The 123,756-nt window shown below is 47.6% G+C and overlaps 14 protein-coding genes across 30 annotated transcripts; 7 read left to right on the top strand and 7 right to left on the bottom strand.

The window, feature by feature from the left end:
• Nucleotides 1-2,489: 2,489 nt before the first annotated feature.
• Nucleotides 2,490-3,115, bottom strand: LOC111067515. The gene has a single exon (XM_022356611.2). The coding sequence runs from the start codon at nucleotides 3,081-3,083 to the stop codon at nucleotides 2,490-2,492; it is 594 nt and encodes a 197-aa protein (XP_022212303.2). The 5' UTR covers nucleotides 3,084-3,115.
• A 143-nt stretch (nucleotides 3,116-3,258) lies between these two features.
• Nucleotides 3,259-7,373, bottom strand: LOC111067484 (fibroin heavy chain). The gene is made up of 4 exons (XM_022356561.2): nucleotides 7,063-7,373; nucleotides 6,074-6,211; nucleotides 4,909-5,090; nucleotides 3,259-4,844 (listed from the first exon to the last, which is right to left on the bottom strand). The coding sequence occupies exons 1-4, from the start codon at nucleotides 7,188-7,190 to the stop codon at nucleotides 3,424-3,426; spliced, it is 1,869 nt and encodes a 622-aa protein (XP_022212253.2). The 5' UTR covers nucleotides 7,191-7,373; the 3' UTR covers nucleotides 3,259-3,423.
• A 1,972-nt stretch (nucleotides 7,374-9,345) lies between these two features.
• Nucleotides 9,346-10,689, top strand: LOC111067509 (general odorant-binding protein 70). The gene is made up of 3 exons (XM_022356604.2): nucleotides 9,346-9,544; nucleotides 9,617-9,900; nucleotides 10,402-10,689. The coding sequence occupies exons 1-3, from the start codon at nucleotides 9,346-9,348 to the stop codon at nucleotides 10,687-10,689; spliced, it is 771 nt and encodes a 256-aa protein (XP_022212296.2).
• A 1,235-nt stretch (nucleotides 10,690-11,924) lies between these two features.
• On the top strand, nucleotides 11,925-26,304 carry LOC111067455 (2-oxoglutarate dehydrogenase, mitochondrial). Of its 6 annotated transcripts, XM_041591661.1 has the most exons (13): nucleotides 13,550-13,654; nucleotides 15,751-15,868; nucleotides 15,930-16,067; nucleotides 16,136-16,318; nucleotides 18,341-18,443; nucleotides 18,779-18,784; nucleotides 19,450-19,528; nucleotides 19,597-20,008; nucleotides 20,068-20,936; nucleotides 21,006-21,900; nucleotides 21,968-22,122; nucleotides 23,384-23,671; nucleotides 24,871-26,304. In XM_041591661.1, exons 2-13 carry the CDS (start codon nucleotides 15,773-15,775, stop codon nucleotides 24,968-24,970), a joined length of 3,324 nt encoding a protein of 1,107 aa, XP_041447595.1. In that variant the 5' UTR covers nucleotides 13,550-13,654; nucleotides 15,751-15,772; the 3' UTR covers nucleotides 24,971-26,304. The 6 variants fall into 6 exon arrangements, with proteins under 6 accessions (XP_041447576.1, XP_041447595.1, XP_041447600.1 ...); XM_041591642.1 differs by lacking the exons at nucleotides 13,550-13,654; nucleotides 18,341-18,443; nucleotides 18,779-18,784 and adding exons at nucleotides 11,925-12,013; nucleotides 17,128-17,257; XM_041591666.1 differs by lacking the exon at nucleotides 18,779-18,784.
• Nucleotides 26,305-27,433: 1,129 nt separating this feature from the next.
• Nucleotides 27,434-50,783, top strand: LOC111067531 (ephexin-1). 8 transcript variants are annotated; one of them, XM_022356631.2, is made up of 9 exons: nucleotides 27,449-27,974; nucleotides 37,897-41,353; nucleotides 42,685-42,788; nucleotides 47,234-47,454; nucleotides 47,515-48,552; nucleotides 48,615-48,837; nucleotides 48,895-49,913; nucleotides 49,979-50,183; nucleotides 50,242-50,783. In XM_022356631.2, the coding sequence occupies exons 2-9, from the start codon at nucleotides 38,001-38,003 to the stop codon at nucleotides 50,403-50,405; spliced, it is 6,327 nt and encodes a 2,108-aa protein (XP_022212323.2). In that variant the 5' UTR covers nucleotides 27,449-27,974; nucleotides 37,897-38,000; the 3' UTR covers nucleotides 50,406-50,783. The 8 variants fall into 8 exon arrangements, with proteins under 8 accessions (XP_022212326.2, XP_022212327.2, XP_022212323.2 ...); XM_022356632.2 differs by lacking the exon at nucleotides 27,449-27,974 and adding an exon at nucleotides 33,083-33,229; XM_022356633.2 differs by lacking the exon at nucleotides 27,449-27,974 and adding an exon at nucleotides 34,389-34,616.
• An 870-nt stretch (nucleotides 50,784-51,653) lies between these two features.
• On the bottom strand, nucleotides 51,654-67,638 carry LOC111067533 (folliculin-interacting protein 1). 2 transcript variants are annotated; one of them, XM_022356643.2, is made up of 7 exons: nucleotides 66,370-67,638; nucleotides 56,545-56,797; nucleotides 55,386-56,462; nucleotides 55,128-55,315; nucleotides 52,842-55,062; nucleotides 52,495-52,764; nucleotides 51,654-52,423 (listed from the first exon to the last, which is right to left on the bottom strand). In XM_022356643.2, the coding sequence occupies exons 1-7, from the start codon at nucleotides 66,648-66,650 to the stop codon at nucleotides 52,217-52,219; spliced, it is 4,497 nt and encodes a 1,498-aa protein (XP_022212335.2). In that variant the 5' UTR covers nucleotides 66,651-67,638; the 3' UTR covers nucleotides 51,654-52,216. The 2 variants fall into 2 exon arrangements, with proteins under 2 accessions (XP_022212335.2, XP_022212336.2); XM_022356644.2 differs by lacking the exon at nucleotides 66,370-67,638 and adding an exon at nucleotides 58,000-58,040.
• An 830-nt stretch (nucleotides 67,639-68,468) lies between these two features.
• On the bottom strand, nucleotides 68,469-71,311 carry LOC111067511 (coiled-coil domain-containing protein 6). Of its 2 annotated transcripts, none has more exons than XM_022356607.2 (5): nucleotides 71,025-71,311; nucleotides 70,263-70,457; nucleotides 70,103-70,193; nucleotides 69,152-70,027; nucleotides 68,469-69,085 (listed from the first exon to the last, which is right to left on the bottom strand). In XM_022356607.2, the coding sequence occupies exons 2-5, from the start codon at nucleotides 70,376-70,378 to the stop codon at nucleotides 68,603-68,605; spliced, it is 1,566 nt and encodes a 521-aa protein (XP_022212299.2). In that variant the 5' UTR covers nucleotides 70,379-70,457; nucleotides 71,025-71,311; the 3' UTR covers nucleotides 68,469-68,602. The 2 variants fall into 2 exon arrangements, with proteins under 2 accessions (XP_022212299.2, XP_022212300.2); XM_022356608.2 differs by having other exon boundaries at nucleotides 70,263-70,397.
• A 1,870-nt stretch (nucleotides 71,312-73,181) lies between these two features.
• On the top strand, nucleotides 73,182-76,051 carry LOC111067526 (pre-rRNA-processing protein TSR1 homolog). Its single transcript, XM_022356624.2, has 4 exons — nucleotides 73,182-73,385; nucleotides 73,450-75,017; nucleotides 75,085-75,351; nucleotides 75,411-76,051. The coding sequence occupies exons 1-4, from the start codon at nucleotides 73,280-73,282 to the stop codon at nucleotides 75,924-75,926; spliced, it is 2,457 nt and encodes an 818-aa protein (XP_022212316.2). The 5' UTR covers nucleotides 73,182-73,279; the 3' UTR covers nucleotides 75,927-76,051.
• LOC111067524 (TBC1 domain family member 9) lies at nucleotides 75,943-81,489 on the bottom strand. The gene is made up of 10 exons (XM_022356622.2): nucleotides 81,347-81,489; nucleotides 80,604-80,770; nucleotides 80,101-80,359; nucleotides 79,471-80,032; nucleotides 79,255-79,403; nucleotides 77,770-79,183; nucleotides 77,481-77,698; nucleotides 76,716-77,425; nucleotides 76,557-76,651; nucleotides 75,943-76,492 (listed from the first exon to the last, which is right to left on the bottom strand). Exons 1-10 carry the CDS (start codon nucleotides 81,388-81,390, stop codon nucleotides 76,190-76,192), a joined length of 3,921 nt encoding a protein of 1,306 aa, XP_022212314.2. The 5' UTR covers nucleotides 81,391-81,489; the 3' UTR covers nucleotides 75,943-76,189.
• A 303-nt stretch (nucleotides 81,490-81,792) lies between these two features.
• Nucleotides 81,793-92,314, top strand: LOC111067523. The gene is made up of 5 exons (XM_022356621.2): nucleotides 81,793-82,468; nucleotides 87,416-87,662; nucleotides 87,727-87,850; nucleotides 87,905-90,372; nucleotides 90,445-92,314. The coding sequence occupies exons 1-5, from the start codon at nucleotides 81,914-81,916 to the stop codon at nucleotides 92,241-92,243; spliced, it is 5,193 nt and encodes a 1,730-aa protein (XP_022212313.2). The 5' UTR covers nucleotides 81,793-81,913; the 3' UTR covers nucleotides 92,244-92,314.
• LOC111067528 lies at nucleotides 82,476-86,568 on the bottom strand. 3 transcript variants are annotated; one of them, XM_022356627.2, is made up of 3 exons: nucleotides 86,185-86,568; nucleotides 83,809-84,063; nucleotides 82,476-83,590 (listed from the first exon to the last, which is right to left on the bottom strand). In XM_022356627.2, exons 2-3 carry the CDS (start codon nucleotides 83,848-83,850, stop codon nucleotides 82,571-82,573), a joined length of 1,062 nt encoding a protein of 353 aa, XP_022212319.1. In that variant the 5' UTR covers nucleotides 83,851-84,063; nucleotides 86,185-86,568; the 3' UTR covers nucleotides 82,476-82,570. The 3 variants fall into 3 exon arrangements, with proteins under 3 accessions (XP_022212319.1, XP_022212321.1, XP_022212318.1); XM_022356629.2 differs by lacking the exon at nucleotides 86,185-86,568 and adding an exon at nucleotides 84,362-84,378; XM_022356626.2 differs by lacking the exon at nucleotides 86,185-86,568 and adding an exon at nucleotides 84,128-84,315.
• A 68-nt stretch (nucleotides 92,315-92,382) lies between the features above and the next one.
• Nucleotides 92,383-93,320, bottom strand: LOC111067530 (RNA polymerase II degradation factor 1). Its single transcript, XM_022356630.2, has 2 exons — nucleotides 93,245-93,320; nucleotides 92,383-93,184 (listed from the first exon to the last, which is right to left on the bottom strand). Exons 1-2 carry the CDS (start codon nucleotides 93,245-93,247, stop codon nucleotides 92,501-92,503), a joined length of 687 nt encoding a protein of 228 aa, XP_022212322.2. The 5' UTR covers nucleotides 93,248-93,320; the 3' UTR covers nucleotides 92,383-92,500.
• A 637-nt stretch (nucleotides 93,321-93,957) lies between these two features.
• Nucleotides 93,958-96,286, top strand: LOC111067527. The gene is made up of 2 exons (XM_022356625.2): nucleotides 93,958-94,358; nucleotides 94,436-96,286. Exons 1-2 carry the CDS (start codon nucleotides 94,113-94,115, stop codon nucleotides 96,074-96,076), a joined length of 1,887 nt encoding a protein of 628 aa, XP_022212317.2. The 5' UTR covers nucleotides 93,958-94,112; the 3' UTR covers nucleotides 96,077-96,286.
• Nucleotides 96,287-99,174: 2,888 nt separating this feature from the next.
• Nucleotides 99,175-99,653, top strand: LOC111067510. The gene is made up of 2 exons (XM_022356605.2): nucleotides 99,175-99,471; nucleotides 99,540-99,653. The coding sequence occupies exons 1-2, from the start codon at nucleotides 99,314-99,316 to the stop codon at nucleotides 99,628-99,630; spliced, it is 249 nt and encodes an 82-aa protein (XP_022212297.2). The 5' UTR covers nucleotides 99,175-99,313; the 3' UTR covers nucleotides 99,631-99,653.
• The last annotated feature ends 24,103 nt before the right edge of the window (nucleotides 99,654-123,756 follow it).

Below are 123,756 nucleotides of genomic sequence, written 5' to 3'. Positions count from 1 at the left end.
AAAACTTTGTTCTGCCAACATAAATTGTGGAACTTCGATTCCATTGATAATTGAAATTCTTTTGCTTGGTAGTTCTGTGTTCTGAGTTTGCCTTTGGCTGCCATAAGTCTTTATTAGCCGGACAGAACCATCAATTTTCTCATTATCTGCCCAGAGAGACACAGCCACGCCCCCCGACTGACACATATCCCCCGACTGACAACAGAATCGCCCAACAGAATGCAATTTATAATTTTATGGGATTCCTGTTCTTCGGCTGTCCACAGAATGGCCCCGCGGCGCAGCTAAAGTGCTGGCTTCCGATTCCCAATTGCTGGCAAATCAATGCAATCATACATATTTCTTGATTAACCAGGATCAGGTTGGAGTGGAGTGGAGTGCCGCCTATGCCTGGTGTGCTGTGGCACACGCAAACATCAATAAAATTGCCACAAGATTTATGGTTTCGAACCGAGCCAGCGCCAGTGGGGAGCATACAAAATTAGCAGCAATCGCTGTGTAAACTCAAATGCCCCACACGCACACTCCACACTCCGCACTACGCCCTCCCCCCCCTTCCCGACACTTCCACCGCTATTCGATTCAATCCCCCATTTGGAATGCAGCAATCAAAAGGCGATAAATCGATGCAGCAACAGCAACGGAACGGAGAAGCTCCACACCGGGGCTGCAGAGTCGCATCGCTGGGGAAGAGACCTTGAGACCTATTTATAAATGCATGCAAAACGGGACTGAGAGTGGGATGGATGTCGTTGCCTAGGCAAGGCATGGCATGGCATGGCGTGGCATGGCCCTGTGCCCAGAGGCCAATTAAGTCTGACCTTCGGTGAGAGGGAGCAGCCAGCAGCCAGCAGGCAGGCGGCAGCAGGAGGAGGAGGCTCAAACCGTTGTTTATAACCGCTAACTGAGAAACAGCGCCTGGGAGATCTCCGATCCATGGCCAGAATAAATTGCCAGCTGCTGCTGCTGCTGCTGCTGCAGTCCCCGCACTGGTTTTGTTCTGTTCTTTTCTGTTTTCGGTTCTGTTTGGTTCTGTTCCTCTGTAATGCTAACCCAATTATGCAGCAGCAGGGGTAGGGGCCGGCCCTCTAGGCTGGTTCTCAGGTCACAGGCAGACATTGATAGCAGCTCTGAGAACGTGTGGTAGAGAGACAGCCCTAAATCCAGATCTATGTCACTGGCAAGTACTTCTGCGGTCGGCTCTTCTTTTTTGTGCATTCTGCGAAGAAAGTTGTGGCGTGGCGTGGCGTGGAGTGCGTAGGAACTTGTTTGAGGGAAATTAAAGCGGACAGATCTCTGACATCAAATTTAATTGTGGCAGGCAGTGAAACCCAAAAAGGCAAAGCCATAATAATTTCGAGTACGCGCATCTTTTTACATGATTTGTTTTTGTTTTTGTTTATGGTTTTTGCAAATATGCATATTATTAATGAAACTTTGTCGCGTATATTGTTTTGGGCTTTTCTTTTGTCTGTGGCTCTGTGGCATATTTTATTTAGGCCACGATGTGCATGTGCTCTGGCCGCCAAGGCTTTCCGTTCGATTCAAATTATTTGGCAAGTGCGCGCGCGCACGCGTCAAACATTTTAAGTTCGTTTAGCTGCAGTACCCAGAAATAGCCCACAAAAACAAGCGAATCCATACCAAAGTTGACTTCATTTGCCTTCATTTTGCGGGTGGGGGCTGGGATGCACTACCCATTTGTAAAATGACTTTATGAGCGGCAAATCAATTAGGCATTATAAAATGCATAAATCGTACAAGTTGGTGGGCCCGCAAGCACGCGCCAGAAACAGTTAAGACACTCGACTCGAATGGTGGCTGGCTGGTTGGGTGGGGTACGGTACTGCGGAATTGAATTTGTTTTGGAATGTTTAGAGGGTAATCAGTACACGAAAAGGTGACACCGATCGGATGTACCTTGGCGCCTTAATTGATTGGCTAAAGCAATGTCGAATGGCACTAATAACTGAATTGATTCTAATTGATTCGTTTTGTTTTAGTTTTCTCCGGAAATGAGATTTGGGTAGCTTAAAAATAGCTAAACTAAGCAGTAGATCAGCGAAGGCTTCCGTTTTCTATGGCGGGGTTTCTGTCAATGAAATTTCGAAACATTTCTTGAGAATAATTTAAAAGAGAAACTCTTCTCTTATTCATTATCTTCTGTTTAATGAACCTACGATTAGCTGATGGCAGTTACTGGTCCTCCACCTTACCTTACCTTACCTACCTTAGCATGGATTAAATTTAACCAATTCTTTGGCCATTCTCTGATCTGTATATTTGTCCTCTTAGTGCTTTAAATTTCTACAATCAATTCCACGCAGCAATCTACCCATGAAGCAGCGTTTACCTACGCACACTTCTTAGTTGCGCTCCTCCACCGCGTTCGATTTGTTGTCACCCGTTCGGTCTCCAATGGATGCAATGCACCCAAACAGAAGAACCCAGTAGAAGAAGGAACAGCCGCGCGTGTTAGTGTGATTTATTTATGCGTAAGTGCTATATTTATGCAACGGTTGAAAGTTTGCGGACGGATTCAAGGCATTCGCTGGTATCCCAATTTCCGATTGTGGTTCGGCGGTGGCCTTGGCCAAATTGCCACCCATGACAACGAAGCCAATGCCGGCGCCAGCCTTGTAGCTCAACTCGTGGTAGCCGGCCTCGTCGTAGTAGGAGTACTTCCCCAGCACATTGCCGGCCTCATCGGTGCGCTGGGCATGGGACATCTGGTGGGTGCTGAAGTCGAAGCTGGCAGCAGGCTGCGGGAAGCTCCTCGAATCGGGACTGGCAGCGGCAAATGTTTGATAGCCTCTGCTGAGGGATGATGTTGGGTGGCTGCCAGTGGGTGAGCCTTGTCTGGCGCTGAGCGACTGCTGCACAAACTGCAGCGGACCAAAGACCTCTGGGGCATTGGCTGGACCCGCCGCCTGTCCATAGCTGGGGGCCAGCGCACTCCTGCCCGTCCTGTCGCCATCCGTGCTGTACGCGTAGCCATGGCCATTGAACTGCATGTAGACCTGAGCTCCATGTACGCCGGCTAATACCAATAGTCCCAACAGCTGCAGCAAGTGGCACTTCATCTTGCAGCGAACTTCGAGGCAAAACTAAGCACAGAGCAGCCAGAGACTGGGGCTATATGTGGGCCCAGGGCAACCGCAGACTTTCGGCTCAACCTGCTTATGCCACGGAACATCCACGGGTATCGTATAACCCACCCCCCTCCCTCCCAGCTGCAGTTACAGATTACAGATTGCCGACTACAGACTGCAGATATATTATGTATTCCGCTTTAAATACTGTTACAGCTTCTGCCATTTTTGTCGCTTACTTAACGCTGATCGATCACTTATGGCTAACGCTACGCACTACAATGTATCCAGGGAGCAGGAGCAGGAGCAGGAGCAGGAGTAGGAGGTGCAGCTAGTGCTCCCTGGAGGCGGCCAGATCGGCGATCTCGTCCTGCCGCAGCGCCTCCGAGGGCGACAGCCCGACCCGTCCGCCCAGCGGCACAATGTCAATGTTCTGCACATGGGCCCGCACACTCTGGCCCGGCGGCAGACCCACATACCACTTGCCCACGTTCTTGATCACCGTGGAGTCGCGGTGCCGCTGCACCCACTCCCGCTCGCGATCGATCTCCAGTATGCGATGATTGGCCGTGACCAGGGGGGGCAGCGAGCTGCCCACATCGTCGTCGTTGAGGTTGTAGTTGTCGCCCGGGCCGCTGATGGCGCTGCCAGTGCCGCCGCCGCCGCCGCCTCCGGATCCGCCAGTGGGTGGTGGTAGATAGCCCAGGCTGGAGTCGCCTTCGCCGGACGCTGATCCTCCCCTGCGTGTGCTTCCCCCTCCCCCTGCCCCGCCCCTTTCTGAGCTCCCTCCCCTGTTGCTGAATCTGTTCTGATTTCTCGTTCCGCTGGCGTTGATTCGCGTGGAGCCACCGCCTCTCTGTCGTGTGGCAGCACCTCCTCCCCCCGCTGAGCTGCCACCGCCTGTTCGTGTGCCACCCCTGCCTCCTATGGCTCCGCCTCTCTCTCTCTCCGCTGCATCGTATGTGGTGCTGCCTCTCTGGGAGCTGCCGCCGCCTGCTGCATACCCCCGGCGATCTTCCTTGCCCCGGAAGGAGCTGGAACCACCGGAACTGCTGCTCAGGCCGATATCCTCCTCATCCAGATTGCCACCGCCATTATCAACGGGTCCCAGATCGTTCTCCGCTGCCCCATTTCCATTTCCATCTACACCCTCCCCATCATCTCTGCTCCCACCACTGGGTTGCAGATAATCTGTGGCACCTGTGCGGCTGCCAGTTTGTCCCCTGCCACCGCCCACGCCTGCCCCACTCGGTCCAGAGCCACTCCCACGCGCTGCACTGCCACTAGCCACACCCAGGGCCCCACCCGCCCCGCGGCCAAAGTCATTGGCCAGCCGGAAGTCCGTGTCCGCCAGCCGAAAGTCGGCCACCGAGGGATTGATGTGCGTGCCGGGACCAATGCGGTTGTGCACCACGCGATAGCCAATGCCCGCGCCCGCGATGTACTCCACCGTCCGCTGCACGCCCTTGTCGTCGAGGAAGGAGTAGGTGCCCCGCACCAGGCCATCGGGGGCACGACTCTCCGCGCGACGGTGATCCGGTCCGGCGGCAATCAGCTTGTAGCTGCCCGCGGGACCACGCTGCACGGACATCTTGCCGCGCGTCCTGGGCGGCGCCTTGTACAGGGGACTGGAGTAGGCCACGCTGGAGGGGTTGTCGGGCACGGCATTGGAGATCTCGAAGCCCGTGCCGGCGCCAGCGGCATAGCGCACACTGTGACGCTCCCCCACATCATCCAGGTACGAATAGAGACCTAAACGAAGACAGAGAGTGGGGTGTAAGGAGGTTTCCTTTTGCTCGAATGTGTGAGCACTCACCCCTGATCCTGTTGCCGGAATCATTCTCCTCGCTCCTCGACTGGTCGGGCGTGCGGAAGCTGAAGCTATACGAGGGATCATCAAAGGGATCGGCGAGGGGATCGTCTGGGCTACCACGCGGTCGCACCGGATACTGTGCCAAGTCCATTTTGCGATGAATCTTCGGTCCATTCACGCGAAAACTGTGTGAGAATTGGGAAGATTAATTGGCCAGCCGAGACTACAAAAAGGGTGATCCTCCCATCCTCCCTCCCACCCTGCCACTGGTGGGAGATTGGGTAAGCCCGGAGAGCGGATGCCAATTGAAATCCGCTGCTCCCATAAGCACTGAAATTTCAATCAGATCTAATCTGGACATGGCGTGGCACGTCATCACTTTGATTACCACATCTGGGAGGGAGGGGGCCTGAGTCTGTCCAGGGAATCGCTCCATTCAGAATCATCATTGCTATCGCTGAGCATCTGTGATGCTGTTACCCTGCATAATTGGGGAGTATTGGCTGAGGTGTATAACAGGCTAAACGTTCTTCCAATTGTCTTTTTGGTGCGTGGACTTCTAAGCTAACAGAATCACGGATATATTTGCTATACTCTCTCCCATTGCTGTTTGAATAATTCCACTGAAATTAAAACAGACTTTTCCCCACATCATTAACAAACCTGAGTAGCAGTTGGTCGAAACCCTCGACTCGGTTAGTTCCTATTGGCTTTTGGTTTTGTTGTTTTTTGTGCTGGCTGAAACATTCAGCCAGTCAATTTGTTAACAGCTTTTTGTTTCCCCCGTTTACCGGAGATTGCAAAAAACAATCACATCTCACAGCAACAGCAACAGAAACAGCAACAAAAACCCCAAACACAGCGGCAGCCTAATGTAAAAACGTTTAGGCAACAAAAAAAAAAAACAAAACCAAAGAAAAAACAGTAGTCCAATGTGTTAGAACCGTTTCAGCTACGTCTTCGACTCCCGCCGCTCGCTCTGACTGGAAGGGAGTTTGGTTTTGGTTTCGGTTTCGCTTCAGTGGTCGCCCGCCTGCCGCCAGACCGCAGGGGCTCGGGTGGTGCTCTGGCCAGACCAGACCAGACCAGACACACAGATAACTCACTTTGTGCTGCCACTGGCTCGCTGTACCTCTGCGATCTGTGGCACATGTCTTCGTTTACTCACCCACGTGGTCCGGCCGTATAGACGGTCTCCTCGATCTGCCCGCTCGCTGGACTACGCGAACCGTAACGACCTCGCACCGTGTTGTCTGGAGTGCCCGAGGCGCTGTGATAGTAGCCCCCAATGTCATCATTTGCATGTCTGCGCTCCGATCCAATCCAAGATCCGATCCGATCGATGGTGTATCCACAGTAGCAGCAGCAGTATCCAAAAGTGGCAAGTAATTGCGTTGCGTTGCGTTGCCCCCATGCGTGGCAGGAGTGGCGGCGTGGCAGATGTGCGAAATGGCAGGGTAGGGGAACGACGGAAATGTGTTATTGTGGCGATTGCAAAACGTTTGAGGCGTTCAAAAAGGTGTTAACAAATATCTTAAAATTTTCTCGGGTAAAGGGGTAAAAGTTAAGACAACATTCAACGATTAGATTGGATTAAATTAGATGATTTGTTAGATTTATGATCCATGACCAAGCGTAGAAGTTAAATGAGATGCAGCTTTCTTTGGGCTTATTATATAGAGCATAAATTATTGCAAATTTGTGTCAACAAGTAACAGGGGAAGGACATCCTAGGGTTAGCTTAATTGTGGAATAAATTTTAGATAAATTATGCAAGCAAAACTAAAGATTCTACTGTTGAAAATGCAGGCGTTTGCTTTAGCAAATATTTCCAACATTACAGGCACAGATTTTTAGATGGAAAACTTTAATAGTTGCAAGCGGAAAGTGAGCTCAGACTATCATTCAATACGGATCAGTGGCATTCATTTTTGTGGAATTAATATGGAATATTTTGTAAGCAGGTATATTTCAGACACACATCAATTAAAAACTGCAATAGTTTAAATATAATATTGAGTCCCTTTTGGGTTTGGTTACGATTTAGATTCATTTTTAAACCACTTTTGTCTTGAATTTGTGAGCAGCAAACAACTTTGTCCTTTGCTCAGTTTAATATAAAATTCATGCTATCATTTGTCACAATATCCTGTATACCGAAACTGAAATGATCCATCCTCGTTGATGGTGTTGTACTCGATTTCGGCACTCGCCGGAACTGCAATGTGTGCCAGGAGAGCGCACAGAAACCAGAGCAGATGCAGTTGGAGTTGGAGTTGCAGCATCTTCACTGCCGTCAATCAAGATTCGATTGTGGGAGATTCAAGCGAGCATCCTGTGTCGCAGGCAACAGGAAGAGTCACAAGCACGAATCAGCAGGCTGCGAGTATTCCCCCGATACGAATCCGATGCCGAGAGGAGACTGTGGAGACGATGATACAATGAGCAGAGGCGGCAAGAACGACGCGACGACGACGACTGATGCGCCCCAGCGTTAGACCTTCGTATTTAAATACGATTCTCAGGCGAGGCAGCCAACCGGTGGCAGCAGCGGCAGCAGCAGCGGCAGCAGCAGCAGCAGCAGCGTCACAGCGCGGTTCGTGTTGCCTCCGCTGCTGCCACTTGTCTCACCTGACCACCCACCCACCAAAACGAAACCCCGAAACATCAGCAAACACCAAAACACCAGAGTGGAAGCCACGAAGATGAAACAGCAGCATTTGTGTGCAAATTGCGTTGCAAGAAATGTGGCTTGCCCCCCCCACCACACACACACACACACACACACACACAGTGGCAGAATGGCAATGGCAGTGTGGCAGGGGCAGGTGAGAGAATTTGTTCTAATGACGGACACGCAAGTGTTGTTGTGGCAGCTGTACGAACGAGCGGCCTGTTGTTTATTTTGCTTGTGGCAGGCAGGCAGGCAGGCAGGCAGGAAGGCAGGCTCCTTGTTCAGTAAATTGCAACAAGAACGGGAGAATGTGGGCTGCAATGGGAATAGAATGGGCAATGGGCGATGGAGAATGGGAAAATGGGAGAATGGGAGAATGGCAAATGGAAAATGGAAAATCGTGCGCGCAACTGCCTGTCAATTAGCTCACGTTGTACCCTGAGACAGAGAGCTCTCTTCCTGCCCGTTGACATCGACATGTCCACACCACCCCACCCCACCCAGAGATGGATCTATGGCCCAAGTCATTCTGGCAGCTGCCATTGCATTGAACTTCAGTCGGAGTCAAGAGGATCACAGATAGAGAGAGAGAGAGCGGCGAAATATTCAATTTTCAGCAGCACAGCACCGTTACGTGGCCGGGACTCGGACGACGGACGACGGACGATTACGAATTCGATCCGCTCCGAGTCTAGGTCAGTGTCTTAGCTGCAATTTTCAGCGGGCAGCAGTCAGCAGGCAGCAGTCAGCAGGCAGCAGTCAGCGGTCAGCGGCATTGCATCATGCAATTAAAGGCAATTACCCACCAGGCCAAAGACTACATACAGCCCCACCACAGCAGTGAGCGATGAGCTATGTACACCCGCCACGAAAGCGACACAATTTCCGCCTAGGATGTGGATGTGGATGTGGATGTGCCGTGCCAAAGCCTCCAAAAGTTCTGCGATGCTTTTTAATGGACCATAATTAGTATGTAGCCGCTTCCAAGTACAGGTATTGGCCATTGTTCTGGATGCATGCTGCTCTCCCTCGCCCTCTCCTCCGCCGAGCCCTCCGCCTCCATCTCCGATTAAAACGAAAGACTCAAGGCACAAACTTCGGACCGCTTCGCTGATTATGATGACAAAGACTCGGCCGAGACTACTGCCATAATCTTTATGATCTTTATGTTACGGTTTCCAGGCATATGCAAATTTTTTGACCAAATGCGGAAGACTTTTCGCGGTTGGGTTTCGAGTTCTGGGCCCCATTTATTGGTTAATTGTTCAGTCAATTGGAGCGAGAACGCGCGCTTGATATTTGAATTGAATAGTCACTCGTAGGCGAGTAATGAAATGGATACCCCATGCCGGTCGAAGGGGAGCCGCAATCAGCGAGATGCTGCCAATGACCATGTGTTCATGTGTGTTCGTACATCATAGGCATGTGGTCGTGGTGGGGGTCGCTTTAAGGACAAGTTTCCAACGCTTTGGAGGCAACTGCACGCATGGGAAATGTGCAACCAGTTGTGGCATGCCAGCCTGCCTGCCTGCCAGTCGGACAACTTGCCATTGAACCACATATCCATAGAGCAAAACTGGAATCTCATATACGTTTCACTCACCCAGACATAACATAGAGGTGACCAGCCAACAGCCAGCAGCCAGCAGCCATCCTGTGAAAAGTGAAAATGCTTTCGTTTTCATTTGGGCTCTGGTGGTGGCGCCATTCATTGGACAGCTGCCCAGAGGCTCAGGTCTATTCAGCTCCTCCATTAATCTTGTGCGATGAATATTGCACAACTTTTATATATCTCGTGTGTGGTTATCACATCGATCGGTGTGATCGATGTGATCGATGCCGTGGACTATATAATACGCTTCGAGACGAAGAAGTCGCGCTGCCTGAATCCCCCCAGGACCGCCCGCAAGGTGGAGTCCGTCATCAGAGACTGCCAGGACGAGGTCAAGACCAAGCTAGTGAATGGTGCGTTCAGCAATCAAGGAATCCACCCACAACTCACTCACTCACCCACTCACTCTAATGGTTCCTCCACAGAGGCCTATGAAATACTGAAGGAGCAGGTGTCGCACGATCGGCCACCCATCGATGCCAACGATGATGCCATCGACTTTATCGGGTCCTCACACATAGAACTGGAGCATCCACCAGACCATGAGCCCGCCCTAAATGCCAGCCACTACGAATATATATTATTCGATGAGCCCGAACCACAGCGCCGCATGTCGCGGCTCATGAAGAACATTCGACGTCTGGATGTGGCCCGTTCGGGCATTTATCATCCCACTCTGGTGCCGCTGGAGGATAAGCGCATAGCGGGGGTAAGTGATCCATCCCCAAGGGCAGCCGGTGGGGAGCCATCTTCAGGTGTTAATGAAATGCAAAGCCAACGCTCAATTAAGTTCAATGGCAGCCCAAAGAAAAACAATATGGCCAGAGAATAATCACAGCTCCCCATCCCCACCCCCACCCCCCCCCACACACACACACTGTTTGCCACTCCCCCATTTGCCCAATCAGCTCGCCCATGTTAAAGTCAGGGTTAATAGACAATTGAAAGAAAAGCGCTAGGCCACTGTGCAGTTGCCACTGCACATTTTCATTGCATTTTCAGTTCCATTCATAATCACACGCCTCCCTGGGTCCAAGGGGGGTTGGTGTCTCAGGGGGGGTCTGAGGGGGGTCTCAGATCTCGGGTTTTTCACACTGCAAAAAGCGCACTTAATACACATTAGCTGGATTTTATGCATCAGCAAATTGAATGGCTGCCATTCGCTTTTTTGATCGTTCCCCCCGCACTCCCATCATTTCGCCCCCTTTAGTGTCTGCTGCACTGCGTCTATGCCAAGAACCATGCCATCGATCATATGGGCTGGCCCACACTGGACGGACTGGTGCAATTCTACTCGGAGGGCGTCCATGAGCACGGATTCTTTATGGCCACACTGCGGTCGGTGAATCTCTGCCTGCGGGCCATGACCACCAAGTACCGTGTCAATCGCAAGACGCTGCCGCAGAAAGGTGAAAGCTGCGATTTGGCTTTCGACGTCTTCGACTGCATATCGGACCAAATTACAGGCTATTGCCTGGATCAGTATAGCCGGTATTAGCCTGTATGTATTGGCTTTTGTGTGTGCTGTGTGTGTGTGTGTTTCTCTATATGTACCTGTATCTGTATCTGTCTGTGTTTGTCAATAAAATGTTTAGTGCAAGTCCAATTGAAAGTTACGACCAATACCATGGTTGAAAAGGATGGTAAGAAAACCTAATTAGGACTGGTATACCCTAAACATAGAGTATGTAACGCTTCCAAAAGGAATAATACGGAATACGGATTGAGAAATCTGGTTCAAAGGAGTTCTATGATAGAAGCTCCACAAACACTCGTTAAATTGGGGTATAATCTCGATATTTACAGAGATTAAAATGTGGGGAACCTATAAGTTTAAATAAAACAACAACAGGTGGAAATTTGCTACACCTCCATGTACATGTAATGTACACGCCAGTTTGGCTCCATCTGGTGACCGTTTATGGTCACCAACTAGCTAGTAATATTAAACGGAATATCAAAATCGAGGAATAATCATGTCACTACATATCATGGTATGGCAGCCCGCAGCAACTACGAATTGCACGAGTCTGGCAGCGCCACAAAAACGTATCAAAATATCGATACTATCGATAGTGGCTCACAATTAAACACAGAAATGAGTCCGGAGAGCGTTTTGAGTGCTCTCTTTCGACTGGGTCGTGGCAAGGTATGGCCCCAGTATTAAGACGGCCAAACTTTTTTAAGGGCCTCGTAAGGACCTCACCCTAGCCCCGACGGAATAAATATACCATGTTTGCGCGAAAGCACAAAATCCCGCACGGTGAGTTATGTGGTGAGGTGGGTTTTTTCCTTGAAAGCTCTGGATTCTGTGACGTCATACTTCACAGCTCATACCCTTATCCTTGCGGCGCAATCAAAAGTTCCACTTCAAGAAACGATAACGATAAATGATAACAACCAATGTTTTGGTCGGCGAATATTAAATTATATCAAAATCGAGGAATATCAACGTTGAAAAAAACAATCGATGCTATCGTAATATTATCGGCCTCAAATATTTATTGGAAACCATTGAAACCTTTTAGGAACTTGTCCATTGTAATAATTAGATCCCACCTGTCGATTTGTTTGCAAATTTGTCTTCGTATTTTATAGCAGCCAATCCAAACATATCAAAAGCGCAACGACTGTAGCTCGATACTATCATGATAGCCTCAAAACCATCGATAGTAGAGGCTAGCAGCAAAATATCAATACTATCGATAGTGCCCTCTTTGGTTTGACACCTCTAGTAAATATGTTTTAAATTTTAAATTTAACTTAATTAAATTACTTAAGTGCAAGGCTAACAACAAGTGCAGCGTGCAAAATTCTATAGTGTATGTGTCTGTTGCAGTTGTTTAAATAATAGTGTATGTGAAGGGGCTTTCACTTTTTGCCCCGTTCCCCCGCTTTTCGTGTGAGATTCCTGGAATTTAAGACCATTTAGTGTCAACCGCATGGTCAGCACTCCTCGGGAGTCGGTGAAGATCCCCGGATTCGTTAATATAAATGAATTCCATGAAACAAAGCCTTTTTCTTGGGCCTGGCAAAGGACTGTTCTTATATAACATAACTCGAGTGCAGGTGGGCGGTGAACCCTCAGTATGCGCTTGCGCCTGCTAATCGCATGAAAAGTGAAATTTCCCTATGATTTTCCCGCTGTCTGCAGTTGCTGCTGCTGCCGCCGACAAACGGCTACGTCACATGTGAATTTGTAAAAATTATTTCGTGTCTGCTGCATCGATGACGCAATAACTTTGCGTTCCGTTCCCCTTCCAATTGCCGCGTGTGCTTTTTGCGTTCGCGCTTGTGAATCATCAATCAACTCGAGAAGAAAGCGCGCGGCACAGTTAGTTTTGCTTTTGTTGTGGAAGCGGAGAGGGAGGGGAAGCATAACAAGTTGTTGCTCTTTTGTTGTTGCCAGTTACATGTGTGCATAAAAATGGACTCTATGACTCTCAAACCTGTGATAAGGAGGGTTTGATAGTCCCAGATCAGGGCATTATTGCAGTTCTCTCTCCCTCTCTCGTGTCTTGAGCTTTACTCTCGCCCTCTCTTGCTCAGTGTGCGCGTCCTTGCCCTCTTCTTATTTCTCTTTCTGCGCTCCTTGGCCTGCCTCTTCTTCTACCATGGCCAGCTGTGTGTCGGAGGGGGCTCGTCTAGCTTGGCGCCTCAATGAAATGCAGTTGCAGGGTGGTTTCTGTCCCCGCTAAGTGGAGACTCGCCTTATCGATTGAGTGTCTGCAATTCCGCACCTTTGAGGCCCATTTAAATTGATAAAACAAATGCCAAGCGCGTGTATGAACTTGAAAATGTAATTGATTAGCCGGGGGAGGGGCGTAATCGATACGCTCTTTATTATTAACCAGGAGAATGTACATATTTCTCTCCCCCCTTCAATTCCCTTTCAATGTGTGGTCGGCTCTTTTGAAAAGGCGGCCGGCTGTCGGGCGGGCGGACTTTGGTTTGTTGTAAACAAAATTCTAGCTATAAATAGGGGAAGAGAGCTGAAGAGCAAATTCCCCCTATTGGCCCTATGTACCAGAAGAAAGACGCAGATAAAGAGCGAGAACGAGAACCGACAAGATAAGTAAAGGAAGTTGTATGTGCGATACCTGGATTGTTATCAGCACTGAGTGGCCATACCCCCTTTTCCTTGAGCTACAGAGCTGTACAGTGTACACCCACCCACTCCCACACACACACACAGATGCGCTTTTGCAGTGTCATGTGCCCATTTTCTGTATTTCCATTGTGTTTTTTTTTTATCACACGACGCTCTCTGTTTTCCTTTCCTTCCGTTCGCTTTGAACGAAAGAAAACGCAAAATGAGAGGAGGTAGCCAGCCAGCCAGCCGACCAATTCGATTTCTAAAATGTATCTCCCTCTCGGTGGGCCGACTGTTGGCAGTCGACGCGCAGCACTCAACACGAACAAACGTATCTGTCAGATACGACGTGACGAGTAATATATATTCGGTTGGTTTTTGGAGCAATCCGCATACAGTATATAACGCGTATATATAATCGCATAGCGGTGTATTCCCCACTGCAGTGTATATAATTAGTCGGACGGTGTTTTTCGGGCAATCGAAAGTAATATTTGAGCGAGTCGATACGCCTGTCGAGTCACGCTCCAAAAGGGGGCGGTGGGGCAAAAGTGCAACCTCATGGCTCTCGCTGGCAATGGAGAGTGTTATTTCACACCAATTAGCATCCGATCGGGAGGAATCATCCATCGTCAGGGCACCGCATTCCGCATAATATTCATCTATATTTCTGCTCTCACGCGGGTTGCTTTGCTGCTTTTTTTGCACTTATGTAATAATGTTTTCGTAACCAAAGCGGCAGCGTTAGCGTCAGCTGCGACGGCAGCAGCAGCGAGCGGCGACGTCAACGTTCATTTCTGAGCAGAATTTAATTGCAAGAAAAAACAGTTTGTGTAAAATGCCAGCACAAAACAAGCAAATAGATAAATAACGGCACTTAGCGGCGAAAATTGAATTATCTTAAACTGTATTTGTGCACAAACACAGATGTCTATATGCACATACATATCTACATATGTACATACATATATTCGTGTTTGTTAAATCAGTTTGGTAATCGAATCGAATCGAAGTGCCTGCACTTTCAAAATATTTCACATTGACCAGACCGCCACTTCAAACCGGTTTACCCTGTCGCTTCCAATCGTTTTGTAATCTCTCCTCCAGGCGCGGCAAATTTGTCTGGCGAGGCAGGGAGACGAGACCCTCCCCTCCTACTATGTTGATAAGAGCATGTGACCCGGGCCACGCCTTCGGAAACCGAATTCTGCTTTTTGATTCCCGATTTTTTTGATTTTCCCCATTTGTGTGGATTTATTTTTGCATAGAGCAGCTGATTAGGCCCCTCAAATATTCAATTACGACATCCGCACGCGCTGCCTTATCAAAAATTCATTAATAATATGACAATATTTTTGGGGTCTGTGGCAACTTCCACCGGTCGCTGATAGTACCGTCTGCGTGGCCTGATCTTGATCCAGAACGTATCTACTATATGTTTGGTATTACGTTTCTCGTCTACTTGGGCCCATATGTTTAGTCATGATTCGCCAGTATGTATTTATGATGTCTCGCGAGTCGCGACCGACCTCGGTACATTCACATTTGACGTTATCTTTCCTCTACCCTTTGCCTTTGCCCGTTGCCTCCACCTTTGCCTTGGCTGTTCCGTAAACTCGTTTCCCAAAAAGCAGGTGAACGCTCACGATGAGCAAAGAAACGGTCGCTCGTTTTATTTAACAGGCAAATATTAAGAAAGACTGATTAAGCTGCAAGCGAAATAAAACTGCGCAAAAAGCGGCAACATTCTCTCTCCTCTCTCTCTCCTCTGAGAAGTATATAAAAGCCATTTCACCATTCCCCATTTCGCATTCCCGTTGCCCAAACAGAAAAGGGGCAAAGTGTCTTTGTTGCTTGGTATTTCTTGGCTGGTTATCAAAAAGACGAAGGCCGCCCCCCCAGAAAAAAAAACAGCCCACGCCAGAGTTTGACGTCATTATCGGAGAAGCAGCAAAGTCAGCCGCTAGCCAGTCAGCCAGCCAGCCAGCGATCGTTGTGAGCGTCACGTGTGTGCTGCCCAAGTTTCCAATACTATTCCATTGCTATAGGGAGCTTTGAGGTCTACGAGTAGTCTAGCCCCAAGAGCCAGACTCACATATGTAAATTGCCCCCGTGCTCCCGTGTGCTCCGCCACAACTTGTTTTGTGCGTAAATTTCATAAGAAACCGACAAGCCGATAAATTGCTGGGCTAGCAACAAGTATTCATTGGGGTTTTTTTTTTTGTATCGTTTGATCGAGTGTGACACACTTAGAACATGACCATGACGTACAAAAACTACTCTTCGGGGCAACCTTATCTTATCAGACTTACAGCAGCCAGACAGAGGCTGATTGCTGACGGGGGTGCTGTTTGCTGCTACGTGCCTTGTTTGTCAACAATTGAACGCAACAAACAAGGCATTCGATTATGTATCTGTATATGTATATTAACGATTTCATTCTGCTGCCCTGCCCTCCATTTGCAGTTCTATTTTGTAAAGCTACAAAATGCATAGAGCACACACAGCCTTCAGTCTGGCATTGTCGCCAATGGCGCACAGGAACTTTGCCACATGGCTGCTCAAGAGCGGCACCAGCCAAAAGGTAAGCTCCAGAGGATAACCCAGAATCCAAATTCAAAATACTAATATTCGATTGCTTGCAGCTGGCCAAGGCGACAGCAGCCGCCGCTGTGCGTACCTACAACTCGGCTGCTGCCGAGCCCTTTGCCAATGGCAGCACGGCCACCTATGTGGAGGAGATGTACAACTCATGGCTGCGTGACCCAGCCTCTGTGCATACAGTAAGTGTTTTGTTGTTGTTAGAACGCCTCGGGCAGCACCTTCTTATGGATATTTGTTTACTTGACAGTCCTGGGATGCCTACTTCCGCAGCAACACGTACACCAGCCCACCCAATCTGGCGCCCGTGCAGGCCAACACCTTGCCTTTGACGGCCTTCAATCTGGGTGGCGGTGGCGTAGCCGGAGCTGCGCCCGACTCCAAGACCATCGATGACCATCTGGCCGTGCAGGCCATCATCCGGAGTTATCAGGTACGTCGGATCGTGCTGGCCCTCGTCGATCCATCCTCGCAGTTGAGATTGCAGCAGCCACAGCGCAGGCAACGCTAGAGGCACAGTGAAACGTATTCGCTGGCGTCGCTTTTTGTTTCGTTTTAGGTTCAGTTGAATGTTTATGTTTATGGATTATTAGAGAGCTGCCTCCACTCCACCACAACCCCCCACCCACCCACTGTTATGTGTGTTCATTTTTGTTCATATATACCCCTCAGACTCCACTCCAGTATCCAATATCCAGATCATTCCGAATATTCAGTACACAAAGTAGTAGCATTTGGCATCCACCAAACCAAACCAAACCAACCCAAACCAAACCATCCATGCGATATTGATTATTGATTTAGTTGGTAGCTTTGTAAGATATGTTCTGTGTGGGGATTCGCACCATTCCATCACAGTATTCCATCTTCCATTGGGGTACCTACAACATTCACGAGTAGTTTTGGTCTTTCTGTTCCCATCATTTCCATTGATTTATTTATTGTATCTGCGGGCTGTCATTTCCCATGTCAGTAGTTTTTTATATGCATTGAACACAACTAAGATTAGTTTTAGTAAAGGATCTCTGGGCGGGAATTACGATCTTTAGCTAAGAGTAAATGCCAGTGATAAAGTTATGATCCTTTTAGTTTGATTCCTGTTGATTTGTAGCTGATTTTGTATAGTATATCGCGACACACGAAAACCTACTGCTCTCCCACCCACTGCTCCTCCGTTATACACCATCATATAATCAATCAATCAATCAATCTATATCTATGATATGTACGCACCATATATAGTCACGTGGTCATTTGGCATCTGAAGTGGATCCGCTTGGAATCTTAACGCGCGAAAAAACCGTTTGCAAGGATGGTCTAGCACGTCGTGCTAACGAAGATGTGCTACGGCAGCACTCTGGGTTTTTGTTTGGTAAATTCTCTTTTACAAAACTCTCCCCCACCCCTGTCTCTCTCTCTCTCTGTCATCTAACCACCCCCCCAATGTTGCACCATCCAAAAACCTCATCCACACTTAAACCACAGAAACACCCACACCCACCCTTCAAAAAACATAAACTACATATTTTAAAAGTGCTTTTCAATTAATATTTAACTGAAGAGAATGTTAAGTGAAATTCGGAGTTGATGAAACCAGGGCATTCCAATCAGGGAATAGATAACTATACCATACTATATTAAATGTAGATCCATTCCGCCCTATATTACGTTATAAGTTAGCAGCAACAAATGTTGCGTTTAGTTCTGGTTTAAGTCTAGTATGAGTATCATACTGTATGTAAGTGTAAGTAATATCCTTTGGTGTATGGCTTTCACTCACAGTTCAAAAGTTACTCTTTCTTTTTCGCTCTCTCACCCTTTTCACGTCTCTCACTCTCTCTCTCCCTCTCTATATATATATCTCTGTTTTTTTGTGTGCACCCTGTTGTTCGCTGCGTTCCGTTCCTGTTGATTAACAATCCTCCATCCTCCGATCCACACCCAAACCCACACCCAAACAGCCTCATTGTGCCGTCCAAACTACTGACTGGAAGATCTCTTGTGGCAGCTTTTAGTGTCTCGCTTTAATTTGTGTTTGTTTGTTTTTTGTTTAGTTTATTACCCACTCTCTGCCAGTCTACAACTTATAATTGATTTACTTATCTCTTCTTTTTTCCATTTATTTTTATATATTTATAACCTAAACGCTTCCTAACCGCTAAATGTAACAAAAATCGAAACAAACTGCAATCAAAACTCGAAAACCAAAAACAACAACAACAAACCAAACCAAACCAAAACGTTAAAACCAAAAATTCCAAATTCTCTCTCTCTTTTTGTATAATTATATGTGTGTGTATTGTGTGTGAAAATCTAAAACCAAATCGAAAACAAACAACGAACAAACATTGTTAATACTACCAAAAAAAAAAAAAAACGACCACCCACACACACACAAACCACACACACACACACCACTCCAAAAAACCCAACCAACAATACTCACACACGTTAGATACGAGGACATAATATTGCTCACCTCGATCCACTCGAAATTAATTCACCAGAATTGCCTGGCAACTCCTCGACGAAATCCATTTACGCTAATTTCAGTTTCGGTAAGTAAACGTGTCCTTCCTCCCCCTTTCCTATCGAGCTTGTGGCCAGAAACCCAAACCCAAACCCAACCCAAATCCCCGAAACCCCATTTTTAGTTACATTTTTAACTCTCGTGTTTTGTGTTGTAAATACCTGTGTCCTGTACGTTTAGTCCTTAAGTCCCATATGAAAGCACTCCTGAAAATATGCAAATGAAAATGCCGAGTACTACTGTTGTACGTTGTGGTAGTGACGTTTTTCTATCTTTCTCACGCATACACGATATACTCTACTCCTCCTTGACATCAAAATCGACCTCACCAACAAAACAAAATGTACCAAAAATGATATATAGAACCAAGTAAATATGCGCCCATATATTACATCTATTCTATATATTTACATATATATATATATTGCCAGAACAATTTGTGTTACATTTGTATTGTTATTTTTATTAAACGTAATTTGTTGTTAATTTGAGTGTCGTGACAGACATCTATCCATTACTTAAAGTACTCCTCTATACTATAACTTTTAAGAATGTCACGTACTATATGTAGATTGCATGCTAATTTTGTTGATTGAAAGTTGATTGAAGTGAAGTGAACTGAAGCGAAACGAAGGGGTAGAAAGGAATCGATTGATAATAGTCTGATTGTCGGAGGGTTTTGGGGATTATTAACCAATTAAATTGAAGTGTTCTCTAATGCATGACATCTCTCCCAGCTACAATCGAATAAATGAGAACCAGTTGAGAGAACCGTGATGAGCATGCTGAGCATCTATCTGTCTGTACCCCCCTATATACACCACCCCACCTACCGCCTACAATATACTAAATACTCTATCTAGAAGCAACAAATCATTACACTCCGAATTTCAAACCAAAACATTTGCCGCCTACAAACTACTAACCCACCCCCCTAAAACACACACCAAGACACACTTCACACTCCTGCCAACCACAAAGAGCACTTCACTAATATATGATACCCAATCCACCTCGAAAAAAAAAAAAAACAGGCGAACAGGACATGGAGCGGCAGTTCAAGCTACCCAGCACCACCTTCATTGGTGGCGATGAGGCCTCGCTGCCACTCAAGTGAGTAACAGATCTGCCCCCTAAAGGAAGGAATCCCTCACTGAAACTGCAACTCGTTTCTGCTTTAGGGAAATCCTGAACCGCCTGGAGAATGTCTACTGCAACAAGATCGGTGTGGAGTTCATGTTCATCAACTCGTTGGAGCAGTGCAACTGGATCCGCAAGCACTTTGAGACGCCCGGCGTGCTCAACTTCTCGCCCGAGGAGAAGCGTCTGATCCTGGCCCGTTTGACACGCGCCACTGGCTTCGAGGCCTTCCTGGCCAAGAAGTACTCGTCGGAGAAGCGTTTCGGCCTGGAGGGTTGCGAGATCATGATCCCGGCCCTCAAGGAGATCATCGATGTGTCCACAGAGCTCGGCGTGGAGTCCGTCATCATGGGCATGCCCCATCGCGGACGCCTCAACACCTTGGCCAACGTATGCCGCAAGCCCCTGAACCAGATCTTCACCCAGTTTGCTGGCCTGGAGGCTGCCGATGATGTGAGTAAATGGAGCGCATCTGCTGCAGAATAGAATCTAAAGAGTTCTTTCCTCGTTAGGGCTCGGGCGATGTCAAGTACCATTTGGGCACCTACATTGAGCGTCTGAATCGTGTGACGAACAAGAACATCCGCCTGGCCGTGGTGGCCAATCCCTCCCATCTGGAGGCTGTCGATCCCGTGGTGCAGGGCAAGACCCGCGCCGAGCAGTTCTACCGCGGCGATCAGGAGGGCAAGAAGGTCATGTCCATTCTGATTCACGGCGACGCCGCCTTCTGCGGCCAGGGTGTCGTCTACGAGACGATGCACTTGTCGGATCTGCCCGACTACACCACCCACGGCACCATTCACGTGGTGGCCAACAACCAGATTGGCTTCACCACCGATCCCCGCTTCTCGCGCTCCTCCCCCTACTGCACGGACGTGGCACGCGTGGTCAATGCCCCCATTTTCCACGTGAACGCCGACGATCCCGAGGCGGTGATGCATGTGTGCAAGGTCGCCGCCGAGTGGCGTGCCACCTTCCACAAGGACTGTGTCATCGATCTGGTCGGCTACCGTCGCAACGGACACAACGAGATCGACGAGCCGATGTTCACGCAGCCCCTCATGTACCAGAAGATCAGGAAGCACAAAAACTGCCTGGATCTGTACGCTGACAAGCTGATCGCCGAGGGCACCGTCACCGGTGAGGAGGTCAAATCGGTGGCCGCCAAGTACGAGAACATTTGCGAGGAGGCCTTTGCCCTGGCCAAGACCGAGACCCATGTCAAGTACAAGGATTGGTTGGACTCGCCCTGGTCTGGCTTCTTCGAGGGCAAGGATCCCCTGAAGGTGGCGCCCACTGGCGTCAAGGAGGAGACCCTGATCCACATTGGCAACCGCTTCTCCATGCCACCGCCCAATGCCGCTGAATTCGTGATCCACAAGTGAGTTTTACCGCAGCAACTTCGAAGTTGCGAATTCCAGCCCTAATTGTGTCCTTTATTGTCGTCTAGGGGTCTGATGCGTGTGTTGGCCGCCCGCAAGAACATGGTCGATGAGAAGATTGCCGATTGGGCGCTGGGTGAGGCCATGGCCTTCGGCTCGCTGCTGAAGGAGGGCATCCATGTGCGTCTGTCCGGACAGGATGTGGAGCGCGGCACCTTCTCGCACCGTCACCACGTGCTGCACCACCAGCTGGTGGACAAGGCCACCTACAACTCGCTGCAGCACATGTACCCCGACCAGGCGCCCTACTCCGTCTCGAACAGCTCGCTGTCGGAGTACGCGGTGCTGGGCTTCGAGCACGGCTACTCGATGACCAATCCCAATGCTTTGGTGCTGTGGGAGGCACAGTTCGGAGATTTCAGCAACACGGCCCAGTCGATCATCGATCAGTTCATCTCCAGCGGACAGTCGAAGTGGGTGCGCCAGTCGGGCCTGGTGATGCTGCTGCCGCACGGCATGGAGGGCATGGGACCCGAGCACTCCTCGTGCCGCGTGGAGCGTTTCCTGCAGATGAGCTCCGACGATCCCGACTACTTCCCACCCGAGTCGGATGAGTTCGCTGTCCGTCAGCTGCACGACATCAACTGGATTGTGGCCAACTGCACGACGCCCGCGAACCTCTACCACATCTTGCGTCGCCAGATCGCTCTGCCCTTCCGCAAGCCCCTGATCCTGTGCACGCCCAAGTCGCTGCTGCGCCACCCGGAGGCCAAGAGCCCCTTCAGCGAAATGAGCGAGGGCAGCGAGTTCCAGCGCATCATCCCCGACAACGGGCCGGCTGGCCAGAATCCCGCCAGCGTGAAGAAGGTCGTCTTCTGCTCGGGTCGCGTCTACTACGATCTGACCAAAACACGTGCCGAGAAGCAGCTGGAGAGCGACGTTGCCATTCTGCGTGTGGAGCAGGTGAGTCCTTGTCCCAGATATCCTTATGAGCACTGCTAAATGTCCTTCTCTTTTCCACGCCGCGCAGATCTCGCCCTTCCCCTTCGATCTGGTCAAGGAGCAGGCCAATCTGTATAAGAACGCCGAGCTGGTCTGGGCCCAGGAGGAGCACAAGAACCAGGGTAGCTGGACCTATGTCCAGCCCCGTTTCCTCACCGCACTCAACCACAGTCGCGATGTCAGGTAGGTGCCAGGGCCAAGGCCAGGACTAAACTTTAAGCAAAGAAACACACGACCCGACCACCACCTGAAACCCCCCAACCAGCCCCATCGCTCTCTTGGGTAGACTCTCTCTCTGTCTCTGTTTCTCTCTTAATTTTTTCTCTGTCCTCAGAGTGCACCTCTGGACTCTCTCTCATCGTGCACTCTTGACTCGTTACGTCTTTGATTCTCTTCTCTTACTATCCTTTTGCTATTGTTTCACTATTTTCACTATTTTTGCATTAACCGATCATTTGATTTGACTCTCTTCTCCTCATTTTCACACACCCAAACGCTCATTGGTATCACCTCTCGCACCCATCACTCCTCGCAATGCCTTTAGCTATTTATTATTCACATGGATTTACTTATCTGCCCAAGCAAAGGCTTCTCTCTCTCTCTCTATATATCTCTCATTCTCAGTAGCTAGTCTTAGCCCTAGAAGTAATACCAAAAACATTCCACACACCAGACAACACACTCCACAACACAACACAACACACACATTGAACCCATAGAAAACCGCTTCGAATCGTTCTTTTCCGTTTGTTTCTTTTCGTTTCGGATGAGCATGTCCACCCACTGCAAGCACTTCAAGAAATGAACATTTGTCACCGTCGTGATTGCTTAATTGTATTCAGAACAAAAATTGGTCACCCAGCAGCGATTCCACATCAATTGATTGATTGGCTTCACTTCACCTCATACTATATCGTATTTCGTATATCGTGACAAAGACTATACAAATATCAATAAACGAGTATTGGATTGGTATTTCTGTAGTCTGCGTTGTGTCATCCTATTTTCCATCCTTACTTTGCATGGCTTCTTATTTATGATTTCATCGTTTAATTCTGATTCTTCTGAATCTATTGTTAAGTTCTCCTTCTTTACTAATCGAAATTGTTTGCAAAAGAAGAGCAGACCGAAGAAACCAAAGAAAATTGTTGTTATTTTTTTTTTTTGTATTTTTTAAATCCCTTGTTTATCCAATATTCCTATATCCATATCCGTTGTGTAAATACTTCGTATGTATTGTATAAATCGTTTGATATCAATTGGCAAAACAAAAACAAAAAACAACCTGAAAAACCCAACGAGAAACCCAAGAAAAACCCAACGAAAAATATCCAAAGAAAAACCAAAACGAATCGAAAACCAAACCAAACCAAAAACATATCCTCTCTCTCTTTGTCTCTCTCTCTCTCTCTTCTCTCTCTCTGTGTATGTGTTATTGTTGCAGCCAAAGCGATGATCCAATGTCCTACTCCAATACAACAACCAATACTACCACTACTACTACTGATCATACTAATATTGAATCCGCATCCGAACCCGAATCGAAACCCTGGCTAAGCCGCATGTTCGCCTCGAATAAGAGTGACGGTTCGACGGACGGTGGTCCAGCCACTGGCGACTTCAATGCCGCCAAGCATTTTGACCTCAAAAATGTACGACACGATTTCAATAGGCCCGCGGGCAATGCGGCCGCCCCGGGTGCGCGCATCTCGAAAACCGGACGCAAAATTAGGTGAGAGGGCGCAACCAGCTGCGTGTGTGTGTGTGTGTGTGGCTGTGCCCACCAACTGCCCACCAGCTACCGTTTACAGTTTAAACAAAAATAAATAGCAAGCAAGCAAGCAAGCAAAGTACTCGATGCGCGTGAAACAATTAAACTAAATCTAAAACTATAAACTAAACTATCCACATCTATCAATTAACTATCTAATCAAAACTATCTACTATCTGCAAATATTAACTCTACTCCTGCTCCCCCTACCAACCAGAGCTACCCCTCGAAATACTCAAACCAAAATTAATACTCTCTCTCTCTGTCTCTCTCTCTGTTTGTCTCTCAGTTTTGTTTAACTCCTCATTTGTCTTTTGTTTCTGTTTCCACCCAGAGATTGTTTCCCCCGTTTACCCTTTTTGATTTCTGTTTCCCCCAAAGCGCTGTGCGGCATGAATGTTTTTGTGTTCCCTGGGCCAAGTACTACTTCCCCCCACACACAAGAACCAACAACACACAATAATACTTAACACCCGCTAATACTTCTAATTCGAATTCTAATTTCTGTTTGGAGCACGCGCGTTTTGTCGGAAGTTTTGCATTTGTTTTTTTGATATGTTTCTGTTTGTTGTTTTATTTGGCCCCCCCGCTAAAGAGGGATAACACCCCAATTCTAATCCTTTGCATAGTCTAACCCAGATCGTTCCATCAACTGTAATCCAGTGTATGTGTGTTGTCCAACATGATGTACATATATATACGAATACCCAGACACAGACACACACTTCCCACACACTAGAGATATAGTGAAGCTAGTGTTGATCGATCAGCTTGATCGGATACCCGAAACTAGAATGTTTCCGCAATGGTTAGGTGATCCAACGAATGGGGAGGGGGGTCTATGTTTTACTGCCCCTGGGAGTCCATTTCTATGTTTTGGGTTCCAACTGCACCCTCGAACGTGTTCTACTCGTATCATTTCTAATATACTTTATATCTAATACTTTGCGCCTGCTTTAACCCCTTCATTTCATTGAGCATACATACTAGATAACCATAACTGTGTGCTAAAATCTGCTAACTCTAAGTACTACATAGAACTACTGTTTAGTGCATGTGTTTCTAACCGAATCCAGAGCCGAATGTTTTGTGAAACTCACCCTCGAAATCGACCAGAACAATGTCCATCTCTAATCCGTATAATCCTTCAATATCCACAGCTATACCGGACGCGCTGCAAGCGCCTCGACCGCCACTGGATCCAAGGCCCAGCACATTCGCGAGCTGAATGCGCTGCTCAACGATGCGATTTCAACCTAAGAAGGTGGATAGATGGATGGATGGAGGATGAATACTAATTACGATTATATTTTGTATGGAAACGTATGCAGACTCTTTGATACGATGATTTTTTGCTGACGAATTGTTAAGTGCATTGTGTGAAAGTAATGAAATGTTAAAATTAGTTTAGTAAAATTACAAGCGAAACAAAAAAAAGCAAAGCAAAACGGCAAACAAGCAACAACCGACTCACAGTAGTAGTTCTACGTACATCTTTAATGCAAAACTAAAGAGCCGAGTAAATCTAGTGAATATATAGCACCCAGCCGCATACGCTACGCATCCCCTGATGTGATGGTGGGTGGATGGGTGGGTTATGTCTATAGACCGACCGCAAAGATCACAATATTTTTCAGAATGAATAAAACCCTTGCTAATCCTTATTTCTTACTCCTATGTTTAATATTTATTTTATTGTATTATATATAATTAAACTATCTCAGAAACCGAGCAACATCGATCGAGCGGTGCAAGAAATCATTTCACATTTTTTTTCGTTATTTTGTTTGCCTAAGTTACACACAAATTTTGTTTAAATAAATAAACCATTATTAATACCTTACCAACACATACAATGATAAGCCAACAGAGCTGTGCTTTAAGGGTAACGTAAGGCTGGTATCTATCGCTGGCGCCATCAGGGATACAATACACCGAGTCGAGATTGTCGAACTGGAAAGTTCTTAACCATTTGTAGCATCTAGAATTAAACAAACAAAACCAAGCAACCCTTCTTGAAGCGCATCTGAATGCAGCTGTTATACATTATTTTTGCCTTGATCGTGAATTTGTTTTGAATTTTAATAATAATAAAATATATAATATATACGATATGCATGTAGATCGTGTCCGATCAGGACCTGTTATACAACAACAATCTCTCTTTATATAATATTAACGACAATGCACTTTTTCTCGCACCAATATAAAATATTGAAACGTAGAGTGATAAAAAAGCTAAGGGAATAAACTTTTCCAAGAAAAACCAAAATAAGAAAAACTATTTTACAATACAAAAAGAGCGAGAAGCGGGGAGAGAGTATGTGTGTGTCGAGAACTTTATCTTACCCCAAAAAAAAAAAAAACCCTCTACGATATTTTAATGTTTCTAACAAACGATATTTAGATCACAACTTTGCACCAAGTACGAGTATGTAAGTTAGTAGCTTGTTTAAATCAAATGCAAACAAAAATAGCAACAGATCTGCTAAGGAGAGACTTTCATGGGAATGTACTATAAACGGAGGGAGATTAACAATACAAATATGTATGATTGAAATATACAATTTACTATTAAAAAAGCATGATACATCAACACATGTGTTTCTTACTCTATCGAACAAACTGTTGAGGATCACTGCCAAAGAATCATTCGGCAGCAGAGAGCAGCAAGCAGCCTTCTCTGAGTCCGAAAACCCGTTCTGCGAATTGTCTTCGTCTGTTTTGGAAACTCACTGCCTAGATTTTCAATAGGAAGTTGGCCGACCAGACTCTGTCCAGCCGCTGAGCATTTTCCATTTTCACTGCCAATTCTAGGCGCACTTTCACATGACTCTGCCGCCGGCGGCGAGCTCTTCTGGTCTTCCTGTCTGACAACTCGGACAGCCCCAATTGGGCAGGAAAAGTGCTCACTTTTGGTTAATTTCCACCCAGCTGGTTCCCCGCTGCAAAAAGCCATTTCATTGAACATCTTCGACTCGTCATTCTGCTTCACTTTTTCGCATACTTTCTAATGTGGACAGTTTTGGTTGTGTGTGTGTCGCCCCGCAGGCCATCAAAGCGTGTCTCTCTCGGGGCTTGGGCTCTGGCTGTGGCTCATGTTCCCGGTAATGGAGCATATCAGAAGCAGCCACCGACGTGCCTGGAATTCTTGATTTTTATTTTACGTCTTTTGCGCATGCTCTCGCAAGAAATAACTCCAACAAAACAGAGATCTGGCGTAGCCATAAGCTGTGAAAGATGCGTGGATTCACAATCAGAGTTCCTTATCCTATCCTAGCACATAAGGTTGGGTATTTCATACCAAATGTAGAACAAAAGCTCTACCTACCTGTTGCCTACCTTCACGCAAACACCGTATACCCTTCAAGTCCGTTATGCACCAGGTATACTCGTAAAAACAATAAACCGCAGCCAGCCAAAAAAAAAAACAACAATACAAAAAGTTTCACGCGAAAAGTAAACGAAAAGTGGAATTGGGACAGCTGTCGTTTACCGCTTTGGGGGGAAAAAAAAGAGCGGAGAGTTCTTCTCCCTACGTAGATTTGTTTTGTTGAGTGCCTGAAAGCTTGACCCTCGGCACTCGGTCGAAGCTCCCGAAGTTCGAGCGGGCGGGCGTTGCGGTCTCCACATCGATAGCAAAGTGTTATTGTTGGGGCCGCCTCCGAGCTTTGAGCTTTGCTTCGTCTCGGCCGGGTATCGGTAACAGTCTTCCAGTGCCCGGCGAACGCGACCGAACGCGATCGTCCCGTCCCGTCCATTAACGCGTATCGCATGTTACGCGCTTAATTGTGCTCAAAATCGATTGGCGTTGTGCAACGTTTGTGATTGTTTGATTGATCGGTTCGCTGCAACTGCAGCTGGCAATCATCAGGAGTGTCAGTGTGTGTGTGTGTGTGTGGTTTGTGGAAAGTAAAAGTAGAAGATGTGGCAAGTGTCGGGGCTGCTTCTGCCGCTCTGACGGCACCCCGGGAAAGTGCACAAAAGATTGGCCATTGACAGTGGCCCATCAGTGGCAACAGCATGGCTAAAATGATAATTCTGCTTGGCTGATTTGTATATGAAAGCGTTGAAAAGATAATGCTTGGTCATTAGATTATGTAAGAAGTGAACCGCGCTTGATTAGCATAGATATAAAGAGAGTGAAACATTCGTGGCGACTGATTGATTTAAAGCTGCTAAATATACACATTTCGGACTTGGCACTGGCATCCCACTGGGGATTATTCATACTTAGATAAGCGACAGGAACGGCCTCCAAAATGTAAGTACAAATGCCGGGCAAAGGAATCGCAAAATGCAGACTGATAAGAGCATTGAAAACTGCAATTCGATAGTGGAGAACAATGAGCAAGAAACAATGCTGGGGCACTGATAAATGCCAGCACTTGTACGTCCAATCTGGGGGGGCACACAACATTTACGATAAATATACTCGCTAAGTGGAAGGTCTACACAAATGTGATTTTATATCAACTAACCCTTGTTCATTTCCGCTCCAGCGAGCTTCCACTGTATCCACATACATATCTGTTGAAATTCAGCTTGGGTTTGCTCTCCTTTTTTTAAAGCACTTCTCGATTTGTTGCTGTTGTTGTTTCTGGTGTTTTTCAACGCCCTTCTTTGCCAATTTACAGCTCTTCGCCTGCTGCCCGTGCAGTTAGAAAGCGGCCAAAAGCAAATAAAGGTCGGGCTCTGGCTCTGGCTCTGGCTGTGGTCTTTCTAACAAATTGGGTATTATGGGTATGGGCATTACGAAAGTGAAAGACCCTCGTGATGGATGATTCCCCTCCGTTCTATGGCGGGGGATTTCTTAACGGCATGTTTGTACGGCTTATTGCCAAGCCTTTGCTTGCTTTCGGATTGCCGATACTGCTGCCTGTTTCAGTTTCAGTTGCAGTCCACAGGCAACAATTCCAACAATTTCTTCCGGCAAATACAAGTTTACAAAAAAGCAAACACTTACGAATAAATATGACATATGTATGTATGTACATATGTACATATGTCCCACGATTACGATTACGATTACAATTATGTCGCTGTCTGTCTGTCAGTGTGCAATTCTGTAATACGACTAAACGACGCGTGTGTATATGGCTGTATACATTTGTAGAGGCTTCCGGTTCAGCAAAGAAGATATCACCATAATAACTCTGTTAGTTATGCGGTGCGCAAATTATGGCCCGGAGAGGGCGAGCAGCTGTAAACAGTAAACACACTGCAGCGCAGAGTTGACCACTTTCCATTTTCGTTCACATGATCCCACAGAGATCTCAACGGATAGAGAGAGAGAGAGACTCAGCAGCCTCTTTGCATAACAATTGTCTGGTGCTGGTGATCCCCCCCACCCAAAAGTACTGGCCATATAATTTGTGGACCCACGCCCACAGCGCCACAAAATTGGTCTGCGTGGGTGCTGTAATTGTAAATTTGTATCTCCTAGATACACATAATTATAATTTGTGGGTGCAGCAGTCACAGTTGTTGACAGAACTGAGCGACAGCATCGACTGGAATTGGCTATCTCCATTCCACAAAGGGGGAACTTTTTCCATAAACATTCCTCTGGCTGCATGACTCATGCCACATGCCACAGAGCGGGAGAGACGCTGTGATGCTGGTCAAAACCAGTAAGGCAGTGCTGCAGAAAAAGTGGCCGTTCGCTGCTTACTCACGTGGCCAGATCCAGATTAACCCCTTGGCCAAATTGCCAGGCGAATGCATTCGTTTCGTTTGCTGCCAGCCATTGAACTTTGAGTCTCTCTTTCTCTGACTGTCTGTCTGTCTGGTCTGTCTTTCTGTCACTCTCCTCATCAGCATTTTTGCTTAACAATTTAAACAGAGAAGTAAAACACGTCATCGTCCCATGGCTCAAATAGCTGGTGACATTTTCAATGTGAAAACTGCACCGTAAATTATGTTTGATCGCTGCGCTGATTGATCCAGAGAATGCCAATGAAGTCGTTTAGCAGCAGGTTCCCTTTTGTTTTTTTTTTGGGAATTTCTTTGTGCACGTTTTAGACTTTGGCAAATTCCCCCCACTCATTGGAATGCAGTCGGCGAATGCCACACGGGTCGTGCCACAATCGTTTCACACTAAATATATTTTTGGTGTCATCTGAAGCATTCTGCGAGTTAATGGTTCAATGCTGGACAATTTGGCAGCCCACAAAACTGTGTCACCCTCGAAAAACCAAAATCAAAGTGTGTGCGTGGGCGATGTTTTTTAAAAATAAACAAATACAGCGAATACTAATAGTATTTTCTTTAACCTGCGGTATTACGCCTACGAAAGCCTTTTGCGTACACTTAAAATATATCTTCCAAGTTCCACTGTAACAAAGTTCCATAGCCTAATCTGGCCTAGAGAGTTCGTTGCTCTAATCACAATAACCGCGATGAGACATCGCCTAGTCCATGAATAATTAATTATAGCGGACTGTATGTCAAACGATGATAAAGAAATTCCCAATTTATCTGCAACAAACTGATTCATTTACCACAATGCTTTGAAAATATCCAGCCATAACCCATTTACTCACTTTCTTCTTTTTCTTCTCTTTAGTTCAGTATACATATGTATGTATGTAAAAGTCTTTTCGATATGCCGGGAGGGGGGCGGGGACTTTCCAGTTTTACTGATTAAACACGATTCTTGCAAGCGGTCGACAACAACTGCATGAACATGGAGTACGTGACCGGAGATCTATTCTAAGCGAATCACGTTTACATACGGAGATTGGGACACAGAACCTGAAGACCCCTGACAAGGCCATCTAACTTGGGTTTCCAGAGCCGAAGGTTATGCCTCGTGCACCTCATGTACTCGTGTGCCTTGCAGTTCATAGGGGACCCCTTGAAGATTACTTCTCTATTTCCCAGTCGAGCCAAACAATAATCAGTCGAAGATATGATTGATCGATCTTTTTACTATTTTTATCCATTTATTCTATTGTTTTTGGTTGCAAAGTTTTCACTATTTTTGTATGGGCTGCCTCAGCAGATGACAGTTGGAAAGTGGCAAGGCAAGGCAAGGCAAGGCCTCGTTTCAGCATCTCTGGCTCCGTGAAACGCGTTGTACAATAAATTAAATAGACCAAAAAAAAAAATCACCCAACACACAGAGAAGAAGAAGTTTCGTCAGCTGAAATGCGGGCGATAATTAGAGTTTTACATTACGGCAGCTGCCAGTGATTAATGGGCATTGTTTCGCATACGCCCCGTTGCCCCACCAAAACAAAAAGTCGCAGCAGCCCACCCGAAAACAGAAAAAAGAGCAGCACAAAAATGAAAAGAAAATCCGCCACTTAATGCAAATTACAGAGACAGATGGGAGATACGATACGGATACACAGAGAGCAACAAGTGTCTGTCTGTCTGTCTGCCTGCCTGCCTGCCACATGTGGCAAGTCGACTGCTACTAGCCCGGCTCATAAATACGAGTACGACTACGTACTACAAACAAATCCGATGATGTGCCTGCTGCCTGCCCCACTCTGGGGTTGCGCGAGCTCTGACAAGCCCATGTATGGGGCGCCAACGTGTTGTTGTTGTTGTTGCTGCTGCTGCTGGGATGTGTTTTTTTCAAGCTGTTTTATTTCGCATTGAATTGAATGAAAATGAAAATGGAAACCAGGTTTGCAGGTCGTTGAGATTTTTGAGTTTTTTTTTGTTTTTGTTGCGTTTGCGTCAAACTTTGCGAAATGAAATTCAAAAATTCCTTGGGATTTGTTCCACTTTCAATCTGTTAATCCGACTCTGTTAATCCCACACTGTTAAGCTTACAACTAAACGCCGCTGTTAAGCCACACTGTAAAGCTGCTCTGTTAGGCTGTTAACCAAAGCAATTTAACATGAGGTGCGCTCTTTCCAGAGCGCGCTCTCACTTCAATAGCATTTCTGTGTGAGAGAGAGCGACAGTGGCCTCACCCAAAATCAATGCACCTTTGATGTAACGACCGTTTTTGTGGATTCTCTTTTGAACTTGGACAAGAACTGGTATTTGTTGGAAATCTGTGCGCTTATCTGAAGCTCCAATGTTAAAAGCCAACAGTGATGGACTCCAACCGGTTTGCTCAACAGACTGTTAACCGTTTCATGTTAATGGAGCCGTGCTCCACATTGACTTCTGAAGGAAAATCAAGAAATTAGAGTATTTTCGGTTCGTTTTGGGTCGCTTTTCGTGTGGATTCAGAACCAGTTTCCGCTTCTCAGGCGCTTCTAATGTGATTTACTTGGAGTTGGTGCCTCCGCAGACATACCAATAACTCTGTCGATTGAGTCTCAAAGACAGCTTTGCTGATGGACTGCCGAATCAATTAGGGGCGCTGCGACTTAATTAAAATGTGTGTTTGGCTAATTAAAAGCCAGAAGAAGCCAATGAACGATCCCGCACAAAGAACAGCACTTGTGCCTAAGCAATCCAAGCCCGAAGCATCCGCAACTCACAATTTGTGGGTCGCATGCCTCGAGAGAAATGCATTTCGCAGCCGAGCCACAGAGAGTCAGCGAGAGAGAGAGAGAGAGAGAGACAGAGAGCGAAAGATGCAGAGGAGAAGCAGAATCCAAAGGAGAATCAGAACAAAACGTAGCTCCAAAAGCCAATGCACAAGAATGCGAGACGAGAGATCCCCGATCGATCCCCAAGTGAAGTTGCAGTCAAAGTCAGCGGCGGCGTCAGCGTCGGCGTCGGATATTCTCCCCAAACAGGAGAGAAAACACAGCAGAAGAAACAAGCTTGGTTTAGCCGAGGTGCGGTATGCCGCTCTCTGCCGTGCTAATCATTTTGGTCTGCTGCTTGTCTCAGTCGAGCACTGCCTGGCCATGTCTCACCTTGCATCAATACACCTTGTGACAGCGTCTTGGGCTCCCCACACACAGCAATCGACAGCAGTGGTGGCGACACTCTTCACTTGTTTTTCGTTCGTCGTTCGTTGGAGACCGTCGTTTCTGGAGCTTCTCGCTCATCGCCCCAATCCGGAGTTCGCGCGCGTGTTTCTGCCCAGCTTATCCGAGTGCTTGTGTTGTGGTGCCCCGATCCAAAATTGGGGAATAAATAATATTACAAATAATGTGCAATATGCAGTGTCAGAATGCAGTGCAACAGCTTCGATCGATAGAGCCAGATTTGGGGCCAGAGTGAAACGAAAGCTGGCAAAAGTGAAACGCCCACCAGAAAATTTGCGTGGTGGTATGCTCTTGAAAGAATCTAGCCAAACCACTTGGCAAATTCCACAAACACACACACTCACGAGCATACACACCCCGACAGATAGACAGATAGAGTGAGAGAGAGAGAGAGAGAGGTCTATCCATAGAAGCGAAATTTCACCAAGAACAGGCTCGTGGCTGTGACTGTGGCTGTGACTGTGGCTGTGGCTGGAGCCCTACCTAGCTGCATCCTTCGTTTACAGCGTTCCCCTGGGGGGGGCGACATTCCTAAACTAAACATCGATCTTGGAGGAGAGCTGCACACATCGAACGCCTTGTGGATTATATTGGCTATGAATTTTGATGGTAATTTAACGCTTTGCTTTTTGACTTCGGTTGGGTACTCGTACGATTACGATTCCGACTATATCTGTGGATTGGCCTCCGCACTGACCTCTTGTTCTGCGTGTTTTTTGCTTTGGATTCTCTTGCTGCTTACTGCTTACGGCTTACGGTTTACGGTTTAAGAACTGCTACGCTACCTACCGTTGTGTTGTTGTGCCCGTGCCCGTGCCCGTGCCCCCCCTCCTTACCGTGGTTTCTGTTCTGGGGCCATGTTTTTATATGCTGTTCGGGTGCCATTAGCTTCACTTTGCCAATGCTGCACGCTAATTATACGCCTCTATGCCTTACGCGGTCTATAAGTCTGTCTATGGGTCTGTCCGTAAGCCTCAGAGTCTCGTCTCGGAGTCTGGCTCTCTGGCATTGGCGCTGCCGCTGGTTGCGGTTCTTGAGCAACGGAGCTTGGAATGCAGTTACTGATCATTTTGCATACATATTGTAGATACATACGAGTATCTAGATAAACATTAAGTAGTTGCCCCTCTGACTAGGCAGCAATTGTTGTTGCCGCCTAAATTGCACTTGCAGCGCAACTGTGGGGCCAAATATTCGCCCGTCCAATGAGGTGTGTGACTCAAATGCATGCCACCCAATCTACTGGGAAATGTATCTTAGCATGAATGTCACACATTGCACAGTGTAGGGTTTCTTGGGAGGCGACACCGAGACGACACTCATCGTTTCAGGGGAGATGTTCGCTTAAGAGAGATAATCCAGGAAGTGAAAACATTTATTGGGCACTAGAAAAAGGTCTTACAAAGGGGGAGAAAGACTGAAAGACTGCTTTCGCTGTGCTGTATCTACGAGTGTCTTCTGTGAACAAATTGAATTTGGCTTGCAACTCGGGCGAGCCAGAAAGGCAACAAAGCATAGCTAATGCACACAAAGGGAACGCACTCGTAGACATCTGCCATGTACTAGAATAAATAGAAGGAACTAACCCTCGAAGATTCCACCCTGCACGCGACCAATGGAAAGGGAAACTATCGACCCATGGGGATTGTTTTGCATATAAACCATACGCAGCGTGGCCTCCCAGTGAGGGTGTGAGTGAGTGGACCTTACCATTTAGGGGTTGCACAGTGTCAGACCTTTCAGTTAGCCAACAGTCGGGCCACGAGCCACGAGCCACGAGCTGTTTTGGTGGCTGTTTGCTGTTGCCACCAGCAACACGAGCCAAAACAAAAATAAAAACAAATACTACAATACTATCCCTAAACCTAATCGAAAAGGTGGCACAACAGTATTTTTTCAGTCGAAGGTCCTAGTGTTGTGGGTGCAGTGCGGCGATGATGTAAACCCTTCCCTGAAGGAAAGGCGGCATAAACCCACGAATCGTGCTACAAACAGTGTAAGAGCAGTGCCTATCCCACATTATTTATGGAGTTTTATTGAGGGAACTCCATGCGGACATCAGAAATGCTTTCAAGACCATCTAAATCTCTAAATCTCATGGCCAAGAAAGACACTAAGACAGTTCATTAGCTGGAGAATCGTTGAGACAAACAAAATACAAAACACAAAAAAACAAAAAAGGAAAAGTAAACTTTCACATTTCTAATGGCGGCCGTTGTTGTTTTTGTTGTTGTTTGGTATGCAAAATGGCAATAAATTTTCTTTGATTTAATTTTCGAGAAATTAAAATATATTTCTACAGCTAGATTATTTCATTTCCATTCCCATTCCCCGAACCCATTGGCTGTAACTGTCTGTCATTTTACGAGTCTTCCGCATTCGCAGTCGCACTCAGAAGATTGTTCCACAGAAGCGTGTCTAATCTTTGGGATTCTCTGGCTTTTGGCTTTGTGGGTTTTGGGTTGGGCGGGCATTATCACTTTCACTCTGTGGGACACACAGCTGACGACAGCAGCGGGAAAATCTTCATCACTGTGATACAAAAAAACAAAAAAAGACTGACAGACAAAAAAGGCAGATGCAGAGTCACAAAAGCGGCTGCTGCTGCTGCTGCATCCGTTTTGAAAGCCATTTGCATTCCTATGGGTAGACGTAGACACACTCCCTTCATCATCATCGATGATCATCATCAATGGAATGAATTTGTAGCAGGTGCAGGCCCCAATATAAACACAAACTGCAGCTCATCAAAAGTTTCTTTTCTTTGCAGCGCCTTTCAAGATGAGGTTGATTTTTCGTTTACTTTTGTATTGTATCTCCCAGTTTCGACGGGCATCGAAGTTTTGTCAATTGTTTACATTTTCCTTTTCGGCCTCAGCCTCAGACTGTTTAATATGCAAAGCATTTTGTATTGACCAGGCCAAAAAGCTGTTGACCGCCTCAACGGCTCACTGCCTTGAATGGCCTTACCTTACCTGAGACATATAAGGCATTGGAATTGTTCGTTTTCGTTTTTGTGCTGTAGCTGGTGCCAATATTCGTAGAATTATGGCCTCAAGGGGAACGAGAGGTTCTTGTGGTTTATCTGTAGTCTGAAACACTCTTTCGCTTGAGCGTAAAGTACTTTCATCAGGTGTAAAGTTGTGTCTCTGGGATTCCCCCCCCAATGGAATGTTAAGCCTGTTTGTTTTCCGCCTTGCAATGGCCAAATAATCGCCCATCAAATTTCATGTTTACACACTTTTTATTCAACAATTTCCTTGGCTAAATGTCATAAAAAAAATGTGTGCGATTATGGCCCAAAAAGACGTTTGCGTAATCAACAATTTTTAGCTTTTTATTTGCATTGCCACCAATACTTGTGCTTGTATCTTGTATATATCGTATCTGTGGCTCCGTCTGTCCGTCAGTCTGTCGTCTGTTTGTTTGGTTTCTCGTATATAATATAATAATATTTTGTTTAGAAAACCTTTTTGCAATGGCAAATAAAAAAAATAAGTTTTTGTTATTCTAACCGCGTGCGAGAGCGACAACTGTGACAGCTAGAAAAGTTATATACGAGTACCTCAAACCCCCCATTCCACTTCCCCCCTTTGCCACACAGCAAGTATGAAAAAAGAGGCAGATGGCAGCAGCTAACGAAGCTACCAACAAAGCGGCTTAAAAACCATTTGGTGATAAAAAAAAAAAATTAAATAAAGAAATACCCCAATAGTATATAGACCCCACAACGTCGTATGTGAGGCAAAAGAAATTGTTTGTGTCGCGCTGTCGTCGCACTTTATGTAATCGCTCATTATAGTTGGCATTTATTTCTGTGTGTGTGTGTGTGTGTAAAAAAAAAAACGTGCCCCGTCTGCCCCAGCACCAGCACCAGCGGTGGCTGTGGCTGTGGGAGGGTTAACAATCGTCAGGTGTGTGGAGTTGGGAATTGTGGGTAAGACAAGACAATATTGTGGCTTTGTGCAATGCACTCCTCCAGCACCATACATCGATGGTCGTTGAGCGATAAGCCCAAGTCGCATTCAAAGCGTATCACGCATACGCAATGCTGTACGTCGGCGCCCCACCATGCGAGTGATTTTTTGGCCGCATTGCGCAAAATATTATTTCGGGTTTCCTTGTGCTGTTTTTTGGTGTCTTTAAAGTGCATTAGACTATTATTATTAATCAAAAAAAAAACCCCACACACACACACACGAAGGAAAGATAGAAAAGCGTCAGAAATTGAAGCCTTAATTACACTACTCGACAAAATCGAACTTTTTTTTCCTCAAGGATCCAAACCGACTGGCCCAACTGCCAATTGGGAACAAAGCAAACGAAAAAGGGTTGTACATTTGGTACCTGATCGCGTTCCTTTGTTCCCAATGGGCAGTTGGGCTCGCAACCTTCCAAAAGGTATTTTTTGTTCATTTTTTCCATATTTTAGGTTTGGTTAACGAATTTTAGCTCCAAAGTCTCTCCATAGATTTTAATGAGCGATACCTTAAACGACGCCAAATTAATGCACTTATACACAAAAAAATAGAGGACACAGGATATAATTTTTTTTCGACTTTTCCTGAGTTTTTAAAGTCCGAATTTCGTAAAAAATACCGCACAAAAATCATCATTTTTGCATTTCAATGCTTTATATTTCCCAGACGGTAAGCTGAAATCACAAAGTGTTTAGGCTTAACTTCTAGCTGTTTTAATTATCTTTTCAAAATAGCAAGGTTCTTGAGAACTAGACGTAAGATACTAGAGTTATGTGAAAAAAACAAGCGCTACCTCTGAAAAAAGCTTAAAAAAAAAATAACAGACTTCAAAAATTCTTTAAAAAAAAGTTCTGCATTAGAAAAAAAAAAAAAATCATCAAACCATTTCTAAGTCGCAAATCTTTAAGAAAAAGTTCGCTTTGTTCCTTGAGGAAAAATCGTGTTGACTAGTGTTACCTATCGAAGATAAGATACATAAATCGTAAATAATATATTTATGTGTGAATATTTCCTTGGTGATTCAATGTTAGTGCCAAAAATGAAAATTTGGGGAATTCCCTCTTAAAAATCAATTGAAATTTGGTGACAGACTCGCACTGTTCTTTTAGAAATCTGTTCTAGACTCTGTTCGTACTCCACCGCTGCCTGTTGCCACGCCGCTGAAAGGCCGCCAGATGCATTTATCGTTGGACAGAAACAGAACCACTTTGCATGCACTTTGCGACCATCTTCCAATTAGATTAACCAGAATTTTCACCAGCTTTCTCTTCTTTCTCTCTCTCTTTGTCGTTCCAGGCACGGGGCCAGCACCAGCAGCTGCATCATCGGCGCTGTGCCGTTTGGTGGCATCAGCCAAGTAGCTGGTAGACAGGAGAACGTCGGAAACCACAGCACCACAGATGTGGTCCCCAGCCATGGCCATGGCCATGTCACCTGTGCGGGATGCGGCGTCCCACACGCGCTGCGATCTAAATGGGAATGCAACGAGTGCGAGTGCGAGTGCGAGTTCGAGTTCGAGTACGGGTGCCACAAGTGCCACAAGTTCGCCGCGTAAGACAAAAAAGACAATTATCAATTGGCTGGTGAACGGATCACGAGCCGCCAGTGCCAGTGCCACCGATAGCGACAACAACAATCGGCAATCAGTGCGCGATAGCCCAGCGCTAGACGATAATCAGAATCAAAATCAGAACCAAAGCTGCAATTGCGAGTCGCGGGCGTTTCGCGATTTCCGGGGTGTCCAAACGCTTCGTTTGCTGTGGAGCAAGCGCATCAAGAGTGCCAGCGAGGATCAGACGGGGGCATCGCCGTCGCGCGCCTCCTCGCTGGGCACCCTCCGGAAGCTGAACAAGTCCGTCAGTTGTCTGGTGAACGCGTTCAACAATCCGTCGCCGGAAAAGTCGCTGGCAAAACGCGCCGCCAGTCTGCACAATCTGCAGGACGCCGCGGGACAGCAACAGCAGCTGCAGCGCGAAAAGGACAACTTCTACAAGTACAAGAACGCGGAGCAGGCGAGGATGCGTGGCAAGCTGCGACGCAGCAGCGACGAGGCGGTTATAAACGCCCACAAAAACCCGAGTGCAAACGCGACTAAAAACGCCAGTGCGACTTTAGTCGCGAGCAAATGTGACGACAGCATGCCGCCGCTTCCACCTGCCACTGCTGAGTGCAGTACGGAATCGCCAAGTTCCCGGCGATTACCAGATAACGTTATCTCCGCCATGGAGGTGGAGCCCGCTGCGGCGGCGACGGGTGGTAAGCATGCAGAGCAGGAGGAGGAGGAGGAGGTAGAGCTACGGACTACGCCTGCCCGATCGCGAGCCCGTGCACGAGTCCGCGTCAGTCTCAGCGCAGCAAGCGCCCAGAGTGGCGGCAGCAGCGAATCGGAGCATACCACTTCCACGCAAACAGCTTCCACTGTGACGTCATCGGTGACGCGCACGGTAACGAAACGGAAATACAGTTTCAAAACACACGCAGGCAAATCCTACGTACAGCACCACACGCCGCGGCGGATAAGCAGCATCAGCAGCATCAGCAGCAGCAGCGGCAGCGGCGCAGGGATGGGGCAGGCCACAGATGTCCCGCCCGGTTTGGGCAGCAGCAGCGGCAGCAGCCTCAGCACCAACAGCCTGGTGGCCAAGCTGACGCAACAGTTCAACGAGATCATCCAGAAGGATGTTCGCGTCCTCGAGCAGGTGAAGCGCAAGAAGGGCGTCTGGCTGGCACGCGGCAGCCACGTCTACAAGATCGTGGAGAAGCAGCCAGCCGCGATGCAGCAGCAGCAACAGCAGCACCCGGAGAGTGGCATCTCCACGGTGCAGCGGAATATCAAGAAGTTCGAGACGCTGGAAAAGCCATCGGTGCCACAGAAGAGCGAGCAGCTGCTGCGGCGGGATCTCGAACTGGCGGCAGGCTCAGGCCCGGTCAGGGGCCTCCCTCTCAAGGCCAAGCGAAGTCTGAAGGTGAGTGCGGCCGAGCTGGAGGTGGTCTGCGAGGAGGCCAAGACGCCCGTGGAGGTGCAGGTGGAGGAAGCTACCAAAGAAAAGCCGCCAACAGCCGCAGTGCAGCAGCAGCAGCAGCACGTGGAGACGGAGGATGATCTGCAGCCCGAACTGGAGCTGGACGAGGAGCGGCAGAAGCAGCGCAAGCACAAGTATGCCTCCATCTACGAGAAGCTGCGGTTCACCTTCGCCGGCAGGAGCCGCAAGTCACCCAGTTCCTCGCCCACGAAAGCAGCACCCGAGACGGCTCTACAGATGGTTTCAGAGATTGCTCCAGAGATGGAGACCAAGCAGCAAGAGGAGTCAAAGCCAGAGCAGGAACAGGAGAAATATGCCACCTCTCCACTGATGATGGTTCCATGCATTGAGGCCGACGCCGATGCCAAGATCCTGGACGCTTTGGAAGTGGTCGATCAGAAGCTCAAGGACATCAGCGCCCATTCGGAGGCGGGGGAGCTGCTGCTGGGCACCAACGATGACTTCGAGCAGCGCCTGCTGCCCAACACCTCGTTCGTGTATCAGGCGGCCAACAAGCAGATCTCCAACAACCAGCTGCTGGTCAATCAGGCGGTGAACGTGACGCTGGTGAACGCCATCGAGGGCGAGCAGATGATCATGGAGCAGAAGCAGTTGATGAAGGCGGAAAGCGACAAGAAGAACGAGCAGCAGAAGGCGATCAAAAAGGAGGAGCAATCGCAAGCAAAGGAAGAGCAGAAAACCGAACAAAAAGCGATCCCAGAAGCGGAGCAGGAGGAGGAGCCGGAATCCATCTACGAACCCATCACACCGCCTGCCCTGTCAGCCAGCGAACCCAAGACTGAAGTGCAGGCCTCGAGCCTGTTCAAGATGGTGGATATCCAGAAGTCGGAGATCATCGAGGACATCTACCAGACCGTGGAGGAGGCATCCTCGAGCGCCGCCTGCCCCAAGCCCAACATCTGGCTGGAGGGCTACGAGTCCATAGCGGGCTCCCGCGAAGCGACGCCACCTGATTTCGATGGTTACGAGTCCTTTGCCCCGCCCACGCCCTCGGCAAACCCAGAGGATGGCCCACCCATGGCCACACCCTCTCCTGGAGCACATGGCGGCACACTGGGCAGGAATACCCGCGACGAGCTGCCAGAGTTGCCGAAACCAAAGCGAGTGCTGCCCAAATCTCCGACGCTGCTGCGTCCGGCGCCACCCAAACCGAACCATGCGAATACCCTGCACCTGGGCAAGGACGAGGACGAGGATGAGAACATCTACGACACCATCAAGGGCTGCTACGAGTCGATGCACACCAAAGTACCCGCCGCCAGCAGCGGCACCACGACCACCACCGATGCCACCTCCCTGGGGTCCAACTGCTACGAGAGCATCGCCCACTACCGCAAGACGAAGACAACGGCGACGGCGACGGGACATGGCCCCGGTCATGGCACCTGCATCCAGCTCTCCAGCAGTGGCTCCACCCTGACCATCTCCTCGGACCACAAGACCAACAGTCTGTACGAATCCTCGCTGGCCGCCACCGGCTGTGTGATCTACGGCAGTGCCAGTGTCGGCTGCCGCTCCTCCCTGGGCAGCGGAGGCAGTGCATCGAGCGGCGGTGGGCGCAAGCGTTCGGGGGACAAGCGATCCTCGATAGCCGGCTCCAGCGACAACAGCGATGCCTGGGTGGACATTTCCGACGGCGAGGGAGCATCAGCATCGCCAGCAGACCGCCTGGACGCGGGGCCGCCGCCCACCGAGGCCCAGTTTGTTGTGTGAGTAGCAAAAACAAAAATATATATAATATATTCCACAACTATTCCAGGCGGGGGAGAGGTTGGGGTGGAGTGCGGGCCCCCTCGTTCTGGGGCGGGGATGATATAAATTCTGCGTAGATTGCTTATCAGTTTGTTTGGACCTTATCTTATCGGAGGAGCAGACCAACTGCCGCAGGGGCCGCACTCACTTTTTGTTGTCCGGGTGTCAGTTCGGGTGTTGCCAATGTGGTGGTGCAACGAGTGCCAACGAAAGGGTTGCAACATCCGCCTTGTAGTCCGCTGTAACCTGACACCAAAATTAATCACACGGGCAATCGGGGTCAAGGCGGTCGATGGATGGCTCTTATCTGTGGGCTGTCGATAGTGCAATCAGTGTCGGAAGGAGAGTGGGAAAAAGGGCAAACAAGCTTAAGGGTATGGGTGTGTGGGTGCTAAGCCCTGCAGGATCGAAAGATTTGTCATAATCGAAAAGGGATTTCGATTTGTTAATGTTTTTGTTGTAATTCGAAAAGGGTACCATGGTTATGTTCCAATTGGCATTTCTCATACTTTGGTCATCGTGTTGTTATTATTTTTACGCTTTTCAACAATCTCCATTCAAAATAAACAAAGAAATGGGAGATTATTCTCTGGGGTGACGTTCAGAGTCAACAAATGACGATATTCCATACATAAACAGTGCGCAGTAAATACAGAGAACTCGAATTGGAGCGGCTACTACGATATAATCCGAAAGATATGCGATTAAGACAGAAATCGAAGAAATGGGAAGATATGGTTTGGATATACCATAGATACTTGAGATTAATACATGTAGATCTATTATATATAAAATATACATACATATATATAATTATATATCAATTTCCAATGGAGATCGTATTGAAGCCATTATGAGAGTCACATTCGAGAACCATTTCTTGGCACTTCATTTGCCCAATGTCACACCCACACCCCCGTAAGTTGCAACACTTGACACTCCTCCCCCCATTGCCATTAATTAGCTCGCAGACACACAATTTGGTGCGTTATCAGTCGATAAGATTGCCGTGCCCCTTGAGGAAACCCTTGTAGTGCATTCACTCTCTGGCTATTTTCTATTACTATCGGGGAACGCCTAACGGAATCATGTCAGTTAGTTGATGCAGGTGGCGTGTTGCACTTGGTCGTGCCTCCAGAGAGTTACATACATACATATACCCACCATGACTCTGTGGTATGATCGATTGCCATGTCCTGAGCGCCAATTGAAGTACAAAAAAAAAATCTATTTCAAATCTATTAAAATGTAAATTAATATTTTATTCACTTCTAACGATTGTTTTCAGTGTACGGGAACGCTTCAAGCCGCATCGCATCCGCAGCCCGGACTGGTCGAAGCGCATTAGAGACAAAAGACTGCAACAAAAGAAGGCGATAAGCTGCATAGAGGGTAAGTTTTCTACAGTAAGAATTTCTGTTTGGGGAAATAATAACAATCTACAAAAGTGCTCAGCGAATGGAATTCTTTCCATTATCCGAATGGGAATGTATCTATATCCACGTACTAACGTATCTGCAGCGCGTGAGAAAGTTCAGCATCTATGAAAAATTAAAGCGAAATCTTTTTGAAAATAGATAATAAAAAGAAAAAACAACTTAAGAAATATTATCTAATACTTATAATCGTTTATCACAAAGCTTTTGCTTCAGAAAATATTAAAGTAAAAATAAAGCTCTTACTTAAATGATCATGTTGGTTCGTGTCCCAGCTAAGCTTTATCATCCACACATGGATTCCACAGCGTAACTATGTCTGTGAACGTCCGACGATTAGCCGCATTTAATTGTTGTGTGTGGATGGATCATCAGGGCCACTTAAAAGGCTTTTTTTTGTATTTCGCCCCCTAGGCGCTGCCTGACAAACGAAAATGCCAAAAGTAAGGCTAACAAGTCGAGCAACTAACAGAGCAGATAATTACTCGTACACCCATTACAAATGAGAGTGAGAGTAGCCCCCGCCGACAGCTCACAGCTCACACCAACAACAACAACCCGTTACATGAATCAAGTATGTGAGCAAGCGCGCACATTAGACAAGAGAGTGGGAGAGTGAGTGGATTGTATGCGATTGGACAGGTTCCACAGAAGCCAAATGGCAGGCAGGGTACATTAAATAGAAAGTAAGGCAGTGAAAACGACAATCCCAGCCTGTACTCAAGTACTATGAGTATGAGAGCGCGACTGCTTTACCTTCTCTGCAATATACCTCGCTCGCAAGCCAAAGGTAAGAGAGAGTGCAAGAGAGCGAGCGCGAGCGTAAACAATGCCCATAAAGTGGACCGTGCAATTTATGCTTGTTTGTTACTGTTGGGGGTCTCTGCTGCTCCATCTCCCGCCTCACAAGTCAATCCAACGCGTTCAGCTCCATCGTGCGGTTGTGGGGCTGCTGCTTTGCCGACAGACAACGAAAAACCGCGCTCGCTTTGAAGAGAGGAATTTCTTACGGTGATAAATGTGAATATCAGATAATTACGAATTGTAGTGTTGTTGTTGCTGGATGCTCTGTGAATAAAAAAGAAAGAAAATACCGAATGAAAGCATGAATTGCATCCGAAAAGATGATCAAAGACAAAGAAAGACAGAGAGAGAGAGAGAGAGCGGACACAGTGCAGAGTGCAGTTGGCATTACAAGTTTTTTCTGTTCGTTTTGTGGAACTGAAAGCCGCTTCGCTGATGCCCTTACACCCGTTACGATCTCCTCGTAGCTGTTGTTGTTGCTGCGACGGCGACTGATGACGAAATTGTTTAGCGAAAACGAAAACCAGTCTAGAAACATAAAACCGCTGGCGAGCCAACCTTGAAGAAGTCTTAAAGAAACACGAAACAAAGGCAGATAGAGGGAGAGAAAAAAAAAGATAGAGTCAGGCAGCCAAAAGGAATCCCAATTCCGAATTTGGACGATGGATGACTTTGGCAAATAGACAACACAACTCCATTATGGCAGACGGTCGGGCCGGGCCGTTCGCTTGCACAAGCACCAGGCCCCAAAACCCCAAGCATGATGTGCAATATGCAACGACGAACGGCGGCGCTTCATTCGAATTCGAGTGCGAACGTTCATACATTGCGAGCATTGCGCATGCGCGTAATCCTATGTAAGGGGCTGCCTATCCACCCCCCTCTTCCTCTTTGCGCACCATCATCATGCCTACGGCGAAGAGAGTTCAGCGAACGCGTCGCAAAGTTGGAAATTGGAAAATATCTGGTAATTGTTTCACGGCCTGCCTGACGTCTTGGGCTGCTTTGGGTGAAGTAGTGAAACCCCACCGACCGTCCCGGCCCAATGGAAATTCTCAGCTCTCAGCTCTCAACTTTTACCCGCGGCACGTTCGCCCGTTTTCCATTAGTCTTCGCTGACACGACACGCAATACCTGCAGCGAAAGTGTCGTGAAAATATACGAGATGTGGCATATACATAGGAAGCGCATAAAGCGAGCTTCGCCTTGAGCGTCCAATTGGTTAACCATATTGGATGCCTGACCTATGACTGTGGGCGGCATTGGCGCTTCTACGAGCGACTGATACTCGTATCAGGCCGAGTGGAAGGCAATGACATCGTTTGGCACTTAATAAAGCAACCTTAATGCCTCTGGCAATAAACAATCAATCATCGACCGATTATTGGACCGAATCGCCTTTACAGCTGCAGATCTCGAACAGAGATCGGAAAACTGTGTTGGCCTTGCACTTGCGAATGGCCGTGCCTTGCAGCCAGACTGCATTCCAATGAAACAAAAGACTGCACAGCAGAAGATCATCTTCGCCCAACTGTACATATTCGTATGTTGTACATGGTACAGTGTGGGCTCATTTAAGTGAACCAATAGCAAAAGAGAGAACTATTCTGGCTCACAGAGACAATATTGATTCAAGTGAGACTAATTGGAGAACTTTTAGATAGTTATTTCGATTGTGAACACAGCAACGAATAGTTCTGGATTTTTATTTCCATCTTAGTCATAATTAGATCACCCAAACGAGTATGCACTGTAACGTATTAGTGTTTCTTTTGTTTGGAAATCGTTCAGTTTCTTTGCTTATTTCTCTGTAATATTTCATTTCCGCGTTTCCAATACACACGTATTGTAACCCCCAGTATTGGCACGCACAAAAATGAGACACCAACAATTCGCAGAATTTTCCCCACATCTAAAACCGGTAATTCTGTGCTCGAATATTAAATACCCGGCTGTTCCAGAGGGTCCAGAGCCAGAACAGAGCTCCCACGCACGACAAGTGTCGCCGCCAAAAAAGTATCTTGTTTCTGGAAATATTTCTGCATATATAGCCATAACAAATACATATATGTACATATGTATCTATGGGGTGTAGTATCCATGGCTGTATAATCTTTTATTATATCCGTCAGACCGGTTCGCGTTCGCTGCGCTTGCCTGCCTCTGCCACTGCCACTGCCTCTTCATCAACGATCTGTGTGTACGTGTACGTATACGTAATACGAGAGCTGATTTCATGTCTAGTCTCATGCCCCGAGGGTGCTAACAATCAGAGCCAAATCGGTATTCAGATTTCATAAAGCTGGGAATATACGAGTAGATTGCCGGAAGAGTTTGGTCGCATTATCAATTCAGAAATAAAATCACAGATATCACACAGATATTAATCCAGTTTCAGAATATGGAATATTCGATGGAATATTCGTATATTCGATTCTTATGCCTAGATTCTGGCCAGGGCATTCTTAGTGCGGTGTATGCCTCCATTTTACACTGTAGCACTGTCTGTGCCGCTTTTCAATTTGATTTTCTAGCCAGCCAGCCAGCAGTTAATCGCACCATGGTACAGGCACCTGCTGAGCCTGTACCACAAAATCCACCGTGTACCGTGTATCTCAATCTGCATTCAAGCATGATTCCATGCCATTCCATTTTCCATTATAATTTGCGCTATTTTGCATGCCACTGCTTTTGGTTTGGTTTGGTGCTTATAACCATCACACTTGCCCCACCACATACTCGTACGAGTGTCTATCTATCTATCCATGTATCCTATATACTCACGAGTAAATATGTAAAAGCCTTGTATGGCCAAACTGTTTTATTGTTGTGACACTCGAGGGGTCTGTTTAATTAGCATATGTATGTCGGAATCTAGTACACATCCCCAGAGTTCTGTTTTTAGGGTTGTGGGATTTGGTCAATCAGAGAGAAGTCAGCCCTCAATTGCTTCCAATTAAATGAAGCAGTCAAATTGCCATTGCATTTCCATAAGAAAAGAAGTTAATCAACACAGAGGCAAAAAGAAAAAGAGAGAGTTCAGCAACAACAGCTACACTTGGCGAAAAAATAAACCAAATTCTTAACTGAAGGTTCGTTTTCCCCCCAAGTAATGCCCGATAAAATGTGAGAAAAGATGTCCGCGAATTATCCAAAGAACGGCCAGCGCCTCAGCTGCTCGAGCAGCCTGAGCAGCAATGGCAACCACTCGGATCTGGTGACACTCCCCCGCAAGCGGCGTCCGCGAGCCGCCGGCGAAGTTGCCGTCACCTGTCAGCACTCCACCAGCGTCTATCTCAATGGGCCGCCAACCGCAGAGTCAGTGCCTTGTGCGCCTGAGCCACTATACCAGAACGAGGCAGCTGCCGAGCAGCAGCAGCAGCAGGAGATAGAGAAAAAGGAGAAACGTCGATGGGTGCGGGCCGAGGTGACGACGATGCGGGTGTGCCATAAGGAGCTGGGCAATCCCGGCCAGGAGTCCATGGTAGTGAGCACTTTTGTAGGTTCGTTCTGTGGGAAAGGGAAACGGTGCACACAACCAATCACCCAAGAGGAGACGCCTAATGTTCTGTATCTGCTCTTCATGCCCCTCCACAGATGACTCCGATCACTATTACGAGACGCTGCACTCGAGCCAGCTGCAGCGGCAGCAGGATGGGGCACGCAGCGGACTGCGAGCCTCACATCGACGAGCCAAAAATCACTCGGTGTCGGCTCATACACTGGGCGAGCATGTGGGCATTTCCGACGACTACGACTCCTTTGAGACGGACAGCGATGAGCAGGGCGAGGAATCGTCGGGTCAGCGTCTGCGAAACGTGAGTGCAATATTAAGTCTGGATAATTTAACGCATCTAACGCATCCCCCCCTTTTGCAGCACAATGATAGCGGCGTGGACATGAGGAATCATCGCCTGCCCAAGCCACCGGCACCGCAGAATCAAGTGTACGAGTTTGTGCGCAAATTCAAAGACTTTATATCGAACAAAAAGTCGCCAAAGGGCAGCCAGCAGAAGCTGTACGAGAACACGACAACGGGCACGGCCTTCTATGTGGAGAGCGGCAAGAGGCAGGAGGATGCCTACGAGAATACAGAGTACGCCTCGGCCAAGACGCTCAGCAGCTCGGAGAAGACTCTAAATGGCAGTGGCGGTGGTGGTGGTGGTGGCTTCCAAAGTCCGGCTGAACAGCCGGCAGTGCTGCGGGCCAAGCAGAAGAACGGCAAAAGTCTGCGCTCCAGGCTGCGCAAGAGTCTCGTGGGCTCCACCTTCGACAGCAAGCAGCTCTCCGCACTGACAGCCACACGGAGCACGTTCTACCTAGAGGATCCCGAGGTGGGGCCGGAACCGAACAGCGCCGGCGAGCTGGACTCGGGCTTCTCCGAGAAGGCCTCCTCCGGTGATATTCCAGTGCAGATGCCCAGCGCCGATGCACAGAAGTTCTCCACCGTTGCCCGCAAGGCCAAGAAGGAGGCCAAGGCCACGAGGCGGCGCACCACAATCGGACTGCGGCCCAATGATCCGCCGCCACCGCCTCCGCCAGCACCACCGTTCCCTGGCCTCAAAGTGGATAATGGCCAGGGGGAGCAAGGGCAGCAGGGACAGCATGGACAGGCCACCTCGTGGTATGCCGAGTGCGGCGTCTTTAAGCAATCGAATCATCTCAATGGAAGCCCATCGCAGGCCACCGACGACCTGGCCACGCCCACACCCAGTGCCCATGGGGGAGGAGGCAGCTCCTGGTACGCCGAATCGGGTCTCTACCAGACGAGCGGCATCTCTGTGGCCAGCTCCAGCGGCAGTTCGGGCGTCTCCACCGGCAACGAGGCAGGTCTGGGCGATGACCTCCAGACGGAGCCCCACAGCATGTTCTCCAACGAGCCGCTCTACCAGATGTACAGTGCCGCCAAGCTGGAGGTGAGTTCGCTGATCCTGGCCATAGAAGAACGTCAGTTGATCGATCCTTTTTCTCCTTTCAGTCAATCACTCGCGATCTGGAGGCGCACGAGAGCTCTGCGGATGGCTATGAGGAGATCGGTATGCATGCTCTGCGCAGCCCAAAGCCCCAGCCCGAGCCCATCCACGCCGAACAGTTGCCCCCCAAGCAGCGGCCATCTGCTCTGCAGCTGGTGGGGCCAAAGAACGGACCATCCCGCACCCTATGGAGCGAAATCCCCGAGGTTATACACTCCGGAATACTGCGTAAGTGGACTGCATCCTTGACATGATCTCTAAGTGATTCCATTTCGTATATTGCAGCCACACTGAAGAGCCGGGAACGCAGCCTGCAGGAGGCCAAGTTCGAGATCGTTACCTCGGAGGCCAGTTATCTGAAGTCGCTGAGTCTGCTGCGGCGCCACTTCATGAACAACAGCGCCTTTGTGGACAGCTCGGTGCTGAGTCCGCGGGACCGCAAGGCGCTCTTCTCCTACATTGTGCCCGTCCACGAGTGCTCGGAGCGGCTGCTGACGGAGCTGGAGTGCTGCTGGCAGGACAACATCATGCTGCACGGCCTCAGTCGCTGCATCTACGAGATTGCCGAGCGGCACTTCCACGTGTACATTGCCTTCTGTGAGCATCAGGGCAGGATGGACAGGACGCTGCGGCGGCTGAAGGAGGCCAAGAACGGCGTCTTCCAGCAGCATCTGGAGAAGCTTGAGGCCAGTCCCAGCTGCTGTGGCCTGAATCTGCACTCGTTCCTCATGCTGCCGATGCAGCGGATCACACGCCTGCCGCTGCTCATCGATGCGGTCTTCAGCAAGGAGTCGCCCCACAATCAGGACGAGTACGAGAGCTGGAAGCGCACGCTGGCCCTCGTCCAGAAGGTGGTGGCGCAGTGCAACGAGGCGGCCAATCGCTGGGAGCAAGCGTACGAGCTGGAACGCATCTCCAAGCAGCTGGAGTTCCCCTCGCACATCCGAGCCCTGGCCATTGCGCCCGTGGGCGTACCCAAGCAGGGGGCCAAGCCTCGCTTTCTGGTCAAGCGGGGGGAGCTCACCCATCTGGCGTGGCGGGGCGACGATGCCAAGCTGACGTTCGGCAAGCGGTTCACCAAGTCCAACATCTATGCCTTCCTCTTCTCCGATCTCCTGGTGCTCTGCAAGCGCCGCGGCGAGTCCAGCTTCAGTGTGTTCGACTATTGTCCGAGGAGCATGTTGACCATTGCCTCGGGCGACACGCTGCCGCAGCTGCCAACCAAAGATATCAAGGACCAGGCCGGCAAGAACCTCATCCTGATGACACTCCTCGAGAACTGCGACCGCAAGACAGTGGAGCTGGTAAGTCGCTATGAGGCGACTATTATTTGAATTTGTGATCCTTATATTTGGTTTATCCACTGCAGGTGCTCTCCTGCCCCTCGGTGTCGGACCAGCAACGGTGGCTGCAGGCCATGCGACCACCAGAGGCGGAAACGCCCGGCGAGAAGCTCTACGAGTCGTGGGACTGTCCGCAGGTCGTGGCCAAGCATAGCTACGAGTCCGACGAGCCGGATGTCCTCAATCTAGAGCTGGGCGACGTTGTCAACGTATCACGCAAGCTGCCAGATGGTAAGGCTTCACATTTCTTTGCCCAATAAACCCTTCTAATGATCTGCTTCCACGCCAGGCTGGTACCAGGGCGAGCGCATCCGCGACGGTGCAGTCGGCTGGTTCCCAGGCAGCTACACGGACGAGCTGAATTCGGCCCATGTTCGTTCCCGCAATCTGAAGCAGCGCCACCGCCTCCTCACCTTCACGGCCACCTATCTGGAGGCGCAGAAGGGCAAGTGAAGGACTGTCACTGTCACTGTCAATGTCTCCTCCTCGTTCGCTATCGTGGCCATCTCCAACCGCCTGCCACCCCAGTGGCAAGTGGTCGAGTATTATTGTATGTAGTGCTTGCAGCAAGCAATCCACATGCACTGCACACATTGTAGTCCGCAACAATCTTAACGTGAATTACCATATACATGAATAACCCCGATAGGAAATGTGATAAATTAATTTAGATCGAGAAATGTTACAACAGAATAGTAGAGCTACAGATATATGTAGATAGTTCCCCCTCCCCCATATTCGATAAGCAATAGCAACTAATTATATTTATGGATACCACTGCAAGGGGATATTTATGCGTATTCTCCGTAATTAAATCAAATACGAAACAAATTGTTGCATCATGTTCTTTAAATACCCGATAAATGTGAAAATGGTGTAGCATCCAGGCTCTGGACCTAGAAACCTTTTATGGCAATCGATTGGCAGTACTCTTCCAATCCCTAAGAGTCATGCCACGCCCGAATTGAGCCATAAATATCGAAGATATAGAGTAATGCAAAAAAAAGTCAGTATTTTATTAATGAGCAAATGGAAAATTTCATGGAGCTATATTTTGGGCAAATTGGACCAGAACGGCGAAGAACCGTTGAAGAACTGTCGATCGACATTCAAATATTGGTTACGAAAATCGAGTAATTTTTGGAATATTTAATAATGTAACTAGCCTACAGAAATTAATTATTTGCACAGGCAAAAGTTTGTGGTGCAATATCTCGGGCAATTATAGTCAGATCGGCGAAGGGCTAACTTGCCCAAAATCGCAAGGATCCAGACTGTCGAAATATGGGCCCAAAAATTTAAACAATATTTTTGCAAATATGGTTGGTAGGACTCTCTCGATCAGCAAAAAGCCAGATCGCTTCATAGGCGAGATATAGCGTACACCCCACCCACCATCGCAGCAAAAGAGCCATTCAAACAAGAGATTTCTTTCCAATATAAATGTCTGTATTTGTAGTTTTCAAAAATATATGTACACATACATACACACATCGATTTTCATTGCTTGCTTGCGTTTTGGTTAATTGCTGCGAATTGCATATTAAAAGACTAAAAACTTATGTAATTCAGTAGCTGCACTTCGTTCCGTTCCGTTCCGTTCTGTTCCGTGGCATATTGTAGCAGTTTACAAATAAATCTTACGATTATGTTATTGCTGTCATAAATTATTAAATCTAAATCAAACACTAAAGTGAGGGGGCACGGGTACGCGATATGTTTGATGTATTGGCGATCCAATCGATCCGATAGCCGCATGCTCTGGAGTGCTGCTAAGCCGAACGGCACACAATCAGACCAGACCCGCGACTAAATCTAAATCAAATAATTTACAATACTTCTTCTGTTCATGTGACCTGCGATGAGTGGATGTGATAAATTTAAATGAATGTCCCAGAGAGAGAGAGAGAGGACTGAATCGTGTGAGGGCTAACGGCTAAGAGGCTATCGGCTATGGCTAAGCTCTAGATTCATACACGTCTACATAAATATATCACAAAATCAGTGAAATGAAAATTCGCTGGAGTATTTGCTTTTGTTTTCGCTTTGGATGATGCATATGAGATGGATGCGACTCGTTGACTGCTCGTTGAGTCAATGAATGCAATGATTGGCAATGACTGGGCACATCTCCTATTCTCTTCCTCTTCCTCTTCCCCTTCTTATTGATATTGCTATTGCTATTCCTATCCTGTTCCTATCCTATCCTGTACTGTCCTTTCCTCGTCTCTTCTTTCCTTTCCTCAGCAGCGAATCTGTGTCTGTCATCTGAAGCTGATGCCGCACTTGCGACTTATCTTGGGCGTGTGTATGTAGGCAATCGACAGCAGCAGCGGCACATCGTTCTCGGAGAGCTGCAGCGGCGTGGTAATGTCACTCAGCCGACATGGATCCGTCTCCAGCAGAAAGGCGGCCAGTGTTTCCGACTGCAGATAGATTTCCTGAAGCTTCGACTCCAAAAACGACAGGCACTATGACATTGGAAACAATACAAAGATTACAACAGAGTTAGGCTGGGGAATGGGGATTTATATGTATCTACCTCATAGGCGGGTATGCCGCCAGCGTGCATGGCCTGAACAGTTTCCAGCATGCTCGAAACCAGCTGCGACATGCCCACGGGCGAGCTCTGGCCCCCCGCATAGGGAAACTGCTGGGCCTGCGACGAGATCAGGCGCACATCCCACTTGTCCATGTCCGCCACAATGGCAATGTTCTCCGCCGGCTGTGAGATGAGTGAGGCCGAGCGTGCGGCCAGTGCCAGGTCCTCGCGCAGATGCATTTCCCACTTGTTGGGCGGTGCACAGGTGCCCTGCGGAGATGAGAACAAAAACTGAGTTTAGAATTGCTACAATTGGTTACGTTTGGGGGGTGGATGGGGTGTCTCACCTGAAGTACCATGTCGGAAACATAGTGATCACTGACGCTCAGCATCAGCGAGGGAATGAAACCGGCTCGCAACTGATCGCCCGCCGGCTCATCGTCCTGCGGCAGCTCCTTGATGCCGGGTACGGGTAGCTTCAGCAGCTGCTGGGACACGTTCACTGCCGCACACTTGGCGGCCACCGACGAGATGGAGCTGCGGCCCGAGGGCACACGCTTGGGCTGCTGCTTCCGCGTGAATCCCGTCTGCGTTGCAGCCGCCGCCGGCTGTGGGGGTTCTGGTGCGGATTTGAGGGTGTCTATGGAGGCAGCAGAGTTCACCGACTGCAGGGTTCGGTTGCTCTGATTCTGATCGTAGCAGTGCATCTCGTCCGTCTCAAACTCCAGCTCGGTGGCATTCGAGGGCGTCTGATAGGTGGCCGAGGAGCTCATCATACCACCGCTGCTGCAGACAATGCATCGCTCGCTGCCCACCGCCTGCGTTGTGCTTGTACCGAAGCTGGCATTGGGTCCGATCGAGCTGCTGCTGGTGGCCAGCTCGGGATGCTGCTGGAGCGTCACGCTGCTGTCGCTCGACTTGAGGGCCGCCTCACTCGCCTCCAGCTTGGTGGCCTTGTCCATCAGCAGATCGTAGTTGTTGGACAGCACCAGGTTCTTGCTCTTCATGTAGTTGGTGGCTATCTGGGGATACTGCTCAAAGTTGAACTTCATTCCCGAGTGCTTCTTGGCCATGCTGGCCACGTCGTGGGTGCGCTGATGCTGGGCGCACAGCATGAGGCTGGCGGCTGGCTTTGGGTCGTCTGTGAGATCTTCGCTGCTCTTCTTCAGATTGATCAGCGGCTCGTTGTCGCCCAGCACAAAGACGACACCGTTGCCGTTGTCCGCGGCAGTCTGCCTGCAGATGCCGTGCTCCCGCTCGATCAGCTTGTGGCACTGATCAAAGTGGATCTGCTCCTCCAGGCTGACGTTCTCCTTGATGGGCTCAATGCCCCAGGTCATGCGATCGCTCTTCCCCATGCTGTTCTGCGTGATGAGGTCCGACAGCGACAGATGCGAGGCTCGCCTCTCGTGGGTGAGTGGCTCAAAGTCGCCCGCGTCCAGGGGTCCCCTCTTCTCAATCGCATCTGGATTTCCCTCGACAGAGTAGCTGCTGCAGCGCCGCTCCAGCTTGCGATTGATTATCTTAATGCCCTGCTGGAGCTTGGCCAGATCACTGAGGCTCAGACCCTCCTTCACACCCGCCGCCATGGGCACCATGTTCCAGAAAAAGTTCTTCTTGCGCCCAGCGGTGCTGGTGGTGATGGTGGCAGCTGTGGCTGGTGGCGTTTCTGCGGCATCATCGAACTCAATGGCCTCGATGGCCCCATCGTCGATGCTGCCGCCGCCAGTGCCCACAGAGCCCGATCCCGATCCATTGGACTCGTCCTCCATGCACAGCTCCACATTATCGGGCGTGGTGACTGTCAGACGTATCCGGCCATCCTTGCCGGTGCGAAAGTACTGCTGCGCCTGCCGTGCCAGCAGCGTCTTCTTGTCGATGCCCGTGTCCATCAGGTAGTTGCCAATACGCAGCTCCTGCTGCACGAAATGGGAGTCGCGGAAGGCCAGGACGGTGGGGATCTCGTTCTTCTTCAGCGTCTGCATGCCGTCTTGATCCGCCTGATCCTCCAGCCCCAGATCCCCATCGTCCTCGTTCTCGCAGCAGTTCAGCAGCTGCTCCCCTCCATCATCCACATCGTCCGCGATGGCGTTCAGGTTCTGTTTGCAGGTGGCCACCCTGCTCAGGCCGCCTGCACGTCGCAGCTGCGAGGGTGGACTCTTGTGCCGCTCCTGGCTCTGGTGGTGGCTCTGGCTCTGGCTAACCAGATCGTTGATCAGCTGCTTGTTAAAGTCCTCCCGCTTGGCCGTGCGCCGCACCTCGCTGCAGCGTATGAAGTACGTGAGCACATTGAGGAGCTTCTCCACCCACAGCTTCTCCGCTCCATAGATGATGGTGCGCACCAGCTTGGGCGGCACGCCAATGGCTCCATACAGATCCCCCAGCTGCGCCCACAGTGCGTTGTACGGATGCTTCTGGGCCACCTGCAGCAGCTTGGCCCGCTGCTCAATGGCTGCCGAGGATGCAGAGGCATCTGAGCGTCGGGAGCCCGAACTATTGAAGGCTGAAACGGTGGCCACCCAGCCCAGATGGTACGTCAGAATCCCCGTCAGCATGGTGCTAATGAAGCTGCAAAAAACGGAAGGGATTCGATTAGTACTGTCTCCGAAAAGGAGAGAGAGGAGGATTCTTACAAATTGGAATCCTTTGTGTCGGCAAAGGACAGCAAATCACAGAGTTCCTTGATGAAGCGCTCGGCCACCGTCTTGGAGTACTTGCTGCCGCTGGTGGTGATGCTCAGCCAGACGGGCGTCTTGATGCGTGGCGCCGTAAAGAGATCGTTGAACCACTGCTGTGTGTCCTGCCAGGCCTGGAACATGATCTGTGGGCAGGAGAAGGAGAAGGTTAGCTAAACGCATTTCAATGGACTCCAATCCAATGATGGTGTTTACCTGCAAAAAGTTCTTGTGATTGATGTACGCATGCTCTGTGCTGGCCCGCAGGCGACTCAGCATGGACTCGAGCAGGGCAATGTGCTCGCTGCAGAAGAGCTCCATCTCCTCCTCGAAGGACTCGCTCATGGTGATGCACACGGCCAGTCCCAGCTTGGCCCGACGCCGCAGATTGGCCTGGCGACGTCCCATCTCCGGATTGCTGCGCGACTCGTTGGCACAGTAACTGGCGCGCCTGTACTGCGGCGGACCCATGCCACCGCCCTCGCTGCCACCGCCACCGCCACCGCCATTGCCACCATTGCCGCCAGAACCCTGGCTAGAGGTGCCGCCATGGGGCAGCGTATAGTTGTCGCTGAGGAAGCCGATAAAGTCGTTCCTGGAATGCTCGTTCTCGAAGGAGGTGCGCAGATTGCGCGAGATTCGTCGCTGCAGGCAGCCGTCGCTGGCAAACTCCTCCAGGTGCGGGGAGCTGACCGAGAAGGCCGAATCCATGCTGAGCTTTCGCATGGCGTCCGACTGGTCGGACAGCACGCTGCCCAGGCTGCTGCGTGTGGAATACTGATACGACCACTGGTCCCCGCTCGAATAGGGGCCGCCTGCCCCACTGCCACTGCCACTGCCGCTCCCGCTGGCCGAGTATCCCGAATCCGTGGCATTGCTGTACGTCGAGGAGTAACGTGGTCCGCTCGAATCGCTCGAATGGACTGTGGACAGCGACTGCTGGTCGGGGGCGGGCACATCGAGGGGCGGCGTGAGGCTCATCTGGCGGCCAACGCTCACGCTGAAGGGCATGGAGAAGGAGTTCATGGAGAGGCCGTCCATGGAGCCGTGCTCGCTGCAGATGGAGCTGCGCGGCGTGGCCAGGCTGTTCATCGAGAGCGTCGAATAGGGCGAGTGGCCCGCACCGCCGATGCTGCTGCTGCTGGTGGGCGTCAGATACACCTGCGAGCACAGGATCCTCGCCGGTTCCGGCAGCCAGTGCACCTTGAGGGCGGTGCCACAAAAGGACATCGGCAGCGAGCCAAAGACCATCTCCCCCAGCGGCGTGATATCCGCACCAGAGGGACGATTGTGCTGGAATGGGATCCGCATTATGGTTGAGATTCTCTTGGCTGGAGTTCTGAGTGTGTGTGTGTGTGTGTGGGAGGGGACTCACCTTGTAGCCATACTCGGGGCACACGTCGATAAAGTTGCTGCCATTGCTGCTGGAATGTGCCTTGGCCTGGATCTTGCCGTTCTGCAGCGATGTGTACTTTTCATTCTTCACGAATTTCCCGCTGGCTGAGGTGGCGGAGGAGGACTCCTTGTGTGCCACCCTCTGCAGGGCATTGGAATCGAAGAGCAGGCGACGTGTGTCATCCTCTTTATAGAGCAGCACACGCACTTGGCTGCCCTCGAAGGGGAATCGACTGCAATGGGAGGGGAAATATGGATTTCGATTTAATTGAGGTGCAAAATATTTCCCTAAAAGTTACTCCAAATTATGCCAATCATGCGACCGGCGCATAAATTGGTTTACTATAGCTCTATCGATGACTCTGGGGGTGGGGCACTAGGAGCGCTATATCTTTATAATTGTGAGTCACACACAGACGGCTCTGGCTCTGATTGATTAGTTTTGGAAGCACCCCCTAGCGGACACTCTGTTGCTGCCAGCTGTTGAACATCCCCACCCCCCCTATAGACGCTTGGGTGTCGCAACGATGAGGTTTATTATAATGCGCACATCTTTGGATGCATCTCTCTCTCTCTCTCTCTTGTCTCTCTCTCTCCCTCTCTCTCTCTTGCTGTTGATTGTTCATTTCGATTAAATGGCAAATGCGACGATGCTCTATATATAGCGAGGCAACTTTTTTTTGGCACGTGACACGTGGATTACTCATGCCCCAATCCCGAAATGACACCCAAAGCGACTTCATTTTTATTCCGACAAATATATATAGAGCAAATCCTGTCTAGGATTGGGGTGAACTTGCAGCTGTTTACCCCCGCCCGCCCGCACCTGTGCAAGCAGCTGCTGCGCCTTCAACTGAATTTGAGCTGATTTATTTTTAGTGGGTTTATAAATGGCTTTGCCAAGTAGGAGGCGCCTCTGCCTCTCCAGAAATTAGCGCTATAATTAACAATTAGCTCAAAATGTCGATGATAGTTTCTCCGACAGTGGCTGGGGGGAGGGTTATGGTGCGCTAGGTGCTGGGAATTTGGGGCCCGAACTTATTTTAGAGCTTCATAAATGTTTTATAGCCCCACAGCCGATAAGATGAGACGATGGGGGCCAACGTTGGGCGTTGCTTTGGCTGGAAGCCGGCACGGCCCACCACCGTACGCACCGAGAGAGATTACCCATCCGAAGGGAACGCAACGAAAGGGAACGGATCGGTATATGGGTGGCACGGTAGTGTCCAACGGTGTCCGGCTGTGTCTGCGGCTGATTTTTGTGTTGGTTTGAAGTCACGAGTGGCGCGCCGGACTGGATATAAATTCCAAACTAAAACCCCTGTGGCTGTCGGGGTGTCGGCCTGTTTCTTTGAGGATTGGTGCCAATTAGGCTGCAGGCTACAGGCTACAGGCTGCTGCTCGCTGGCAGTCTGACTGTCTGGGGTGGGCTTACTTGTATTTGAAGGGCGGCGTAGGCATGCGGCAAGGAGTGATTACTGTTTCCCGTTACAGCTTCCGACTTGTAGCTTCAGTTGCGGATTGCCGACTACCGACTGTGATATCATCTACAGTTCAGTTCGGTGTTCACGGGTTAAGTTCTGTTCGGTTCGGTTCGGTTGTGTTCTGTTCTGTTCTGAACGGACGGACGGACGACACGTCGTTGATATCTTTATGGCTGCGATGCTAGTCAACAAATGAAGTTCAAGGCGTTTCGCCACAGCAGTGACAGTGACGGCAAACGGCTAACGGCGACGGGCTGGAATAGCGATGGCGACAACGTCTCGGACTCGGTAGTCGGATCGGGAATTGCGAATTCGTCAGAGGTCCCGTGCCGTAGCTCGTACGGGCAGAGCGGGCAGAGAGAGACAGAGAGAGAGAGAGAGTGATTACGGGGGCACTCGCATATGCATTATAATAAAACCTGCCCTACTCTGTCCCCGTGTACCCTGCCCAATCGATATACATACATACATATACCAGTAGACATAGACATAGACATAGAGATAGACACTACAAGCAACGATCCTAAACGAGGCGGGCTGCCTTCGTTGTTTAACCGACCGACCGTTGGATGGGGCATGGGGCATCCAATTTGGAGCGACGCTGCTGCCGCTGCTGCTGCTGCTGCTGCTCACATGACTCGCTCGTCCAGCTGGGTGCACACACGAATCGTATCGAATAAAATCCAATCCGTGAGCCGAACCGAACCCAACCGAACCGAAAACAGAGTCAAAGTCGAACGAGCATCATGTGCTCCGCTCCACCCAGTCGACTGGCCATTTGTTGCTTGTCAAAGACGGATGTGTTAATATTTTGTTTAACAAAAATAAAAATAAATACCAACAACACTAGGGGTGGGGAGGGGAGGGTAAACAAGGAGAAAGGAGCGCAAAAGACAGCGATGAATGACTTTTTGATGGATTCGTTGAGAGACAGAGCAGACAACACGTTGTGCCAGAAATTAATAACCACATTAGGTTGTTGTTTTATGCAGCACCTAGGCTGGGAGTCGAAGGCTCAGTACCCTTCTTTTACACTGCTGCCATTATTCATTGTTCTGACCTGGCCAAGAGCAAAGAAAATGCCAAGCAACAGACAAGAGAGAGATCTGCGCGTAAGCAATTATCGGACGTCCGCTAAGCAGAGACAGAAACAGAAACCGAAACAGAAACAGAAACTGAGGCCAGGCGGCAGGGCAGGCACTGTTTATTCTATTCTTTCATTGCTTTTATTTTCATTATTTCCTTTTGCTGGGGGCCGCCGACACCGACGCCACAGATGGGATGGGCCCCCAAGAGGGATCAGGGAGAGCAGCAGCAGCAGCGGCGGAGGCAGAGGCAACGCGGCATTCACTTGGATCACATGCTTTTTTTCAGCTACGCAAGCAAAAACAAAGCAAAAGCCAAAGCAAAAGCAAAAACAAAAACAAAAGCGAACCACCAGCCAAACGAAATTAAGCAAATACATGCAGACATCAAGTGTACACACATACATACATGCATACATAGGAGTACGTGCATAAACGTGTACATATTTACATGCATACATAATGAGTGAGTGCGAGAGTGTGGGGGCACTTGAAGCAAGGTGTTCTTGTACAAGGTGAACCATTCCCCCACTCCCACTCCCCCTCCACTGTTTCTTTGCTTGTACTACGCGGCAACGGGACCATCGCTTTCTTCAGAGCGCACTCTCTTGCCATGCCTCACCTTTCATCAATACACCTTGCACTTGCTCTCTCTCTTACGCCCTCTCTCTCTCGCTCCTTTTGGACTGTATTTTGATTGATTTGATCGCGTATATTTATAGAGCGGCGAGGGTGGTGGAGTGGGTTGGGTTGGGTTGGGTATTCGTGCGGGCCAAAGTGGCATTCGAGTGGGTGAGAATTGTTATCGGGCTTTACTTGGGATTATGCTTTGATTAGCCCTTAGATTTGCCCTGCCTCAAGAGAGACGCGACGCCAATGATTGATATGGGAAAACTATACCAAACCGGAACGGCAACGCAAACTGATACGAGAAATGTGTGCTTCAAACTTTTGCCCTGACACATCAATAGAGCTAGAGCACATGCGGGTACAGTTTAGCCTCTCTAAAGCGAATCATTTCGGAGAGTGCATATTTGCGAGTCTGCAAATTCGGCTTGCAGAAGCTCCTCTGTCTGTCTCGCACACGTGTCGTCGGCTACAACTCGTTTGAAGAGCGGGCGGGGAGAACTGACAATTATTATAATCAAATCAACAAACTGCTAATGACTTTACAGAGCGTGTCTGTCTCTGTCTCTGCTCTTCCTCTCTATCCTCCTCCTGGTCCGTCTTCCTCTGTCCTTTGCTCTATCTATCTGTCTGTCTGGTTGGTTGTCTGTCTGGCTGTCTGTCTGTCCATCTGTCTGTCTGTCTGTATGAGTGAGTGAAAGAGAGCGTGGCAAATAAAAGCACAGATTTCCAAAGCGACGACAACAAAGCACAGGCACAGTAAAGCAAAGCAAAGCAAAACCACAGCAGCAGCAGCAGCAGCCACAGCCACAGCACCAACAAAAGCAACAACCAGTTGCTCCATACAACAAGTCACATGACCCAACCCAACCCAACAACCACGATGGCGACGATGGCGACGTTTGGAGACTTTGGTGACGCTGGGAGACGTTGGCGGTGGCAGCGGCGACGACAACGACAAAGGAAATGGGGAGAATGACAAGGGGCGCAGCAGCTGACCAACAAATTGACTATCATTATCAACGGCCTATTATAAACAGTTATATATAGTAAGCGCACATATACTACATAAATAGAGTCTTATATTATATTATATTATATTCGTATTCGCTCAATTGTTGTCCAGTGTGCGAGCAAACGCAAACGCAAACGGCCTTCACCTTCACCCCGTGCCACCTGAGCAGGGGGAAGTGTGTGCAAATAATGAATGTCAAGTTCAAGGCAATTTCACAAAATCCGCTTCCTCCAGCTGGCGGGTGAGGGGAGGAGGCTATGGCGACAGGTAATGGCCAGAGCAACATAAGATATTTATCAGCCATGCAAACAGACGGACAAAATAAGAGTACGAGTACGAGTGCGGAGCAGCACACACCGTCCGTGTGTCGCTGCTCACAATACTAATGAGCAAATGACGACAAAAATATCGAGTGATTTTCATTGTCACTTGAGAGCAATGCAAACAGACCCCAGAGACCTCCACCTCACCTCACCAGACGACAACGACAACGACGACGATGACAACCGATCGAGGTCTGGAGGAGGGCGGCCCAATCAATCAATGAATGGCCCCAACAGAGGTGGAGGTAGGGGCAGGGGCAATGCTAAGTGTGGGCGTTCCGCAGAGCACTTGTGACACCTGGCAAACACAAACACACACACCAGCAGATAGTGACTCAAGTGCTGGGAGCCCCTGAAAGCAGGTGAGATCACAGACCATCACATCCATTTACTACGGGAATCATCTTTGGTACACACAGATGACGACATCTCAGTGGATCTTTTTGTGTTTCACCTTAATCCAACAATGTATCATCATCATCAGCAGCAGCAGCCAGCAGACAGCAGCAGCAGCAAATGAGTAGAAAATACAGAGAAACTTCCGTCATTTACAATTAAATATACAAATGTTAATGAAAAGATTACGCTACACGCTTGAGGGATCAATTAAAATGGTTTTCATTGAGCAAAGAGCAACGCAAAGAGCAAAGCAAAGAGCATTAAATGATTAATGAAACGAAGAGAACGAGCGAAAGCCCTTGAAGATAAAGCAGAATCCGAGTTCTTTGTTAGCTTTGACATTATAATATAAATGTATGTATATAGACCTCGTGATTTCTCGAGGTCTGCGAGTGAACTGCGATTACGGATCAGAATTTGTTGACCCCACAGAGTAGTGTGCGCTAGTAATATCTGAACGATCTGTTCAAAAGTGGCATTCGGAATTCGGAAACTTGTAGCCGGACATAACTCAACTGAATAATAATAATAATACTGGTACTGGCACTGGCACTGGTACTTCCAGCGCCATTTATTGTTTACAATTGTTCACTCATATCTCATAATTTTTCCATGAATGCCAAGTGCTGTTTTCGTCTTCGTTTTGGTATTGTATTACCTTTTCCAGCACAGCTCCGGGATTCGTTTGGAGCTAAGACAAAGGCAAATAAAATATTCACCCGATTCGTAAAGTTAATTTAAATAGAGCTTATGAATGGAACAGGGAGCCAAGCCATATGGCCAGATATTCGAAATTGGCTTAGCTCTCAGAGCTGGTTGGTTGGTTGGTTGATTGGGGGAGGGGGGCTTCTGTTAATAGATCTTTCGGCTTAATTTAGGGCTCCGGGCGAGCCTTGTGTACTTGCGGGTACTATCGGGGCGCTTACTTTGTTTGTTTGCTCATTATCAGGCGGCGGCGGCGGCGGCAGTAAAAATAAAGGTACGCCTATTTTGTTTTTTTCTTTTTTTTGTGTTTGTCAACCTGATAACCTGAGTGACAATAACGATGCGGCAGCACAAGCAGACAAACCAGCGCTATAGCTGGCGTCTTGCGCATGCGGAAGTACCCTATAGACCATAGAGATAGAGATACCCATTAATTAAATTCTCGTTCGTACAAGGAGACAAATAGCGAAGGTAAATGATTCGTTTGAGGCAGGCTTTCAGATTTAAGAATTATAATTATTATAACGTACGAATTGCTCATGATTATGCTAAACCAATATACTTTTCATTTACAGGGTACAAAACTGGATACGCGCCGACTGCGACGACTCACTCATATGACTTGGCAGACCACGCGACTTCACACATGAACCCAAGCCCCCCCTATACGCCCCGCCATACACTCGTACCTCCCCCTCAATTTGTTGCCATTTAAATGTGCTGATTTCTGTTTACCCTCCCACTCACCCAACAGCAGATGGGCATGCACATACATACATGTGTGAGTGTGTGTTTTTTTACGAGTGTACGACTAGTGTGACTTCTCTTTATTCATGGGATATAGTAATCACATTCATATGCATAACTCAATGATTATGGCACGAGGCAGGGGATGAGACTATTTTTGGATACATTTATTTGGCCAGACAAGATGGCACCACATCCATACATACATACATAGATCGTACGATCGTTACGATTCATGTAAGTTCGATGGTTCACACCTGTGCCGAGGCACCAAAGGCACAACAATAACGATCATTCCCCCCCGTATATCAGCCGCGACAATCCACACTCCACGCCACTTTACAGTGGAGAGCGCCGTTTTGATTGATGTCTGGTGTCTGGGGCAGTGTTTGGCCAAACAATTTGCGGGCACTTATCGAGCACTATTAATGAATTTCTAATTTACGACTCATTTGGCATCACACTAAGCCGGCGAAAAGGCTCTAAGTGGAATCATCCATAATGCTTCATTCAGACATTTGGTCTGTCGTTCGTTCGGTCGGTCGGTCGGTCAGTGGTCAGTCAGTGGCAGTCAGTGGACAATTGGTGAAAGAGATTGATATGTGATTTGTGGAGCTATCAGCGCTTTGTTCACTTTATTTGATCGCCACTCAGGGTGGATGGGGTTTATCTTTTATAGGGCTTCACACGTGCCTGAAGCTGCCATCGGATTTTTGTTGGCAATCTGTTGGCACAAAGTTTTCCACCCTTGGTGCTAATTCCCCTTCGAAGATCGAATTCATGCGAAAGCCAGACCGCCGCTCGTGCTAACCTGCCACATATCTCGCAAGCAGTTGGCGGGCGATTCGCGATTTCGATCTGCGATTTGCGGGGTGTATGAAATCACAGGTTGTATATGGGAGGTAGAGGTGTGCTGTTCGGCTGCTCCGGCGATATGGTCTTTTTGCGTGAAATCCCCGAACTTATCGGGAATTAATACCAGCCCGCTAATAACTGCTATATATTTATTCATGTACAAGTATGTACATATATAAATATATATTTTTGGACGGACCATACGTTACCTGTGTGTGGATGGATATCAGGGGAATGACTTGCGAATTGGGTTAAGGAATTTTCGAATGCGCCTTGCCTTCTTCTGAAGCACATGATGCCCCCCTGCCACCATCTGGTTTTTTTGTTGTTTTTTTTTTGGTTTTTTTTTTGCTACCCATATATCGAAAATTTAATAAAATTTTTGTATGGCTCTCTTGTCATGTGACCAACTGGCTAGCAAATGTCTAAACATGGTCACAACCTGGTGGTGCTGTTGTTCAAATGATTCACGGCGACATTTGGTTGATTCACTTCAGGTGTCCAGACCTTGGGAACGTATGGAACGTATGGGGTATGAGCACATCCACACAGTATCTTATAGAAATTTCCAGAATTTCACAATGTTGGATTTTCTTCGAGTGTGGGTGTGTTCTCTCTCTCTGTCTCTCTCCTTTATTCTTAGACGAAAAGTATTTATAAACTACTTCTTTTGGCCAACACTCACAAAACACACACAGACCAAGCAAAAATATGAACGATAAGTGGGGGTTCAGGCGGTTTTTAGTCATCTGTCATGGAAAATTACCCCAGAAGGGGGGGAAGCGGCTGCTAAACAGTAACAGTAAATAATGCCAAGTGGAGTTAATTTTTTATTAATAATCGTTTTATGTGTGTGTAAGCGTTTATTTAGTTTACAGCGGGCCCAAAAACCTGACCTACTACAAAGATAGCGGCCCACAGGGAGGTGGGGAGCGAATGAGAGAGAGTGGGAGGGTGTGAGGCGTGGGAGTTGGTCCGGGGCCAGCTGTCAACACTTTACGGTTTACGGGGTATTTTTTTCTGCCGTATTTTTTTAAGTGTTCAAAGTGCAAAAACCCCGCGCTTAATTAGCAGAGCGAAAAAGTTTCTATCACGTGATGGCGCGCTCGAATGCTGCCTGGCACATAAAAGCATGGACAGGCGCGGCCATAAAAGTATATACACCCAGCGGGTATTGGTCAATAGCCACTCGAATCTGACAATTTCACCATTACCCTATATATACATATATACTATATACAGATATTTTTTGGAGCTGTTGTTGCCCACTGCCAGCCGTTTGCCGTCGTGTTATCGGTCAGACCCATTAAAGGGGGCGCTAATCAAGTCCATCGAAAGATTACGGCCGAACAAAAAATGTAGGGGACAGCATTTCGTATGCAAATGCAGTGCACCCACTCTAGTGCCCACCACTGTTCGATACAGTTAGAGTTCCGTTCCCAATCAGAGCAGCCCACCCACACACACACACCACCCCCCTGTGCACATCTCGAGCGCACGAGTGTCAAAAATCAACATGGTAAAGTCAGCATAAATAATAATGAAATGAATTAACGGCAGACCGCAAGAGACAATACAGAGAGAGCGAAAGGGACAGAGCAGCAGAAACAGCTAGAGCGACAGAGAAAGAGAAGCAAAAACAATGTGTATGACATAATAATCACGAGAGCAGGCCGCGAGCGCCGATTAGCAAGTCATGTGATTCGCTTTTATTTACATTTGCGCCTGACGTTGCCGCCGCCGCCCGCTACTGCTCCCCGCTCACCTATCAGCGTACGCCCACAGACCACAGACCAAGCAGAGTGAGCAAGAGAGAATCAGATAGTGAGGTAGAGAGAGAAGGCGCGCACGAGGCGATAACGAAAAGTGTGAGAGAGAGAGAGAGAAAGAGTAAAATAAAACGAAGGGGGCACAGTTGTTTGTGCACGCAGCTCATTCGGGGGCGGGGGAATAGAACATAACATAGCTATCAGTGTGGTTGGTGTTGTTGCTGCCATGACTACCCAATGCACTGCTGGGGGTGGCGTATAAGCCTAGGCTTGCAGTGCGGAGCTTTCCTGATGGATATACAGTAGCTTCGATAGATATTGAACCAATTACCGGGAATACCTTTTTTTTTGGGTAAAGACCAACCTTATCACACTTAGAACACGTTCACTGTATCAATATCAATGCTGTGGTTGCGGCTGCCTACGTGACGATCTCCAATGCACAACGAACATGTTTGTTGGGTTATCGGCCCCGTTTACGCTTTGCCAATTTGCGTACAAAGGGAAGAGGAAGCAACGAATGCAGGTACGGGGAACGGAGCAAGAGAGGAAAGCGTGAAACGCATCATGAGAACGCCCATGTATGTGTGTGTGTGTGTATATTTGCAGCTGTCGTGTGATGACTGCGGCTGCACCTTTTGTTGTTCGCATTTTATCGACAACAAACTCTATGTAATACCGGGTGTTAGGTATGACACACAAACACACACACGGTCCTAAAACCATTTTGGCGTGTGGGTTGTTTGTGTGCATGCAAAGGTGGGGAGGTACATAGGATAGGCAGATAAACACTTACCTTAGATAATTTCGCGAAGTTTGTTTTGTAGCTTTTGCGGACGACGAACTATTGCCGCTGCCAGCAGAGGCAGAGGCATGTGCGGAGGCGGGGGAGGCGTGAGTTGTACGTGACGCCGACGCTGCCGGTAATGATGTTGTTGTTTGGCTATTAATTAGCGCTGCTGCGGTTTGTTGGGACGCGGACGCCGCGTGCGTGGGTGCCGCGGCTGCCGCTACCGTTGATGGGGTTGCTGCTGCTGCTGGTGCCGACGGAAAGAACAGTTTATTCAATAAGGCCATAATAACATACAGTGTGCGCAATCATTTAATAAACACATCTGGCCAATATCCTAACAACAATTTATTGGAAATCACTGTAAATCTTTTCACACACACACACGCACAGAGAGGCACTTTTTCACTCTTTCCTTGGAATGTGTCGGGTGCCGTTAGTTTTTCCAACACGCGCGCGATAGAGACGGAGAGAGAGCGCTAGAGAAAATGATGCCTTGGCTGCCACAATTAAACTTTCGCTTTGCACTTTTCTTTGCATCTCTTTTACACTGCATACACATGTGTATGTATGTCTTGCTGTTGATGCTGCTTCTTCTCTTTCTTTTGCCAAATGATCTCTTCCTGTAGTTGCCGAGTATTCACAGACACAAACACACACTTGGTTATTTATTTGATTGAATGAATATTGCTATTTTTGCTTTGCGTTGCTTTTGCACTCTTTCTGAGCGGCGGAAATCGCTGCTCCACAGGTCTTTACCGTTCCACGCCGAAAAGATCAGTGAGACCCCAAACAACGATCAGTGAGGCCCCAACGTTGGCGTCCGCTTTAAAAAGTTTGCAAGAGGCGCGTCGGTGTCGTTGTCAGAGCGCGTATGCATATGTGTGTGAGAGCGCAGACAGAGAGCCATTGCGATGTGTGTGTGAGAATAACAGTTGCTGCAGCCGCTGGCGGGGGCTACTAAAACTAGCAAGATTTCCCTTTCCCTCCTGCTGACCATCGTCTTGGCTTCTTTCCATGTTGCTGACGCTGAAGCAGCTTTGGCCAATACACAATTTTGTGTGGTTTTGTTTGTTCCTAATCATTTCGCACCCCCTCCAAGCGTCATTTCACACTTTTAGATATTTGGTTGCCTAACACGAAACAAGGCATTGCTTTTTATCACCAATTGCAGCTAAACACTTTGTGGTGGACGTTGTCTATCTATTTAAGACTGTCACAGTTTGTTTATACGCTAAAAATTTCGCTAATTTTATGTTTATTTACAGTCAGTGCAGTGTGACCGCGGATTTGCTGATAAAATATACCGTCTTTGGACCCTTTGGAAATATACCGTAAAGTATATACATATATGTTCACTGTTCACAGTCCCAAAACAACGCATTTTGCAACGTGAAGTTGGCTGCTGTGTATTATCGATTTTCGATACAAAACGTTGCTGTTCCTTTGAATATATTTCATCAAATTTGAACTCAATTTTTAAATATACGTACATATAGAGTGAGAATTAACTTTTAATTGTTGAACTTTATTTGTTGTTGGCTTACAATATACATAATTCAAAATGTTTTAGGCCCACATGCGAATGAAATGTGGGAAATTGGTTTTACATGAATAGAATTCACCATTTTTATAAATTCTTACAATTTTCTCTTCACTTAACCTTAACTGGAACCGAGAGCGAAAGTAGAAAAACATTCAATTTCTTAAACAGTAGCGTGTATTGTTGTTGTTTTAGTTAAATATTCGTATGCGTGTGTGTGGGTTTGTGTGTATGTTCTGCCTAGGAATTTCGATATTATTATTAACTTTTTGAGAGAGATTTTGATCAAATAGTAGAACATACAGATATACATATTAACCATATACACATGCATATATATATATATAATAACATATATGTATGCGCATATATATATATAGTAGTTGAGGCGACTTGGCGTCGCTCCACGGGGGTGGCAGGAGGAGGAGGAGGAGTAGGAGTAGGTGGCTTACAATGTAGGGATTTTCCTTTCGTTTCAATTTCATTTCATAATTGGGGGCGTTTTTCTTTAGTTTTCTTTTCACTTTCGTTAAACTGGTTGCATGCATGCGTGCGTGTGTGTGTGTGTGAGCGAATATATATATTTGTGTGTGTGTTTGTGTGTTGTGTGAGAGAGAAGGGGGGGAAAATAAGTCATGACAATAATTGGAGCAAAACGGGTGCAGAGGAGAGCAATCCAAATCCCGTCTGCTGCTCCTACTCCTTGTATGTGGAAGTGTCCATGGGGCTGGCCGGCTGGATGAAGGCCGTGGCCGAAGCACTGGGCTGGTTGGTGGGCGTAAAGGCCGACAGCGAGGAGTTGCTGCTGCTGTTGACCAGATTGCCGCCGGACGAGTTGTTCAAGCTGATGTTCATCAAATTGGACGACGAGGACGAGGCACTGGACGCACCGCCCACGCCCACGCCCAGCTGGTTGTTCAACGAGAGCAGTCCCCCGCCACCAGCCAGGAAGGTAGAGCTGCCACCGCCGACGCCGCCACCCGATGGCTGGGCGCCCAAACTTAATCGTTCGCTGTTCGAGAGAAAGCCGCCAGCAGCATTCCCCCCGGCCGATGCATTGGGCCCCAGCATGCCAATCAGGGGATTTGTGGTGGTCAGCACATTGGGTGCGGAAGTGTTCAGGCCCAGCATGGGCGTTGGCAGTGCTGGCTTGATGAAGCGCTCGCTGGCCCTACGATTCTGCCAATGGGAAAAAGAGTCAGAGAATGTCCCCAAAAAGGAACGCTGCGATCGTGCTCCACTTACCACTAGTTGGCCGCAGGCATAGCAACGGTTCTGGCCCGCTGTGCCCGGACTGAGGGGACGACTGCTCGACGGGCTGTGGGAGACGGGACTGCTGATGGTGCGCTGTCGCTGGGCGTTCACCGCCGAGGCCGCAGAGTTGCCGGCCATCAGGCTCTCGTTGTAGAAGCGCTCCTCATCCATTTCGAGCGACGACTCGGACTCGGAGAGATGCCGACAGAGGGCCTCACGGCGCTCCACTTCCTGCTTGAGCTTGCGCTGGAGACGGGCGTTCTCCTCGCGTATGGACTTCTCCTCCTGTGCGAATTGTTGCATTTTGATTGTGGTCTCCTTCTGGGCGGCAGCGAAATTGGCGCGCAGACGCAACACCTCCGAGCGCAGCGCCTGTATGTGGGAGCTCAGATGGGTGGCGGTGTCCCCGCCATTGGCATTGATGGTGATATCACGTGGTGTGGTCGGATCGGACACCGGCTGATCGAGCTTGATCTGCAGCGAACGCTTCTCCGTCTCCAGCTTGTCCATGCGCTTCCACAGCTTATTGACCAGCGCCTCCTGCTCCTGCTCGAGTGTGTTCTCCAGCTCGACCATTTCGCGGCGCAGCTGCTCGAGATTGGTCTGCTTGTTGTCCGTCTCCGCTTGCAGCTTCTCGATCTTGCGCATCAGCTTATTCACGAGGCACTCCTGCTCCTGCTCCAGGGTCTGCTCCAGCTTGCACTTCTCCTGGCGCAGCTGGTCCAGTTTGCGCGACAGATCGTTGGTGAGGCACTCCTCCTCGCGCTCATAGTGATGGGCGAGCGTCTCCTTTTCCTTCTTCAGAGCTTGGATCTTCTTCAGCAGCGTGTTTGAGATGTACTCCTCCTCCTGCTCGGCTTTGGCTTGCTGCAGGACACAGGACACAAGTGGACAAATATTAGCAATTAATGGTATGGTGGTATATACTGGTTGGATACTCACAATTATGACCGAGGCTTGCTTCAGGCATCGATTCTCCTCCTGCACCACTTTGCACTTGGTCTTGAACGTGTCCAGTTCCGCTTTCAGCACTCTGGAAACCAAAAGGTGGCACATCAGTAATCTAAACGGACTGCGGGCAGGGCAGGGCATGTCTACTCACTTGTTCTGTTGGGTGAGCGACTCGATGCGCTTCTGTAGCTGCTCCCGCGACACTGGGCTGGGCGGCAGCATGGTGCCGCCATCCAGCGAGCTCTCCGACTCACAAGGACTCTCCATAGCTGCAATAAATAGAGAACTGGCCAGCCCAGAGGCCAGCACTGACGTCAGAAGAGGTGGCGCTGGTGGTGGTGTTTGGCTAGCGTTCGAAACTCATTAAAAAATTAAGCATATGCAATTACAAGAAATAATATATGCGTTTATTCAGTTCTGCTTCTTTTTGCTATATATTTCGCTTTTGTTCTTTATTCTCCTTCGTCGTCGCTCGTTGTGGTCGTTGTGGGGGCAAAACAAAGAACTCGGGGACGACGCTGCCACTGCCACTGACACTGCTGCTGCCACTGCTGCTGCTGGCTGCAGATGCATCTGGCTGTGTGTTGGCCCTGATCGAAATTGTTTAACCTTCAGTTGTGATTTGTGCATCTGCTGTGCGGATTTGCTGCCTCTCCTGGTGCAAAATTTCGGAAATCGATAGAAGGGCAAGGTCAGGCCACAGTTCAGGGCAGCAGTTGCCAGACGAGGCGAGACTCTGTGGCAGCATGTGGGGCACACCCCCCAACTACTACTCCCCATAATCTATGCGACGCCGGCAGCAAAAAGGGAGAAAAACGCAAAAAGATCCCTACCCCCTCCCTATCTACTACATATTGGATCGCTCGGGTCGAGGGGGGGGTCTATATTTGTTCATGCGTTGTGTTTTTATTACCTGGCTTTTGTTGGGCGCTGCTGGTGACGCCGCTGCTTTGCTTTGCCTTAAAAGACTTTGCCGTCTTTGCGCCCCTCCTCCTGTTTCCACTTATGCTACTGCTGCTGCCTCACGGTGTTGCCTGCGATTCGTGGTGCCCAGGCGTTCTTGCGGCTTTCACTGGCTGCACAAACTAATTTGCACCTTTCCTCTGCACGGAATAGGAGCCGCGCTTATCGACAGGTGGCATTTAATTTTTACAATGAACAATCTTTTTTTTTTGTGAGAAAACAACATAAAACGAATGTGACGTCGTGTGGCGTTGCCAGACTCGTGCAATTCGTAGTTGCTGCGGGGTGCCATACCATGATATTTTGTGACAATATATTCCTCGATTTTGATATTCCGTTTAATATTACTAGCTAGTTGGCCCTCTCAGCCCTAAACAAATAATTTTATGCAATTCATCAATAAATTTTGTTTAGGATTGGCTAGTTTTCAGAACTATTTTTAATGGGATTGTTTGGATAATAGGGTTCAAACAAAAACGGCCAAAGCATAAAACGTAAATGTTGACTAAATGTGACGTCAGTGTTGCTGGTCAACCAAGTTTCTTCTATGCGTAAGGACTTTTGTATACCGTATATCCTTCCTTATTAATGTTAAATTTGTTGTTCCCAGTTCCATTGAGACATTAATAATGATTTTGTCTTAGATTGACATGTTTTTTACCCATTAATGCATTATCCCGGTTCTGATACCTATTATTGATACCCGTGAGCTGCTTTCGTTAATAACTTTAAAAACAGAGACTGAGTAGTTTCTGTATTAATTGGAGCACGAAATTACCAACAATATCTTTATTCTATAATATCCATTTTCCCAAGGTATGCAGATTGTTGCTCATTCCGATCCAAGGTTGCAGAACAATGCTGCAAATTCATTTCCACATGCTGCTGAATTTTTTCCCATACAAATCAAATGTATCTTACGGAAACGCGTATGGAATGACGCAACAATGAATCTTCATTCCATACGCGTTCCCGTAAGATACATGCTGCTCACACCACGAAAAGTCACCACGAAAGCGCTCTCTTCACCTCTGAAAAGAGAGCAAATTTTGAAACGCTCTCCGGACTCATTTCCGCCGCAAGGATAAGGAAGTCACAAAATCCAGAGCGTTCAAGAAATATACCCACCTCACCACATAACTCACCGTGCTGGATTTTGTGCTTTCGCGCAAACATGGTATATTTATTCCATCGCGGCTAGGGTGAGGTCCTTACGAGGCCCTTAAAAAAAGTTTGGCCGTCTTAATACTGGGGCCATACCTTGCCATGACCCAGTCGAAAGAGAGCACTCAAAACGCTCTCCGGACTCATTTCTGTGTTTAATTGTGAGCCACTATCGATAGTATCGATATTTTGATACGTTTTGTGGCGCTGCCAGACTCGTGCAATTCGTAGTTGCGGGCTGACACCATGATATTTTGCTACCCGTTTCATTACCGATTCGCTTTGAACCGATCTGGCAGTCCTAAAAACAAAAGTAGGTAAAAAATAAGAAGATAAATTTTCCGCAAATAGGAAGAAGAAGAGCCTCTGTGCAAAGCAGAATGTGACCTTATACGTGACATATATGGACGTATATATGGAACTGCCAACTTGTTTTTGTGAATTGTGAATGTAAATCGTGACTGAGAATTTCCTGTGATTCATGTGATTTTTGTTTTTATATTTGATTTAGGTCTACAGACAAATTAATTCATGTCAATCTAAGAAAAATTCACTGTTGTTTCTAAGCAGCTTGCAACAACAACTATAACATTAATTAAAGGAAATAGGGTATACAAAAGCCCATACGCTGGTTGACAAGGCGGCAATGACGTCACATTTCGTACACACTTACGTTTTATGCTTTGGCCGTTTTTGTTTGAATCTTATTATGTTAACAATCTAATAAAAGGGAGTTCTGAAAATAAGCCAACCTAGTAAAAAATTGATTCATAAATTATATAAAATTATATTTTCAATGCGATAGTCTTAGCTGACTAGTAATATTAAACCGAATATCAAAATCGGGGAATATCAACGCATCTTATCGTGTCCGTCGGTATATTTACGGTATATTCTAAAAATGATATGGTATATTTCGGTATATTTCTGAGTGTCAGGCGGTATATTTTATTGATAAGTCTGGTCTGTCTGTCCTCTGGAAACACGTGCAAAAAACCAAAACAGCGTAAATTGATTGAAATTTGGTGATTTCCTGCAACTATGGCGGATCACGCGTTCCATCGTCCGGGGCCGCTAAAGCAGACAAATAAGGTGCACAAAACGGGCCGTCATCGCTCCAAGGGAGCCATCGAGAATGCAACGAAAGGTAAGCGGGCGCCACAAGTGTGAATGCGGAGTACAGAAACTAACAAAAAATATCCTAATCGCAGGCAAAGTGGGTCTTAAGGCCATCTCGCACCGGCACAAGCAGCAGCAGCGCCGGGAGCAAAGACGCAACCAGCAGAATCAGCTGCGAAAGAACAAACGCGATGAGGTGCTGGAGCAGAAGCGGAAGCTTGGGGGCCAGAACACAGCACCGTTTCTGGTGTGCCTGCTGCCCATGCACGAGCAGATCGATCCCAAGTCGGCGCTGGCCATCCTCGAGGGCTGCGACAGCGAGCTGGTGGTGGAGAGCTCCCCAAGTGGGATTACCTACATGAATCTGCCGCGCTTCAAGCAGCGTTTCGCCTTCGTCACCCCGCCCGTGGGACGCGGCAACGAGCTGATTGTCCTGGACTACCTAAAGGTGTGCGACACAACGCTGCTGCTGACATCGGCCGCCTTTGGCGACGACGAGATCTTTGACCGCTGGGGCCAGCGCATGTTCAATATGATCTCCGCCCAGGGCATACCCACGCCCCTGGTGGCACTCATGGATCTGGAGTCACTGAATCCCAAGCGTCGTCCTGCCAGCAAGCAGGCGGCACAGAAAATCATCTCCAAGTTGCTGCCCGAGGAGAAGCTGATGCAGTTGGACACCGCCGCCGAGGGCCTGAACGTGATGCGTCGCATCGGGGGACAGAAGAAGCGCATCCTGCACAACGTGGAGAATCGGCCGCATCTCTTCGGTGACATTGTGGAGTTTAAGCCCAGTGGCGAGGCAAGCGACGATTTGGGCACACTGGAGGTGACTGGATACCTGCGTGGACAGTCGCTGAATGTCAATGGACTGGTGCATATTCCCGGACTGGGTGACTTTCAGGTGGGTCAGGTGGTTGCACCGCCAGACCCGTACAAGCTGGACAAGTCACGGGATGGTGAGAATGTGGCAGTGCGACTCCTCGATCGCAGTGATCCGCTGAAGCGGACCTCGCTGCAGAGCGAGAACATACCCGATCCGATGGACGCAGAGCAGACGTGGCCCACCGAGGAGGAGATCGAGGCCTCCCAGAAGGAAACCAAAAAGATGAAGCTGGTCAAGCGTGTGCCCAAGGGCTTCAGCGAGTACCAAGCGGCCTGGATACCCGACATCGAAGAGGTGGAGGACCCAGACAAGAACGAGGGCGACGATGACGATGACGACATGAGCGACGATGATGAGGAAGATGACGAAGACGAGGACTTCATGTCGTGTGACAACAAATCGTTCGAGGATGAATGCGAGAAACGCGACTCGGACACGGAGGAGTTCCAGGACAGCGTCTCAGTGTCCTCAGAGGCGGCAGTCAATGACGAAAAATACGACCAGCAGATGGACTTCCAGGAGGAGCGTGAAACCATGCAGAAACTGCAGCAGGCACGCACCGATCAGCTCTGGCCCGATGAGATAGACACGCCGCTGGATGTGCCCGCCCACGAGCGATTCCAGAAGTATCGCGGACTCGAGTCCTTCAGGACATCGCCATGGGATGCCAAGGAGAATCTGCCCAGCGACTATTCTCGCATTTATCAATTCAAGAATTTTGATCGCACCAAGAGGCGGGTTCTGGCCGAAGCCAAGGATTTCGAGGGTGTTCTGGTAAGCTTCTTATTCTGATACACCCCCGCCATGGAGTCCCTTCTAATCTCGGATCTCTTCCATGCAGCCTGGTTTCTACATCACGCTCCATGTGATCAATGTGCCCGCCAGCCGTTGGATCGCCTTCAAATCCGCCCAGCTCACGGACAACATCATTGTGTATGGCATGCTGCCGCACGAGCATCAGATGTGCGTTATGAATGTCGTGCTGCAGCGCATGCCCGACTCTGAGGTGCCGCTCAAGTCCAAGGAGGAGCTGATTGTGCAGTGCGGCTATCGCCGCTTTGTGGTCAATCCCATCTACAGCCAACACACCAACGGGGACAAGCACAAGGTGAGAACTGATCTCTCTATCCCTCTGATTTCCCTGCTAATGCTTGATGATATTTCCAGTTTGAGCGCTACTTCCGACCGTATGAGACAGTTTGCGCCACCTTTTATGCCCCCATACAGTTCCCTCCTTCCGCTGTGCTGGCCTTCAAAGTGAATCCCGACTCGACGCTGGCGTTGGTGGCCCGCGGACGCCTCATCTCGTGCAATCCAGATCGCATTGTGCTGAAGCGCGTCGTTCTCAGTGGCCATCCCATGCGCATCAATCGCAAATCGGCCACGATACGCTACATGTTCTTCTACAAGGAGGATGTCGAGTACTTCAAGCCCGTCAAACTAAGGACCAAATGCGGACGATTGGGTCACATCAAGGAGTCGCTGGGCACGCATGGCCACATGAAGTGCTACTTCGATGGTCAGCTACGTTCCTACGACACGGCCTTCATGTACCTGTACAAGCGCGTCTTCCCCAAGTGGACCTACGAGGAGTGCCTGGTGCGCACGGCGGAGAACGAGCGCGAACAGGCGGCGGTAAACAGGAGAATCGAACAGCAGCAGCAGGTAGCCATGGATATGTAGAGTGTACGCTTCGTTATTTTATAATAGGAATAATAGAATTATATTCACAAACAATTGTCTTAACTTAAGGTAGAGAAGGCAATACACAATATACATACATAAAACATGGGATACGATTAAAAGCTTAGCGCATTGCACACAGATCGATCGACCAGGAGGAGAAAGAAGGGCTAATACAGATTTCTGGCTAGGATTTGGTAGTGGGACATTACTATTGTACTGGGTTGGGGCTGATGGCAGGGGGTGTGGTGTGTGGTGTGTATTCAGTAATTAGTGGACAAACATTTGCGTCGCTTCTTTTGCAGCTGCTCGATCTGGTCGGTTATTTGGATGGGTGTCTGGAAACCTGTGACAATGCTATTCACCGTGAGGACCGTGGCTATAAATTGACTGATGGATATGTGCCAGGCCTCGGTGGTGTTTGTGCTGCTGCTGCTGCTATTCCTGCTGCTGTTGGTGGCCTTCCCGCTCGCCTGACGCAGCTCCTCCTCGAGTGCCACAAACAGACGGGTGGTGCTGCTCTGCTCTGCTGCTGGCGTTGTCGGATTGCCATTGCTATCCGGTTGCTGTGGAGCACATTTACACAGGATTATTCAGCCATACTTCGGCTACGATTAAGCATTGGCTCACCTCATCGCCGCTGCCGCCCAAATTGAGTTGGGTAAAGCTCTCGAGGCTGGGTTCCTTTTTGATATTGCTGCTTCCCAGCTCCAGCAGATTCGCATCTATAATGGAAAAGAGCTTGAAAATGCAACCGAAAATTGCTGGTGCTATCTGGCCATCACTTACATGCCATTCGCATCTCTTCGTCCTGCACACAGCCCATGATCTCGATAATGCTGCGCCACAGCAGCTGGAAGTTCTCCTTGCGCATGTGCGGAATGGTTTGATGCGGGCCCGCTGCCCCCTCATCGGGCTGGTCCAGCAGATAGCCAAGGCTGCCCAGGCTGCGGGAGTCGGTGGCATTCGAGTCGGCTCGATCCAGGCGCGTGGCAGCAACCAGGTCACTGATCTGTGAGAAATTCGATATAGTCTCGACATTCAGAAGCATTTTATCGGCTGCAGCAGCCGCAGCAGCAGCAGCAGCGGAAGCTGAGGCTGCTCCAGCTGTCGCTCCCAGCGGCGGTGTCATTCGTGCCGCTCCCAAATCTGAAATATCCGAAAATGTGTCAATCGATTCGTAACGTCCCTGCTGGCGTAGGCCGATCTCTTGGCCGTCGTCATCCCGCCCAGCATCGGAGCGTGTTGCAGTTGTAGTACCCGGGAGAGCTGCTGCCGGCATATCCACATAGAATGTCGAATTTCGCTGCGCCAGCGAGGAGGTGTTGGAATTCAGCGATAGATTGGGCGTGTTGCGTGATAGATCCATGAACGTATTGCCCGATATTCCAGCCAGATTATGCAAATGCTGTGTGGCGCTGATCAGAGCAAAGTCATCGGCATCGAATTGGTGATCCGAGGGCGAGGGCAACGCCTCCATCGACTCGGAAGCATCGTCGCTACAAAGGGATTTATTATCAATGGATCCCTTAAAAAGGCACAGTTGGCACTCACTCAAAGAAATCTTCGGCCTCGAAGGCCTCCTCGGCATCGTCTTTGGTGCGTGGACGCGGACGCCGGGATCGTTCGATTTCCGCCTTGGATAACAGCGGCGGCAAATGCAAAACAAAAAGCAATTTCAGTTTCTCCACGCTCTGGGCGGAGCATACCAAGCCCAAGGCATTGATAAGCTGTCCAAAATCCAGATATCCCGTGCCCTTCTTGTCTGTGAGCTGCAAACACACACACACACACAGAAATGAAAGAATAAATCTGACTGCAGTTTCCACGTTCCTCGTCTTACCCTGAACAACTTTTCGCCAATGTCCACGCTGACACACTTCCGCCAGGGAGTCAGCTCTGTGAAGAGTGTGTGGAATACCTCATAGCTAACACAGTAGGCCTCATGCCTGCCATTGCCGCAGCCGCCGCCGCCACCGCCAGGAACAGGGTCAGTCGCGACCTTAGTCGGCGATTGATGCACCAGCAGCTGTGGCGTCTCCGAGAGCGAGCACTGTGCCTTCTGCTGCTGCTGCACGGACTTGAGGGCGTGCTTCTCCTCACGTATGATTGTGAGCAGCATGTGCAGCTCATTTCGATCGAAGTAGGGATTCTGTAGATAGGCCTTGACGATGGTCTTCTCGTTGTCAATGTCAAACTGCCGCATAGTCAGGCGGCGATGCTTGTTGCGCAGCTCCTCGATGCGCTGCTGGGTCAGCTCCTCGCCAAACTTTGTGTACGCCTCGTGGATGAGCGTTTGGACGGTTTGCGTCTGTGAGCGCTCCATCTTACGCTTGTCCGTGGAGGGTGGCACTTGATAGTCGGGATTGTAAATGCCCTCCAGATAGCTTTGCAGCACCAGCATGGCCTCGCCATCGTCCTGGCACTTGAGCAGCTGGTCGCGATTCCATTCGATGATCTGCAGAGCCACCATGAAGATGATCTTGGCGCCCTCGTAGAAGAAACAGTCGAGTATGTGCAGCGAGCTCTCGTAGCTGATGACACTCATGAAGATGGTGAGGAACCACGATATGGAGATCATTTTGATGACGCCCAGCTGCTCCAAATGCTCGTGCAGATCGGCCAGATGCGTTTCGACCAGTTCATTGAGCACGCCCTGGTCAATCTGGGCGCCCACCACCTTGTCCTTGTAGTAGTCCGGCAAGAGATTCTCGCACAGGCTGGCCAACATCCAGAAGGCGTTCTCCTCGTCACAGAACAGCAGAAATACCGACGAGACAATGTTCATGGCCTGGCAGTAGCCCACCTGCGGATTACGCAGGGCATAGGCCTGAAGCACCCGTCGCAGTGCGCCGATGCCGTCTGTGCTTTGGAATGCCGGATGCTCGGGCAGCGAGCGGGGCAGATCTCTGTCGATTTCGTCGTGCGCAAAGCAATCCTTAATGCAGGCGGCCTTCTCCACCAGATCCTCGTACAAGCCGGGATTCATTTCCTTGTCGTGAATGGCACCGGAGAAGATCAGCCAAATCTCCTGACGCAACTGGTCCGGTATGCCCTCCACAATGAGATTTATGACATCGGTGGTCCGAAACATGCCAATGCCGCGTCCAAAGTCCCGGAAATGCGCCTCCCAACGCACCATCTTCTCCTGCTGGTTCTTGATGATGTCTGCACTGAACTGTGTCTTGAATGTGTTCATCAGGGCCGTCTGCTTGCTCCACGAGATGTCATACTTGGCACGCTCCCGACTCACGGGGCTGCAACAGATACAGACAAAGAGACCATGAAATGGCGCACTATTCGAATGCAAATGGGCTGAGAGACTTACACATGAATGCGGGAGAGAAGATCTGTGATTTTGGAGATCAGCACCTCTCTATCCAGGATCTGGGCAAACATGAAAGGCACATTCTCCGACGTGATGATGACAATTTGATTGTCAAAACGCTGCTGCCCATCGTCCTTCTTCTCCACGCTCTGCAATGTAAAACAATCAATGAAACGATGCTGCAGTGAGGCACCAAACGGTGCTCCGCCCCCTTACCTTAATCGTTTTCATGGGTATGACCACACTGACCAAGTCCTTGACATCGCTGCGGAAGCAAAAGAAATTGGGCGACAGATAGATGTAGCCAGCATTGAAGCGCTTCGAGTAGGGTGTCCAAATGTTCGCCTTGATCTTCCCATCGATTATCTCCGTTTGTGGCAAGCGGAAATAGATGCGAAACTCCTCGGACTTCTGGCGGGCTGTCAGATCTCTGAGCAGCACTGGTTTCTTGGATGCCTTGGTGCCCAGTCGGGCAAAGTTCGAGGGATCATGGTCGACCACCGGACTCTCTGGATCCTGGATCAACTGTTGTATGGCCATTTTGTTGAGCTGTTCAATCAGTAGATGTGCCTCGCCGGCATTGAAGATCAGCGTGAAATTGTACGTCATATTATTGGTGGTCTTCAAGTAAATCGTATTTGCATTCCGGCTGATGTCCTCCAGCTCGGCGAAGCGTATTATCCGCTTAATCTCATGGCCCAGCATATACGAGAAGAAGCAGACGTGATTCAAGGAGATGTACAGCTGACCCTGTCGTGGTATCTTGTTCTTCACATATCTGCAGATGGGAAAAATAATCAATTTAGATTCGATTTGAGGCATCCACAGTTTGCCCGTTAGCCTTACGTGGCCGAGTAGGAGTTGACCAGACGCTCTTCCTCCGGCATTTTGAAGGTTTGTCTAAACTGTGAGGTCATCACCATAAAGTCGGCCGTCTCTCCAGTTTCATCTTGATTATTTTGCGTATAGAGCGATTTGATTTTGCATATGGTAAAGTTGGTAACTTCGTCCTCGTTCTCCATTTCGTTGAGCACACTGAAGAGATTCGCCTGCAGCCATTCCCAGTCTTTTGCAATCTCATCCTGTGTTATTCCAATGGCGATTTCTGTGGGGTATTCCAATAAAACGAAGCTGTGTAATCGCAATTGTTTCACATTGCAATTGCATAAGAGAATCTTAGAGCCGTAGGCGAAAAACAATGAGTTGTATGGGGGCCCCTGGCTGTATACAATACACCCATAAAAAGCAGAGAAATCAACGCCAGGCCATGACTCATGTGCCAGCCTCTGGCGCACATGGCAAGGCCACTGATAAGGTGGGCCACAGATTCGATTCCCACTTGAACCTACCGTAAGAAACTTCCGAGGACGGTGTCCGGTGTACAATTCGATACGGAGGCGGCTTGGTGTTCCATACACTGTCGTAGGTGCCCACCAGCATGGACCCAAAGCCTCGCGACTCGCCGTGGCCGCGACGTTTTTGCATCACGAAGTACCTGGAGTACATTTCGGCAATCCTGTGGGCGGCAGAAAAATGGGAGTAAAAAACCAGATGCAATTCAAAGGAGCAGGGGGGCATGGGTGGCATACAGCATTCATGGTGCATGTGTGCGTGTGTGTGTGTGTGAGTTCTTCGGGTGGGCTGGGTGGTTTCTTCTACGCAGCGCGAAACACAGTTGGCAATCAATTTTCAAGCTACCGATTTTGCACTCGGCCCGCCGTGTGTGTGGGCACAGCTGTTTTTCCGCAGGAAATTGCGTTGTGAAATCAGAGCAGAATCGAAGAGGCCGCCGCTGAGCCACCCTGGCGACTTGAACCCTCTCAATTAGTTATCAACAAAGAGCGCCAATACCATTAAATACAAATAGTTGACTCGTTTATGCGTAGCCACTGTACGTGAGCTAATGCACCGTTCCTCATGATGTGCATCGCGATCAACCGTTTCCATGATACATCTTCCATAAACATAGCACTGCATACACACGCACACATACCAGCACAGCACTCTAGTTGGTGTTTAATTTAAGCATCGGCATCTCGCCACACCACCCCCCACAGGCCGCAGAGACCATAAAGGGGATTGAAAAACTTACCAAAACGTCGACGGCAGCAGCAACTCCTTCGGCTCAATCCACATCTTGCTCTTGTTTAGCCTATTTGAGGGCTAGCACAGTCGGAGAAACAAAATTTCGTCTTTGTTTAATACTGCATTCGTCGATTTGTTGTTGCCGAGCTGTAAAACCTATCGATGTACCATCGATACGTAGAATTTTTTCACTATCGTCAGATGACACTCGTTCTGGGGGTTCATGAAATTGATTGTGAATAAATTAAGGAAATCAACAAAAATAATTAATTCCCTTCATTCTTAGGCCAGGTCTGACATTTTTTTTGTCCCAAATAGTGCGTTGAAAACAACCGCACATGGTCCGACACATCGTTGAGCACAAGAGTACCCCTACTGTACCTATCGATGTTTCCGAAGTTGGCGCGTGTTTGTATGTTTTTTGTGTGTCATAACGGTTAATGTCAATCTTAAAGTTTTTCGTCATTCGTGTGGTGTGTGTTTATTTGAAACGAAACGAAATAAAAACGTGCCGTGTACAAAATTTTAAGTGAATAATTATTTTTATTACCAAATTGTCTGTGTCTTTACAAAAATGCTTAAGAAGTTCGTGGAAGTCAATGCGGAGGAGAGCCCCTCGGCCAATCCGTACGAAGTGCGGACGTACATGGGCAACGAGATTCCAGAGGTCGAATGGAACACCGAGACCTGCCCCCCTCGCGAACGCGTGTGCCCAAGAAAGCCTCCAAACTCCACAATATCGCAGGTTCTCACCATCGAAGATGAGATTCGACGCATCCACCAAAGGACGGAGGAGTCGCGTTTCGCGCATCCCGCCAAGAAGACCTGCGCCCCTTACGACGAGTTTCCCATGTGCGTGGTGCCGCAGCGAACGCCGGCAGAGCTGCGAACCCATGCCGAGATGCGTGAGCGTCTGCTGTTGGCCCGCAAGGACTATGGCCTGGTCGAGCACGATGCGCGGACTCGCAGAACCTGCCCCAATGATCTTGTCGTCCTCAACAGCCCCATGAACATGGGCGAGGAGGAAGAGCAGCCGGAAGAGGGCGAGGAGGAAGAGGCGGAGGTGAAGCCACAACTGGCATCGCCCGAGTGCAGCTCGAACATGATCATTATACCGGATAATCGCATGGTGAGCTAAATCTATATAAGTAATTGTATTTGTTTCATGGCTGGACTCTTAGGCTAACAGAAGCGTGGCTTTAATGTAGATTTAAGATTAGTTTTGGTATTCCTATTCGATCAACTCTATGTCGTCAATGTCCGCGTAGATGCTGCCCGGCGGCAGCTCCGGCATGGAGTTGAACCCCTCCTCAGAGCCTCCTTCAGCGCCGCCTGTGGCCAGCGAAAATGTGCGATAGGCACCGTTTGTGGCCTGCTGCTGCATGTGCACGCCCAGCTGTGAGATCAGCTCCAGGGCCTGTATGTCAGAGTTCATCAGAGCAAACTGGTGTATGATGGCCAGGTGGGGGAAAACACCGTTGAGTAGAGTGCTGGTGCCGGCATTAATTTGCATGCTGTCCGAAGGATCCTCCTCTGGTGTGTCCTGATCCGTGACATCGGGCGAGGCAGCCGGAGAGAGCAATACGCTGGGCTCACAGGTGACCTCCTCCACATCGTCCTCATCGAAGCGCTCTGGCCCAGTGTCGGACATCAGGCTGTTCTCACTCGATAGGTTGACCAAGTCCTTGCCGGCATCCCCATCGGTATCCTGCAGCTCCCTTTGCATGAAATTGGGCAGCGCATGCTTAAACTCCACAATAATCTCCTCGACAGGCAGCTCCTGGGTCACACTGTCGCCTCCCTGATAGCCCAGGTCGTCCGCCTCGTACTTGTACTTGCCGCGGAACCGGTTCAGCCAGCGATAGGAGGGCCGAAAGCTGGGCAAATTCAGCACGGCTGCCATCTTCATGGACGTTTCTTTTAGCTTCTGGTTGCGTATACTGATGCTTAGGCGCAGCTGGCGGCAGCGCTTGACCCACTCGTGGAGCAGAAAGCTGATGGCGCTCATCTCGAACTTGCGACGCTTTCGCGTCATCTCCTCGATGATGGTGGAGGCATCCGCCTCGCTAAGCGTGGCCAATTGCTGCAGCAGCTCCTGCTTCTTGTCCAGGATGCGACGTATCTGCGTGGCACAGCAATGGAACATCTTGGCCAGACTGTTCCTGGAAATGTTTGTCTCATCGTAGTAGCGTATGACGGCGATCTTCTCGTAGAAGGTCAAAATGTTGCGCTCATTGCGTCGCGATTTTGGCTGTGGAAAGATAATTCAATGTTCATTTTAAACATCCCACTGTGCCACGCTAAAAATATGCATGTGTGCAAATACACACATATATGCACAAAGTACAAATGCATGTGCCATTCGGTCGCGTAATTGTCTGGCGAGCGCGTGTGTCATAAGCAAATGCCCCGGAAACCAACCCTCGGAGCGGCTTAAAGGCCAAGTTAAATCAGACGCCACAGACTTACCCCTTTTTGGTTATTGACTGTCGCTGCTGCCATGGCTGCCATTTCAATTGCAATAAATTTGTATTTATTTTCCTTCCTTTTCTGTGCACTCTGCACTCGGGTTTTGGTTTACCGCTTATTCCTTAACTGCGCAGCAGCAAAAGCAAAAAGCCAATTGCGCTGCTATTGCCGTCTCTCTCGAACGCAAAGAAGCGGCAGAGAGCGTGCAAAAGAGATGACCAGAGAGGTGGGACTGGGACTAGACTCCTTTTACGGCTGCAAAGAGAAATAAAACAATTATTTATTTGTTCAATCCAAATGCCAGAGCATTGTTAGTCACTTTTATTTGTTGTGTTTGTTTCTCAGCGAATGCGGCGCGACACGTAGCGCTCTGTGCTGCTTCTATTAGCCTATTGTTGTTTGTGCGCTGACATTTTTACAATTACTGAGTAATAACACTTGTGCCCCTGTTTTTTTTTTTTACGGTTTCAGCTTTCAGTCTGTCTGTCTGCCTGCCCTGCCCTGCTTCTGTGTGTGTGCGTTTGTTTGTACGTTCTGCTGGCTCTCCTCTCACCATATGAAATAAAAACGGTTCGCTATGCCCACAGAGCCACGACACGAGAGTCTTGTCCCTGTCGCTTTGTTGCTTCGCTGCTGCTGCTGCTGCTGGCTGGCTGGCTGGCTGTTCTGTTGTTGTAGCAACGGGCGTCAGAAATGCGGCAAAGAGGAACGATAGGCAGGCAGCGTCGTGGTCGTCTCACTCACACACACACACACACAGACACCTTTATGTGATTGTTTGTATGTATGTTGATACATTTGCAGCTGTTACTGTTGTTGTTTTTGTTCGTACTGGGCATATTGCATATGCATGTATGCATATGTGTGCATATGCATATGTGTACGAGTATTGCATTTGCAGTGCGCTGCCGCTGTCAACGCTGGCGTCGCGACGCTCTTGCTGAATTTTTCGTTTCATTTGTGTTTTTTTCCGATTGTTTTCTATGGGCGCAGGGTGCAAACGGGGGTCATACTTAGCGGGTGGGGTGGTGGGAGAAGGATATGCCATACGTGCGTAATTTAACACTAATTTTATAGCAATAAACCCGAGAATGGCAGGATAAAAGCTTTTGTAACTACATACTCATAACATCAGGCCATTGTTTGATGATGATTTAAAATTCACATCGGAATTGTATCTTATAACAAACAAACACAACGTTGTAGTTTGCAACGTTCAGTAATTAAATTTCTATTCTGACCGATCGTTACTATGGCAAGTTCCTTAGTTCCTCTGCTTGGGCACTCTATAAAAAGAAGATGTTTAATTGCGGATAGAAATTGAGGGTTCAGAGTGCATACAAACAGACAGACAGACAGACAGACAGACAGACAGACAGACTGATGCTGATTATCATCATCAGTAATATAAATCCCATACAGGGTGGAAAATGCATCCTTCTCGCGAGTTTAGAAATCAGTGTACCCTCCAGTGTACACAGTCTGTTTATCTGCAGAGCTCTTCAGTCGCCGTACACCTTTAGTCCGTAGAGCACTTACTAAGCTAATTAACTTTCCGCCGTAGATAAGACCCCTGGCAAACAATGTGGGTGTGTGTGTGTGTGGAGGGGGTGTGGTGTGTGTGCTCTCTCCAGACACGAATATGAAACAATTCGATTGATATTGATAGAAAATAAACGATTTAATGTTTTATGGGCGTTCCATTGAATGAGCCTTATCAAACAGAAAACCGGGACTAACCCAGTGTGAATCATCTGCAGGTGCTGGTGGAGTCCAGACCCCTTCTGGAAAACATGTTTCTACGCCGCTGTGCACTGCCATTGCTTTTCCCTTCAATGCGCTTCAACAACGGCCAAGTACTTCTGCGACACAGTGGCGCCCCGTCAGCATTGCTCTCTGTTTGACTGTGTGTGTGTGTGTGTTTGGGTGTGTGTGTGTGTGTGCTGGTTATGGCCGCCTTGTTGGCAGCTTCGTCAGATGCGACTGCGACTGCTTTTGGCTGTTGCACCTGCATCTGGCCGCCAACAATTCCAAGCCATCTTTTGTGTTGCCTTTTCTTTTGCAGCCTCAGCATCTGTAAGCATCCATTCGCCCCGATTCCTGCACGAATTCTATTCCATCAAGTGCCGCCGAACCGGAGCCCCGGGTGCACGTGCGCTTGCCTTGCATTGCCTGGCCGCTTTATTGATTTTAAAACTTTCATTGAGTCTTCGATTATGGCAGCGAGGGTCCCCTCCCCACACACACACACAACAGCTGTACTGGACGGGATACCAAACACCTGCGCTGTTGCGTGCCCGATCTTCCCTTTCCTTGCCCATTTCTACCCTCCTACAGCCTTAGCCCAGTCCTTACCCCTTAAGGTTATGTACGTACCCGGTTTGACATTTGGCCAAAACAGAGAGCGGCCAGCACAGAGCTTGAGCGTTGGTCTGGTTCTGGTCTCGTCTGGTCTGGTCTGGAGAGGGTTGCGCGTTCGTTGGATTTAGTCTCTTGCGGCTCTTGGCTCTTGCCTCTGTCTCTGGGGTTTGCTTTTGGGCCAACTTGTTGTTGGGAATAGAGCAGCAGCAGCAGCAGCTACAGCAGCAGCAGCTACTAAGTGGCTTGTGGTCGTATGTGTGTATGTGCTGATGGTGTTGGCATTTGTGCGCTCGTATTGACGTGGTCGTATGCTATAACTGTGCGGCGATACTGCGTCGGTGATGTGGCTATGGGCTATGGCCTCACTTTGCTGCCTATGCTGTTTGCCGTTGCCGTTGCTGTTTGCTGTTGCTGTTGCTACGAGTGCCAGTGCGAGTACGAGTACCAGCCGTAGTACGTTGGGGGCTATATGACTTGTTCTTCGGGCTCCCACGAGTTGCCACGACGAGCTTCGGTATGTGGGATTCGTGTTGCGGTTTTGGTTTCGGTTTTCTCTGTCTGGGGGGGTTTGGTTTTGAGTTTTAGTTTTCGTTTGGTTTGGCCGAACTGAACTGAACCAAACCGAACCGAATGAGAGCGATAAGATTCCGTGATGTGGCACTAAGCGCTGTTCGTTGTTTACTGCTGCTCTGTGCATTTGTACGCGGGCCGGCTGGCAGTCAGTCAGTCAGCCAGCCAGCCAGCAGTGGCCAGCGAGCCATAGAGGTGCCTCACACACACACACACACACACACAGGCTGCGACAGGCACTGACACACACTCGCACACACAAACACGTACGGCTGGATAGAGACGGTTAAACGTTTGACGAGAGCCAAGCCACATCGTACGGGTCGTTATGGCCCAGTCTAGTTGGCATTTCGTGCCTTGCCTTATGCCGCTTGCTAACCAAGACAGAAAACAGGCCTCTCCTCGTGCCGGAGCCCACTCTCTCTATATCTCTATATGTACATATATATATATTTAGGGACTGGCATCGGTGGCGTATGCGTGCTATTTTCAGCCACTAGCCACTCGAATGTCGCATTAAAAGCTTATGACCATGGCCAGGAGAAACAGAAACAGAAAGAGACAGAGAGAGCGAGAGGGAATAGAGCTTATAGAGTGGCGATAGCCAGCCAGATGTTACCATTATTATCCTATAATTACTGCTAACTCCTTTACCCTGCCATCGCCCACCACTTAGCTGGAGCTGAAGCGTCCCAAGAGTCGCATTTACCTGAACGAAACACAAGTGGGTCCCCTGGAGGAGCTGCCATTCCCCTCGTACAATCCACGCATCATTCAGGAGGCTCTCGACGGCGAGAACCTAAAGACCTTCGATCTGATTGAGGGCTGCAGTCCGCAAGATCTATGGACCTGGAATACCGGCTATCAGAAGCGTGAAGAGCAGCTGGATCAGGAGTTCATCAACGCCTCACTGCCCCAGTATGGTGTGTACACACACACACACTCACTCCATTCGATTGCACTTTTCATTCGCTTAGTTTCCCGCAGAAAACGACGGAGAGCTCACCGTCTATAATATACCCGAGGAACTGGACACCACCTTCAAGGCGGAGATTGTGTTTGGCAATCGAAATGTCTTTCCGGAGAAGGAGAAGGAAGAGGGTCGCATGAGGTGAGAGACAGCGCAGAGAAACGGAGTTCGGTGTGACTTTACCCCTCCCATTAGATACTATTATCGGCCCAGTGAAATTGCCTGCATTATCGTGGCCTATGTGGAGAGTTTTCGCCTGAATCCGGACTTCTGGACGGGCAGCACCATGGACGGTATACTGAAGCGTGGCGTTAGCCTGACCAAAAAGAGCATCGCCCTGAACTACAAGGCGCCGGAGCTGTGCGACTTTGACATTATACCGCAGGTGAGCGAGCGCCAGGCCGAGGTGAACATCAAGATCCATTTCTCGGGTCTGCTCAGGAACGAGCCGAACATGTTCAAGGCCCTCTCGCTCTTCTTTACCAAATACAACGCGTGCATCTTTGTGTCGCGCGAGCTGTTTCTGCTGATCTGGAAGCGGTGCCTCAACTCGTACTACGTCTTCGATCCGAATGGCCGCAATGACATGTGCCTGCGTGACTTTGAGGAGGGCAAGTGCTCGCTGATGGCCACCCGCTACACGGAGCATCTGGTGCATCTGATAACCAAATTCAGTGAGCTCCAGCCGCAGGATGAGTTCAGCATCTACGAGATATCGCTGGCGCAGTACGGCAAGCTGAAGGGTGAGCCCCTCAAAAAGGACAAGAACAACATGGAGGTGCACAAGCTGTGGGCGGTGGTCAATGAACATTTTGCGGTGAAGACAGCCGGCGATGGGGGCATCCATCAGCCGATATCGGGCAACGAGAAGAACGGCTCGCTGGTCGTCTCACTGATAGCCATGATCTATGCGGAATTCGAGCTGGCGAAGCTCTGGCGACCGATGACCATCGATGACATCATCCGCTATGGCACCGCCTACTACAAGACGCTGCGCAAGAAGTTCCGGCTGGACGGCAAGCGCTGGAAGAACAAGAAGCCGCATCTGAATGTCGTCGATCTGCCGGAGATGTTCCTCATGGGCGCCTTCAAGGCGACGGTGCGCAAGCAGCCGTTTCTGATCAACGGCCATGTGGCGGACTGCAAGAGCTACCTGGACTCGCAGCTAACGATGGCGCTGCATCAGCTCTTCAATATGCCGCAGTGGCCGTCGGCGCTGCTGCAGATCGACAACTCGGTGCTGGGCATCTGGCGGGACAGGGAATTCTTCTACGTGTTCGATCCGTTCCGGCGCAATCGCACCGGCATGGTGGTGGATCCGGACGACTATCGGATCAAGGGCCTGGCCGTGCTGCAGATGCACGCCACCTTCGACTCCTTCTGCCGCGTGCTGTACATGAATGCCCTGAAGATGCGGCGCGGCGGCAAGTTCTTCATCCACGGCATACGCACCGGCTGCATCCGGCCGCTGCAGGTGATGACACAGAAGACGAACAAGTTCCAGGCCCTGCAGATGGGGCTGCCCACGTTCACGGACGAGCCCCCAGAGCCGGAGCTGAAGCAGAAGAAGAGCATCGAGAGCATACCCGACGAGGAGCGCATACCAGTCAAGGAGGAGAAGGAGTGGATCGAGGATCTAATCAATGGCATCATCAACGAGGTTATCCAAGGCCTGCCCGACCCCGCACTGCAGCGGCCGCACCTCTATCCGCAGGCGCAGAAGGTGCTGCTGCGCACCGACAAGGAGACCCTGCGCGCCCTGCGGCTCAAGATCAAGCGAGGCTACGAGCTGGACGCCGAGGACGAGGAGGAGGAGAAGCGTGTGCCCACGCTCGAGGAGGAGGTGGCGCTGAGGAGCAACTTCCAGGCCCTGCCGGACGGCGCCTGGATAATCATGGGCTCCACACAGCTGCCGCATCTGGACGAGGAAATGGCCAAGCTGGGCGGCCTCCTGTCCGCCGTGGTGGCCGTGGCGGTGTCCGCCAAATATAAGCTCTCCACGTGGAACGCGGATCTCATTGAATTCGCGCTGGAGTCGGCTAACAGTTTCGGCGAGGACTACCAGAACTACGAGTACATTCTGGCCTGTCTGCTGGCCAAGAAGCTGCCGGACATCGCCATCGGGGCGAGCAGCTTCAGCCTGGACGTGCCCAAGGTGGTCAAGTCCTCGATTACGGTGCCGCTGCGGCAGGTGCTCGTGGATCTGCTCGCCAGCCAGAACCGGCTGCTGCTCGTGTGCCAGCGCTTCTCCTGCGTCATCTTCAAGCGCTACAATTTCCTGTACATGTTCATTGGGTTTCCCTGCAGTGCCGTGGGCTACCGCAAGGGTGGCTCCGGTCCGGCCTGTCTGCTGCGCTTCCTCGAGCTGGATGCGCTGATCAAGCGGATCGAGTTTGGCTGCAATCCCCTGGGCTGTTCGGTGATGAACTTCATTGTGGCCGGCATCAAGGTGGTGGACAACCATCTGGAGGGACGCTTCCGACGCTGGCCCAAGGCCGACGAGGATGTCGAGTACAAGCAGCTGTCGGCGCGCCAGAAGAGGCTGCGCGAGACGCGGCTGGAGAAGATGCGCTTCATCGATGACGAGCTCAAGAAGGAGAACGATCGCATTCAGAAGTTTCTCAGGGCCAAGCAGGAGCATCGGGACCGCAAGCGCAGGAAGCGTAAGTAACCGACGCTTCTGCTGTCACTTGTATCGAAAATTGTATCGATTCTAACCACACCTACACCCACAGGCGGCCCCGATTATCGGGACACGGGCATTGACGAGGGCGCAGCGGAGGGCGAGGAGTGGGACGAGGATCTGGGCATGGAGGAGGAAGAGGGCGAGGAGGAGATTGAACTGAAGCACCAGCCGGGCAAGCAGCTGCCCAAGGAGCTGATACGCGCCTACCAGCCGCGGCCCATCCTCTACGGCTACCGCATGCGGGAGAAGGACTGCCAGTTCAAGATCCAAGGCAGCACCGCCCTCGAGGGCCGCGACGAGGGCACCTTCAAGGAGATCAAGCCCTGCTACTTCGCCTCCGCCCTGGCCATACTCAGCTGCTCAATGCGTCCGCTGAATCGCTGGAACTCGTACCGGGTCGATCGGGTGATCACCAATGCCAAGGCGATAGCCGGCACCGTGTGCGAGCTGGAGTCGGTCTTTGAGCGCGTCGTCCGGCATGTGACGGTGGATGACTACGAGTTCGACATCTGGATTCGCGGCTTCGAGCCGCCGGGCATGGCTGGGCCGACCCAAAAGCAGCAATCGCCGGCCATGGCCCTCACCACGCTGAAGAAGAGACTGGACAAGTCGCTGAACACGCGCAAATATCTGCTGATATTCACGGCGAACGGCAGCTATGCGCTGTACCATGACGAGTTCTTCCATCTGTTCGATCCGTATGGCAGCATGGAGAAGGCTGGCGGCGGGGAGGAGGAGGAGCAGGACACTGGCAACGAGGAGGAGGGTGGCAAAAAGAAAAAGTGCCCCAAGGGACCCAAGCGCTATCCGGAGCGCAACACCGCCTCCTGGGTGCTCTTCGGCGACTCGGATGCCCTCATCAAGTACATTGACGAGCGTTGCGGCGCCAAGGACTGGAAGGAGAAGTGCATGTACAAGTTCTATGTGGTGGACATTCTGTCGCACAAGAAGGCCGCGCCGAATGCCCGCATCCTGCAGCTGCTGACGGATCTCTCCATACCGATGACCTGCTCGAACAAGCACTACGGCAGCCCGGAGTACGAGATCTGTGCCACCAACGAGTCGCTTGGCTGGCTGGAGCTGGAGAACTGCCTGCCGGTGTGGAGCCGTCTGAATCGCCGCAACACGGCCGGCAAGTATCGCAATCTGCCGGTCAGCAAACTCAAGAAGTTCGACGTGGAGATCGAGGGCCGTCTGTGGTCATTGTGGGGCAACCTGCATCCGGAGGCGCCTGTGTTCGAGGATGAGTTGCGTGGTCGCCAGTACCTGGCCTGCTATGTGATGGCCTGCTGTGCGGCGAGCGTCTACCGGCTGATGGACTGGAGTCCCCACATGCTGGACAACATCGTCGTGAGCGGCACCACCTACTTCAAGGAGAGCGTCGAGCAGATCAACAAGGAGGACTACGAGTTCTCGCTGGAGAACCTCAACATTGACTGCTCCATGGATGCCATCAACTTTGTGGTGCACATCGAGCACGTCTGCTACGGCAAGCTGTACCGCGTGCCCACCTTCAATCGCATGAATCTCGCCGAGGCGCTGATCTACTTCTTCAGCCACTACCAGTACGGCATTGTGATGGTGCGCAAGCGTGCCCTGGCCATTGGCTTCTGTCCGGGCCACGATGGCGGCTACTTCATGTACGACTGCCAGGAGAAGGATCATCCGCTGTTCCCCAAGCAGCAGGGCGCTGCCTACATGCTGCGCACTCGACACCTCCAGGTGCTGCTCTACTGCATTGTGGTGACGCTCAATGTGCCCTTCTACAACATTGACTTCAGCATTCACAAGGTGGAGATGCTGCGCGAGGGTGCCACGCTAGAGAACGACGAGGAAGAGGGAGGCTAAGGGCAGATTGTACTTTGGCTCGAGGATTGTTTAAAAGTTTAACCATTAAAATTGTTGGAGAAAGAACCACACGAGATATTCGCCCCCGTCCACACCTTCCATTCTGCTGTACAAATAATGAGACGGATGGACATTCACCAAGTCGAATTTTAATCAAATATTTAAGAACTAAAAGCTAAACATTTAACAACAAGCGGATGACGCAAGCCACTCGATGCCGTCATCCCGTGATTGCGTCACGGGCTGCTGGCCATGAGCTAATGCCTCAGACGCAGCTGCTCCTCGGCCTGTCTGTAATGATAGCCATCGGAGCGAAGCTCGTGGGCTGGCTCTGGCTCTGCCTCTGCCTCTGCTGGCTCGGCGTCCGTGGGTGCCATGGGCTGCTGCACATCCATGTAGTAGGGCATCTGTTCCTCCTGAAGCTGTGGCTGCTGCTGCAGTGCCTGGATCTGCATCTGCTCCTGGTACTGCTGATAGGTGAGCTGCTGGGGCTGCTGGGGCTGCTCCGTTGCTGGTGCAGGTGGCGGCAGGTAGCGCATGGCAATCTGTGGCTGCTCTGGCTGTTGCTCGGCAGCCATCATCTCCATTTGGGGCTGCTCTGAGAGCTGCTGCTGTTCCATCTGTGCCTCAGGCTGTGGTGCTGGTGCTGGCGCTGGCGGCAGATAGCGCGAGGAGAGCATGGCATCCATTTGCTCCGACTCGGACTCCAAGGGAGCGGGTGGTGTCAACAGACTGCTGGGCATGGCCTCCATCACCCCCTGTTCGTTCTCCCGCATGTACTCCACCTGCTCGGGCAGCTCACGCAGCTCCTGCTGCTCAATGCTCATCGAGACGGCGTGCTCCGGCTTTGGTGGCGGTGGCAGGTAGCTGCTGGCCAGATGGGAGACATCCGCGGCGGCCAGGCACGCCAGGCACAGGGCAATGGTCAGGCAGAGGGATCTCTGCGGAACGTTTAAACGTTGTAATTATATGCCCAATCGGACTCCAATCCCTTCACTTACCATCTTGTTGGTGGTCGTCTGTTGGTTGTCAAGCGTCTGATGTTGGAGCAGCTGAAACTGAAGCTATATATACAACACAGTCGGACGCCAGAGACCTTCGCTAAATGTTCAAATATTTGGCTAAAAGCCTGGTTCCGTTATTTGCCTATTCGATCGTTGATTTGTCGTTGAATTTCGCGCATCTTATCAAACAACAAGCCAGCAAACAGCAAACAGCCAACAAACAAACATTCGCTGGAGTATTGAGCTGAATCATTGCCACTGACCGCCAAAACCAAAACCAAAACCAAAAACCAATCCCATCCGATCCGATCCAAGCCAAAATGATGCTTCAATTGGACTCGGTCTAAGCCGCTTTTGGCATCTTTTTCGCCGTACCTCCCTCCATTAGACGCAGACGCAGGTGCCACTTGACGGGGCGTTTGACAATCTGAATTGCGCTTCAGTTGTTCGGCTCTCGAGGCGTATAAACTGGAGCATGGCTTCAGCATGTCCAAGGTTCCCCACCATTGAAGTATCTCTCTCTCTCTCTCTCTGGGGGCTTGGCCTTCTCTGGAAGATTTCACGGTCAATAGCAGCAGCAGCAGCAGCAGCTGAAGAAGATGTCAAGCCTGAAGCCTGAAGCCTGACTCTCAAACTTTAATGGGGGGAAATCGTAGCTGAAATAATCTAGTTTTCGAGGTGGAAAAACTCATTCGATATATGATTTCCCGTGCCTGGGAGTTTCATTACAGTATACATTTTCACACCGGTCGGGTCGTAACTTGCGCTTAATCAATCGTGCTTCCTTAGAGCTTATATATTTTATATTTACACACGATTTTTGTTTGGTTTTGGATACACTTTTGTCTGATTTCAGAGATCCAGCATGTACGGCTGCACAATATGCGAGCACAGGAAGAGTGTACTGAACACTGAGCCGGAATTCGATTTCCGGCGACGGAAGCCAAACACCGAAGAGATGCAAACCTATGGGCTGTCCAACTACTGCAGTTTCTGCCAGCGCGTCACCTTCTTTGTCAATCTGTTGGACTATGAGGGCCCATTGCGCGGTCCAATGGCATGGAATATCATACGTGAGGCTGCGGAAAAGCAGGGCAAGATACCAGTGCAGGTGAGGGATTTTCGGGGGCAACAACTGGGGCCTAAAGTTCACTTTATTTTTTCTTTTGTTTTTCGGAAATATTCCAGGAGCCTTTGGCGCCGCCTGCGTCCCGGGAGAGGGCTGGTCAGTTGCGCAAAGAGTCGGAGGAATCCTCTTCGGATCCCGGCATACGGCAGACGACTGTCCAGCTAAATGTAGAGTCAGAAGAGTCCTCCTCGTCCAGTGTCAGTGAGAATCTGAGTGATAGCCGAACCACTGGGCTCATACACTCCATTCTGTACTCTGAGACCGATTCAGGCACAAGCAGTTCGCGGCAGGCCGCGGACTTGAAGGTGCTCTATCGTCGCCCATCGAATCCACACAACAAGGAACGCCGCAGTTCCTCGCGCAGGATCAGCGCCCCTCACGTGGCGCCCTCGGGGGGCCTTCTGCTGCAGCGCAAAATGATGGAGAAGCGGAAGCAGCGCAAAATAGAGGAGAAGAGGAGGCGGCTGGAGCAATTGAACGGCATTATGCGTCGCATCGAAGCCAAGACCATGAAGCTCCGCACCGAGATGGTGGCCCTGGAGCACAAGACGCAGCAGCTGGAGACGGGGGAGCGAAAGCCGCGACGGCAACGAGAGGCAGCGGGCGCGTTGGCTCCCAACAACACTTGGTGGGGGCGCGAGAACCTGGAGAAGGTATTCGGTAAATGGTCCCCGGAGCGAAGGGACAGCAAAATGGAAGAAGGGGCAGACATTCTAATGCGGGCCATCCAGGAGAATAGTGGCAGCCCGAAGCAGGAAAGACACACAGATCAAAGGGATCAGCGCACACGCAAGGAGCCGAGTGGTGGTAAGGATCCGAGGGCAACCAAGGAGCATCGCTTGCACAAAGATCATCGCTCAAGGAAAGACCTGAAGGGAGTACCGGATCGTAGCCCAAAGAAAGTTCACATAGATGAGTGTGCAGTGAAGGATCGTAGGCAGACGGAGCTTAAAGGGCCCTGGTCCATGCAGAATCTATACGTACGTTCGTCTGCGCCAGCGGAGATGGCGGAGAAAGACTCCCCGCCGACCGACAGCGTTAGGTTCAGGGACAATGAGCGTCTGAGGAGTCTGTTGGAGAGTCCCAAAGCGATGCCGCAGACGCTGCGGGTCTGCAGGGAGCCCTTATTGTGTCCTGTATGCCCGGAGTGCCAGCACCGATGCTTTGTATCGGACTTCAACACTCACGTGCAGCGGGACCATGCGAATGTGATGCTGGAGCGGATCAGAGTGGGGCAGACGAAGACCTTCCATCTGGATCTGAGGCTCACGAAGAAGAATCAGCCCGTGTGCCACATGATATACTTTGTCAAGGACATGATCATCGATCCCCAGGGCGGGCATACGCACGACCTGCTGCCCGTGCTCGTCATGACTGCCCGCATGAACACCGCCGATGTGCAAAACACCAAGGAGTCGCCCCTGGAGGACGACGAGGCGCTGCAGTTTTTGCTCGTTTGGCTGTGCAGCTATAAGCCCAGCAACTATCGTGTGATTGGCACGATCTGCGTTGAGGCGACGTGCGCCGAAATGGCCGACAGCCTGACGGTGCGCACCGCCCGGGCCTACGATATACGGGCCATCCAGGACATGAACACCCTTTTCCACAGTCCCTCGACACTGGTCATGCCCTACAACTTTGTCCGGCGCATCAGCAAGCGGGGCAACCACTCCCTCACCGTTAGCGTCAAAATTGAGTAGGAAATCGAATTATTTAATAATCCTATTCAATGCCAAATTGTAATGTGTTTAGGAATCTATTTAGTTTGAGCCTTTAAAATTAAACAATTTGGAATATATCTACATACGAACTGGCACCAGCACCATGATGCATTTGACTCGAAAATTGTAAAAGTTTTTCCATCTGTCGAGCTTAGGCCGAGTCTTTGTTAATCCCCTTGTTAGTATAAATATACCTATATTTTTCTTGCTAAAAAAAGAATGTGAATTCTTAGATGGCTATTCTACATGAATTATACATAAATGCTACACAAAGAGAGCCCCAAAAGTGTGCCACAAATTACAAAACAAAACAAAAACCCCCAAACATTCGATTGATGTCAAATGTAAATTAATTTGTAGATAGGATGCTGCCCCCAAGTGGTAGTAGGTTCAGTGTGCAAAGAGGACTAGGGACCGCCTGTTGTATGATTGATTCAAAGATCCCCGCAAGCAAACACTGAAAAAACGCAGAATGAACTTGACTCTAGGTGCTGGCAAGGACAAGGATATTTTGGGTAGCAAAAGATGCTTCCTTGAAATGAAATCTCTGTGTGTAAGTGGTTCCCAGTCCAATCGTCTGGCACACTGATTGACTTTTTTGCCACCACATCACTCAGTCAGTCGCTCATCAGACAATAAAAATGTTACATAAAATTGAAAGTCTTGCTCGCATATCATTGCTAGGCTCTTCTGTTCTGTCGAGTGCCTCTGTGTGGGTGGAATGCAATTTATGTTGATGCTGTGAGAGCGTCTCCAGGTCTCCCTCGACGTCTCTCGCTTGCTCTCTGTTTCGAGTGTCGTAGAACGATTGTGATTAATGGAGATAGCGTCATTGAACGCGATCCGGCGCTTCATATGCACAATGATCCCCCGCCGCCGCATGATGTCATTCACCAGCGATTGAATGTTGAATGGCACTTGCCAAACGATGGCTGCCTCGATTCGCGTGGCCCCCTCTGGCACCCAGTCACTGGAGCACAGTGTCAAGTGAGAGTTTGTTTGGTGTTGCTGCTGCGGCAAGCGGAAATAATGGTTTAATGAGACAAATGACGCGACTCTGACACATCTGACAGCTTCTAAATACGTGTGAAATTGTCGTGAAATTAATGCTCAATTTTGGACAGCAAACACATGTACGCGTACGAGTACGAGTACGAGTATCTATCATCTTGCAGTCAATGTCACATCTATGACAATTAATATTCGCAGAAATTCACGGACAGCATGTTAATCTCACAGTAGAGTATCGATAGCTTCCGCAGCCTAAACTCTATGGAGCTGTCACTACTGGGGCTTCCATTTTGAAGTGAACTTTTGTGGTACCCCACCGCACTCAGTCTTTCTGGTTTCTGGTCTGTCTGCGTTCAAAAATAGCTCGTTTTCCTTCAAGCATGCCAAAATCTGTTTGTCTGCTCGTTAACGAGAGTTTAGGCTGCGAGGCATGAGAGCATTTTGGCGAGGAATAAAAATGGGATGCAGCAAAAGTTTCCAAATTTGCAGTTCTGAGATTTTTTTTGGAATGCACTTGGATACAGAGATTATTGTTCGCTATTAGCTTTAAGCTTGGATAACTGCATTCTATTTATACACTAATCACATGTTATTCGCCTCTATTGTTGCTTAAAGAATGCTGCAATTTCCATAAATAAATTGTGATACTTAATTTTGCACAAAATTAAATTGCATTGAGACTCATTCGATCAATCAAAGTGTAGGTTGATTCTTCCGTTTTGCATTCCCCTGTGCTCTGTTGCACTTGACTCATTCTTGTGGTTTATGCATTTTTCGCTTTTTGCAGCTGCACTTTATTAATACACTTTTATGACCATTTGAACGAAAGTGGCCCAGTGACATCAGTTGTTGTGGATCTATCATGCTCGTATAAGTACGAGTATAGCAATCTAATTTGAGGGAAAGGCGTGTATTTGTTCGAGTATGTTTTTTCATGAGATCAGCGTTTGTTAATCACGAGGGAAATGGGTTAAATTTCACATGAGAAATGTTTACTTTGCAGCCAATACTCGTTCGACCTCATGCATGCACATACATATGTATGTATGTACATGTGGGTATGTGCAATGTTTGCCACATTTTGTGGCTTGTTTGTAGCTGTGTTCTAATTGAAATGGACCACAAAATTTCGCTTGCCGCATGCCGCATGCCGCCAACTTCAAAGTTGGTCGCTTCTGATTGATGCTTATGATTGATGGAAGCCTTAACCAATCTCCGTCTGCAATTCTTATTTTATTTATGTATTTTTTTTTTTGCCCGCTGTCAAGTTTTTTGTTTAAAGTTCTTTCCTCGTTTTAATTTTTTGTTTTTGCGCTCCAATTTGAAACAATTGAACTTTGTCCCTCGAAGAAGAATTCCCTGGCTTGGTCTCTTCTCGACTCTCTCGCATTTCTCTCTGCCCGTGTGTGTGTACTCTGCATAATTTGCATAAAATATATACGAGCATTGGCATATTCAAAGTCCGAAAAAAAAAGAGACGCTGGACCCAAAATGCGCGTGTGTGTTGTTTTCATTTCCCATTTTCCAGTTTGGTGCAAAATCTCACATTTCCATAAAGGAAACATGGCAAGCAAAAGCATACTCGTAAAATTAAATATGCATAGGAATTGGCGATGTGCCTCTGCCTGTGCCTCTGCCGCTTGCAACAGTCTGGTCTGAGATGAGAAGAGCTTGAGGTTGCTCTGGCCGAATTCCGCTTCACTTCTTGTGGTTGTAATTGTTGCCACAAAGGCACTGGTGCAGTGTCAATCGAAGGGGCTGTGGCAGGGGCAGGGGCAGTGGCAGTGCGGGTGCACACAATGTATGTATGTATGTGTGTGTGTGTGTTGTCATTGACATGGATGGTCTCGTCGTGGTTCGTGTCTGCAGCTCAAATGCGTTTTGCATAACATTAAAGCCAAATGCAATTGGAATTTATGCAAGTGCAAGTATTTTTCACAAATTAAATTTCACTATTTACATTGGAAGGGGAGGGCACAGAGAGCGGCACAGAGAGTGCCTCAGTGGCAGTGACAGGGGCAACCTAAAATGTAAAATTTAACATTTAAATATCACTTAGGCATTTCCATTTCAGTCAGATTCAATTCCATTTCAGTATCCGTGTCCGTACTAGAACATTTTAGAGTAGAAATTTTCGTTTATAAAAAACTATAAAAAGTGAATAAATTATTGGTACATATTTTTAGCTAAAAGCAAATAACTAAAATGTCTTCAAACTGTGACCAAAAGGTGACCAGCGACACTTGTTGCCACGACTTTGACTTGTACCCCACTGAGAGCGACTTTGCCCTGGAACTGAAGGCCGTACCGAAGGAGACTTGCATACCACTCAATCATACCCACATTGCCAAATCGGAGAGCAGGTGAGGATCGTTGTGTGGAATATTAGCAGAACACTTGTGCATAGATCTAGTGCGTATCTCCCCAATAGCGTGCCCAACCGACGCCACGAAATGGACACTCAGATACGTAAGGCCGTCATGTCGCAGTTCTCTTTGAATATCAAGAGACCCCAAGAATAGGATACAGGCCTGGAAGTAGTTGTGGCAAGGGGGGCACACACAGTGTGGTGGTAAATGGTTCGCTGTGGCTCGTGTCTGCAGTTTAAATGCGTTTTCCATCAAATCAAAGCCTCGTTTAAAGCCAAATAAAATTGAATAGTGAAATGACAAATTGAATTTCACTCTTTGCTGAACATGGTGAGGGGGTTGGGGGTGAGTGGCCATGCCACATACGGCGCGTATACGTGTTATTTGCAATTCGCAAAGCGAAACATTTTTGATCACTTTTCTATGCAATTAGTTGCCATTGAAGCAATGCCACGTTTCTGCGAATTAGACAAAAATATTTGATTAATTAGCCAAAGCAAGCGGAATATTCATTTATCATTTGAATGGATGTCCATATGGATGGATGGAAGGATTGGATGCCTGCGGATAGGTTTATGGCCCACATTTGTCGATGGCTCTGCAAATTATGCATAAATTATGGGCCTCACAAAATCTATGTAGAGTGATAGTTTCCAGCAATAGAGATGAAGCGATGAAAACACATTCTAAACATGCGAGAGTACTGTTGGGATTAGTCATGGCTGGTAGATGCGATTCGGCCATATGCCGTTGAATATTTACAGGTGAATCAGCAGTGAGAGAATAGATTATGAGCACGGTACATGCATATCGATAAGCGAACGACTTACAGGTTCCCTGATGATTCAGATGGCTGGGATTTCCTACCACATATTGAGTCAGAGAAGTTGTAAATTTTGGAGCGTACAGAGTACTTCGCTTGGAATATCTCTCTCTCAGCCCCAAAAAGGCAAATGATGCTCCCTAATTGAACTTGAACTTAATGTTAAGTGACAGCAATTGGAATATCTCAATTTCGTGCATGAATATTTGGGTCAATTTATACATATTTTTAGCTGGAAATTTTTAGTGGAATGCAAAAAACAAGTGAATAATACGAGTAAAACTAATTAATCGCGTAATCGTACGACCGCACTTTAGGGGCTATATACATACATATGTATGTAAGTACATTTAAAAGACCATTTATCAATGGCAGTTTTTTAATAGTCTTTAAAATATTTTGAATATTCATGAGACCCCCGAAAGAGGGGCAAGAGCAACAAAAGCACGGCCAGTAACCACTGGCCAGTGGCTAGTGGCCAGAAACAATTTGTTTGCCGTTTGAGCATAAAGATATTGGAAATCGATTAGTGTAGAGTGAACAGGAAAATCCACAAAATGGAAGTGACACTGCCAGACACTCGGCTGGACACCCCTTCTAGACCCGCATCATCGCTGCCACCCTGAACTGCTGGCCAAGAGGGAACGCATAATTCTTGATTGGGTGGCCTTAAGCGGCTGGCACACGCACACCACACCGCACGGACTAATCATCAATGACAAAGTTTCTACCACCGCCAGTGGCAGGTTGCAGGTTGCAGTCTGCTGACCACCATCACTTCTGGCCAAAACACTCAACAAGTTGTCTTCAATTAGCGCCAATCGCGGCACAACAACGAAAAGCAATTAAGTGACGTTCGATGCTCGAGGAGACTGCCAGACCATGCCAGGCCAGGCCAGGCAGCGGCATGCTGGGTGGTTTGCTCGTTCTGCCAAGGCTTATCAAATATTTTTTAATTTAAATTTATTATTGAAAGTATTCCAAAGTTGGTTATCATCGTTGCATATTTTCCTGCAAGCGCATTGGGGCATGTGGTGTGCCACTCGGTCTGTTGTTAGAATATTTGCATAATTGCAAACACGTTGCATGACTGGTTGTGGGTATTCATCATCACTACGTCTCCCCTACAGTCGAAATGCAGTCTCCCAGATTTGCATAGTGAGCAATGCAACTTCACATCGTGTGACTCAGCCGAAGTGCTGCTGGTGGTGGTGGCCTTTAATTCCTGGTAAACGAGCCCCCCCTATCCACGAACCTTAACTAGATCGGCCAATAAAGCCAATCAACACGCACTCGATACGTTCGATGGCATCACAGAATATTTTCTGGGCACAAGTGCAAGTTTGCAAGTATTCCATTTCGTGTATTCGTATATACATTTTATGATTGTTTTCGGGACTGTTGTTTGCTTCTGTACAAAAATATACATAGCATTCATTTCTATACAAATTTGTGCGCTTATTAATGGAGCATAGCCAGTCGGCAGTCGGTGGTAGCACTGACACATGTTGTGCGAAAAATGGATAACAATTGGCCACATGTGGCAAGTGTAACAGAGGGTGAGGCTGAAAATCATTTGTGCTGGTCGAAACTTGTCGAAAGTTTAAGTCGAATTATAATAGTTTTTCCCATGTGAAAGATGCCAGCAATTCATCTTTCAACAGCTATGTTTTGATCTTACAGGGATACTCGTATTTATCCATATTTGAAGAGTATTTTGTATCTGCTGATATCACCCAAAAATTTAATCTATTTTTAATCATTTACATGAAGCCATATCCACGTGCCGGCGCTTTGCCCTCTTGCTGGGTCAATGTCATGCTATAAATGGGGATTCCCCGCCTTTTCGGACAGCTGAACAAATCTTTAAATTGCCATAAATTACAAGAATGCGAGACATTATATTATGTTTGATGCGGCAGCCACAATGTTGCGCAAACTCGCACCAGAGTCAAGTGCTGAGTGCGATCGAAGCATTTCTAGAATTAATGGGTCTGCCCTTTTGATGGCCGAAAACATTTTGAGCTGTAGCATAAATCATTGCCAGAACGAAACGATTGACCTTCTGCCATTTAAGAATATCATTTTGATTCGTATGTTTAGGGTGTTAACTGTCTGCCTGGTATCGGGCGATTGTATTGGAGGAACTATAGTGTGGATACGTAAGTCATGTAATTCTGATGTTTATGCAAAAAAAATTGCTGTGTGCCAGACTCTACCCCAGATGTTGGCAGTGAGGCGCCACCCACTCAATGCCAATGTCCAGAGCAGATGGTGGACTACTGGCCACTAAATGTGGGGCTGTGGGATTCTATTTCCATTTGCATGTCATCTTTATTTTTAGCCAACTGGGATGGTTCGGTTCCTCCACCCTGTACGAGTATTAACTGTTTCATAAATTCCATACATTTTCATTGGATTCGATTTAATTTTGCAGCATATCTGCAAGTGCAAAATGATTGCCCATTTGTATTGTACATAGTTTGTACAATCTTCGGCTTTTGTTTATAATTTGTTTACGGAATGCCCGCATATTGCCTCAATTTATTCCCGAATTTCATTCTCCACATTGTGTGCTCTCCAGTGTAAACAATACTAGCAATTGTTTATACCAATGAAAAAGTGCAACATATTAAATAATAAACTGCTAAAAACACTCGACGCACTCTGGTGGTTGCCCCTCGGCAGCGGCCACTTCAATGTCTCTGTGTCAATAAATCGGATTGTCGATAAGGGCGGGGGAGAGAAATGGGTCAGGCGCGCACAAGCACAACCAAATGAAAATTTGGTGTTGTTTCTGCCACACTTTGTTGCAGCTTTGATTTTGTTGTTTGCCTGCACATGTTCATGTTACATTTTATCGCTCCTCGAGCAACAAGTTTCTCAAAGCTTGAAAGCTCTTTGGTAGAAAACCGTTAAATTCAAATCTGAGATACCAGGCGCACAGAAATCAGGAGAAAGTCGCTGCTTTTTTAAAATTCTCGTTTTTTCTTGTTTCTCTTTGTATTTCGTTGCTCTGTCTCTGCGCTCTAATTTTGCTCATTTTCTGCCTCCACTTTCCACCGCTCAATGGCAGAAAACCGTTAAATTCAAATCTGAGATACCAGGCGCACAGAAATCAGGAGAAGGTCGCTGCTTTTTTTAATTCTCGTTTTTTCTTGTTTCTCTTTGCTTTTCGTTGCTCTCTCTTTCCACTCTAATTTCTCTCATTTTCTGCCTCCACTTTCCACCGCTAAATTGGCAGAAAACCGTTAAATTCAAATCTGAGATACCAGGCGCACAGAAATCAGCAGAAGGTCGCTGCTTTTTTCAAATTCTCGTTTTTTCTTGTTTCTCTTTGTATTTCGTTGCTCTCTCTCTTTGCTCTAATTTTTCTCATTTTCTGCCTCCACTTTCCAACGATCAAATGGCAGAAAACCGTTAAATTCAAATCTGAGATACCAGGCGCACAGAAATAAGCAGAAGGTCGCTGCTTTTTTTTTTGTTAAATTCTCGTTTTTTCTTGTTTCTCTTTGTATTTCGTTGCTCTCTCTTTCCGCTCTAATTTCTCTCATTTTCTGCCTCCGCTTTCCAACGATCAAATGGCAGAAAACCGTTAAATTCAAATCTGAGATACCAGGCGCACAGAAATCAGCAGAAGGTCGCTGCTTTTTTTAAATTCTCGTTTTTTCTTGTTTCTCTTTGTATTTCGTTGCTCTCTCTCTCTTCGCTCTAATTTTGCTCATATTCTGCCTCTACTTTCCACCGCTCAAATGGCAGAAAACCGTTAAATTCAAATCTGATATACCAGGCGCACAGAAATCAGCAGAAGGTCGCTGCTTTTTTTAATTCTCGTTTTTTCTTGTTTCTCTGTGCTTTTCGTTGCTCTCTCTCTTCGCTCTAATTTTTCTCATTTTCTGCCTCCACTTTCCACCGCTCAAATGGCAGAAAACCGTTAAACTCAAATCTGAGATACCAGGCGCACAGAAATCAGCAGAAGGTCGCTGCTTTTTTTAAATTCTCGTTTTTCCTTGTTTCTCTTTGTATTTCGTTGCTCTCTCTTTCCGCTCTAATTTCTCTCATTTTCTGCCTCCGCTTTCCAACGATCAAATGGCAGAAAACCGTTAAATTCAAATCTGAGATACCAGGCGCACAGAAATCAGCAGAAGGTCGCTGCTTTTTTTAATTCTCGTTTTTTCTTGTTTCTCTGTGCTTTTCGTTGCTCTCTCTCTTCGCTCTAATTTTTCTCATTTTCTGCCTCCACTTTCCACCGCTCAAATGGCAGAAAACCGTTAAACTCAAATCTGAGATACCAGGCGCACAGAAATCAGCAGAAGGTCGCTGCTTTTTTTAAATTCTCGTTTTTTCTTGTTTCTCTTTGTATTTCGTTGCTCTCTCTCTCTTCGCTCTAATTTTGCTCATATTCTGCCTCTACTTTCCACCGCTCAAATGGCAGAAAACCGTTAAATTCAAATCTGAGATACCAGGCGCACAGAAATCAGCAGAAGGTCGCTGCTTTTTTTTAAATTCTCGTTTTTTCTTGTTTCTCTTTGTATTTCGTTGCTCTGTCTCTTCGCTCTAATTTTTCTCATTTTCTGCCTCCACTTTCCACCGCTCAAATGGCAGAAAACCGTTAAATTCAAATCTGAGATACCAGGCGCACAGAAATCAGCAGAAGGTCGCTGCTTTTTTTAAATTCTCGTTTTTTCTTGTTTCTCTTTGTATTTCGTTGCTCTCTCTTTCCGCTCTAATTTCTCTCATTTTCTGCCTCCGCTTTCCAACGATCAAATGGCAGAAAACCGTTAAATTCAAATCTGAGATACCAGGCGCACAGAAATCAGCAGAAGGTCGCTGCTTTTTTTTAATTCTCGTTTTTTCTTGTTTCTCTGTGCTTTTCGTTGCTCTCTCTCTTCGCTCTAATTTTTCTCATTTTCTGCCTCCACTTTCCACCGCTCAAATGGCAGAAAACCGTTAAACTCAAATCTGAGATACCAGGCGCACAGAAATCAGCAGAAGGTCGCTGCTTTTTTTAAATTCTCGTTTTTTCTTGTTTCTCTTTGTATTTCGTTGCTCTCTCTCTCTTCGCTCTAATTTTGCTCATATTCTGCCTCTACTTTCCACCGCTCAAAAGGCAGAAAACCGTTAAATTCAAATCTGAGATACCAGGCGCACAGAAATCAGCAGAAGGTCGCTGCTTTTTTTTAAATTCTCGTTTTTTCTTGTTTCTCTTTGTATTTCGTTGCTCTGTCTCTTCGCTCTAATTTTTCTCATTTTCTGCCTCCACTTTCCACCGCTCAAATGGCAGAAAACCGTTAAATTCAAATCTGAGATACCAGGCGCACAGAAATCAGCAGAAGGTCGCTGCTTTTTTTAAATTCTCGTTTTTTCTTGTTTCCCTGTGCTTTTCGTTGCTCTCTCTCTTCGTTCTAATTTCTCTCATTTTCTGCCTCCGCTTTCCAACGATCAAATGGCAGAAAACCGTTAAATTCAAATCTGAAATACCAGGCGCACAGAAATCAGCAGAAGGTCGCTGCTTTTTTAAAATTCTCGTTTTTTCTTGTTTCTCTTTGTATTTCGTTGCTCTGTCTCTTCGCTCTAATTTCTCTCATTTTCTGCCTCCGCTTTCCAACGATCAAATGGCAGAAAACCGTTAAATTCAAATCTGAGATACCAGGCTCACAGAAATCAGCAGAAGGTCGCTGCTTTTTTTAATTCTCGTTTTTTCTTGTTTCTCTGTGCTTTTCGTTGCTCTCTCTCTTCGTTCTAATTTTTCTCATTTTCTGCCTCCACTTTCCACCGCTCAAATGGCAGAAAACCGTTAAACTCAAATCTGAGATACCAGGCGCACAGAAATCAGCAGAAGGTCGCTGCTTTTTTTAAATTCTCGTTTTTCCTTGTTTCTCTTTGTATTTCGTTGCTCTCTCTTTCCGCTCTAATTTCTCTCATTTTCTGCCTCCGCTTTCCAACGATCAAATGGCAGAAAACCGTTAAATTCAAATCTGAGATACCAGGCGCACAGAAATCAGCAGAAGGTCGCTGCTTTTTTTTAATTCTCGTTTTTTCTTGTTTCTCTGTGCTTTTCGTTGCTCTCTCTCTTCGCTCTAATTTTTCTCATTTTCTGCCTCCACTTTCCACCGCTCAAATGGCAGAAAACCGTTAAATTCAAATCTGAGATACCAGGCGCACAGAAATCAGCAGAAGGTCGCTGCTTTTTTTAAATTCTCGTTTTTTCTTGTTTCTCTTTGTATTTCGTTGCTCTCTCTCTCTTCGCTCTAATTTTGCTCATATTCTGCCTCTACTTTCCACCGCTCAAATGGCAGAAAACCGTTAAATTCAAATCTGAGATACCAGGCGCACAGAAATCAGCAGAAGGTCGCTGCTTTTTTTTAAATTCTCGTTTTTTCTTGTTTCTCTTTGTATTTCGTTGCTCTGTCTCTTCGCTCTAATTTTTCTCATTTTCTGCCTCCACTTTCCACCGCTCAAATGGCAGAAAACCGTTAAATTCAAATCTGAGATACCAGGCGCACAGAAATCAGCAGAAGGTCGCTGCTTTTTTTAAATTCTCGTTTTTTCTTGTTTCTCTTTGTATTTCGTTGCTCTCTCTTTCCGCTCTAATTTCTCTCATTTTCTGCCTCCGCTTTCCAACGATCAAATGGCAGAAAACCGTTAAATTCAAATCTGAGATACCAGGCGCACAGAAATCAGCAGAAGGTCGCTGCTTTTTTTTAATTCTCGTTTTTTCTTGTTTCTCTGTGCTTTTCGTTGCTCTCTCTCTTCGCTCTAATTTTTCTCATTTTCTGCCTCCACTTTCCACCGCTCAAATGGCAGAAAACCGTTAAACTCAAATCTGAGATACCAGGCGCACAGAAATCAGCAGAAGGTCGCTGCTTTTTTTAAATTCTCGTTTTTTCTTGTTTCTCTTTGTATTTCGTTGCTCTCTCTCTCTTCGCTCTAATTTTGCTCATATTCTGCCTCTACTTTCCACCGCTCAAAAGGCAGAAAACCGTTAAATTCAAATCTGAGATACCAGGCGCACAGAAATCAGCAGAAGGTCGCTGCTTTTTTTTAAATTCTCGTTTTTTCTTGTTTCTCTTTGTATTTCGTTGCTCTGTCTCTTCGCTCTAATTTTTCTCATTTTCTGCCTCCACTTTCCACCGCTCAAATGGCAGAAAACCGTTAAATTCAAATCTGAGATACCAGGCGCACAGAAATCAGCAGAAGGTCGCTGCTTTTTTTAAATTCTCGTTTTTTCTTGTTTCCCTGTGCTTTTCGTTGCTCTCTCTCTTCGTTCTAATTTCTCTCATTTTCTGCCTCCGCTTTCCAACGATCAAATGGCAGAAAACCGTTAAATTCAAATCTGAAATACCAGGCGCACAGAAATCAGCAGAAGGTCGCTGCTTTTTTAAAATTCTCGTTTTTTCTTGTTTCTCTTTGTATTTCGTTGCTCTGTCTCTTCGCTCTAATTTCTCTCATTTTCTGCCTCCGCTTTCCAACGATCAAATGGCAGAAAACCGTTAAATTCAAATCTGAGATACCAGGCTCACAGAAATCAGCAGAAGGTCGCTGCTTTTTTTAAATTCTCGTTTTTTCTTGTTTCTCTGTGCTTTTCGTTGCTCTCTCTCTTCGTTCTAATTTCTCTCTTTTTCTGCCTCCGCTTTCCACCGCTCAATGGCAGAAAACCGTTAAATTCAAATCTGAAATACCAGGCGCACAGAAATCAGCAGAAGGTCGCTGCTTTTTTTAAATTCTCGTTTTTTCTTGTTTCTCTTTGTATTTCGTTGCTCTCTCTTTCCGCTCTAATTTCTCTCATTTTCTGCCTCCGCTTTCCAACGATCAAATGGCAGAAAACCGTTAAATTCAAATCTGAGATACCAGGCGCACAGAAATCAGCAGAAGGTCGCTGCTTTTTTTAAATTCTGGTTTTTTCTTGTTTCTCTGTGCTTTTCGTTGCTCTCTCTCTTCGCTCCAATTTTTCTCATTTTCTGCCTCCACTTTCCACCGCTCAAATGGCAGAAAACCGTTAAATTCAAATCTGAGATACCAGGGGCACAGAAATCAGCAGAAGGTCGCTGCTTTTTTTAAATTCTCGTTTTTTCTTGTTTCTCTTTGTATTTCGTTGCTCTCTCTTTCCGCTCTAATTTCTCTAATTTTCTGCCTCCGCTTTCCAACGATCAAATGGCAGAAAACCGTTAAATTCAAATCTGAGATACCAGGCGCACAGAAATCAGCAGAAGGTCGCTGCTTTTTTTATACCCGTACTCAAAAAAGAGTTAAGAGGTATATTAGATTTGTGGTAAAAGTGGATGTGTGTAACGCAGGGAGAAAACGTTTCCGACCCCATAAAGTATATATATTCTTGATCAGCATCAATAGCCGAGTCGATATAGCCATGTCTGTCTGTCCGTCTGTCTGTCTATTTGAGCGCCTAGATCTCAAAGACTATAAGAGCTAGGGCAACCAAATTTGGTTTCCAGACTTATGTGATATCCCACTGCTACAAGTGTATTTCAAAATTTCGTCCCGCCTCCTTCCGCCCCCACAAAGGACGAAAATCTGTGGCAGGCACAATTTTAAAGATACGATAAAACTAAAAACGCAGTATCGTAGAGAATGACCATATCTACCAGACTGCCGAATCTGAATCAGATCGGATCATAATTATAGCCAGAATGAAGAAATTAATTTTCAGTTGCTTCCCCTCTCCCTCCCGTTCCAGACATCGCAACTCATTTTCCTTCTCGCTCGCACACGCTGCCGCGTTCAGTGCGCGAGCAACCCCTAGCGGAGGAGATGTAGAATATGAATGGAACATGTACAATCTACATGTTAGATGTAGAATAGACATTGTAGATGAGATGTAGATAGCAGATGTAGCAAAAAAATGTAAAATGAAAAATTTTTTTTTTTTTTTCTAAAATTCTAAAAAATTATAAGCTCAATAATGTATATACTGACTGAGTACGGGTATAAGTTAGAGTCGTGTCCCCAGAAACGACTCACACGTTCCTTCTCGTTAAATTCTCGTTTTTTCTTGTTTCTCTTTGTATTTCGTTGCTCTCTCTCTCTTCGCTCTAATTTTGCTCATATTCTGCCTCTACTTTCCACCGCTCAAATGGCAGAAAACCGTTAAATTCAAATCTGAGATACCAGGCGCACAGAAATCAGCAGAAGGTCGCTGCTTTTTTTAAATTCTCGTTTTTTCTTGTTTCTCTTTGCTTTTCGTTGCTCTCTCTCTTCGCTCTAATTTTGCTCATTTTCTGCCTCCACTTTCCACCGCTCAAATGGCAGAAAACCGTTTAATTTAAATCTGAGATACCAGGCGCACAGAAATCAGCAGAAGGTCGCTGCTTTTTTTAAATTCTCGTTTTTTCTTGTTTCTCTTTGTATTTCGTTGCTCTCTCTTTCCGCTCTAATTTCTCTCATTTTCTGCCTCCGCTTTCCAACGATCAAATGGCAGAAAACCGTTAAATTCAAATCTGAGATACCAGGCGCACAGAAATCAGCAGAAGATCGCTGCTTTTTTTAAATTCTCGTTTTTTCTTGTTTCTCTGTGCTTTTCGTTGCTCTCTCTCTTCGCTCCAATTTTTCTCATTTTCTGCCTCCACTTTCCACCGCTCAAATGGCAGAAAACCGTTAAACTCAAATCTGAGATACCAGGCGCACAGAAATCAGCAGAAGGTCGCTGCTTTTTTTAAATTCTCGTTTTTTCTTGTTTCTCTTTGTATTTCGTTGCTCTCTCTTTCCGCTCTAATTTCTCTCATTTTCTGCCTCCACTTTCCACCGCTCAAATGGCAGAAAACCGTTCAACTCAAATCTGAGATACCAGGCGCACAGAAATCAGCAGAAGGTCGCTGCTTTTTTTAAATTCTCGTTTTTTCTTGTTTCTCTTTGTATTTCGTTGCTCTCTCTTTCCGCTCTAATTTCTCTCATTTTCTGCCTCCGCTTTCCAACGATCAAATGGCAGAAAACCGTTAAATTCAAATCTGAGATACCAGGCGCACAGAAATCAGCAGAAGGTCGCTGCTTTTTTTAAATTCTCGTTTTTTCTTGTTTCTCTGTGCTTTTCGTTGCTCTCTCTCTTCGCTCTAATTTTTCTCATTTTCTGCCTCCGCTTTCCAACGATCAAATGGCAGAAAACCGTTAAATTCAAATCTGAGATACCAGGCGCACAGAAATCAGCAGAAGGTCGCTGCTTTTTTTAAATTCTCGTTTTTTCTTGTTTCTCTTTGTATTTCGTTGCTCTCTCTCTCTTCGCTCTAATTTTGCTCATATTCTGCCTCTACTTTCCACCGCTCAAAAGGCAGAAAACCGTTAAATTCAAATCTGAGATACCAGGCGCACAGAAATCAGCAGAAGGTCGCTGCTTTTTTTTAAATTCTCGTTTTTTCTTGTTTCTCTTTGTATTTCGTTGCTCTGTCTCTTCGCTCTAATTTTTCTCATTTTCTGCCTCCACTTTCCACCGCTCAAATGGCAGAAAACCGTTAAATTCAAATCTGAGATACCAGGCGCACAGAAATCAGCAGAAGGTCGCTGCTTTTTTTAAATTCTCGTTTTTTCTTGTTTCCCTGTGCTTTTCGTTGCTCTCTCTCTTCGTTCTAATTTCTCTCATTTTCTGCCTCCGCTTTCCAACGATCAAATGGCAGAAAACCGTTAAATTCAAATCTGATATACCAGGCGCACAGAAATCAGCAGAAGGTCGCTGCTTTTTTAAAATTCTCGTTTTTTCTTGTTTCTCTTTGTATTTCGTTGCTCTGTCTCTTCGCTCTAATTTCTCTCATTTTCTGCCTCCGCTTTCCAACGATCAAATGGCAGAAAACCGTTAAATTCAAATCTGAGATACCAGGCTCACAGAAATCAGCAGAAGGTCGCTGCTTTTTTTTAATTCTCGTTTTTTCTTGTTTCTCTGTGCTTTTCGTTGCTCTCTCTCTTCGTTCTAATTTCTCTCTTTTTCTGCCTCCGCTTTCCACCGCTCAATGGCAGAAAACCGTTAAATTCAAATCTGAAATACCAGGCGCACAGAAATCAGCAGAAGGTCGCTGCTTTTTTTAAATTCTCGTTTTTTCTTGTTTCTCTTTGTATTTCGTTGCTCTCTTTTTCCGCTCTAATTTCTCTCATTTTCTGCCTCCGCTTTCCAACGATCAAATGGCAGAAAACCGTTAAATTCAAATCTGAGATACCAGGCGCACAGAAATCAGCAGAAGGTCGCTGCTTTTTTTAAATTCTGGTTTTTTCTTGTTTCTCTGTGCTTTTCGTTGCTCTCTCTCTTCGCTCCAATTTTTCTCATTTTCTGCCTACACTTTCCACCGCTCAAATGGCAGAAAACCGTTAAACTCAAATCTGAGATACCAGGGGCACAGAAATCAGCAGAAGGTCGCTGCTTTTTTTAAATTCTCGTTTTTTCTTGTTTCTCTTTGTATTTCGTTGCTCTCTCTTTCCGCTCTAATTTCTCTCATTTTCTGCCTCCGCTTTCCAACGATCAAATGGCAGAAAACCGTTAAATTCAAATCTGAGATACCAGGCGCACAGAAATCAGCAGAAGGTCGCTGCTTTTTTTATACCCGTACTCAAAAAAGAGTTAAGAGGTATATTAGATTTGTGGTAAAAGTGGATGTGTGTAACGCAGGGAAGAAAACGTTTCCGACCCCATAAAGTATATATATTCTTGATCAGCATCAATAGCCGAGTCGATATAGCCATGTCTGTCTGTCCGTCTGTCTGTCTATTTGAGCGCCTAGATCTCAGAGACTATAAGAGCTAGGGCAACCAAATTTGGTTTCCAGACTTATGTGATATCCCACTGCTACAAGTGTATTTCAAAATTTCGTCCCGCCTCCTTCCGCCCCCACAAAGGACGAAAATCTGTGGCAGGCACAATTTTAAAGATACGATAAAACTAAAAACGCAGTATCGTAGAGAATGACCATATCTACCAGACTGCCGAATCTGAATCAGATCGGATCATAATTATAGCCAGAATGAAGAAATTAATTTTCAGTTGCTTCCCCTCTCCCTCCCGTTCCAGACATCGCAACTCATTTTCCTTCTCGCTCGCACACGCTGCCGCGTTCAGTGCGCGAGCAACCCCTAGCGGAGGAGATGTAGAATATGAATGGAACATGTACAATCTACATGTTAGATGTAGAATAGACATTGTAGATGAGATGTAGATAGCAGATGTAGCAAAAAAATGTAAAATGAAAATTTTTTTTTTTTTTTTCTAAAATTCTAAAAAATTATAAGCTCAATAATGTATATACTGACTGAGTACGGGTATAAGTAGAGTCGTGTCCCCAGAAACGACTCACACGTTCCTTCTCGTTAAATTCTCGTTTTTTCTTGTTTCTCTTTGTATTTCGTTGCTCTCTCTCTCTTCGCTCTAATTTTGCTCATATTCTGCCTCTACTTTCCACCGCTCAAATGGCAGAAAACCGTTAAATTCAAATCTGAGATACCAGGCGCACAGAAATCAGCAGAAGGTCGCTGCTTTTTTTAAATTCTCGTTTTTTCTTGTTTCTCTTTGCTTTTCGTTGCTCTCTCTCTTCGCTCTAATTTTGCTCATTTTCTGCCTCCACTTTCCACCGCTCAAATGGCAGAAAACCGTTTAATTTAAATCTGAGATACCAGGCGCACAGAAATCAGCAGAAGGTCGCTGCTTTTTTTAAATTCTCGTTTTTTCTTGTTTCTCTTTGTATTTCGTTGCTCTCTCTTTCCGCTCTAATTTCTCTCATTTTCTGCCTCCGCTTTCCAACGATCAAATGGCAGAAAACCGTTAAATTCAAATCTGAGATACCAGGCGCACAGAAATCAGCAGAAGGTCGCTGCTTTTTTTAAATTCTCGTTTTTTCTTGTTTCTCTGTGCTTTTCGTTGCTCTCTCTCTTCGCTCCAATTTTTCTCATTTTCTGCCTCCACTTTCCACCGCTCAAATGGCAGAAAACCGTTAAATTCAAATCTGAGATACCAGGCGCACAGAAATCAGCAGAAGGTCGCTGCTTTTTTTAAATTCTCGTTTTTTCTTGTTTCTCTTTGTATTTCGTTGCTCTCTCTTTCCGCTCTAATTTCTCTCATTTTCTGCCTCCACTTTCCACCGCTCAAATGGCAGAAAACCGTTCAACTCAAATCTGAGATACCAGGCGCACAGAAATCAGCAGAAGGTCGCTGCTTTTTTTAAATTCTCGTTTTTTCTTGTTTCTCTTTGTATTTCGTTGCTCTCTCTTTCCGCTCTAATTTCTCTTATTTTCTGCCTCCGCTTTCCACCGCTCAAATGGCAGAAAACCGTTAAATTCAAATCTGAGATACCAGGCGCACAGAAATCAGCAGAAGGTCGCTGCTTTTTTTTAAATTCTCGTTTTTTCTTGTTTCTCTTTGTATTTCGTTGCTCTGTCTCTTCGCTCTAATTTTTCTCATTTTCTGCCTCCACTTTCCACCGCTCAAATGGCAGAAAACCGTTAAATTCAAATCTGAGATACCAGGCGCACAGAAATCAGCAGAAGGTCGCTGCTTTTTTTAAATTCTCGTTTTTTCTTGTTTCTCTTTGTATTTCGTTGCTCTCTCTTTCCGCTCTAATTTCTCTCATTTTCTGCCTCCGCTTTCCAACGATCAAATGGCAGAAAACCGTTAAATTCAAATCTGAGATACCAGGCGCACAGAAATCAGCAGAAGGTCGCTGCTTTTTTTAAATTCTCGTTTTTTCTTGTTTCTCTTTGTATTTCGTTGCTCTCTCTTTCCGCTCTAATTTCTCTCATTTTCTGCCTCCGCTTTCCAACGATCAAATGGCAGAAAACCGTTAAATTCAAATCTGAGATACCAGGCGCACAGAAATCAGCAGAAGGTCGCTGCTTTTTTTAAATTCTCGTTTTTTCTTGTTTCTCTTTGTATTTCGTTGCTCTCTCTCTCTTCGCTCTAATTTTGCTCATATTCTGCCTCTACTTTCCACCGCTCAAATGGCAGAAAACCGTTAAATTCAAATCTGAGATACCAGGCGCACAGAAATCAGCAGAAGGTCGCTGCTTTTTTTTAAATTCTCGTTTTTTCTTGTTTCTTTTTGTATTTCGTTGCTCTGTCTCTTCGCTCTAATTTTTCTCATTTTCTGCCTCCACTTTCCACCGCTCAAATGGCAGAAAACCGTTAAATTCAAATCTGAGATACCAGGCGCACAGAAATCAGCAGAAGGTCGCTGCTTTTTTTAAATTCTCGTTTTTTCTTGTTTCTCTTTGTATTTCGTTGTTCTCTCTTTCCGCTCTAATTTCTCTCATTTTCTGCCTCCGCTTTCCAACGATCAAATGGCAGAAAACCGTTAAATTCAAATCTGAGATACCAGGCGCACAGAAATCAGCAGAAGGTCGCTGCTTTTTTTAAATTCTCGTTTTTTCTTGTTTCTCTGTGCTTTTCGTTGCTCTCTCTCTTCGCTCTAATTTTTCTCATTTTCTGCCTCCACTTTCCACCGCTCAAATGGCAGAAAACCGTTAAACTCAAATCTGAGATACCAGGCGCACAGAAATCAGCAGAAGGTCGCTGCTTTTTTTAAATTCTCGTTTTTTCTTGTTTCTCTTTGCTTTTCGTTGCTCTCTCTCTTCGCTCTAATTTTTCTCATTTTCTGCCTCCGCTTTCCACCGCTCAATGGCAGAAAACCGTTAAATTCAAATCTGAAATACCAGGCGCACAGAAATCAGCAGAAGGTCGCTGCTTTTTTTAAATTCTCGTTTTTTCTTGTTTCTCTTTGTATTTCGTTGCTCTCTCTTTCCGCTCTAATTTCTCTCATTTTCTGCCTCCGCTTTCCAACGATCAAATGGCAGAAAACCGTTAAATTCAAATCTGAGATACCAGGCGCACAGAAATCAGCAGAAGGTCGCTGCTTTTTTTAAATTCTCGTTTTTTCTTGTTTTTCTTTGTATTTCGTTGCTCTCTCTTTCCGCTCTAATTTCTCTCATTTTCTGCCTCCGCTTTCCACCGCTCAAATGGCAGAAAACCGTTAAAATCAAATCTGAGATACCAGGCGCACAGAAATCAGCAGAAGGTCGCTGCTTTTTTTAAATTCTCGTTTTTTCTTGTTTCTCTTTGTATTTCGTTGCTCTCTCTTTCCGCTCTAATTTCTCTCATTTTCTGCCTCCGCCTTCCAACGATCAAATGGCAAAAAACCGTTAAATTCAAATCTGGAAGCCACCCACAGAAATCAGCAGAAGGTCGCTGCTTTTTTTAAATTCTCGTTTTTTCTTGTTTCTCTTTGTATTTAACGGTTTTCTGCCATTTGAGCGGGCGGTAGCGAAGAGAGAGCAACGAAATACAAAGAGAAACAAGAAAAAACGAGAATTTAAAAAAAGCAGCGACCTTCTGCTATTTCTGTGCGCCTGTATCTCAGATTTGAATTTAACGGTTTTCTGCCATTTGAGCGGTGGAAGTGGAGGCAGAAAATGAGAGAAATTAGAGCGAAGAGAGAGAGCAACGAAAAGAAAAGAGAAACAAGAAAAAACGAGAATTTAAAAAAAGCAGCAACCTTCTGCTGATTTCTGTGCGCCTGGTATCTCAGATTTGAATTTAACGGTTTTCTGCCATTTGAGCGGTGGGAAGCGGAGGCAGAAAATGAGAAAAATTAGAGCGAAGAGAGAGAGCAACGAAAAGCACAGAGAAACAAGAAAAAACGAGAATTAAAAAAAGCAGCGACCTTCTGCTGATTTCTGTGCGCCTGGTATCTCAGATTTGAGTTTAACGGTTTTCTGCCATTTGAGCGGTGGAAAGTGGAGGCAGAAAATGAGAAAAATTAGAGCGAAGAGACAGAGCAACGAAATACAAAGAGAAACAAGAAAAAACGAGAATTTAAAAAAGCAGCGACCTTCTGCTGATTTCTGTGCGCCTGGTATCTCAGATTTGAATTTAACGGTTTTCTGCCATTTGATCGTTGGAAAGCGGAGGCAGAAAATGAGAGAAATTAGAGCGGAAAGAGAGAGCAACGAAATACAAAGAGAAACAAGAAAAAACGAGAATTTAAAAAAAGCAGCGACCTTCTGCTGATTTCTGTGCGCCTGGTATCTCAGATTTGAATTTAACGGTTTTCTGCCATTTGAGCGGTGGAAAGTGGAGGCAGAAAATGAGAAAAATTAGAGCGAAGAGAGAGAGCAACGAAAAGCAAAGAGAAACAAGAAAAAACGAGAATTTAAAAAAAGCAGCGACCTTCTGCTGATTTCTGTGCGCCTGGTATCTCAGATTTGAATTTAACGGTTTTCTGCCATTTGAGCGGTGGAAAGTGGAGGCAGAAAATGAGAAAAATTAGAGCGAAGAGAGAGAGCAACGAAAAGCAAAGAGAAACAAAAAAAAACGAGAATTTAAAAAAAGCAGCGACCTTCTGCTGATTTCTGTGCGCTGATCTCAGATTTGAATTTAACGGTTTTCTGCCATTTGAGCGGTGGAAGCGGAGGCAGAAAATGAGAGAAATTAGAGCGGAAAGAGAGAGCAACGAAAAGCAAAGAGAAACAAGAAAAAACGAGAATTTAAAAAAAGCAGCGACCTTCTGCTGATTTCTGTGCGCCTGGTATCTCAGATTTGAATTTAACGGTTTTCTGCCATTTGAGCGGTGGAAAGCGGAGGCAGAAAATGAGAGAAATTAGAGCGGAAAGAGAGAGCAACGAAAAGCACAGAGAAACAAGAAAAAACGAGAATTTAAAAAAAGCAGCGACCTTCTGCTGATTTCTGTGCGCCTGGTATCTCAGATTTGAATTTAACGGTTTTCTGCCATTTGAGCGGTGGAAAGTGGAGGCAGAAAATGAGAGAAATTAGAGCGAAGAGAGAGAGCAACGAAAAGCAAAGAGAAACAAGAAAAAACGAGAATTTAAAAAAAGCAGCGACCTTCTGCTGATTTCTGTGCGCCTGGTATTTCAGATTTGAATTTAACGGTTTTCTGCCATTTGAGCGGTGGAAAGCGGAGGCAGAAAATGAGAGAAATTAGAGCGAAGAGAGAGAGCAACGAAATACAAAGAGAAACAAACGTCTGCAAAACTTTCGAGTATTTTGGTCACACTTGAACTTGCTTTTTATTGCGATTATATTCGAAAAGTTTTTAGTGGAAAAAGTACTGATACGTTAAGCTAAATTTATAAGCAACCACTACGGGCGGGGTGATTAATCTGTGGGGGCTATGTGTGTGCTACACGTAATTGTTTATAAATATGGCCAGCAGACGTTGCAGATTGCGTCATTTGTTTGCATTGAATGTGGTCAAGATAATCTGATGCCCCTCTGCTGCTTTTCTGTTGCCTCTCTGCTGCTTTCTTTGGGCCATTTTTTCGTTGACTAAGCCGTAAAAAGTAAACAATTCGACTGGCAACATTTTCTGTGTTGAGCAACACACACCCACACACACACACACACGGGTACGCCAACACATGGAAAGGTTATCTCTGGCCTGAAAATTTGTTATTTGAAATATAAATTTTATAGTTAAAGACGCGACGAGGAGACATGGCGCACCGCACCCGCCAGCGGGCCATAAATTAAGTAGGCCATAGACTCAGCCCGATCTCTGATCTCATGCAAAAAAATCAGTGGCCATAAATTTAAATGTGTTTATAAATAAGCAGTACAGAGCAGAGCAGAGCAAATAAACTAAATACAAACCAAAGTCAATAAATTAGCCAATTAAAAATAAAATTTGCGTGCAAAAACTCCAATTTGAAGAACTGTTTAAAACTCGCGCCAATCGAGGAAACATGTTGCGGCAACAGACACATTGAAAACATGTGACTGACTCTCGAGCCGGCAATTTGCACAGAGAGTCACAGAGAGAGAGAGCCCCAACAGAGTCCCACGCTTATTCTCTCTGTCCGACAGCATCATCATCATCATCACACACAGAGAGAGAAAGAGAGAGAGAGAGAGAGACTCCACGTTGTGCCGGCCGCTTGGCGCTTGGCGCTTTGGCGCTTGCAAGTTTTGCCATCACATCGGTTAGGTTAGTTGCGATTTTACCCTCGTGGCGAACGCGCGCGTTTCCAAACGAATAGAGCTACCATAATAAGAAAACTCCTCGCCGAATTTCCGTTAGAAATACAATTGGCCAAAAACGAAACTTCTACTAACAACAAACAAACCAAACAACAAGTGCACTCTCCCTCCCATCCTCCATTGTGCCCTGCTGGGAGTGAGTGTTGCTGTGTCTTGGCAAAAGTGCAGGTGAAAATTTCACTCGTGCCGGCTACCTTCCCGCCTTCAAGGAAGCCAATTTCCCCACTCCCGCTCGCAGCCAATCCGTGCTAATTGGCTTGATTTTGGCCAAAATAAATATCAAGTTTCAATATTTGCCGTGGGCCCGCGAATTGTCTCGCCTAGAAGTCAGTCAGTCAGTCAGTCGGCCAGTGAGTCGTCGGCGCCGCAATAGCTTATATATTTTTGGCCAACGGTCTATTGAGGTGTTTGGATTTGAATGTGGATGTGAAATAGTGAGCAGCAGGCCCAAAGAAAAAGACGAGCATATTTGCATTTGAAATTGTTTGCACACTTGAGAACTTGGGAACCGAACCATCGAAGGTGAGTTTAGCAGTTGGCATGCGACATCTTTGGAAACTGAGAGTGCTGAGACTGTGCTGTGCTGTGCTGGGCTCCTCCACTCGTATAATAAATGTGCGTGGATGTGTTTTGGAGTGTGTGCCCAAGTGAAAGCCAAACACACATTAGTTGGTGATCAAATACGACGGAACAATTATTTTACACTCCCTCATTGCTTAAAGAAGTTTAAATATTTAACTAATTTTAATTGGAGTTTGTTTTGTGACGACACTTAAATGAATAATTTAACCAAATACCTAAACCCAATCTGTAATCTGTGCATATGTTTGAACTCTGAAAAATTAACAATGCACATTGAATTATGTTACAAATCCAAAAGAATTCTTTGATTTCATTGATAGATTTCCTGCAATTTTTCATTACTTAATTCTTCAGCGATCTTTGGCTATTCTTTGAGCTATTCTTAGGGGTAGATCCCCAAAGTGTTGGCACACTTTTCCACCCTTTACGTGTTCCTTAAATCTATAATGGTTAAATATTCTTTATGCCTAGACATATTTTTTGTTTGTTCATTTTCTTTTGATGCATAAATTATTCCATTTTCGGGTCCGAATGGGTGTTCGCGTTGTATTCCATTCCATTCGGCAGGCAGAATTCTAATTAAGTGCTGAGACCTGCCCCAATGATGTTGCCACACCCCCATGCCGCAGACCCTCCCCTAAGCCCTATGCCCTATCAATGGTGACCCCTTGATTGCCACTTGGCTGCTGTCTCTGCTCTGCTCTGCTCCGATGTTTTTTATTGCCTTTGTTGCTGATGCCGCTCCTGCTCTGCTCTACTCTGCTTTTGTTGGGATTGTTAACCAAACTGTAGATTTATGTAGTAGATTAGCTCGTCAACACAAAGGGCAGTGTCAAAGGACATGGGGACTTGCTCTTCATAGGGCCAAATCCGATTATTAATGAGCTGTCAGAGGCGGAGAGCTTCCGCCAGATGACACAACAACCGTCGGGGGATGAGTCGGAGGAGGAGAAGGGTCAAGCTCTGTGCAGCTCTGGCTTACGTTTTCGGCCATCAATTAACGTTAATGTGGCAGCGTCGCCGGTGTGCATGCTGGGGTGCTCGCTAAATGTCCTTGCCACACTTTTGTCAATCACAAGTCGCGCTTTTTTTTTTTTTTGCCGGCCGTGCGAATGCATTTCATATTCATAAGCCGCCACTCTGAATGAGTGAATGAATGAGTGACTGACTGAGTGTGACTAAACCGACAACATCCACGACAGAAAAGTATAATCGCTAAAATCGATTTGTTGTTGGGTGGGGAGGGGAGTGGAGTGGAGGAAGCATGGGGCAGCGGGTCGGGGAGGGCCAGTTCCAAGTCTCGAAGTGACCTTCAACGGAGGCAGGCTCCTCCGCCGCGGAGCGAGAGATTTTAGCCAAATGCACGAAGCGCTTTTTCGAGGGTCATAAATAAAACACGATAGGAATGCTGGCTCTTGAGTGCCGCAGCCTTTGATACCCTTAAACTAAAGAGGGAGCATTCTAATGATTGGCAAAGAATATTGTTTTTTAGACTTTGTTTAATGTTTAGTGAGCTATGCAGAAAGATCTCCATGAAGATTCAAGATTACGTGTTGCTCTCACTGATCTGTCCTTCCTTCTATTCGAAATCATTGTACCCGCGTCAAGGGTATCCAAAAAGCAAACCAAATGGACCCTGAATCTGTCCACTCGCCTCCTGCTCGCCTCTGACCCTACTCCTTCCACTTCGTATCCACTCCATTCAGGTGCTCGACATGGCGCATATTTTTAGACATTTAGCAGAAACCACTAAAAATACATTTCTTTATTCAGCAAAAAAGAAATAATAAAAAAGAGGAAAACAAAGGAGGAAAGGGAAGGGCAGGGAAAGGGCCCTGCATTCAGGAGAAATATCATAAAAATGCCGAAATGCAGAAAACGAAACCGAAATACAAGAAAATAGACATTAGCCAGAGTACAAAAGCAGATTCTGTGGCGGAACGAGAAGAGGCGTGGAGTTGATTGAGAAGATTAGTCGCACCGCGGACTACCCTGGAATATAAGAATGAAACCGGTTTTTATGTAGTTTAATGTTAGATCTAATCAAATAAATACAAGAGCAATAAAAACCCATGTTGAGCGATTTTTTTTATCTTATCTGAACTTTCGAAAAAATATCTGCAAAATTAATTAAACATTTCCTATGCAAATATTTCTGTTTGGGGACTGCTACACTGTTCTCCGCTGCGGCAAAGATCTCCCAAGCCGCCTTGGAAGAGCATAATGCTCGTTTCGTGAGCATAAAACCAAATGAAGAAAGAAGCAGAAAGACAAAATGATAAACTTCTATATATATGTATATACGTGTGTGTGTGTGTGTAAGAATGCGAGACAGAAAGCAAAAAATAATAACAGCAGCAGAAAATGACACACACACAAAAAGAGGGAAGGAAAAAAGCATTTTGGCAAGAGCATAAAAATAAAAATGAAATAAAATGGCATAAAAAATGCAACAGTGTACTGTGAGATAAGCAAAAAGATGGAGAGAGATGTGGCAAGATGACGAAGAAGGGCATAAAAATTAGAGGCAGGACACATATAAAGAATAAGTGAAGGTGGAAGTAGGAGTAGAGAATGAAGACACAGGAAGAATGGATGCGGTAGCCGGAGTAGAAAAACCCGAATTAGAAGCAGATTAAGATACATACATATGTATGGTAGAAAAATAACAAAAACCAGCAGAAGAAATTATAAGAGAAAGAGAGAGAGATGGAGAAAGCAAAAGAATATGCTGCGGTAGAGATGTAAAGGAAAGAAGAACAAGCCAGCAGCAAGAACAAGTGACTAAATCAGAGGACTAAGCTTGAATTTCAGCAAGTTGAAGTTGAAGTTGTTGAAGTACACAACAAGGTGTGCCATTCAGCACGATCTGCCGAAATCCCTATGTGAAGCAGGCTTCTTACTCACATAACATAAGCACCTTCGCACTCAGATACTGCCTTACCTTATTCTTACAACGCCTTGCACTTTGAGTAGACTTGCAGTAGCACACACACACACACACAGACAAGCTCACTCACACTTGGATACATTGCCGAATTTTAAATGAGTCAGATGGAGGCAGATCTTGTGTGGTGGGAGGTGGGGCAGACAGAGAGCAAAAGCAGACCCCAATAAATGTCCAGTTGTCCAGCCTTGGCGTTGTCCGCCTCTTCTGCTTTGGGGGCTTTGCCGGGCGGAGTCGGCTTTCCTCGACACTTGGCACGGTTTTAATGCTTTTCGCCAAGGTTAACAGGAACACGAACACAAACACACGTGCAGAATCACTCACACACATACGTAATGAAGAAGCGGAGCAGAAGCAGAAGCCAGCATAAAATGAATAAATACAAATTGTATAAAAAGAAGCAGCATTCAAGGGGATGGGGTGGGGTGGGGTGGTTAAATGTGCCACAAAGATAAAACCGTAAATAGAAGCGAGGCACGAAAATTCTTTTCGAAATTACCAACTGAAGAGGTTCAAATGCGGTGGGTGGGGAGGAGCGGCAGGGTCGTATCTCGCTTTATCTGAGAAGGAGATTCTATTGAAAGTGCGAATGGGCACGCCAACGCACACACACACATACGTGTACTCCTCTACAAAAATATGTGTGTGTGTATGTGTGTGGGTGAGGCAGGTACTCTGTCTTTAAGCCCTGCCCCAATGTCCAGAGTTCGTGTTTGCCGTGAGGAAAAGTTGTCACCATGCCATCACCACAAACTTTACCGCTCTCTCTCTCTTTCTCTCTCTCTATATTAAATTTTCTCCTCCATCTAACTCGCCCTTTTACATGGTATCTCCCTCTCGCCCTGTGTGGCCATCTCCCTTCCTCCACTGCTGACTGCTTGCGTGTGTGTAATGAATTTAAAGTTTGCCCCGCATACATTTTTCATACGCTGGCAAATTGTTATGGTTTTTGTACCGCACCCCACCCAAGGCTACTCCCTTCGCACCTGTGCCATCCTTATCCCCTACACCCTACACCATCAGCCCCTTCCTTCCTCTAGCCACCTTCCATTAAGAGGGTGTCGTGTGTGTTAGCTTTTGTCCTTGTAAGCCACACGAGACATGATTATTAATTTGCAATTTCCGCTAATTGCATGACACTCGCCGCCCCCACTCACCGCTTTCACCCACTTGGAGATCGTTTTAAAACTTATTTTCCAACCATGTTGAGCCACATTCCCGCACGCTGTATATTCTACATTCTACAGACTGGCGCAAACAGATAAGACCCGATTAGATTAGCGGTCAGCGGTAAGACATAAAAAAAACATAGTCTTCCCAGCTCAGCTCACCCTCAGCCCCCACCCTTTGCCTTTCTTTTACTCCCAGTGCTGTCCGCCACTTATGCGATTGTTATAGCTAAAAGGAATCTCTTGGAATTGCCTGGAATTTACCCATTTTTACACATTCCACTTGACTTTTTATTTCGTTCTGGGAAAAAAAAATTATTTTTGGAAATTCAATAATTCGGTATAACATGCATTGAGTATTATACATATTTCTATGATTAGACTTTTGTGGAACTAACCCAGAAAGCTTAAGGTTCTTATACCATCCAGAATGATTGATCAAAACTGAAACGATTTTGCTAGCGCATGGCACTTTAGACTCTAGAATATTCTGGTATTTCTGGTATATTTAATTTTGTTATAATTAAATTTTAAAAGCTCTTTAATTGTGTGTGAATTTTGCGATTTAACATTTCGGAGATAAAACTAGTTTTATGGAGACTGTGAGCCATCAAAGTTATATCGATACTCGCCTCAGCTTCAGCTTCGTATGTCGTGTGGGCAAATCTTTACCTTCATTTATCTCACTTGATGATGATCATTCATTCATTATGAATTTTTAATGCCGCCATTACATGAGAGGCTCTCAAATTTGAATATTTATTTTGTGGCAAATTATAGGCCATAT

The sequence above is a fragment of the Drosophila obscura genome, unplaced genomic scaffold (assembly GCF_018151105.1).
Source record: "Drosophila obscura isolate BZ-5 IFL unplaced genomic scaffold, ASM1815110v1 contig_1, whole genome shotgun sequence".
NCBI classification, from domain to species: domain Eukaryota; kingdom Metazoa; phylum Arthropoda; class Insecta; order Diptera; family Drosophilidae; genus Drosophila; species Drosophila obscura.
Note: the sequence above shows the minus strand (reverse complement) of the source record. Positions and strands in the feature narration are given on the sequence as shown.

Bases quoted from the DNA above. Each gene is read 5' to 3' on its own strand.
- LOC111067515 (XM_022356611.2), bottom strand. From the start codon at position 3,083: ATGAAGTGCCACTTGCTGCAGCTGTTGGGACTATTGGTATTAGCCGGC.
- LOC111067527 (XM_022356625.2), top strand. From the start codon at position 94,113: ATGTACGGCTGCACAATATGCGAGCACAGGAAGAGTGTACTGAACACT. The intron at 94,359-94,435 runs GTGAGGGATTTT...GAAATATTCCAG, and splicing joins AGGGCAAGATACCAGTGCAG to GAGCCTTTGGCGCCGCCTGC.
- LOC111067526 (XM_022356624.2), top strand. From the start codon at position 73,280: ATGGCGGATCACGCGTTCCATCGTCCGGGGCCGCTAAAGCAGACAAAT. The intron at 73,386-73,449 runs GTAAGCGGGCGC...TCCTAATCGCAG, and splicing joins CATCGAGAATGCAACGAAAG to GCAAAGTGGGTCTTAAGGCC. The intron at 75,018-75,084 runs GTAAGCTTCTTA...TCTTCCATGCAG, and splicing joins AGGATTTCGAGGGTGTTCTG to CCTGGTTTCTACATCACGCT.
- LOC111067533 (XM_022356643.2), bottom strand. From the start codon at position 66,650: ATGGCCTTATTGAATAAACTGTTCTTTCCGTCGGCACCAGCAGCAGCA. The intron at 55,063-55,127 runs GTAAGAATCCTC...CGTTTTTTGCAG, and splicing joins GACACAAAGGATTCCAATTT to CTTCATTAGCACCATGCTGA. The intron at 52,765-52,841 runs GTGAGACACCCC...TCATCTCCGCAG, and splicing joins TTTCCGACATGGTACTTCAG to GGCACCTGTGCACCGCCCAA.
- LOC111067511 (XM_022356607.2), bottom strand. From the start codon at position 70,378: ATGGAGAGTCCTTGTGAGTCGGAGAGCTCGCTGGATGGCGGCACCATG. The intron at 70,028-70,102 runs GTGAGTATCCAA...TGTGTCCTGCAG, and splicing joins AGCAAGCCTCGGTCATAATT to CAAGCCAAAGCCGAGCAGGA. The intron at 69,086-69,151 runs GTAAGTGGAGCA...TCCCATTGGCAG, and splicing joins ATGCCTGCGGCCAACTAGTG to AATCGTAGGGCCAGCGAGCG.
- LOC111067528 (XM_022356627.2), bottom strand. From the start codon at position 83,850: ATGGCAGCCATGGCAGCAGCGACAGTCAATAACCAAAAAGGG. The intron at 83,591-83,808 runs GTAAGTCTGTGG...ATCTTTCCACAG, and splicing joins CAGTCAATAACCAAAAAGGG to CCAAAATCGCGACGCAATGA.
- LOC111067510 (XM_022356605.2), top strand. From the start codon at position 99,314: ATGTCTTCAAACTGTGACCAAAAGGTGACCAGCGACACTTGTTGCCAC. The intron at 99,472-99,539 runs GTGAGGATCGTT...TCTCCCCAATAG, and splicing joins ATTGCCAAATCGGAGAGCAG to CGTGCCCAACCGACGCCACG.
- LOC111067484 (XM_022356561.2), bottom strand. From the start codon at position 7,190: ATGCTGCAACTCCAACTCCAACTGCATCTGCTCTGGTTTCTGTGCGCT. The intron at 5,091-6,073 runs GTGAGTAAACGA...ATTCTCACACAG, and splicing joins TATACGGCCGGACCACGTGG to TTTTCGCGTGAATGGACCGA. The intron at 4,845-4,908 runs GTGAGTGCTCAC...GTCTTCGTTTAG, and splicing joins TTCCGGCAACAGGATCAGGG to GTCTCTATTCGTACCTGGAT.
- LOC111067509 (XM_022356604.2), top strand. From the start codon at position 9,346: ATGAATATTGCACAACTTTTATATATCTCGTGTGTGGTTATCACATCG. The intron at 9,545-9,616 runs GTGCGTTCAGCA...GTTCCTCCACAG, and splicing joins CAAGACCAAGCTAGTGAATG to AGGCCTATGAAATACTGAAG. The intron at 9,901-10,401 runs GTAAGTGATCCA...CGCCCCCTTTAG, and splicing joins AGGATAAGCGCATAGCGGGG to TGTCTGCTGCACTGCGTCTA.
- LOC111067531 (XM_022356631.2), top strand. From the start codon at position 38,001: ATGTGGTCCCCAGCCATGGCCATGGCCATGTCACCTGTGCGGGATGCG. The intron at 42,789-47,233 runs GTAAGTTTTCTA...GCCCCTCCACAG, and splicing joins GGCGATAAGCTGCATAGAGG to ATGACTCCGATCACTATTAC. The intron at 49,914-49,978 runs GTAAGTCGCTAT...TATCCACTGCAG, and splicing joins ACCGCAAGACAGTGGAGCTG to GTGCTCTCCTGCCCCTCGGT.
- LOC111067524 (XM_022356622.2), bottom strand. From the start codon at position 81,390: ATGTGGATTGAGCCGAAGGAGTTGCTGCTGCCGTCGACGTTTTG. The intron at 80,360-80,603 runs GTAGGTTCAAGT...AATACCCCACAG, and splicing joins GTCCTCGGAAGTTTCTTACG to AAATCGCCATTGGAATAACA. The intron at 77,426-77,480 runs GTGAGTGCCAAC...ATCCCTTTGTAG, and splicing joins GAGGCCGAAGATTTCTTTGA to CGACGATGCTTCCGAGTCGA.
- LOC111067523 (XM_022356621.2), top strand. From the start codon at position 81,914: ATGCTTAAGAAGTTCGTGGAAGTCAATGCGGAGGAGAGCCCCTCGGCC. The intron at 82,469-87,415 runs GTGAGCTAAATC...CCCACCACTTAG, and splicing joins TTATACCGGATAATCGCATG to CTGGAGCTGAAGCGTCCCAA. The intron at 87,663-87,726 runs GTGTGTACACAC...AGTTTCCCGCAG, and splicing joins CGCCTCACTGCCCCAGTATG to AAAACGACGGAGAGCTCACC.
- LOC111067455 (XM_041591642.1), top strand. From the start codon at position 15,773: ATGCATAGAGCACACACAGCCTTCAGTCTGGCATTGTCGCCAATGGCG. The intron at 16,068-16,135 runs GTAAGTGTTTTG...TTTACTTGACAG, and splicing joins ACCCAGCCTCTGTGCATACA to TCCTGGGATGCCTACTTCCG. The intron at 23,672-24,870 runs GTGAGAGGGCGC...CAATATCCACAG, and splicing joins AAAACCGGACGCAAAATTAG to CTATACCGGACGCGCTGCAA.